The 144,179-nt window shown below is 39.7% G+C and overlaps 2 long non-coding RNA genes and 1 pseudogene across 2 annotated transcripts; all 3 read left to right on the top strand.

Moving 5' to 3' along the window:
* Positions 1–45,253: 45,253 nt before the first annotated feature.
* LOC118497335 lies at positions 45,254–101,202 on the top strand. Its single transcript, XR_004899861.1, has 8 exons — positions 45,254–45,410; positions 48,727–48,845; positions 56,686–56,719; positions 57,697–58,413; positions 75,677–75,818; positions 85,910–86,008; positions 95,324–96,201; positions 101,123–101,202. It is a non-coding gene; the product is annotated as an uncharacterized LOC118497335 (long non-coding RNA).
* LOC114508972 lies at positions 98,290–100,384 on the top strand (annotated as a pseudogene).
* Positions 101,203–106,411: 5,209 nt separating the features above from the next.
* On the top strand, positions 106,412–127,884 carry LOC118497334. Its single transcript, XR_004899860.1, has 2 exons — positions 106,412–106,560; positions 127,748–127,884. It is a non-coding gene; the product is annotated as an uncharacterized LOC118497334 (long non-coding RNA).
* Positions 127,885–144,179: the final 16,295 nt, after the last annotated feature.

Below are 144,179 nucleotides of genomic sequence, written 5' to 3'. Positions count from 1 at the left end.
CAGGGTGCTCAAGAATCTGTGTGGGTCCCTGCTTCAGATTCTTCAGGGTGCATACCCAGAAGTAGGATTGCTGGCTCGTATGGTAATTCTATTTTTAAATCTCCGAGGAATGGCCATAATGTTTTCCACAGTGGCTGAATCGTTTTACATTTTCACCAACAGAGCATAAGGGTTCCAGTTACTCCACATTTGCTATTTTCTTTTTCTTTTCCCCTTTGATAGCCACAAGATAGTGTATTTTTGAGGTTAAACAAAAACAAACACCAAAAAAAAGACAATCATGGAGAAAGACCAAAGAGCCTTGCTTTTGGCTACCCTTGCTTTTTCCAGCCACATCAGGCTAACAAATTTAAATTTGATTAACAATGAGTACGATTTTTAGGAGATATGTAAAAAATAGCTCTGATGGAACCAAAAAACACAGGCTTGTTATTGTTCTACCATCACAGTTTGAAAGGTGTGGCAGGAGAAAGCGAACAGAGACTCTCAGATGAAACACAATATTGACATTTGGCACGCTCAGATATTTCCCACCCAAAGACATGAAATCCCGTTACCCACACTCCGTATGCCTCTCCTCCGGGGCCAGCCCTTGGCGCAGCTGGGAAGTCGGCAGAGGTTGATTTTGGCTCCTCTGGCCTTCCCTCGCTGTACCCCGTTTCCTTTTTGATGTTGCTCTCACCGTTTTCGGTGGTGGTTTGACAACCATCTGCAGTGAAAGAAACAAATTCCTAGGCGCCAAGCTGAGCTACTGAATCAGAATGTCTGCGAGTGGAACCCAGGAATCTGCATCTTCCACTCCTACTCCCACGATCTTCTGCACACGGAGCTTTAAAAACCACTGCGCTAATCACCACTGCAGCCTCCCGCATGTTTATGTTGTTCTTCTGCCTGACAAACCCGCGTTCTGAAGTGTAGATGAGAGATGGGGTTGAATGTGAGCGTTCACCAATGATATGGGAGAAGCTTCTCCTTGATTGAAAGAGTTCTTTCCCTGTCTCTTTGTGGAATATTGGGCATTCGGAGTTGACTGAGGCTGGCAATTTAAAATTTTTTAAATCTTTTAAATATTCAATCTCTTAAATATTAATTTAATTGTTAATAGTTAATTTTTATTTTGCACAGAGATTTTTACAACTAATGATTTTTGTTGCTTGGTCAGTTGAACAGGCTTGGTATTTGAAATTACACTCTTGGGTTAAAATCACTAACGACACCATCACTTACTAACTTGGTGATCTCACCAATTTTCTTAATTGTTCTTAGCTTCCCTTTTCCTCATGTATATAATGGAGACAATAATACAGAAATTGAAGTATTATTTTGAGAAGTAAATGAGATAATCACTCCACTGAAGCCATTTCTTTTAAAGATATCGCTAAAATGCATTTTGCCAAGTTAGTGTACTACTTCTCTTTTACGCAACTTCTCTGTAGCACTCAGCCCAGTTGGCCAATTCCACCCTGTTGTGGGCCTGTGTTCATGATATCGTATTTTCTGTAAGTCAGCCGTTGGTCCTCGCATGGATGTCTGATCCGGGTTTTAAGAACCAAAAGTGCTGAGCCGCCTGTATGACCACCAGTCCTATAGGTGACACTGGCACCAAGAGCCAACGCAGGTGACTATGCTATTCACTTAGATTTTATTAATGCAGAGTCACTCAGCTTTTATTAATGCAGATTTAATTTAAATCTATGCTAACCTAATAACAATATTCATCACTCAGAAACAATCAGTAATAATATCACATGAGAGGACTGGGGGATAAGGAACCTGAAGAAAGTAAATTTAGGTAACTCTTTTAAAAATTTTTGTTATGGCCCTGGCTGGTGTGGCTCACTTAGTTGGAGTGTTGTTCTGTAAACAAACGGTTGCAGGTTCAATCCCCGGGCCAGGTACATCCAGGTGCAACCAATCGAGACTTCTCTCTCACATCAATGTTTCTGTCTCTCCCTTTCTTCTCTCTAAAAAGTAATGAGGGAATATCCTTGGGTGAAGATAAAGATAACTAAATAAATGAATAAATAATGAAAGTAAAGTTTTTGTTATGAACATGTGAACATCTAATTTATTATGCAAGCCAAGACACTTTTGAGAGTGAAAGGAGGAAGGGTATGCTAAGACTAAATAACATTATGTAATTAAAAAATTAGATTATTGAAGCACAATTTATATATTGCAAAATTCATTCTTTTAGATATGTGATGCAATGAGTAAAACTATATATGTTTGAAATAATTATTAACAAATTGGTGGCTCTTTAAAAGTCTTTTCAAAAATGAAATTCTTTCTAAAAAATAGTATTATTTATGTGGGTAACAAAAAAAATTAGTCCTTACTATACTGATTTGCTGAGCAATTAAAACAATGTAAGTAAAATAACTATTCTTGACATAGGTTCACGAATTTGAAGAGTCCTTTGTTGTATCTATCTCCATTAGTTTTCAAAAGAATGTATTTTTCCAATGTGGTCTTATTATCTGAACTTTTCCATAAAATTGTCTGCAGTCTTCCTCAGTGTTGCATTTTATGAACTAAAATTTGAAATTATGACAATTTCCTTACTCTTCTTTGTAAAACACAGTATTTCAAGTGACAAATGTCCTGTCTGTCCCCAGTAGGGATATGTGATTAGTTTAGAGCAAATTCTGTTAACCGAGGTCATCCTTACCTCCATTCTCTCTTTTTTAAAGAGGTGTAATGAACCATTTAAATATTTGAGCTCAACTTTTTCCGTTTCTCTTTTCTCCTTTATTTAAATCATCTCTTACAAAAATATTTTCGAAGACAAAAACTCTCTGGTGTACTCATCTTCATTTATCATTTTTGGATTATTGCACAAATTTTAATGTTATAAAATCATAGGCCTCCTCAGTTTCTTTTTACCTCTGTATAAAACTTGAATTTTTTCCCAATAACTAAAGGAGCTTTATCAAAATATGCTCCTTACAAATCAAGATATTCTAAAACACAATTACAGAATTTCACGATCAGTTTTTGTATCAAGAGTGAACTCTCATCATTTAATATGTTCAGTTTCTTTTTGCTTTTGTAGGGATCAATTTCAGTGCCTTAGTATTTGTGAGCTTTATTTCCAATCATTTCAATTTATAGAAAGCCTCAAAATTTGAAGGTTTTTGGTGCGCAATGTATTGACTGCTCTGATTAAAGTTGTCCAGCTGATTCTAAACAAAATACAATGAAAATTTTGAGGACTGTATTTATAGAAAGCACATTACCATTCTGGGATACTTCAGTTGATTTATAAATTAATATTTTGAAAGGACACTTCTAAACTCCAATTGATGTCAGGCAGCAAAGAGAGAAAGAATTTACTTGTGTTCTGAAATAATTTTTACATTCAATTATTTAGTACTTCAGTTATTTTGTGTAAATATGAAAATGCTTCTATTATGACCAGCACATTAGCACAACCTTTTATATGCAGTTACGAACCATGGGACACAATGGCAATTCCTAGAACAGGTCTGCACCAAAGCGCCTTTTAGTAGGAATGCTGTGTTTGGTGATGATACTGTGCTCCCCCACGTTTGTTTCTGTGTTATCACCATAGGAAAAACATTTTCTCTTCAGTGTTCCATTTTAAGTGGGTTTACAATAGTATTCACAATGAAGTCAAATATTTCAAAATAGTTACAAAATAAGCCTCTCAAAAGTTTATTGTATTCATGAAAAAAATTAAATTACTGAACCATTGTTGCGATTATTTTTTTTTAATTTGGAGTATCTAATATTACTGACATAAAACAAGCATGATTTTCATGTTCGCAAAGTTCTTTTGCTAATGAAATCAACACATTGACAGTCATCGCTTCACTTTTTTCACATGTGAAATAAAACTTGGAATGCAAGTAGGGAGAATTATTTGACCTAAATGAAAAGTTATGCCTTGTAAAATGATATGCACATGTATCCTTGGTAAGCTACACATGTGAAATGACCATCTTTGAGTATACTACTTTTAAACTCACTATTAAGTTTTGCAACAGATGTTGATGTTCTTTCAACTTCTATTGTTGAAGATGTTGAAGTGTGTATCTTCTGGTTTTGTCCCCTATGGTGGGTATTAATGTCAACAGTATTTTGTGCAATTAACATTCTGTGTTAATGTTCACGAATGTTCTTCCTTTCCCTTTTCCCCTTCCTTGTCCAATTCTTCTTCTCTTCGTATTTGTCTTCATCTCTATCTTCTTTAACCACTCCACAAAAGACTGGAGGAATAGGAAGACAGAATATTGCCCTCATTGCTGAGGTTGACTTGAGGTATTCCTTGAAAGGAATAACTTGTGAAACCAGAGGTCATTTCAACTGCTCTAATGCTCCCATGCTTTGCTTTATTAGTGTTCATATTTACAATGTGTGTTTCTTCTAAAGACCTCAAAGGTACCCTGACTGTTGTGGCTCAGTGGGTTGGGTGTCATCCCACAAACCAAAAGATTGCCAGTTTGATTCCTGGTCAGGGCATATGCCTGGGTTGTGGGCCAGGTCTCCAGCTGGGATCTTGCAAGAGGTAACCAATTGATGTTTCTCTCCCTCCTTTCCCCTCTCTCTAAAAATGAAATAAAAATCTTTAAAAAATATCTCAAAGGCTCTGAAACCGTACTGTTATCATAAGGTTGTGACTCAAATATATGCAAATTTAAATTTAAAAGAAGAATGATTCATTTAAAGGAGGTCTTGCTAACTTAGTGCTGACTTGTTTCTTTTTCCTGTGATAAGCATGAGTTTTCTGAATCAGCTAGTGTGTCCCTCTGTAGTAGAATGATGACCCAACACCTGTTTTTGCTGAGTCAGAGGCTGCTATATGCTCATATTTCCTTTGGGTTCAGTGACTACAGGAAGCTCTGTCATGCATACTTTTTATTCACGTGACACATTGGGTAACAAATAGCAGAGAAGGTTAATTCCCAGGGAATGCTAGCAGGACTACTCACTTAGAAGAAATTGTTTCTAATGAAGAATCACCTGCAGCTAGCTAAAGGCTTTTATTTCCTTTCCAAGCTTGTTTCGTGTTTCAATATTGCTTATATGGGGAAAAGCCAGTGATATTTGGAGTATGTGTGGTATTTTTTAAGTCGAGGTGATTTTAATATGATCAGCAGAAATCATGAATGACTAATTTGGATTCTGCTTGTTACAAAAACATCTGTGTGATTTCTTTTTCTGATAAGTATATATGATTGAGAGTTTTCCAGAAGATTCTGCTTTTTACATTTTAATACTCTTGGTGGATGTTTATTTCATGCGTATTGTGTGCAAAGCCCTGTACCAGACACTGCGGAGGGAGGTTAATGGAAAGAGACATCACAATGACTACACCAGAGGTTCAGCCCTCAAAAAAGTGTATTGCCTGGAGGAGGAGGCATCACACCTGTATGCAGACACATTAGAAGGGCAGGAAAGCTCTTAGGAAATCTCCAGTTTCCACACCAGGACTCTGGGGCTGGTGTCATGGCTGCTACTATATCTTGTCTTAGCAGTTTCCCTTCAGATCATTTGATTCCAAACATTCATGCAAACATCACACTTCTTTAATCAGCCCATGCTGGATTGATATTATGCAACTTAACTGGAACTACTATAAAATATAAAGAAGGGGGAAACAATCTCCAAACAACTTAGAGCTATTTTGTTTCCTAAGAATGCTGCTAACTTAGTGTGCTTTCTATTCTGAACAATATCTTCTGAACTCTCATCATCCTGGTTCTCCTGTCCCACTCTTAACCCTATTAAGTAGCCCTTTAAAAATGATCATTAGTCAAGGGAAGAAATGAAAGAATGGTGTTAAAGTAATTTCACCTTGAAGGAGAAGGAAGGAAATAATTTTTCTGGGGGAAATGTTAAGTGTATTTGCATAGAACCTTAGAATCAGGAGAAAGCTTAGAGATTGAGTTGAATATTTCTCCAATTAAAATGGTCCTTTTTCCAACCCCTGATAGATGTTCTAGTAATCCCAAAGTTTCAAGTGCTTCAGATGACTTCTAGGTGACTCCTTTTGGGTGTCCCACTCCCATCAGGGATTAGTCAGGTCTTTTCAGTTGCAAGTGATAGAGAGTTGTTTAGTGTAGCTTAAGCAGAAACAGGAATCTATTGCTTTCTGTAAGCAGGTAGACATAGCCAACCCCAGGAGTTTACAGACTGTCAGTCATTATCTTGTCTCCTGTTTTGTCTGTGTGGGTTCATTCTCAGGTGCCTTCTTTCCATGTTGTGGCAATGATGGCTACCAGCAGCTATAGGCTTATATCATCCTTTCAATTAGGGATTATAGTGAGAAGGCCAAATTTCTTTCTCAAAAAAAGTTGGGGGAAAAACATCTCAGGAAAAGCTCTGATTGGGCCAGCTGGGGTCACATGTCCACTCCTGAACCCAGGGGATGAATTCCTCTGGCCTGAAGCTGCAGGGTATGGTCAGTCCCACTTGAACTGTGTGGACTTAAGATGGTGTGGAACAGTTTTCCAAGAATCATTAGATATCTAAACATGTGTTTTTTATGACATACCTCTAATCCATTATGTCCAAAACAGAATTCTTTATCTCTTCTTAAATCAGCTCCTCCACCTTTATTCTCTTCTCAGAGAATGTTGATGCCATCTTCTACCTAGTTCACCAAACCAGAGCATTTGGAAACATTCTAGACCCTCCCTTTTTTAAAATCCTCACCTGAGGATATGTTTTTGTTGTTGACAATGATTTTAGAGAGGAAGGGAAAGACAGAAACATTGACTAGAGAAAAAACATCAATCAGTTGCCTCCTGTATGTGCCCAACCAGAAATGGGACATGCAACCCAGGAAATGCCCTGGCCCAGAATCGAACCTGCAACTTTTTTGGTGTAGAGGACTGTGGTCCAACCAACTGAGCCACCCAGCCAAGGCTAGACACCTTTCATAACCAATCAACAAATCTTTCCAGTTTGACTTTACTGTTTCTCAGATCTGTCCACTTCTATCTGACCTGATCATAGAATCTTCTTTATTCAGATTCGCCACCATTGGATTTCTGTAAGCCTCCTAATGGGTCTCCCTGCCCTTAGACTAAAGAGGTGCTCTGCAGTCCAAATACGTTCCTCACTGGCAAACGGAGCGACCTTTTCAAAGTAAAATTCTGATTATTTTACAGCCCAGTGTAAATTACTTCAGTAACTTTTCATTTCCCTTAGGATAAAGTGTGAGGCTCTGCATGGTTGAAAAGGTCCTTCATCATCGAGCCATTGTACACACCAGTGCCATAGAATAAAAATTTATATTGGTTGTCAGTTTTGCTTGATGGTAGTTTAAAACTTTATTTTTATAATAATAGATTTAGAGTGAAGCAGGATGCAAAATTGGAATCATTTTAAGATAAAATAATTAGAGTAGATATGTACCACTTACTGAGATCTGTCTCTCTTCTTCTTCTAGGCACATGGACTGCCCTTCCTGGCCCCTATGGCTGGATGCCTAGTTCTGGTTAATGATTTATGAGCAGGACATCTCATTGCTGGTGTGAGGCCTTCCAGAGCTCTCTTTCGTTCTCACAAAATGATTTGCAATATTTTCAGATATTGCCTCCTTGTCAGCTCAGATCTTGAAGTGGGAATGATGCTAAGCAGATTTTGCAGTCACCTTGTGAGAAACCAGAAGTGGCAGTAGAAGAAAGCCTTTTGATTTTAAGCATTGTTGGGGATGTTCGTTGCTGCAGTGCAACCTCCCTGTCTTACCTGAGGGCACTGATCATCCTCTCCAATTCCATGGAGGCAATTCTCACTATTCTGCTCTCAAAAATTCAGGTGCGGTTGGAAAAGCTGCTTTGTGGCATCTAGCTTAGTGCCATAGGTATATTAGATGCTTGAGTACTCTTTCTAAAAGACAATACATCATATACCACAGTCTTTTCCCAAATTTATTTTATAAACACATAAGGAATTTTTAATATGTTTAGATGTGTTTTGTTCCCCATGATAGAAATGTGATGTCTCCAACTTTGTGAGAAACCCAGAAATGGCTACCGGTGGAGGTGTGTATTACACACATATACTGCAATATCTGTGTGTGCTTTTCCTGAGCAGGTCTGAGAGGGGGCTAGGTGAAAGCTTGTAAATTTGAGTCAGTGTCAGAGAGCAGTAAAAACAAGTAAGGAATGAGCAGATTTCAACAAGACAGTCAGTCCTTCATTGCTGTGTAACTACTCTATGCTCCCCCTCCAACCTTAAGAGTATTGCAATAGGCAACTACGGGATGCATAAAGAGCTAAAATCACTTAAGCTGAACTACAGCAAACCTGCAATTAACAATGCTGAGACAAGCATAAGATTTCCCAGGGGTAGCCACATTCTCTTTCCATCTGAGTGAAGATTCTCCTTTCATTTAGTTTTGCATATATTTGGCCCCTGAAAGTTTAATATCCTTTACTAATTTGCTTGCTGATTATGGCTTCATTCACTCATAGAGCACAAATTCAAACCTTTCCACGTCTCTAAGTATGACAAGAATTTCTATCCTGGGATAAAGTATCAACTCTGTTAAGATAGCAGTGTATGTAGTTTCCATACTGTTTAAATAGTCACATTTTTAGACATGCTTTTTGAGACTAGTACAGTTATAAAGATAAGTTTTTATGGAGCAATATTTTGCTTAAACTTAAGATTCAAACATTAAAATTTTATTATTGGCATGCACATTTTTCAGTGCTAAAATTTGTTTCATTTTATGACTAACAATTTGATTCATGAGAAAGTATCCATTTTTATTTATCTGCAATGCTGATTCGATAGACTTAATTCCTATTTTCTCCAAGAACTTTTCTCTGTTTCACTATGTTCCTATACCAATTAATCCGATCAATTTTTATGCACATGCTCCATATCTTGTTTCTCTCTTTCGTTCTACATATATACACACCTAGTCCAAGTAACAGAAATGGAAATCACTTAATCCTAATTATATTAGTAATGAATTATGTATGTACCTACCATTAAGAGACTTTTATACTGGTATATTTTCAGGAAACTTTTATATTTTTTTAAATACTTGAATCCTCTCCTTTTTGTAGTATAGTGAGTCTGTTTTATAAGGTGTCACCTCCTTCATCAAAATGGCATTATAAGTCCCTTAAATGCTAAGATGACTTGTTTTTCAATTCTTCCACTTCATAGGCTCCAATATAGAAATTTCAAAATTTTTAATAAATATAGATTTTTATTAAAAAAACAGAATATTTCACCTTTTTCTCAAGAAATCCATTTAAGTGACACAATTCACTGACTTTAAAATTGGACTGTCTGTTATATCTCAGTAAGGTTGGGAAAACATAAAATTACACTTTTATTATCAAAGTTCCATAAAATGTGTAGTGCGTTGACCTTTGTCATCATTATTATTATTGAGGACACAGGTGCTGCTCCGAGTGTCTAGAATTGAATCAAGGTGCTGCTCCTCTTTCGGAGTGCAGTGTGTGTGGGTAGGTGGGTGCAAGGCGTTTGCCTTGGGCTTGCCCCATAGGCAATAAGGGGCTGCAATATCTGTGGAGAACTTAAAAAAACAACAACTTAAACCCAACTAAATGCCAGTCTGCTTTCCTTAGGGCCGCGCGCCTGCCTTTCTAAACATGGCAGTGATCCGCGTCTCCTCTCCGGCGGTGCACCGCTTCAAACCACTCCTCTCACTGAATCTGGGGATGCCAGCACTTTGGGCCCTAATTTTTCAAGCTAAATTGCTTATCATTTCAAAGAAGTTCTATATTTTAAAGCGCCAATGTTCTATAAAAGTAATTTAGCAGACTCTTGAATGATCTTTAGTTTCAAAGGATGAAGTCGTCTCAAGGAAGGGGGCAGTTTTGTCTTCATTTGATGATGAAAAGGACAGACATTTTCTATGTTCTGAGCTCAAAAAGTGGAGGGCTTTTTTGAGGATGGCCTTTCGATTGGTGACTCAGTCCTCAAGATTTCAAAAGACTTTTCAGTGTCGTTTCTCCTCCCTGCCCTGGTCTTTTCTTCTCTATCTCCCTGACTGTAAGTGTAGGCAACTGTACTTGGCAATGGAAGATAAACGAAGGTAGCTGGCTGGAATTGGGATTCCGTCCATAAAGAACACATTCCTGGGTAATTAAGATATCAATACATCATTTTTATAGTGCTCATAATGTGTCTGCTTAGGACATCGCCACAAATTATTCACAGCATGTGATTTCACTTCATTGAGAACATTAACTGAACAATCATAATAATGCTTTTTTCTTTCACAATTGCTCAATCATTTATTATGCCTTTTAATATTCTAACAACTATGCATGAAAACTTAAAGCAACCAAGAACAAGGTGATTAGAATACATTTACTCTCTATCTGTTTAGAAAAGCAGTGTTTTATGGTAAAACAAACAAAAAAAACCCAAACAACTTGACTCTAGATCCACCATTTAGTAATTGTATGGTAGCTTTTAGCAAGCCCACATTTCCTGGTCTGAAAAGGAAGAATGCGAGTAGCTAATATAACCCTGCATGGGGTTGTAGTAAAGAATAAGAGAAACGATGTACATGAAATGACTTTGAAAACGTAAGCAGAATTGGCAGACTCAAAACTCCACTTGGGCCAGCACGAATGTGTGAATGAGGCTCAGTGTAAAGGTAAGGGTAGAGGGGTGGATAGCCAGGGTGAGGAGCGTGGCCCAGACTAAACCCATTCAAATGCACTTGCTTGTTTTGTAATGCGAACCAAACAAAAGAATCTGGGTATCACTGATTGTGATACTAATACTAATTCAATGTTAATACAGACATCTGAGTCATATTTAAAGGGATGTGTATACTGTGCCCCTTTTTTGAAATAAAAGAAAAAAAAATTAGCCATTGAATATGCTTGTCTAGCAGCTGGAGGGATTTAGATTAAATATTCGGTAAAACTTTTTAAAGATTTCAAAATTATATTATCCATATCATAATTTGAATACAAATGCCATCAAGTCCCCGCACGTTTGTGTTGGCAGAAAACCACAGTTCCTCCTCGGGAGTCCTCTCCTGTTCCTCTCCTCAGCTGGGTGAGGTTCTGAGAGGTACCCTGGGTGGGCCAGTGGGTAGAAGGGAGTGAGCAGGAGCTGCTGTTCTTTCTCCTCATGATGTGTCCACAGCTGCCCCATGCTACTGTGGAACACATGCTCTGCACGGTCAGGGCGACAGCGACCCCCTGGCTGTTCTGCCGCGTGCTGAGCACAGCTGGCTTCCCACCCTTCAAAGGTCATAGCAACGTCCCATTCTTGGTGGGCAGGTTATGCCCACCTTGTTTGTCACTAACAAAGTCAGCTGTTTTTCTTCCCACACATAATTCTGTGTTGGGTGTGGAAGTTTTAACAGACAACTGGCTGGAACAACAACAAAAGCAATGGATGAGAATGAACAGGCCACGTGTAAGGTAAGGATGGACATCCTTGTAGGGGAAGAGAATAGGGATGAAGTCATAACAGAGAAGATAACTAATACTTCACGCACATACCAGTTACTTTGGGGGCAGATTAGAATAATTAGAAGTCAATAATAAAAGATATAATGAAAGAAAAGTTTTCCCAACTAAAAATAAATATAGATATAGAAATGGAAAACTTCTAGAGTTTTCTACACAAAACCATTGAAAAGAGCTCCACACCTAGAAACTCTTGCAGCATTTAAAACAATCACTTATTTCTTAAATAAGTAATATACTCACATAATCAAAATTCAAAATGTACAAAAGTGTTTCTGTACGAAAGTCTCTAACCTTCCTGTCTCTGGCTCCTCGCCTTTTATACAGATGGTGGCATTCTCCGCGTACCTTTTTCTGTGCCTTTATTTTTTTTCACTGAACAGTACAGCTAAAGTACATTCTATATCTTCTAATTAATGAGCTTATTTCTTCTTAAAAAATTTTCCCACACACTGTACAACAGACTTTTATCTTTTTTGAAAAACAACATAGCCAGTTCAAAGTTAGTAATTCCTATTCAAATGCTCAGAACTTTGGAAAAGTCCTTTTGTACTTCTTGATCATGAGCAAACAATCACAGATTACCACATATCAAAGGAATCCTTCTGACATGAAAAAAAGCAACAAACAGAAAAAAGCAACTTGAAGATTACTCATGAGGAATACAACTTAAAAAAATACATAGCATTTATAATCTTAAAAAGATAAGACAGGCAAAGGCATCCATGAAGTAGTAATTGCAGAAAATAGAAATGGAACATATAGAGAAGTGTTATTAGAAATTAATCATATGTTAGTAGAAATAAAAATATCAATATAAATATTGGAAAATAAACTTGAGTTAATAGTAAAGAAATTAGAACAAAAATACAAGGTTTGGAAAACAGAAAAGCAAAGGTAAGAAAAATCATAAGACCAAGCTTGTAAGTCCTATTGGCTGGAATGGTACAAGTTATAGAAACAGAAAACAGAAAAATCAGAGAAGATGAAATCATCAGTGATAGGATGCAAGAAAATTTCCTACATCTCTGAGTTTCCCAATCAAGAGTTTCTATCAATGAATGAAAATATATTTATACCAGCATACAACATTTTAAATATTAGGATGCTGGGAACAAAGAGAAGACCTACAAGCTCCAAGGGAGAAAAAGTATCATAAAAGATCATATAAAGGATCAGAAGTTAAAGTGGCTGCTGATTTCTTAATAACAACATAGGGAAACTTGAAGATAATGAAGCATTTCATTGCCTTCAAAATGGATGGAAAGTCATTTCTATACTAGAAGGATTTTGCCACCAAACTAGCAATCAAGGTTGAGGGTTGAATAACAATTTCAAATATTCTATTTTATACATGTGTTCTTAGTAAGCTACTGGAGGATGAACTCAACCAAAACGAGGGAGTAAATGAAGACAAGGAAGGCGTGGGACTCTGCATAACAAGAGGTGCAGCACAGAAGGGAGACTGAATAATAATGGGAGATTTCCAGGATGACAGCTGTGTGGAAGGCCTGAACAGCAACTGTTCTCACTAGAAAAAGAACAGAGTCTCCAGGAGGATGTTTGTAAGGGGAATGACTTTCTGGAAAACTATGCTGGTAGTCCATTTGAACGTTCTCGACACATTAGACAAACAGTCAAAGTAAAAACAAAACTAAAAAATGAAAAAATAAAACCAAACCAGTTACTAACTTCAGGGTGGAAGAAACTGCATATTAAAATGTTCAACTGTAATATTTGCATGGTTTTAATCATGTAACATATGATAATTAAAAATACTATGGATTTGCCACCCCCCAATTATATTAATTTGGGGATGCAGAGTGCATTGTAGAGGCCTAAATATATTTCCAAAATACAGAACTAACAATAGGAACATGACATACCATATTTTGACATCTATATGTGCTTCCATGTATAGTGCATACCCACATTTTTGGCCCAAAATTCAGGAAAAAAATCTTTTGCTTTAATTTTTAATTAAATTATGTATTTATATTTAGAAACAAAACTGATTATCATATTCCAGGGTATTATTTTGCATACAGATATCATTATTGCTTTCTAGATTTACACTTTTAATGCATAAGCATAAATAAAAGAATTAAAAACATTTATATAGATACAGAATTAGTACTGCCCATGTATAATGCGCATCCTTATCTTCCCCTCAGAAATTTGGGCAAAAAAATGTGCATTGTACATGCCAAAATATGGTATAGTTGAATATGACAAGTTCAAAGAGGGTACCCCTTGTTGGTTAAAGTCCATGGACAAAGTAAAAAACCCCAAAGGAGTTGAATTTCTCTTTCTTACCCTGTGAGTTAAAACCCAAAGCCATCAAAGTCCTCGTTAATTTCATATTCTGCTCAGTTCTGGCCCCAGGGGTTCCTCTTTGCCTGGATGGAAGCCACCGCGGCGACTCTTTTCTCAGGGGCGCTATGGGATTTCCTTAGGACCCCCGGAATTAATCCAGTTCACAGCCAAGTCTCTGACAGGTGCCCCACTTTTAAGAGTCTCAGTAGTGAGTGATCTATGAGATCATCACAGTCCTGGCCTCACGCAAATGTATAAAAATAAACAGTCCACAGACCCAAGACCAGTTATTCTAGGCAAAACACCATTCCTAATATTCCTGTCCTTAGAACTGCCAGAGACCAAAACAGAAACTCAAAGTATCAGGATGAAGAAGAAAATCTTCTTGGTTTTATCTTCACCTTTCTAGGGGAGTCAGTTGATCGTATGAATTTTTGGAATCATAACCGAGAACCTAAAATGAGTTGAGAAAAATTTCCCGGAAAGAGGTTACCGTGGGCCCATGTGTTTACTGGATCTTCGGGAAAGGTCGCTGTACGTGCAGGCTCCTCTGTCAGTGACACTTGAGACGCTCCAATTGTGAAATGTGGCTTTGCCTCTTCAGTCCCCATGTTGGTTTCAGCCTGATGGTCCTCTCAGCCGATTCCTGAACTGTGGCTGCTGCTGCTGTTTCTGAAGTTTCTGTCCCTGGGGCCTGGTGCGGAACGGTACTTCTGCCATAGGATACTCTCTTGCCTTGGCTTTTGAATACTGCAGCCCGCACAGAGCCCTTCTTTCTGCTCTGGCATTTCCTGCAATGGTAGGATAAGGCTCTAGTGTTGTTGTTTTCTCCGTTCTCATTGGCTTTATCCAGGAAGATTTGGGCCCGGGGTGGGGAGGGGGGGTGGTGGTGGTGGTTTGGGGACTGGTCTGCTAAATATCTTCATGAGTTTTTTGTTTGTTTGTTTGTTTGTTTTTTAATATCCAGCCCTTGCACCAAAATATTGAGATTTTTAGGGGCCCTGAGCCAACTGAGAAATAAGACAGCACAGAGCAGGGGAACACCAAAATTGCCTTTTGTACTGAAAAAGCCTACATTGGAGGATGTTGCAGTATTTGTCTCCTATGGCTGCTGTAACACAGCATCACAGAGGGGCTAAAAACAACAGAAATGTAGGGTCTCCCAGTCTAGATGCTGAAGTTTGAAGTCAAGCTGCCGGCAGGGACGCGCTCCCTCCGAAACCTGTATGGCAGAATCCTTCCACCTCTTCTAGCTTCTGGTGCTTGCCGGTAATTTTTGGAGTCCCTTGGTTTATAGAGGTGTCACTCCAGTCTCTTGCTTCATTGTCACATGGCAGTCTTCTCCCTGCGTGTCTCTTCTTGTGTGAACTCAAGTTATACTAGATTCTGACCCACCCTAATGAACTCAGCTTATTGTATCTGCAGAGATCTCATTTCCAAACAAGGTCATATTCCCAGGTACTGAGGGCTAGGACTTCCAAATATCTTTTGGAGGGTTACAATTCAACCCATAGCAATACTTTAGGATAAGAGCCCAATGGATGAACTACTCGACCTCAAACGTGGGCGACTTGTTCAGTCATGGTGCTCTATTTTAGGGCAGGACTCTCCACCCAAGTAAAACTCAGGGCATGAAGAGCAGAGAGAAGAGTAGTTAACCCTCGAGAAGAAAATCCCAGGGCAGAGCTAAGCATGCTCACTCTTTCCCATGAGCCACTCTTCTCCTCCTGGGAGGTGTAAGTAACGAGTGGAGCGAGACCAGGAGAGGCTGCACAGAAGGAAACATCGGGACTGGGGAGCAATCCTTCCCTGCAACACAAATGTGGAGAATAAATTTGGGTAAAAAAATCCATAAAATGTAAAAAAATAGTACTTTCATAACAATATCTTTAATATGAAACTCTAAACTATATTTATAAATCTAGGAAGTCGGGAATGAATTTCTCATCTTGTGTTTGTAAACTCAAACGTGACATGATTCTTGACTTTGGTAACCAGAGAAATATATATTGTAAAATACATGTGTTTTTAATACTAAAATGTAATGACTGTAAGAATGAAAACATTGGATATGTAGCTTCTAAAAAAATTACAGAAGGTAAAAATAAACAAAGAATAGTTCATACATTATGGGATAAAAACAAAACAGTCAAGATTCAACAAGAACACCTAAAGAGCATTTACAAACAAGATTTAAAATGTTTAAACACATTTATTATATCAGTAAATGTGAAGGATTCAGACAGGTGTCCAAGACACTCAGCAATTAAAGTATAAAATACCAGCAGTCAAGTTTATTAATAAATAATATTAACAAAAAGAAAACATAATATTTTGTACAACAAAATCATTAATAAGATTAAATTTAAACTTATATTGCTGATTAGCAATGGAGAAAGTTATATAGAAAGAAACTTTACAAATAAGGGGGTAAATTGACAGAAACAGTAACTTAATCTTTAAGTCTTCCCAGAACCTCCTCCTGTCCCCTACTCCCAAATAAGGGAGTGTACAGGATCTGAACAATGTAATTAATGGGCATGAATTGATAATTATATAGTAAATAAAACAAACTATAATTCTTTTCAGGTGCTCATGAATATTTCCAAAAGTGGGTCATATATTTGTTTACATGTGTATGTAAAAAGATCCTGAAAAGTGAAACACCTTCTCTGACTACGGATAATAAACCAGAAAGAAATAGTAAAATTTAAAACAAAACCAAATCCTTTCCAAATAGTGTATAATAATTTCAGTGAGTGGTCTTTTGAGAAGTATTTCTTAATTTTTAAATATTTGAAAAAGATCGTGTTTGAACCTATTTGGAAGAAGATTGAATGACACCAAATTTCTACTCAGAAGCACATTCATAGCCCTACATTATATGGCAAGAATGGAAGGACAGGTTGTGGGTTCAGTCCCAGTTGGGGCGTGTACAGGAGGCAACAGATCCACAACTCTCTCTCTCTCTCTCTCTCTCAAATCAACTACAACAACAAAAACATCCTCAGTGGGATTTTTTTTTTAAATGGAAGGAAATAAATTAAGTATTCAACTCAAGGTGGGAGAAAAATAATTATGAATCAAAACTAAAAAAATAAATAAAATGGAAAATACTCCAGAGAAGATCATTATTCTGACATTGAAAGTAATAGAAGTCATGAAAATAATTGAAAGCAAGCATGTTTAGTTATTAAAAATAATTACGAGTCTCAAACTGAGATAAGAAGATTGGCAAGCAGTTTTATTCACTACTTCTCTTTATTTTCCCACTATTTTATACAATTCTGTTGTATGAAGTCTGGGGCATATTATCCTTGTCAGAAAATGGGTTCTGGAGCAGTTGAAAACAGAATGACTCTTTGAGAGTTGGCAAATGAGAAAACACATAGTGTGGAAAGGCCAATGCAGAGAATGTTGTCCAAACTTTTGGCATCTCTGGGCCACACTGGAAGAAGAAGAGTTGTCTTGGGCCACACATTAAACATACAAACACTAACAGAAACTGATGAGCAAAAAAAAAGATTTTAAGCAAATTTACAATTTTGTGTTGGACCGCATTCATAGCCATCCTGGGCCACATGAGGCCCATGGGCTGTGGGTTGGACACCCCCAGCAAACCTTAGAGATGTTTTAAAAAAGTATTTGCTAATGATAAACCTTGCAGATTATTAAAAAATAATAATCTACCTTTGTTGGGGGTAGATATAGCAGTTTTGGGGCAGATACGAATATTTCTGGTGGTTTATCTTGTCAGTATTTATAGTAGGATCCCTAATCTGGGAATCTACGGCATTGCTAAAAGATGTGCTTTCCCCCACCAGTTTTATTGAGGTAAATTGACAAACAAAATTATATATATTTAAAGTATACACTGTGATGATTTCATATATATATAGTCATTGTGAAATATTTACCACAATCAATTAACATATCCATCACCTCACATTGGTAGTTATGCTTTTTTCGTGTGTGTGTAGTGAGAACTCTTAAGATCTTAGCGAATTTCATGTATACAATACAATGTTATTAACTAAATCACCAGGCTGTATTTAGATCCTCAGAATTTATTCATTGTGTAGGTGAAAGTGTGTTCCTTATAACTAACAACTCCCATTTTCCCCAGTTCCTGGCAATACTGCCATTCTTTTCTGTTTCTGTGAATTCAACATTCAATTTTTTTAAAAGATTCTACCTGTAAGTGATGCCTTATAGTATTTGTCTTTTTTTGTCTGTTTTATTTCACCTGGCATAAATGCATTCTAGTTTCATTCATGTTGTCACAAATGGCAGGATATCATTCTTTCTTATAGCTGAATAGTATTCCATTATATGTATCTACCACGATTTCTTTACCCACCCATCTGTCGGTGAGCACCGAGTTTGTCCCCGTATCTGGGTTATTGTAAATGATGCTGCAATCAGCATGGAATTGCAGGTGACTCCTGAAGATCCTGATTTCATTTCCTTCTGATATAAACCCAGAATTGGGGTTGTTGGATTTATAATTTTGAGGAACTTCCATACTGTTTTCCATAAATAATGTCTGTTCCAACTTACTTTTCCACCATCAGAGCACAAGAGTTCCCTTTTCTCTACATCCTCATCAACAGTTGTTATCTCTTGTCTTTGAAAATACCATTCTAACAGGGGTGAGGTGGTATCTCATTGTGTTTTTGACTTGCGTTTCCCTGATGATTAATGATGCTGAGCACTCCAAAAAGGTGTGTTTTAAATATTGAAAACAGTCTAAGATAAAAAAAAGACTGAGAGAACTTTAAGGCCAGGGCACTTACCATTTTTATGTTTATATTCTCAGTGATTAGCACTCTAAATTTGTGCTATGATTAATTATTGAACAAAAGCCTCTTCAGTACATATAATTATTTATTTCTCAAACAAAGGAATAAATGAAAAGTATGGAAAACAGCCAAGTTACATTATAGAACTGAGATGAACTTCTTTGACTGGGAAGGGGCATAAATGATCTTTCTGAGGTGGTGAAAATATTCCTTAAACTGGCTGGCGGTTACTGAAGTATACACCATTAAACATTGCTTGAGCTGCACACTAAAGATTTGTACATTTTACTGTGTACAAATTATACCTCAAAACCAAAACCCAAAATGAAACAAATAAGAAAAGCTGAGTATCCAAGAAATAAAAGCTTATTCTTTGATATGTTTGATCAGCTTTTGCTTCTGGTTTCTGTTCTCCTACTAAGCAAAGTGACTTAAATTTGATTCAGCTTTGATGTGGAATAGATGAAGTAACTACTGTGAAATTTGTTAGTATGGCTGCTTATTTCCACTCTAAGATTTTAGCTTGTGTCCCTTTTAGGGCTAAAGGAACCAAGTGCTGTTTCCTGACTGTGTCTTCCAGACATTTTACTTCTATTCTCTCTTATCCTGAAAACATTGTGGTAAGGTTGGTATTATTATCTCTGTCCTACAAGTGGTATCACAGAGATTCAGAGAGGCTCATTGAACTAGTGAATGGTTTATCTGAAATGCAAAAGTAGGTCAGCCTGGTTCCAGAGTTTACACTCTTTTCACTGTACTTGCACTGGGCACCAGAAGGATTATGGGAAACCGCAATGATGTGGAAGGACATGTCGTTTCATTATTTTGTTATTCTCTCTTATGACATGGCTTATGACATGGTTAAAACAAAAAGCAAGAAAGCCCTCTGTTTCAGAACTTTCTCTCTTCTTACCCAGAGGCTGTACCTATGTGCTTTCCTATGCCTGTGATTCCCAGAGGCTCCAATGTGTTAGGATCATGATAGCCAAGTTTCTGGTGTCGTTGGCTCTCTGGGAAATGACAAGGGTGAGGCCCATGGACAATGCAATGTCCGCATGTGAGAGGGCTCCTGAAGAGTACAGAGAGACCGTGGTCCCTTCAGACAGGAATCGGCCAGCACCATCCTGCATCATCTCCTAGGGGCTCCGCCCATGCTCCACCCTGTCAACACACTTCCAGAAGTCGCATGGGTCCTGCGCGTGTCTCAGTTGGCCTTGCCTTGTTTTCTGCCTCATGAAAGGGGGCAATTGGGCTTCGTGGCTAACTGATCATCAAAAATGAATGTTCAGGTGGAGACAATACCAGGCAGCTTGAGGGAACCCACTGTTCTACGGTGCTAATTCACTCTTTATGGATGGCAAGTCAGTTAACACTGGTTTAAATACAAAAACCCAAACAATCAACAAACAAACAAACAAACAAAACCCCATAGACCATGGAAAGCCTGTGATATCTGCAAAGAATAAAGTGTTCGTCTTTGAACGGTATGGCAAGAACACACAGTCTTTTGAGCCCATCAGGCCAGCATACATTTGAATTTGTCCTTTCCCTTTATTGTTTTATGATCTTTGGCAAGTCATTTAACCTCTTTGAAACTGGTACTTTATCTGTTAAGTGGGGATAATAATTTTGACCTTATAAAGTTGTTCTGAGGAAAATGGGCTCTGTACATACAATACTTGACGCAAGGTGTGGCGGTAAACCCTCGGTAAATGCTGGCTTCTTCTCTCCTTCTCTCTGAATCCATTGGCTTTTCCAGGAAAAAGTTGTTTTAAAAGGTCAAAGGTACCATACTTGGCCTTTAAGAATCTTGAATCGTTTATTTTGCCCAAGTTTTTTAAAATAGCTTTGTTTAGGAAACATACTTACGAAAGGATAACCTAGACTCTACAATGGCTGTAGTGGAAAAAAGAGAAAGATGAGGAGAGTCCTGTGTACATTATTTGCTGACAGGGACACTTTTCCTCACACAAAGTTTAGGCACCTCGTTACTTCATAAACTGCATAGTCTTCTCAAGGATGGGGCACTGTTATGTGAATGATGTGATCCATCCATTCCACCATGTTTTACTTATGTTTTCTCCAACAGTGAAATGAATACTCAAGGACAGTGCCCTGCTTATTCTGCTAACAAGAGGAAAGGGAAGTGTGTGTGTGTGTGTGTGTGTTTGTGTGTGTAGGAATCTCCCTATGATTTAGGAGCCAGGGTGATTTTAATTAATCCAACTACAAGTTTATTTAACAAATTTCTTAATAATGTTTAGAAACAAGGCCTAAAACAAAGGGCAGCAAATGGCAAAAACTCTGCAGACCTCTCTGTTGAAGACCAGTTCTGTTGCTCTCCTGCTTCGGTCTGATTGCCTCTGGGGAATGTGCTGTTCCTTGAAACGAATCAGCCCTGCACAAAATAAGAGAGGTTGAAAAGTTTAGAACGTGGAAAATATGTGGAATTTGCTCTTGAATAACGACTTGTATTTTTCTTTTGCAATAAATACGACCAATGACCCAAATAGGAGGATGGCAATTACTTAATGAATCAAGCTTTAGAAATGTAAAAACACTTCATAATACAAATAAAAGCAATAATAGTAGGAAGCCAAGTTAAGTAAACAAGTATAATGCTCCTCATCTCTGTAGATGTACATTTACAGATTCCAAAGCTATGACTGTAAGAGGGATTAGTCTAATGATACCAGTGCTCTTGGTTTTCATTGCCTGTTGAATTGGTTCTTTTGAATTGTGAACAGATAATGCTCCCTGCTGACTTTCCTCACCCATCTGGGAGCCAGTTAGCTGGGATGATGTGTCACTTGTGTGGGACTGTGATTTAGTAGTCCCCTGCCTCTGACAATCATTTACATGCATGCAAGGAACTTTTGCCCTAACAGTCTCAGGTCTTTCAAAGTAAATCATTTCCAAGTCTGTTACAGCCTGTGTAGTCATATCTTTTTTTTTTTTGCTCAGTTATATATTTAAAATCTGCCATTCATGTGAAGCTGTCCTTGAGTACTGAGCAGTCGCTAATTTGTTAAATGGAATGTATATCCAAAGTTTAGAGGAGAAAAGAAATTGCTTTTATAAAAGGGCAGGTGAGACAGAGGAGGCAAAGCTATGTATGCACAAACTGTGGCCAGTGTGCAGCCAAAGCTTCACGTGTTCAGCAATGGGAGCATTTTTGCCTTTTAAAAGAAGAGTTGGCAGTCACTTCTCTTAAGGTATATGGTGTCACCAGATCAGTGACTTTGCAAAAGTTGCAGCCTTTCTTATAAAACTAAAGATCGAATTAAATTATATTTAAGAGCTCTTCCAGCCTCAAAATATTGTGAGAGCAAACACAAAACAACAAAACATTTTCAAGGCCAAGGAAGTCTTTTAGAAAGCAGACAGCTATTTAGATGTTAAAATCAAAAGTTTCAGCAGTGTTATTTCCCTCCCTGGTCGCTGAGCAAATTGTAGGCAGGAGGTTAACCTGTGTCATCTGATCGCTACATGTATACGTGTCGCTCTCCTCTGTGCCAACATTTCTCAGATGTTAGCGTGTGTAAGAATCACCAGAGAAGCTGTTAAAAAAGCAGTTGCAAGGGTCACATCTCCAGAGATTGGTTGAGTCAGTGAGGATGGGGCTCAGGAATCTGTATTTTAAAGACATTCCAGAAGTTTGTGAGGCAGGAAATACTAAAAGTTACTGTGTTCTTAAGGAGACATTTTTCTGGGAGCTATCACAGGGTCACTCCACTAGTGAAGAGGGAGGATCATCTTGTAAGAGCCTGTCTCTGCTTAGGGGAGCTCCAGCTGTAGGTGGCGGGGGAATGTACAGTACTCACCATGTGGGTTGAGGTTGAAACTGCCAAAAGCTACTGGTCTGTTTCAACCAAAAGCAACAAATAAATAAACCTATTGAAAAAGCGTTATTTGAGAAGAAGACAGTTCTAGTATCGAAGCACTTAGTGGAGAGTAAGGGAATTAACTGAGGGAGCATGAGAATAGGCAAGAATTCTTAATCAAATTTCTAAAATGTGCCAGGTACTTTATACACATGGTTTCCTTTAATCCTTACAACAATTTGTGAGCAAAGAGTTAGTTCTACAGTTGACCCTCAAACAATGCATGCATTAGGGGTATGAACCCCCACACAGTTGAAAATATGCATAAAACTTCTGACTCCCCAGAAAATTACTAATAGCTTACTGTTGACTGGAAGCCTCACTTATAACATAAACAATCAGTTAATATAAATTTTACATGCTATATGTATTATATCCTGTATTCTTATACAGTAAGCTAGAGAAAAAGTGTTATTAAGAAAATTATAGGGAAGAGAAAATACATTTATGGCATATAAAGAAAAACAATCCGGATATAAGTGGCCTCATGCAGCCTGAAATTGTGGTGTTCAAGAATCAACAGTATTTTGCAAATAAAGAACCCGAGGCTGGTAGACCCAGTAATTCTCAACCTGACTGCACGTTGGAATCACCTGGGCTGAGAGGAGGAGGGGGAGTTGGAAAAATTATCTGTGCCTAGCCCACACCCCCAGAGACAGAGTGTCATCAGTTGGGTACTGGTACCTTTATAAGTGCCCTGGAAATGCTACTGTGCAGGCAATGGTCAGCCTCATTGATATTAACCGAAGTTCACAGGATTACTGGAGGGAAATGAGGGTGGGGGAGGCAGGAGAGGGTAAAGGGGGAATGAATGGCAATGGAAGGAGATATGACCTGGGGTGGTGAACACACAATACAATACATAGATAATGTATTATAGAACTGTACCCTATCTACTTTTATTAACTATGTAATCCCAGTAAATTCAATGAAAAATAAATGGAAAAATAAAAATTAAAAAAGAGTTAAAATAAGTCCCAGATGAGAGCTTACAATGTACCTCCTTGTACCTATTTTGGGAACAATTCTCCATTCTAGACTGAACCTCCAAGGTAAGTTTGTTGCATAAAGATCTGACTTTGTTAAAAAGGCTCTCAGGTCTTAGAAACAAAATCTTCGAGGGAAATTTTGCATAATAAAACTTATGTCATTTGCTATTTCTGTGATCCTGAGAGGGCAGTGTTATTGTTATGATCCTCCTTATGGTTGAGGAAACTGGGGTGTGGATTTTTCATAACTTTCTTACTCACCAAAACTGGAATTAAATTCAGAATATCAGACTCTCTGAAATGTGCCCCCAAGAAGGAATATGCCTGTCAAAAAGAACTTGTGGTTGACTGAGCCCAAACTTATAATCAGAGTCTCGCAGCCACTGTGTACAGAGGGGCTCTCACACATGCTGCGTTTCAGAGAAAAGCCACAGGCTGGGCTGCCAAGGCTCCAGCATGGCATTCCCGCCATCTGAGCCAGCTCATGTAAAGGGGTCCCTAGAATCATGTTTTGACCAATGGGCTGAAACATGCCTCATCCAGTGGGAGCCATGAAGCTATATCCTTGTGCGCATCTTTGTCTACCAATCAGAGCAACTTGGTAATGATCAATCAGGACATTTAATTCTTACCAGTCAGAACAGTGCTATATGGACCTATCAAACTGTGCAAAATCACATTCCTCATTTGTATAAAAATGGACCAATGAGGGGCCGGGGCAGGCACTTTCTCTATAGAAGCAGGTCTTCCTTTTCTTCTGAGGGAGTGCACTTGGTTTCCGCTGAAGGCTTTGTTTCCCCTGTTCACAAACTGTTCACCTCATTAAAGTCTCTCCTTTCCTTGCACTCCAGATTGGGCCTCCTTTGGCACTGGGTTGGTGGCCGCAAACTCCTGTTCACAGGTGTGCATCAGACTCAAGCACACCACATTTGTTACCTCAGAAGTTATCTTGACTGATCTTCATCTTCTGAGTAACTGCAGTTTTAGTATCTTAGGTAGCTGAGAATTATTTATTTTCAAAACTTTTTGTTTCAGTATATTTTTCAAGTCTATTGCAAGATCATTTAACCTCCTGAAAGTCTTAGCTTTCATGGTTATTAAATAGAAGCAGTGACACCAAACATATTTAGAAATGCCGTGGTAATAAGTAAATATATTTTAAATGCTTTGGAAGATTCTGTTTCATAAAAGGAAGAAAAACAAGTCTTTCCCTCCAAATAGAACTCTAATATTAATGTGATAGTAATATCTTAATAATAACAAAATAAGTAACAATTAACTGACCACTTTTTCTGTTCTTGATTTTAAAATAAGGACTATGCAATAATATTAGCATTTATTTATGTAGCATGCATTATACAATTTTTTCATAAGTGTCTACTGTCCTCTTCATGCTTTAATTCTCCTTGTAATTGCATCAATATAGGGGAAGGGTGAGTAAAGTTTTTAGGCAGGAGACAAATAGGAGGAGGGCATTCCAAAAAGAGGGAACAACATATTCAAGGAAAAAAACTACTATAGTATGACTAGAATGTCAAGTGTGTATGGTTGAGAGGTAGGACATGAAGCTATCAATAGAATAGTGAGCAGGGTAAAAACATAAAGGGCATCATATGCCAAAGAAAGAATTTTAAACTTTTTCTTTTTGTGTGTGTGTGTTTAAAGACCACTCTTTTTTTTTTTTAAGATTTTATTTTTATTTATTTTTAGTGAGGGAAGGGAGGGAGAAAGAGAGAGAGAGAGAAACATCAATGTGGGGTTGTTGGGGTCATGGCCTGAAACCCAGGCATATGCCCTGACTGGGAATCGAACCTGCAACACTTTGGTTCGCAGCCCGCGTTCAATCCACAGAGCTATGCCAACCAGGGCATTAAGCTTTTTCTTCTAGATCTGCTCTGTTCAGCAGTAGTCCCATGTGGTTACTGAGCACTGGAAATGTGATTATTCCAAATTAAAATAAGCTGCACATAAAATACACATTGACTTGTAAAGATTTTGCCTGAAAAAATGCAAAATATCTGATAATTTTTATGTTGATTACTGTTGAAAAAAACATTGTGGATATTTTGGGTTGAATAAAACATCATTAAAATTAATTTCACCTGCTTCTTTTTACTTTTTAAAAGACACGGTTACTTGGAAATTTAAAGTTATATGAAGGGGATCCTCAAAAAACAGAAATATCTTCCCGAGGGCAGGCCCTTTGTAGAACAGGCTTCCCCCGCTAGGGGGAAGTGTTCTAGGAACCTGTGTTCCTAGAACCCGCTAGCAACACTCTAGGAACCCGCTAGAGTGTTCTAGGAACCCATGTGTATCAGTGCCCCGGCTGGAGGTGTTTGGAGAGATAGTGTTTGGCTTCAGTGAATTTTTTTGAAGACTCTTTCAACACATTTGCCCATTTCATGATGGGTGACTCACAAGCACACCTGCCCAGACCACAGCACTACATGTTCAGCAGTGTTTGACCCCCCAAAATGGCATGACCTCTGTGCCCCGCCCTGCCTTATTCACTCAGTCTTGCCCCCAGTGACTGGTTTTTGTTTCCCCGGATGAAAAAAATTCTCATAGGAAACGTTTTGCTGATGTGGAAGAGGTGAAACAGAAAAAAATGGCAGAAGCACTAAAAGACATCAAAATTGATGGGTTCAAAAACTGTTTTGAGCAGTGGAAAAAACATCTTGATAGATGTATTGCATCAAATGGTGACAGAGTTTAAACATGTAAGAATAAATACACACTTTTTAATAAATAAATTATGTTCTTTCTTTTTTTATTTTTTTGGTCCCCCCTCATAGTTGTGGCTTGCCTTGTATTTCTACTGGCTAGGGCTACTCTAGATGAGTGTCAGCAAAGTCCAACCTGTACTTCAGCGCACTGTTCTGTAAGGCCAATAAGCTAAGAAAGGTTTGTACATGTTCAAAAAGTTGCTTTAGAAGAAGAAGGTGGTGGTGGAGGAGGAGAAGGAGAGCCGAAAACTGCATGTGGCTTAACAGCTTCAAATATTTACAGTTGGCTCTTTCCAAAAAGAGTTGCTGGCCTCTGTCCACAGAACAGGAGCATTGGCATCGCCCAAGAGATTGTTAGAAGCACAGAACCTCAAGCTCTGCCCTAGAGTCACTGAATCCGAATTTGCATTTCGACAAGATTCCCAGGTGATTCATCTGCATGTTAAAATGGAAGAGGCACAAGGGCGAATGACAGAGAATCAGTGAAAGATGGTAAAGGAGGCAAGTGATAGGTTTATTCTCCTATATAACATCCTTTCTGTTACAGTCAGATTAAGTCAAAGCACCTAAGTTTTTTGTAATATTTTTGTTGAGAAGATAAATATTTGATTTTAAAAACATTAATCTTGTAGAACCATTCCTGAATTGACACTGTGACATGAATTCAATTCTCTGTTAAAGAAAACAAGTCATGGGTTTTGATCTGATATGATGACTTTCAAAAATTTGACTATGAACCACAGTAGGAAATATAAGAAATATTTTTTACTCTGATATTCAATACACGTGTGAATAGTTAACTGAAATCAAAAGTTCCCAGAACAGTATTTACCTGTGCTTGAAACATGTGCTTGATTTTATCTCTATTCCATTCATTCCCATCCATTCTATTTTATAACTTTCCTTCCTCCCCTTCTTTTCCTTTCTTTCCCGTTCTCTTCCCTTTCCATCTATGCTATTTCTAGCTGCTCTGCCACTCAAATTTATTGACATTATTTTGATAATATCCTAGGATAAGTATGCAAGTTAGTTTCCAAAGTATCCTCATTAAATTTTAAATTCTAAACTACTATATATTAATTTACATTTGAGATTCAACTGAAGCATCATTCTAACATTTTATTTTTAAAAAGTTAAGTTAGTTTATGTTATTATTTTTCAATGTTGAGATTTTTCTTAATTTTTTTAATAGGGATTCAATATAAGAAGTATTTATCTTGGCCCTGGACCAGTAGCTCACCTGTTAAGAGTGTTGTTCCTATACACCACAGGTGGCAAACACAAGGCCCGCGGACTGAATCCAGCCCTCCACCTGTTTTATCTGTCCCAGCACCTTGTTTCTATCCAACAACAGCGCTGAGCTCCTTGCCCTAGTTAAGGAGTAGTTACGTTTATACAGCCACAAAATTACATTTGGCCCTTTGAAGACAACCATGAGGCTGATGTGGCCCCCAGTGAAAATGAGTTTGACACCCCTGCTATACACCAAGGTTGCAGGTTCGATCAGTGGTCAGGGCACATACCAGAATCAACCAATGAATGCATAAATAGGGAAATACCAAATCAATGTTTCTCTTTCTCTCTCTCAAGTTAATAAATTAAAAAATTAAGTATTTACCTTGTATTCTTTGCAAGGGTGGTAATTTCCCTAAGTATGAGATGAGAGTGCCTCACTGACGTGCTGCTGCGGCGACACGGACCTGCAGACTGCACGGCAGCGAAGCCCCCGCTTATTGTTACTGGTTATTGAAGCTCTCTCAGATACAAAGCATGGTGGGAGTTTGGGTCCGTGCAAAAATAACGAACACTAGCTCTGGCTCCTCTGATCTTTCAGAGGAGGGTGTATACAAAAGAGACTAACATTTAAGCTTTAAGAAGTATTGGGAAACAACTCTTTAGCAATACCATCACTTTTGTTATTTATATCATTTAGACAGACTGGGTTTAATCTTATCATCATTTGTCTTAATGGCCCTGAAGTGTGTGAAAGCCTGTAAGCTACCTTTTGGAAGAATGCAGTGTGTAAAACGAAAGCTAAAATAAATAAATAAATAAATTAATTAATTAAAAAAGGTCAGCTGAGAAAGAATCTCAAATGAAGGCCTCTTCTGTGGCTTCCATGAATTCTTTCACATTGATTTTCTCTCCACCACGTTCTTAATTTGGGTTGGAAGAATAATTTAGAATAAAATGCTGAGAGGAGAGATTCTCATGATTGTAAAACTCACTGGCACTGGTTTCTGCCCACTTCTGTGTTACATACAGAGGAACTGCTTGCCACATTGTCATAGTTATGGAAATAATGTGATATCCTCAGATCCTGCCACTTCGGTGCAGAAAAACTCGAAGGGACTATAAATCATCTAAACGATGAATCCCAATCCCTTTTTACAGTTTTCACTCTTATGAAAATGCTGTGGATTTGTAGCATGGGAGAGGGAAGATGATTTTACTTTGTTGGAATAATTCAAACATCTGCTTCTTACTTTGAATAGATTCTGATTTAGGTGCCTGTACAAACTTGATATCTATGAAACTGACTAGCAATGTAATATTTTGAAATTTTATTCTCTCTTTGCTTTAGGGAGCTCCAGAACCTAGGAAGTGACTAATGACATTGCATGAGATAGATTAACTGGATTCTTTCATCATCAATTTTTGTTTGTGACTGCCTAGTAACAACCATAAAAATAGAGGCTAAATGCTCACTGCTTGGAGCAGTTCTACTCTCCTGTTGTACAGCCCTAAGATGTAGTTCTATTCCATAAGTTAAAGGATGCCTATATTCTCCAGAAGCATCACAATGAATCAGCAATTTAATCTTATGAACAAAAGCAAAAAGAAGAAAAACAGAATATTTAGATTCTGACTTAGTATGGTGTGGATGGAGGGATTTCCCAGCCAATCAGATTGAAGCTTTAAACTCAATAGAGCACCTGAATGAAAAGCTATACAATATTGGAAAATGTGTTTTGGCACAATCACTACTGTTTTGTTTGGCAGTTTAAGTCTTAAAAGAGAAATTCTTCATTCTTTCGTCTTGTCTGATATCTCATTCTTTCTCCAAGGAAAAGGATGCTGTTTGTTTTCTCCCATATTGATGACTCCTATAACTTGTGTTGAAGCTTTACAGAATTTCATTCCCATTTTAGATCTATTTTTATTGTTTTCCAAATCTAATGTTTTGTAATATCTAAAAGAAACAGTGTTTGCAAGTAATTGTTCTTTATTTTTTTGGCAGAGTATCTGCTGTCTCTCCCATTTATTACTCTTTCCCCCATTCTTTGCTTCCTCATTCTGAGGAGCCTCATAGGAGCTTTCTTTAGTTAGGATATAACTTAAATCTGATTTCATAAGCTGGTTACTGTGGGACCAGTTGACAGAAGAACCTCCCAAAAGATCACACTTAATACAGGAAGTGAGGTTAATGATTCAGTAGGCGAAACTCTTCTGACTCACCATACCACCTAATGAAATGCTATATTCACAATGGAGATTTAGTAAATGTTTGTTGACTGATTACTATACCGCTGATAAATCCTGAGTATAAGGAAAATGTCATGTAGAAACCATCTACTTCAGCTCTAAAGGTTAGGAAATAGAAACGCCAAGAAATCAAATGACCTATCTGATATAATACGTGAAGGAGTTTGTAGTGGAAACCTTTCTTTCACTAGCCCCATTGTGTGTCCTTGCATGTTTCCCCTTCATCTCTTTCTCATCTTTTAAAAATTTATGTTATGTCATTCTATCCACTTATTTCTGAAAGCCTTCTTTTTGGAACAAGGCCGTTCAAAAGGATAAGCACTAAGACTTTAGATTTAGAAATGTGCCTCTGCCATCTGACCAAATTAAGTATAACACAAAGCGGAGGCCAAGTTTCACATGGTCAATCTGAAACTATGTGGTAATCTGTAACAACCAGTTCAGTCTGTGGAGACAAAGAACTGAATCTATTATTTGTGCAGTGCTTTTTATGATGCGGCAACCTCTGAGAATTAGTCCACTCTTGAAAACATGCTCTCTGATTGATTATCTTGTGTGGTTTAGCAATGACTCTCCAATTTTCAGGAGGCCCAGGATGTCATGAGAATGCACGTGTACATTGTACTACAAAGTCACAGTATTTTATACACAATTTCAGCAAGTTTATAAATCCCTGAATGTATTAACCCTGAATCTACTTGTGGACTTTCCTTGATACCATGACCTATAGAGTAAGAACCTCTGCTTTCGAGAACTAATGTGTGTATCTACTCTTGTTTGTTCATTTGCCTTTTTTTTTTTTTTTGTGGTTGGGAAGGGACCAAGTTGTCTAACCTTTAAGTTGTATCATAAAATCTTAATGGTAAAATTGTTCCCTTTTAAAGTAGAGAGTAAATTTTAAAATATTTGTGACTGCCATTCACAAATTTAATTTTCCTGCTAGAATGCAGAGATTTTGTGTCATATTGGATGTGATTCCTCAAGTTAGACTCCTACTAACAAAGAGTCAGCCTGGTCATTGGAATTCTTTCCAATTCCAGAAATAAGAATAAGAGGAATCTTTAAGGGAGAAAAGTTTGTTGACTCCAATATCAGGAGTCAACAAACTAAGGCCAAAGGGCCAAGTGGGTCCTGCCTCTAGTTTGTAAAGAAACTTCTACTGGTGCAGAGCAGTGACATTCATTATGGCCTATGGCTGCTTTTGTGCTACAGCTGCAGAGGCGAATGGTGTGTCGGAGACTGTGAAGGCTTATCTGGCCCTTTTCAGAAAGTGTTAGTTACCCCAGTCCTATATCATTCTCATAAAAAATTTCTCAACCTTAGTGCTATTGACGTTTTGGGCTGGATACTCATTATGCGTGTGTGTGGGGGGAGTAGGGGAGAAGGTGTCTTGTGCATTGTGGGATCTTCAGCAGCATTCCTGTCCTCCTCTACGCACAGGGCACCAGGAGACCTCTCCCCGTGTCCGCTCAGTGGGAACATCAAAAAGGCCTGCACATATTCCCAAGTGTCCTGGTTGAGAACCCGTACTCTAATGGGATAGGTTCTATCTTGGCTGGAGGAGAGAGGAGTTCATTCCTGTTTCATGATTTAAGTAACTCTTCTCCTAGAAACTTTTCACTAGAGCATTCTTTTTTTTTTTTTTTCCTGTTGTTGTTTAGTGGTTGCTTCAAGGTTTATTTTGTACATCCATAACTTCTCAAAGTCTGCCTTCAAGTGTTATGGTACCACTTCAAGAAGAATATAAGGCCCTTAAGTTGCCCTGGCTGGGTAGCTCAGTTGGTTAGAGCATCATCCCCATACCGGGGTTTCCAGTTCCCAGTCAGGGTACGTTCAGGAAGCAACCACTGAATACATAAATGAGGGGAACAACAAATTGATGTCTTTCTCTCTCTTTACTTTCTTTTTAAGATTTTATTTATTTACTTTTAGAGAAAGGGAAAGAGAGGGAGAAAGAGAGGGAGAGAAACATCAATGTGTGGTTGCTTCTCACACAGCCTCAACTAGGGAGCTGGCCTACAACCCAGGCATGTGTCCTGACTGGGAATGGAACCAGTGACTTTTGGTTCACAGGCTGATGGTCATCCATTGAGCCACACCAGCCAGGGCGAGCATTCTTTTTTTCAAAGAAGAGCTCTCTTCTGCCATTATATCAAATTCTCTCTTTCTTTTTCAGTTTTTAAAAGAGGTAGAATACTATTGATCTTTATCTCTTGACTAAAAATACCTTTAAACACCTTGTTCTTAAGTCACCCTTCTCCCCATTGTTACCATCATTTCAAGCCAAAATAAATAAAGTGAATAATTTTGATTTTTTACTATAGAAAAAGCAGCAGTTGTATAAATGCCACAGATAATGCTAGTTAGATTTTCATCAGCTGTAGCTCAGGGCCAGTGTGTAACACGATCTCCATTAAGAAATTAAGTGAATGAAGCCCTGGCTGGCGTAGCTCAGTGGATTGAGCGTGGCCTGGGAACCAAAGTGTCCCAGGTTCGATTCCCAGCCAGGGTACATTCCTGAGTTGCAGGCCATAACCCCCAGCAACTACACATTGATGTTTCTCTCTCTCTATCTCCCTCCCTTCCCTCTCTAAAAAATAAATAAATAAAATATTAAAACAAGTAACTGAGCATAGTGAACATTTAAAAAAAAAGAAAGAAATTAAGTGAATGAGAAAGATCTATAGCAAGTATCCCAATCAGAGCATCACTCTCTGAGAATGAGACCGGCTTTCCCTTCCTAAACTCTTCACTTAGCTGATTCTATTTCTCTTGTAGTATGATTAACAACATAATTACACTACAAGTATTTGTCACTTATTTAATGACAAAACCTTACACAGATATGTTTCTTTCATCTGTTTTTAAGCAAAAAAAGTAGTTTAACAGAGAAACTACCTTTCCTTAAAATTTTTTCTCTTAAAAGATATTCTAAAAATAAAAATCCTTGTATTTATTTTTAGATAGGTAAACAGGATTATAATTTTAGTCATCTAAATAGTATTGTTGAACCTGACAGTATGTGTACTTTCTGATCTGAGTAGATGTGATCTTTTAATATTTATCTTGAGCAGATAGGAATGAATTAGTTTTGTGAAAAAATCTTATAGAAATCAGACAAAACATATTTATATCCTTCATAGAGTCTAATCTAATCTAAGGTAGATGACATTTACACAGGGAAAATGAAGCATTTGCACCCCTTCCGAATGTACTGACATGATCTATTACTGCAAATACATTTTTTAAAAACCCAACATGGACTATTGAGAAAATATAATTTAGGGGTCAGGACTAAACCCATTATTTAAAGGAGTGAAAAGCAAGTTAAAAAATAAGCTCATTAACTCCTGTACTAGAAGGATCCGCAGTTATCCTTCCTGACTTTCACCTGATGAGGTAAATATGACCTACTGTTCGGAAGGTTTGTTCCATACGTGTGACGACTGTGACATTGCCATGGATCCGGGCAAAATATTGTTTCTCTGGCACTGCCCATGTTGTCATTGCCATTATGCAACTTTAGTTTTCATGTCGTTTGAGTGCGGGAACCAGCAGAGTGTAGTCAAGTTACCGTAAAACAATCCAGCTGATTGTTTGCCTTTGTATTAAAAGTTTTTGTCAGGGGAGATACGCTCCTTTTTTATTTGGACATAAGAAATAGCTTTTCAACTACCAGGAAAACAAACAGTAACACAACATTTTCTCTCACACTAATGCCAAAGCGATCAAAATTCCTTACGACCTGCAGGTTGGAAACATGTAATGTTTTCTTTATTTTGTCTTCTGTGATACAAGGTGGTCCCTTTTCTTCTTTTGTTCAACAACCAAATTTCCAGAGCCGGAAACTATTACCCTTTTATACTTCTGTTGGTAGTTACTGTGACCTTTTTACACAAAGAGTGAAAAAAAAAGTGATTTAAATCCACAAACCAGTGTTTTTATTTTGAAGAAAAACAAACTTTTTTCCCCCCATGAAAGGCAGGGGGGAAAAAGAAACCATAGCAAACAAATATTTTGTGATTCACAATTGCTTGCTCTTCACAGTTGTGGTGGTTATTATCCAATTATATGTGGTTTCTCCTGTATCATCTTGTCTGTGTATTTTAGGGATGTCATTTTGTTTATTTTCGCTTTGATTATTTTAGAATTAGCACAACATATAGTATGTCTGAGGGCACCGGTTCACTTCAGGCCCAATCTTGTACATCTCCACACCCATTTTGCATAAAAGCTTCCACAGATCGGATGAAATCATGTGTTGACGGCTTGCATGAATCTGGTGCTTAAACCGAGTTCTAACATTCCTCTTCCCTTTTTTTTTCTCCCAGCTGCTTCATTTATATTCATTTACTCACACAACCAAAACTCGTTGGGTGCTCAGAATGTGCCAGAGGTGGAGCTCTCGTATGACCCATGTCCTTTCAGTCTTTGGCCAGTTGTGTTGTCAGTGTGTTTAGTCCTGCTTTACAGATCAGGAAGCCAAGGGTCTGGAGATATGGATTAATCCAAGAGTACGTTTCTGGAAAGTATACTTATATCGTCTGATCATTTTCTGCAAAATATATCTGTACCTTTCTATGATGAAAATAAAATAGTTGAACAGAATCACTGTGGGGGGAAATCATATGGAGAAATAATTTCTAATGTCTCAGGATAAGAGTATACATTTCTTAATTCTTAGGTATATTCAAGACAATGCAGCAGTTGCCTGGGAAGTAAAATACTGAATCACTCAAAAAATTATTTTCTGTAACACTGCCGTAGAGCGGACTGATCTTCTGAGGAGGTGTGTTGGCCTCACAGAGCCTGTGGCCGAAGGCTAGCCTACCTCCAGCACTGAGGGTCTCCAGCTTCCTGCCGTGTGGCAGCAGAAGAGATAAGTATGTAGGTGCCATTTTACTGAATATTGAATAAAATGAGTGACCTTTCTTTACCTTTTCAAAGGCCATTTATTTTTTATTATGGTAAAATATACATGAAATAAAATTTACAATTTTAACTATTTTTTAAATATACAATCCAGTGGCATTAAGTGCATTCACAATGTTGTCTAACCCTCACCACTGTCCAGTTCCAGATTATGTAGAGCAGAAACTCTGTACCCATTCAATAAAGACTCTCATTCCCCTCTCTCTCAGAATCTGATGACCTCTATTTCCTTTTCTATGTATGAATTTGACTATTCAAAGTACCTCATATAAATGCTTGTTGTATATAAATACAACCATGTTGTAGCATGTAACAGAATTCTATTACTTTAAAAAATCTTCACTAAGGATATGTTTATTGATTTTAGAGGGAATGGAAGGCAGAGAGAGAAAAGAAACATTGATGTGAGAGAGAAACCTTGATAGGCTGCCCCTTGTACAAGGCCCGAACAGTGATTGAACCTGCGAACTAGGTACATGCCCTGACCAGGATTCAAACCCACAACCTTTTGGTGTATGGGACAACACTCCAACCAACTGAGCCACCAGAGTTGCATTAGTTTTTTTAGGCTGAATAATTTTTTATTGTGTGTAGATACCAGGCTTTGTTTATTTACGCTATAAACACTGGTGCACAATTATCTTCTTTTTTTTAAAGATTTTATATATTTATTTTTGAGAGGGAAGGGAGGTAGAAAGAGAGAGAAAGAAACATCAATGTGTGGTTGCTGGGGGCTGTGGCCTGCAACCCAGGCATGTGCCCTGACTGGGAATGGAACCTATGATGCTTTGGTTCACAGCCCATGCTCAATCCACTGAGCTACGCTAGCCAGGGCACAAATATCTTCTTGAGTCCCTGCTTTCAATTTTTTTTATGTATATACCCAGAAGTGGAGTTGCTGGATCAGATAATTCTCTCTTTAAGTTTCTGAGGAACCACCAAACTGTTTTCTGGAGCTGCTGCTGAACCATTTTATGTTCCTATCACAACGAACAAGGGTTCTAATTCTTCACATGCTTGCCAGCATTTGTTATTTTCTGTTTTTTGTTTGTCTGTTTTGCAGGGACAGTCAGCTTAATGGTGTAACTTTAAGTTTCTAATAAAACGTTTTTCATAAATTATATTTAAAACAGACCTATATATTCCTGTACTCAATTATTTTAAACAATGCAATCTCCTAACTTGGATCTTTTGTTTCTGAATACAATGTTAAGGGCTTATTGTTGGGAGAATTTTCTAGGCAGTACATGATTTGAAGCACTGAACCTATCCAACAGGACTTCTCATCAAATACAACCCTGAGCTCCCTCAAGTTAATTTATATTGTTTATGACAATGTAATCCTTGGGTATTAAGCATACATTATGTACACTGTCAGAACATGTTCTGGGAAACAAAAATAGCAGTAAGCTTTTGCAATGTTAAATTCTAGGGTGAATCAAAGACACACAAACTTGATTTTTTTCAGGTGAATTAAATCTTCCTGTTCTTCTGCTAGGAGTACAAAGCAGATATGGAAGATCATAAAAACAATTAGCAACTGCCTTTATAATTCCTCACAAATGTAATGCGGAGAATGTCATCCATTCTCACCCAGGGGCAGGCATGAAATCAGACAAATGCAGGAGGAATTGCCACTCTGCCTTCCCACACCCCCTCCTTCCTCCCATGAAATTGCTAATGGGGAAAAGAAAACAAGGCTTTGGTAAAATGTCCAAAGAAAACCAGACCGAATAATGATTCCTTTCTCATTACACCTAGGTTTTAGGAAATTGTGTTAAAAAGAAAAATGTTCTGGGGCCGAACTACAGTGATGTTGTTTTTGCTGTACTGTATGTTTTGAGAAAATGGAGTTTTTAGCAAAAATGTTTATGTCCTTGAATCTTATTCATCTAAATTGCAATGGAATGCTTCTTTAAAAGTAGCAAAAGTTGAAGGGAAAATAAGTTCTTCTTTCACTTACCTGGAAGAAGATATTCAAGTTAAGGTTTGGAGTTGGATCAAATTCTGAAGGGGATGGCCGTATGTTAACAGCCGTTGGGCCAATATTGTTTTATATCAGAGAATTTCTAATCTGTTTATGACTCATCCTGGTTTTGAAATTTCTGGAAGTGCTATTTTCTCCACCTCAGCAAGAAATCTGCAGTAGAGAAATAAGCCAGGCGGTGAAAGACAAGTACCATATGATCTCACCTTTAACAGGAACCTAATCACCAAAACAAACAAGCAAAATATAACCAAAGACACTGAAATTGAGAACAGGCTGACAGTGACCAGAGTGGAGAGGGGAGGGAATTTCAGGGGAAAAGGGGAAGGGTTTACAGGAACAAGTATAAAGGACACATGGACAAAAACAAGGGGAGGGGGTGGAAATGGGAGGGAGGTGGGAGGGTAGAGGGGTGGGCTGGGATGGGGGTAAAAGGCAGAAAACGGTACTTGAACAACAATTAAAATTAAAAAAGAAAAAAGAAATCTGCAATAGAGAACACAACTTTAAATTGTAAGATATATTATTTGCTTTATCCAGTAATTAAAATGTAAGTATTAATTTGTCTGGTCATTGTGTATATATATCAAATAAGTCCTTACTAGTATTTTATCACAATCTCAGCTAACACAGAGCTGTGTTGATAGCTAGTGTGGTAATAGTATATATGGGAGTGAGAAAATTCTTTTTTTTTTTTTAAAGATTTTATTTATTTATTTTTAGAGAGGGAAGGGAGGGAGACAGAGAGAGAGAGAGAGAGAGAGAGAGAGAGAGAGAGAAACATCAATGTGCGGTTGCTGGGGGTTCTGGCCTGCAACCCAGGAATGTACCCTGTCTGGGAATCGAACCTGGGACACTTTGGTTCCCAGCCCGCGCTCAATCCACTGAGCTACGCCAGCTAGGAGAAAATTCTTAATTTAGCCCATGAAGTATCATGAGGGAAAACAATATTTTCCAGGCTGTAATGACAGGCAAAGTGCAATATCTGGGGAATGTCTGGGAATGGGGAGTGATTCTTCCAAGACTGGGTAGGAAAAAGAGCACTAATAGAAGCTCTTTGTGGAGTCACAATTGGGAGCCAATAAGTTCAGCAAGAGTTTTTCTGACCCAACCCCACACCCCAAATTTCTCTAGTGCAATGTATGTGCTCCCCCTATTTGCTTCTCCATCAGACATGTATATTCTCTGTGCCAACGTTCAGGCACCTGTCCTCTGAGGGTCTCTAACAGGGCAAAGCTAACCTCTCGGAGTAGTGACGTCTCTTCTTCAGAGCATTCCATGACAGCGCTTCTCAGCCACCACTGCTCAGTGGCTAACGTGATTGATTTTGAGGTGGGTGGATATGGTAAATAATCTAAGAATTGGATCAGTTACCATGCACCTGAGGTATCAGTGACTGGGGCTGGCCATAGGCATTTCAGCACAGACACTGGTTTCCTTGGGTTGGTGCGGAATATTTTTTTTAAATAGCCATCTTTAAAGTGATGGAAAGTGGACAGAAGGAAATAGAGGGAGGCTCATCCGAGAAGCCATTTTTCAAACTGCAGGTTTGGAGTTTACTTTGGTAATACCGTCTATTAGTAGATGGAAGATCTGGTTCTTGGGAATCTTTGAGAACTTTCAGGCATTTTGAGTTTTCTCTTTATATAAGTTTATATGATATTTATATTTATAATCACTGACCACTCCCCACCCTCCTGATTTGTTGCTCTTAATATGGTCAGGACTGGACTGAATTCTCATATTCACTATTTAGGAGGAGTTCTCTGCCATAGCATCCCCACCCTCCTAGCCCCTCCCCCATCCTGAAACTTGGGACTAGTCCTTCTTCAGGAGAGGTATGTGTGGCGGTGAGAAGGGTGGGAAGAAGGTGCTCCAGTATTGAAATGTTCTGTTTAGTGTAGGAAAGAGGGAATTCTTGAATTATTGGTGCCTCCTCAATTTGTTATCATGTCCATTTCTTCATATGTACTTTGCTCTTGATGACACCTTATTTCAGAATTCATTGAATTTCTGCATTGTCAGATGAGATGCATTTTATGTCTCATATTCTTGTGAATTTGGGATACATGAATTTCCCAGCTGACCCTGCAAAAAGGCCAGCAGAAAGATGCTGAGTTGGGAAAAGCAAAGGTCAAATAATAGCCTTTTCCTCAAATTATCATCCTCTAAACTAGGTTATAGTTAGAAGAATTTTATCCCTTCATTCAAAAAATATTTAGAGGAAGAATACCGTGAAAAATACCATGCTGTTTGAGTGCACAATGCTGAAGCTATATCCATGCGACTATTTAAATCAAATACTGTCTCTTTTTTTTTCATTGAATTTACTGGGGCAGCACTGGTTAACAAAATTACACAGGTTTCAGGTGTATAACTCCACAGCATGTCATCTGTACACTGTATTGTGTGTTCACCACCCCAAGTCAGCTCTCCCTCCATCACCACTGTTACCACCCCCACTCCCTGGCAGCCACTGTGCTGTTGTCCACGTCCATGTGTTTTGTGAGTTTCTCTCTCTCCCTCCCTCTCTCTGTTCTTTTTTATATACTTTCATTTTATTTTATTTATTTCTTAAATTGTAATTGTTGTTCAAGTACAGTTTTCTGCCTTTTACTCCCATGCCAGCCCACCCTCCCAGCCCTCCCCACCTCCCTCCCATTTCCATGCCCCCTAGTTTTTGTCCATGTATCCTTTATAGTTGTTCCTGCAAACCCTTCCCCTTTTCCCCTGAGATTCCCTCCCCTCTCCCCTTTGGTCACTGTCAATGATACTAGGCATATTTCATCTAGAATATGAGAAACACAGTTACTCAAGTATGACACCTTTCCGTGGTACTCACCGTGTGATGTCTGCTAGGTTCAGGCTGCTTTACAAGATGATCCTGATGATATTATTAATAATAATGGCAAATATTTATTTGATGCTCACCATATTACATACTATGCCAAAAGATTTACATGGTTATGCCATTTGGTCCTTCCAGTACTTTATGCAGTAGGTACTATTATTATCTTCATTTTACTGTTGAGGAAACCAAGGCATAATAGGGTTAAAGAGGTCGAGGATTTAATCAGAAGCACAGCTGGGCATTAAACCCTGACTCCAGGGCACGTCCTTATACGATACTGTGTCCCCAGGTGCAGCTATGCTGTGGCCTCAGTCTCTGTTTATCTCACCTGCCTGGGTGCTGAGTTCAATTTAATCTGTAACCCAAGCTAAATCCGATCTTGTTTACATCAGACACTGCAGCAAGTGTCCTGCCCAGGTCCCCCAGGACTACATCACTTTTCATCTGAAAGGAAGAGGGTTAAATGTTCATTAAGATAAATGTGTACAACCTTGTAAAATAGGTTAATTAAGTGAAAAGCTCTGTGTCAACCCATTGTCTTTTTTTCAGTTTTCAATATTTAAAGTTTATTAGAGTTGTTAAGAAAGACTTAATCAGCCCTGACTGGTGTGGCTCAGTATATTGAGTGCTGGCCTGAGAACCAAAGGGTTGCTGGTTTGATTCCCAGTCAGGGTACATGCCTGGATTTCGGGCCAGGTAGGGGGTGCGCAAGAGGCAACCACACATTGATGTTTCTCTCCCTCTCCTTCCCTTCCCCTCTCTCTAAAATAAATAAATAAACAAGATCTTAAAAAAGACTTAATTATGTATTTAAAACCATTTTTATTGTTGTTCAATTACAGTTGTCTCCGTTTTAACCTCATTGCTCTCCCCTGCCCTGCCCCCTCCCGCATTTAATCCTCCTCCCAGTTGTCCTTGTCCATGAGTCCTTTACACATGTTCCTTGACTTATAAATGATGCATTTTTAACTTAAAAGTTAACTAAGCAGCTTCATAATATTTTGTTTGGGAGGAAATACAGTTTAAATAGTGATCTGTGTTCCCACCACAGGGTAGATGTAAACATAGCTGTAATTTTCACTATTTCCATTACAATAGAATCATATTAATTATATATTCATTTTGGCTTAGGAGTATAGTTGTCAAACTAGGAAAAGAAAACGAAAAAATTGACAGAAAGAACAAAAATAAACCTCACTCATTATTTCTCTTTCTCCAACTCCATCTCTCTATCTGTGTGTCTATAAGTAGAGTAATGGCCATTGTTGTAATGCTGCTGCCTCATCAACCTGATAACTGTTAAGAGAAGGGCATGTTTTCCTTTGGTTTTCTTCTTGGTAGTTATGACATTGATAGGCCAGAGAAAGGTTGAATTTGCTCTTGAGAACAAAGACACTAACTGGGAAGGTGCACAGTGATCATATCTATCATATGTAAAAATTCCACCCAAATTTGTTTGCAGGGAAATTTGATGAACTGTTCCTCTGCTCTCTGATGATATAAACTATGAAAATAAGTTACATCATCTCACAGGGCACTGGAAGGGGGAAGTAGTATCTCAAACTCCTATGCTTCCTAATCATATTCAGGATCCTTTTGAATGAAAACAATCATAATTTTTTCTCATAATCTATTTAAAGAAACAGTGTGCTTTATTTTTAATAATGTTTCTCTTCCATTTCTTATTTTGCTTCCTTATGCCTCTCTCTTTTTTTCAAGCTCCATCTCTGAGGTTGTTAATTTTACTTAATTTATTCAAAGAATTAATTTTGGATTTGTTAATCCTTTCTATTAACATTTAAATTATTCTAAATTTATTATTCAATTTATTTTATCATTAATTGTTATTATTTACTAAATTTTACTTTTTTGTTTATTTATTGCTATTTTTATAATTTCTTGTGTTGGATATTTTGACCTTTAATTCCTTTAGCTCTTTTTTTTTTCTAATAAGCATTTAAGGTTATGGGTTTTTCTTTTCATTTGTTTTATTTGAAAATAAACCAACTTTATTTGAATCAATCAATACTAATCAAGACTGGTGAGCAAATTTATAACTGGTTCAGATGAGGAAAATGCCCAGCAATATCTTCATTAAATGGCATTTTGCATTCATTAAGGCTGGAAAGCAACTTCTGTTATTTTATCACCACAGTTAAAGGTCTTGAGAAAATCAAGTAATCATTATGTGGAGAGTCTTTACAAAATGAAATGTTTGTTCTGTCACAAAAGCTATACATCCTTTGCTAAATTAGTTAACTTTCCAGCTTATGAAATGGGACAAACAGGTGGTCAGCAAAGTAAGACTAATTCAACACTCCAGCTGGATATTTTATGTTTTACATATATAGATTTTTCTTTAGTATTATTTTAGCTACATTTGATGAGCTTTCATATGTAGTGTTTTTTAAATCATTGAATTCTAAATGTTTTCTAATTTCCCTCAAATTTTGTTCTTGGACTCATGCCTCATTTTAAAATCTGTTCTTAAATTCTTAAATGTATATTTTGTTTTCTTATATTTTACCAATCCTTTGAAATTCAATAAGTTTTATGTTCAAATTACATTGTCAGTTTTTGGAAATATTCCAGATGTGATTGAAGATAATGTGCCACCAAGTCGATAGACATGGAAGTTGTTTTAAGTCCATAAAATCAAATTTAGTTCTGTTCAAACCTATGTCTATGAACTACTTTGCATTTTATTATTGTTATTTTAGTTTGATTGATGAGAGAGAAAGAAAGTGGGGGGGGAGACATTGATTTGTTGTTCCACCTATTTATGCATTCATTGGTTGATTCTTGTCTCTCCCCTCATGGGGATCAGACCTGTAACCTTGGGGCACTGGGACGACACTCTAACCTGCTTAGCTACCTGGCCAGGGCACTACTTTGTATTTTTGATGTGCCAGTTATTGACGGGCATATTAAATCTTCCAAGGAATGCAATTTGTTGATTCTCCTCATATATTTTGAAGATGCAATGAAATGTTTACAAGTTTTTATCTCTAGTAATTCCTTTTGCCATAAAGTTACCTTTCTCGATATTATGAGCTTTCTTTTGCTAATTTTGATATAACTTTGTCCGTTCCTTTATCTTCACATTTTATACTCATATTTTAGATATTTCTCTTGTAAAAAGCATAGAACTAAATTTTTAAAGAATTGAGTCTATTACTCTCTGTTTTAAAATTGGATTTCAGTCAACTTACATTAATTGTGATGACGTGCTCAAGTTCATCTGTACTGTCTTATACCATTTTTTCTATTTTTTTACATTTCTTTCTGTTCACTTTTTGACTTCCTTTGGATTGTTTAAATTTTTTTTTACTTTCTCCTTTTACCATTTATTAATCTATTTCTGTTATTTGGTAATTAAGCATTTCAACAAAATATAGAGCTAATTAATATCTGTATCACCTTCAAACAACACAATGATCTTGGAAAGATTAACATTGATTACCCTTTTTCTAGGGTAAATCTTTCTCCTCTACTCTCATACTTTAGACAGTATTATTGCTATTTTATATAGTCAACACTTGTTCAAATTTACTCACATACTTGACAATATTTTTGTTTACTCTTCCTTCTTCTATCTCACTTCTTCCTTTTGGGGTCATTGTCTTTGTTCCTGAAGAACTTCCTACAGTTTCTATTGCAGTAAGTTTATTGGAGACACATTCCTCCCCCCTCCTCCCCCGCCATGTCTGCAAATGTCTTGAATGCTTAATGGGAATTTCAGGTTCAGTAATTCCCCTGTCTTCTGACTTCCATTATTTCATTGACAAGTTGGCAGTTAATGTCACTATTGCTTTTTGGTAAGAAATATGTTTTTTACATTTTAAAAGATTTTTACTGTTACTCTTTCACTTATTTTAAGATTGGCTTATTGTCCTTGGTATTCTGCTACTTCATTCTGGTGAGTTGAGGTATGGATTTCTTTATATTTAACATGTGTGGGGGTTATTAGATTTCTTGAAATTGACAGTTTGTTCCTTTTATCAATTCTGGAAAATATTCCTCTATTATCTCCTTAAATATTGCCTTATCCCCATATTATCCCATTATATAAATATATATTTATATATAAACAACATATATATGACTATATATATATATATTCCAAGACACTGAATCTACTTAAACATGTTTTTCATAATGTCTAGAAAACAAATTTTATTGTTTTATTTTACTACATACAAATATTTGTTGGTTTATTGTTGCTTATTCATGTATTCAGTGTTATTATTGAATGCCTGCTGAATACAAGTGTGCTAGGCCTTCACTGGGTGCTGCATATACATTGTCCAACAAGGAAAACACAGTCCCTAGCCTCATGAGACTTAAAGCCTAGGTTACTAGTAATGGAATGACATTGAAATAATAAAATATTTGTTGTCAGTGATTCTCAGACATGGAATAAACAGCTGGCATTTATTTAGCATTTGCTAGGTGCCAGTCATATTAATCCCTTATGGACAGTATTATCTTGTTTATCAGTATATGTTAAAATTCCAAATATCTTATTTAGACATACAAATTGCTGATGTTCTAAACTCAGTCTTCTTGTTCAGAGTAATCATCTACCACTCTAATTCACAGCTCCACTCAACTGCCTTGAGCTATTCAACATTTCCAACACCGGCTACATGTCTCCACGATTCTACCTCTTACACCTAGGAAAATCCTACTAATCTCTATGTAACTCAATTTTACTTCTTTGCCAACTATTGTAAAATTTTCCATGTTGCAAGTCTGTCCCTTCGCTGTGTTTCTATATAAGAGTTTATTCAAATTCATGAAATAAGATCTTTTGCCCTCAGTGAAGATGGACCAGATTTACTCTCTTGCATGACACAACTGAAAAGTAGACAACATATAAGGAACAACAATTTTCAAGACACTGACCATTGGTCAACAAAGGACAGTGATTCCTGACAGACAGGAAACAAACAAGATGGGCCTTCTGATTGTCCCGCCTTATTACTAGTGTTTCCTGGGTGTTGAATAGAAGGAAGAATCAAGGCAGAGCACAGAGGACTCTCTGAGTTGAGGACACATAGCTGAGAGTCAGGGGCACTAAGGTAGCTAGAGTTCTTAGCATAGAAGAGTAACCAGAGAGGAAGCAGCTTCACAGTGGGAGAATTCCAGAGACCTGCAAAGGGTCTCCCTTGAGCATGCTACTGAGTACTGGCCGGGAATTGACTGGAGACTGGGGGAAAACCAACTGACAGAATTAGAGGTAGCAGCGTGTGGGGCACACACAGGGCTGAGAATTGTGCCTGTTCCCACTAACTAGGTCGTTTTGTCTCCTGCACAGTGTGAATAAGTGAGCCGAGTGGGGATGGGGTGGAAGTCACCACCCCTGGATTTTCAAGTTCTCGATGGCGGCACTAATCTCTCTGATCTCTCCAGGAATGTGGTATTGCTTTTGCTTTACTCTTTTCCTAGATATAGGCAGTTCTAGTGGCTTCCCCCTTGGCCTATAACACCATAATAGCCTTCACTTCATAGGTCAGGGAACCAGTGTGGGGATTCTGCCAGCTGCTAAGTATATCTATCATTTATACATTCTGGAACTGGGAAAATAACAATAGAATGGGTTCAGGGATCCACTGGGCCCATTGTGAGATGCATCTGAGGTAACACTTCATTGATTTTTCTGACCTCTGTAAGTCCCTTCTGCGATGGTGGGCCGCAGTGAGGTTTGGCTCTTATGGAATTAGTGTTGGTTGAGATCCAGTGTCCAATAGTTCCTGAAAGGCACAGTTACCCTGGTAAAAGGCTGTCAGTCCCTTTGGGGAAAGCTGGAAGAAAAATTAATAGTATAACTTTTTGGCAGTTTACCAGATTACCTAATAAGGCATTCTGGGTCTGTAAATTGTTTCAAGCGTGGGAATTGATTGACTGATGTGGCTCTCTGTTTTTACCATTCAGATTAAACTTTTGTTCACCTGATCTGCAACATTGCTGCTTATACAGAATGAGTAAGAATTTAGTAGGCTTTCTATCAATTTCAGTTCTAGGAACACCACGATCAAGCAGCTAACGCCACAGACGTTCACGAGTCAGACTACTTGACAGTTGTTCTCACTCTGCTGTCCATTTCGGTAGCCACACCGACCTTTCCTCCGGCAGTGAAATGCTGCCAGTTATTCCCGTTGTGTTTAGGTTTTCCAATTCAGTGACTGCAGAAACTTCAGTTTCTGACCTAGAAAAAAGAAGGATTACAGAGCTCTTTAAGGCTGCCAGAGTTCCCTTTACAAATTTATTTTTCACAGTCGAGGTACAAGACGTGTCTTCTAGACCCCTTCAGTATGAAGAGTAGACCTTCAATGACAAATCCACACCAACATCCCAATCTCCCCAGGCCTTTGAATCCCTTCTTCTACATGAAATCAAAGCAAATTTGGTATTTCTAGTTTTCACTATGGGCCATCTTTTGGTCCATGTTTCAGCCAAACAACCAAACTGTTAGAGTTCTTCCTACCTCCCATCAACATTAAATGCAGCATCTCAAATTAGTGAACCCATATCAATAAATTTAGCCTGATCCAAATTTATGTTCCTTCCACCACTATCCTACACCCTCACTATCTATTCCCATACACGTTCCTTGGATTTCTGTGCTCATAAGTTAGAAAACTCAATTAGTTCTTTTGGAGTATAACATACCGCACTCAAGGGACACACTGTACCTCACCTTAGGGGCCAGGTGGGACTAAACGTTTAGTTGTAGGTGTTGGATCAAAGAGGAGTGGTGGGGGTGGGCTCTGAGGAGATTCAGGATTGTCTTTTCTGACACCTGCCTCAAGGGAATCCATTACAGTTTTCTCAGGCAATGCAGCATTAATCCCCTTAGAGAGGGGTGAGGATTCTTCTTTACTGGCAAAGAAGAATCATCAGGATTTAGGACTTCAGTGTCCCCAGCTTCCTCAAAGTCTATCCACACATTCCCTTTCCAGCTTATCAGGGTCTCCATTCTTTTCCAAACCATACCTTTACTTTAACAGAGACACCCATGAGGCTGAGTTCAACTCATTGTAATTCAGCCAGTCACAGGATAAGATCCTGTGTTTGATTTTCACCAAACTTTGCTGCCCCCCCAGGGCTACAGGAGATAAGGTTCCTTTCAGGGAAGCTTTGAAGTCATTCATGCAGTACTAGAGCTGGGAACTGGAATCCCCATGCTCAATCCTTTTCTTTCACCATGTTGTCCAGTGTCATTTGGAGCAATCAGGCAATCTTACTATACTGTAAGGTTTCCAAAAATGTTTGAAAGTATCATATACACAGTCACCCAGCTCCTTGTTTCTCATCAATAGTTGATTAGGAGTATCCAGTGGGAATATTTTGCCTATCTCTATTGCCAGATCAGTCTACAGATTATCAGCACTCTCTTTACTGCTAGAAATAGAGTAATTAGCATTTGTAAAGATGATCAGATTAGAGAATTAATTCCAGAAACATCCAGAAAAAAATTTAGAAAACTCACTCTTGAATTCCTGTTCTAGGATCACTCTTGGTAGCAAAATCCGTTTTAGACTGGGTTCTCCATGGAAACAGAACCAAAAGGGGTGTGTGTGTGTGTGTGTGTGTGTGTGTGGAGAGAGAGAGAGAGAGAGAGAGAGAGAGAGAGAGAGAGATCATAAGTAATTGGTATGAAGTCTCACCATCTGCAGTTGGCAAGCTGGAAACCCGGGAGAGCTGATGTATATGACTTCAACCTGTGTCTGAAGGCCTGAGAAGCAGGACAGCCAAAGATGTAAATTCCAGTCTGAGTCTGAGAAAACCGCAGGAAAAGACTGATGTGCCAATCCCAAGACCATCAGATGGAGAGGAATTCTTTCTTATTCGTAGGAGGGTCAGCTTTTTTTGTCCTGTTCGGGCATTCAACTGACTGGATGAAGGCCACCTACATTAGGGAGAGCTCTCTGCCTTTACTCAGTCTCGTGATTCAGTGTCACTCTCACCCCCCAGACACCCCCATAGACATACTCAGAATCATGTCTGACCCAACTTCTAAACACCTTGTGGCTCAGTCAAGCTGACCCATAAAAACTGAAGTTGCCATGAGACCGAGAGATGGAAGCTGCCTGCTGGAGCCAGCAGAGCCAGCGGGGGGAAAGCTGAATGCTCAGTGCTCTGCAGCATCCCCGCCGGCCCTCGAGTCTCCATGGGGCCTCTCGCAAGAGGAAACTAAGCTTATAACTTGTTTAAGCCATTCTGATTTTGTTCTTTGCTATACCTTCTAACTAATATCACATTAATATTTGCCATTTTGGTTCTAGAATACATGGGCTTTGTCTGGAGGAATCAGAGAGAAGGGAAAATATTAAGTACTTTTGGAAATATTGCAGACTTTTTTCCTACGTGTGTGACAGTGTCAGGGTTAAAGGTGTGGATTAAAAGAGGGGGGTTTGTGGGGGAAAAACCCTGTGTTTTCTTTATGGTCTCTTAGACAGTCTATGAGAGTATTTCCCCAAATACGTAACAGAATGTGATGTAGGGGGAAAATTCTGTCCGTAATTCCCAGCCCCGTCCTTCTTACATGGCGAAAAGGCAGCCCTGGGAGCACCACGCTGTGGTCCGTGAGGAAAGCTTGGCTCTGCTTTAGGGATGAGATATGTGTCCCGAGCAATCTTACCTAGCAGTGCTGAGGTTTCCGTGTGTGTTTGCTTTTTATTAGGCTCGTACTGATCTGAAAGTTTGAGTTTTATTGGCATTTACAGCCATGAGGAGACCACTGATTCATGACAGCAGAATTTTAGATGATTCATTCAATTCATTAATCAAAAGGATTATTTCAGCAACTATTTGCATTAGAGAATCAGTAACTAACTTATCTTCTCTTATGTAAAGGTACCTGAATTGCTTGTTACCAAGCCACTGAAATATTTATATTTATTGAAGTATAGTTTACATAAAATAGAATGCTTATGTCTTGAGTGTTAGAAACATGTTAGAGGACATGAAAGAATCAGGATGGTAAGACTTGTGAGAAGGGACTTAAGAGATCTTTTAGGGACCATCACGTCAGGCTTTATTGAAAGAGTATCAGTGGTGAGAAAAAAAAATAACTCAAAGATTTCTCCTAAATTTCTTGTTTAAAAGACTAGCCACATGATAGTATTATTACTGAGATGGTGAGTTCCCAGGAGGCTCTGTGAGTGTGAGTGTGAGTGTGAGTGTGAATGTGAATGATGTGAATGTGGATGTGAGTATGTATGTGTGGTGGGTAGAAGCGTAGATGGACGTGTTGACTTCCAGTTTTTGACACACAGGTTTTTTCTGTGCTTGCAGGACATTCAAATATTGATGTCCATAAGACACATGTCTAGACTCAAGAGAAAAAGAACTTGTTCATCATGCAAATAAATAGATATTGAAAGATAGCAGTGGGTGAAATTGCCTACAAAGAGGTGTGTAACTCTTGCAGATAATTGTTTCCAAAAGTGGGTTCTATGGTAGACTAGTTCTATTAGATACTTGGAATGAAATTACTTTGTGGTCAAGTAAGTTTAGAAAAACACATCACATAGTACTCTCGTCTTGAAAAGGTACAAGACACACTATTGGATTAAAAATCAGAAAGTCCAGCAGTATCAAAATGTGTTTCAATTTTAGTAATGCTGTGCTTCCTAAACATTCCCAAACAATGGGAGAAGGAAACCAATCTTATCCCTCTTTTCTACCTTGTGGTTTCACCTTGCTGATGACCCACACCCAACCGACGTGGCCCTGGGCAACTGGAGTGCTGCTTCACTCTCCAGTAACAGTAGGATGGAACAAGTCTTTGTGCGTAGAGTTGCAATACGATCAAGTATTTTTGTTTCTGTTTGCTGGATGCTAAACATCATATTTAAACAAATCTATGTGTCATGCTCCACATTCATTTTATTCCCTTAATTTAGCTTAAAATTTGACATTGGTATTACTTTTTAATACTAAGATAACTAAGGTTTTGTTTTATTGTAGTATTATAGCAGATAACACTAAATCATTTCAAGATGTTTAAGAATACAGTTAATATCCTTCTTTCTTTCCTTCTTACCTAATTTATTTATGGCTTTGCAAAGGCTGTCGAGACAGGGTGGTTGCTAAATCTTTTTAATGGTGACGTGAACCCAGGCTGTGAAGATATGCAGTGCCTATTCAATCACACAGGATTATTTTATAGTTTGACAAGGGAATCAGGTTAACCGGAGAACTATTATCCACTCCGGGTAATCCACTCGGGTTCATCGAGTGTCTCTCTGGTGCTGACCTTCAAGGTCACCAGGGTCTCTCAGCTAAGCATTGGGCATATATTCCAAAACGCCTCTACCCAGAAGTCTGCAGGCACCTCAGGACTGACTTATCCACAAGAGAGATTTTTATCTTATTCTCATTGAAAGGAGATATGGGAAAGCTCCAATCATTCCTATCAAAGCTACTTTTCTTCTTGGTTTCCTAATTTGCTTCATGGCATTCATTGATTTATTCATTCAGCAAATGCTTATAGTGCCCAAGGAGTCAGTCGTTATTTTACCTCCTGGAGTACAGTGATGGGAGTGATGGACCAGGACCTCTCCTCCAAAGAACTCATATTTTGGTAGTATTTTTTTCTCAGTTCAGAAACTCAGTCAAGTATCCCATCACCCTGATGCTTTTCTCTCCTTTTTCAAAACCAGTAGGCCACCAGTTCAGTTCGTCTGAAATGCTTTTGTCCTCTGGACTCCACTCCACCCTCCTGTGATAGATTGACTTAAATCAGATGGTTATCTCCACCTGGGTTGTTGCAATACCTCTTATCTGGTTCCTCTGCCTTTATTCTCTCCTCCTTCCCACTTCTGTCCCCACCCTTCTGCTGGAGTAAGCCTTCTAAAACTCAGATCTGATCAAGTATTTCTGCTTTAAGAATCTTTGCTGGCCATCTACAGATGACACCTAATCTTGGAATGGATCAGGAATCTGATTTCATGTACTTCTTAGGCTCATCTCCCACTTCTTTTTATACTCCTTACGGAACTTCTCCCAGACTTGATAGGGGTTTTGTTATTCTCTGCTTCTATGTGATGCTCCCCTTCTCACATCCTTGCTTAGAAACCCCTCCATCGCCTTCATGGCCTCTATTCTCATTAAGTATACTCATTAAATTCAGTCTTCTACAGGGAGAAGAAGTAACTTTCTCCTCTGTTATTATACCTCCGTCATTGCACTAGCGATATAATAAAAACTAAGCGCTGGTGCGTACCTCTGCCCCACTAGAGACTGGGAGTTTCTCGAAGCAGGGTTGGCAAACCTTTCCTGTGGAGGGCTTTGAAGGTCAAATGGTCTCTGTCAACTACTCAGCTTAGCCATCTTAGTGTGAAAGCTTCCATAGATAAATGTAAAGGATATGAGTGTGGCTAGGTTCCTATAAAACTTTATTTATGGACATAAATTTGAATTTCATGTAAGTTTCACATGTCGCCAAATATTTTTCTTTTGATTTTTTTTCCCCAACCATTAAAAAAAAATGTAAAAACTATTCTTAGCTCCTGGACCATACAAACACAGGCTTGGTCTGTGGGCTGTAGATTGCTAACCCTGTTCTAAATGGTGGAGCTATTTCCTGCTTATTTTCATATACCGCTGGAAACTAACAAAATACCTGGCACCAGATGAATGCTTGCTAAAATGAATCATATGGAGGCCAATGCTTTTCATTTTATGTTATCTTGTACCACAAACTGCAGTGGTGTGATAGAGTAAAAAATTGTTAATTAACTGAAGATTAACTAGGAAACCATTTTTAAATTTCAACCTTTGTTTAAAAATAATCTTTCTGAAGTATGCTATTCCAATTTTCTGCCCTAGTAAATACAGTTTAGTGAATACATTTAATGATTATCGTGCAGTGCCCCCGGGTCATGATTGAAGATAAGAATTCTCATGGTGCAGCCAACTACGTGTAGGCAGAGAAGATATAGCTAACTGAACCTGGAATGCATATGGAGCGGGATTGACTCTAGAAATTGCCCTTTGATGTAGAGGTTAAATCTCTGATGTAGGCTTGTTTTCTGGTAAGCTCTTTTCTCTGTAAAGTGGAACATAGAAACCAAAACCAAACCAAACCAAATGAATTGCTGAGAAACTTTCTAACTGGTTGGATTCTAGTTCTACTCTTTCCTATATAGGAAACTGTGAACATTGGTACCATTGATTTCTTCTTTTGTTTTATCCCCTCACACAAGGGAGTTTACAAGGGCACTGTTGATTATGGGGAAAACATTCAGAACAAGCAAATTTGTAACATTGACCTAAGGAAAAAAATTATAGGTATATAATGCATTAATACCTGGTTTTGATGAAGCAGTTGAAGCTTTCTTTAAAGCAGAGTGCCAAAATGGAAACTTCGACTGGTACAGTACTGGAAAAGCCTAAGAGTCTCTCCAGGTGGCAAAAGTGTAGAGCCACATGGTTTTTCCACCCAAAAGTTCACCTGAGCACTTTCCTTCTTTACACATGATAGATTCTTGACTATTTTTTCAGCATATTGTAATGGAAAAAATAAACAAACAAACACTCATTTGGATCAGAAGAACTTGAGTGTCTATTTTTGTTCTATAAATTCTTAAGTATATGCTAATATTAGTACTTACTCTATAAAATTACGATGAGATTTAATACTGTATCACTGGATAGTGCCCCATATATGGAGTGCTCAGTATGCATGTGCTCCCTCTCCATGCCCACTTAACCATCAAATGCAGAACAACATAATACTAAGTTATATTTCTCATCACATTATTGTCTATTAAGACAAAAGGACCTTAAGACCTGGTCTTGTTCAGGAATTGCATTCTAAAAAAGAGGCATCATCTTTATTTTTATAAATATAATCATAGAGGTAAAAAAGGATTAAGTAAATTGTCCAAGGTAAATGGTGTCCTTCTAGTTTAGATACCAGTAGTTAAGTGCCACTCTCGAGAGAGTTGTCATTGGGAGAGATTAATTTGGCCCACGTCCCCTGAAAAGATAAATGGAGTGAGGGGGAGTTCCAGACAAGGAGCTTGAGCCCTGTTGCCGCTCTTCTCCACCCAGGATGCAGGGTGTGAACACTGACGCCAAGATGGTCACCAGGCCGGATGTTTCGGAGGCATTAGGAGAACCCTTCAGCAAAATCTACTTTTATCCTAAGTGTCACTGTGCTCAGAATGCCCTAAGGAATTTTCTCTTTTGGGTTAAGCAGTGCTCTTAGTTATTTTTTCCTCCTTTTCTCTATTCATTCAGGAATCATTTATGGATCATTAATGATGTGCTAATGCTGTACTAGGTAGTAGATTTGAAAAGAAAAACAAAACCATCTCAGCTGTTAAGATGTTCATAGTCTGCTGAGTGGGACAGAAGAAAATAATAATGACCGTAATAGCCAGCAATTTTCATGTGCACAACACTGTGCAAAATAATTCATAGGTGTTGTCTCAACCTAATTCTCCACGAACACATAAATCTGAAGCTATTTTAACCGCATTTTCCAAATGACAATGGAATCCAAAAGGGATAGTACTAGATAAGGCCATTGGAGTAATGATGGAGAGGTGAGGCTAAAAGTTTAATCAAGAGGGTTTCCTGATATTTTACTAGTTGCTCTTTCTTAATGTCTGTTGCAAGTTTCTCCTTTCCTCACCGAGTTTCTGACGATGTAATGTCCTAGGGCTCTGTCCTTTTTCTTCACTGTTTTTATTTTACTTTCTCCCTTGGTGAACTAATTTTAATCTTATAGCTATGAAAACTATCCCTAGACTGACAATTTCTAAATTTATTTCACTAGCCTCACTTACCTCTTTCTCAGACTCCAGCTATATGTCCAATCGCCTACTCAAAACTTCCACTCGACTATCTAGTAGACATATCAAACTCACCGTGTTCAAAGCCAAATGCTGTCGTTCCCATACACTTGCTTCATCTATCCCTGTTGAAAACTCCATCCTTACAGGACAGTCATACAGGACAAAAGTCTTGGAGTCCTCTTGACTTCTGTCATTCCCTTATTCACCTCATTTCATTCTATCAAGAAATCTCATTGGAGATTAACATCACCAGTTAATAAGACACATCGGTATCTTATATATTCTGATAAGATGTGTGGTGATCAACACATGTATCATTTCTGTGATATTCTTGACAAAGTACAATCCAGTCATGAGAAAACATGAGGCCTAAATGTTGGGATATAGTATAAAATCATTACTCTTCAAATGAAGAGTATGACTGTATTTCCTTGTCACAGTGTGTGCCACAGGTGGGAGGAAACTAAGCAGACACACAACTAAATGCAGTTGGGATCCTGGAATAGATCTCGGAACAACAACAACAAAGAGAACACTGGGGAAAAACTGGAGAAAAGTTGAATAAAATTTGTAATTTGGTTAATGACATTGTATTAATGTTAATTTCCTGGTTTAAACAGGACACGGCATCCCTGGCTGAGCCCGGGCTCAGCTGGTTGGAGCGTCATCCCGCACACCAAAAGCTTGTGAATTTGATCCCTGGTCAGGGTGCACAAGCGAGGCAGTCAATCAAGGTTTCCCTCCTCACATCAATGTCTCTCTCTTTCTCAAATTTCAATAAAAATACACTTAGATGAGAGTTTAAACATGTAAATATTACATTTAAAGTTTATATAAGTTGTTAAGTGTTTGGTGAAGCAGGACATATGGAAGCTATTATTTTTTGAAAAATTTCTGAAGTATAAATTTTTTTAAAGGAAAAACAAGACAAAAAGGAACAAGGAAAATTGTTGGACCTTCTTCTAAAATATATGTAGAATTCAGTCACTTTGTATAACCTTTATTGAAGCCACTTTGATTTAAGATATTTATCTATCACTTAGATAATTGTAATAATCTCCTAATTGGTCTTTTTGCTTCTGTTCTTGCTCTCTCAAAGTCAGTTTTCAAGGCACTAGTCAGGAGAATTCTTTCTTAAAGACTTTATTTACTTATTTTTAGAGAGGGGAAGAGAGGGTGAAAGAGAGGGAGAGAAACATCAACGTTGTGGTTGCCTCTCGAGGCACCCCCTACTGGGGACCGTCCTGCAGCCCAGGTGTGTGCCCTGACAGGGAATCAAAACGGTGACTCTTTGGTTCGCACGCTGGTACTCAACCTGCTGAGCCACACCAGCCAGGTCAGGATAATTCTTTTATAAGTAAAAAATATAACATTATAATTCTTCCTATTCGAACAGGGTAAAGACCACTTTCTTACTTGGTGCCGAAGCTCTCCCACCACCCGGCCAGCTCCCCTCAGGGGCCCTCCGGCACCACCTCGCCCACTCTTCACCGGCTGAGCCACCTGGCCTCCTTGCCCTTCTTGGAATGTAACAGAAAATACTCCCATGAAGGAACCTGTGCACTGGCTGCTTCCCTCAAACAGGAGCATTCTTCCCCAGATATAACATTATGGTTAATGCCTCCATTACTTGAATATCATGTCTTAAGAAGGCTTACTTGACTTCTTTGTTAAAAATTTGACCCCCCACCTCCCACTGCTTATGTGTATGTGCATTCCCAAACCTCTTAGTTCTGTTCTCCTAACAATTTGTCTTTCCATTGCACGTCCCATCTTCTAAGAGGCTGTTTGCTATTTATTTATCACCATATCACCACTGCCACCACCATTCTGTTAACAGCCTGGTCTCCCAAAGCACGAACGTAAACTCCAGGAGGGCAGGCACCTTCCCAATTTTGCTTGCTGATAAATCCCAAGAGCCAATAAAAATTCCTGGCACAGAGTAGGCACTCCATCAATATTTGTTGATGAAATTGAATTACAGGTAGAATAGAAATTGAAAATAACTGCTGTTGGTGAAGAAACAAATAAGGTGTAGGTGCAACTTTCCAGCTGTTGCTGTGGGTGATGGGAAGGTAGACTGCTCCACTAGTCCAATACAGAGAAAGTTTATAAGGGAAGCAATTTGTTGGATATTCTGAGAAACATCCAATAAACTGTTTAATCTGTAGCTTGCAGCAGTAGGTAAAGATCTGGGATGGGGAGAGAAATTCAGAAGTTTCCTCTTCTAAGTGTAGGCATAAGAAAAATCGGAAAAGGAAGGTCCCTTGCAGTTTAGAACACACTTGTGTATAGTAACCACAGCCTAACAGGAGGATGCCTGGGTGGCCTGGAAGGCTAGGGGTGTTGGGGATGCAGACGAATTCACGAATGAATGTGACTGGGTGCTGGAGGCACACACTTTACCTGCTCCACAATTTGGCGTATAGTCTAACCCTTTTATGACTCCGTGGAGGAGGAGATTAGAGAATGCAGACAGAAGCTCCTTGTCATTCAAAGTAAACAGAACCAAAGGCTGATGGGCAGGGCTTCTAATGCCCTGCCGACAATGGACTGAATCAGTCTGAATGTATATGTGATTTCTCTGTTATAACAGAGCCAGAGTTGGGGCAGGGTGGGGGACAGTACTGGGGTATAGAGGGAAGATCATGGCCCTAGCTCTTAATTTGTCTAAACTCTACCACGTCAAAGGAACACTCAGGATTTTTTCCTTCAGTCTTTTAGATGATCCCTTGTCCTTTCTTGGAGCATAATTTTGTCATTAAAGCTTCACTTGGCAACAGTACCACTCGTCAAGGAAGATAGAACTCTGTGTTTGCATGCTTCAAGGCAGACTTCGAGTCTACTTTGGCAAGGCTCACAAGGAAAGAGAGAAAGAAAATAAGAGCCATAAATCATCTGTAGGCCAGAATACAGGATTAAAGATACTCGCTCCACTTCAGAAAGGACTTCTGCTAGCATGTATTTACCCGATGACCCTGGACTCTCCTTTCGGCTTTAGGGCACTTGGTTCCGAGCGAGGAAGTGAGGCATCCTACGTCAGAGGCCTGATGTGGGGGGAGAGGAGGCTTTTCACGAAAACTGGCCCAGGGATTCCTCCTCAGCGGCCCTTCCCAGGCTCCAGCTCTCAGGCCGGTGTTCACGTGGAGAACGTCGCATTGGTGTTTATGGGTTTGTGTTCGTGCTTCCGAAGTCCATCTTCAGAAATAATAAATGCTTGTAACGCAGCTCCTGTTGGCCTGTGGTAAACACGGGAGAATAGTGTGATTCGTATCTGTAAACTAACCCTGCTTCCCTTCACGTGACTAAGTTGAGCATTCATGAAGTCTTGGAGAAAATCAGATTTTTAAGGGTAATTTTTAAATTGAGTCATTAAAAAAAAAACTGAGGCTTTTTAGATTCCTGCTCTGTATCTGAACTTTAATGAACTTTTCTTCCTTTTCAGATAGTCTAAGAACACTTCATCATGAGTCACCCAGGTATTACTGCCTGTTGATTTTGTAATAAAGTACTATTGATCACATCTATGTCACTCTTTACATTCTGAAGAAAAAAAAGGCCAATTTACATGTGCCAGATTACCCTGGAAGACCCAAAAGAAAAATATTTGTTATAATTTGTTTTAAATTTAACGATACTCTGTGTTGAGAAGTTACTGTGAGGAAACTTCAGGTAGTACAATGAGCCTCACTTCTCCCACAGGGAAGGTTGTCCCTGTCCTAATTCTGGTTGTCAGTATCACTTGGAAGTGAGGTCATTTGAAAAAAGAATCGCACCTTGGAGCTTCCCATGGACCGTCATGTTATAGCTTGAATTTAGTTGTAGGCAGCCCTGAAAGGACTGCTTGTCCGTTATTGTTTTCAGTTAGAATGTGTCTACCCTGAGAGAAAAAAGGAGGAAAACGAGCATTTACTTAGCTCATGTTTCCCAATATTGTGTGTGCCCAGTGTAACGATGCATGTACCTGAGAACTCAGTATACTGTGAATAAATATTTGTTGGATGAGTAAATAAGTAATTAAGCAATGCCAAGTATTCTCTTGATTTAGGCGTGAGGGGAGACTTTCAATGCATTCGCTTATGGTTCCCTGGAATTGAGGTAAATATTAATAGAGGAAGTACTTATGGACCTTCCATTGATGGCTTCTCTGGTCCTAGTATAGGACAGAAGGGTGCCCCCACATTTTTCCAGGGTGCTGTGGAGGACTAATCATCATCTGGCTGGGAACAGAAGGTTAAGGGTTGTGATTGTGTAATCTTTGGGGACCATCATGGTCCACTGGCCATGCCCAGACATGCTCAACGACTTCATGGGGGGAGCGTCTTCATTCTCCTCTCCCCGCTCCAAACTTTCACTGATCAGCGGGAAGGTTGATATCGAGTTGTGCTTCAGAGCCAGTTGGCTTAGCTGTGAAATAAAAGTAGTGATGGCTATTTCATGTCCTTTTTTTTTACAGCTGAGGTGATCAGACAACCCATGTCAGAACCATTAAGTAAGCCAAACAGTCTTCACGTCACGGGAGTGGAACTCTTGGATTTAGTTGTTTCTTCTACTTGTATAAACCACAAAGACAGAAGCTAATCCCTATTGCACAGCCACGGTGCAGTTCTTCCACGACAGGCCCCGAGAAGTTGGCCTTGGTTTCAGATATGTCTAATTAAGCCATGGCGATTTGGAGTGGGGAGAATCAGAGGGCGGCTGATGGCGTTTACAGCGGCTCCGTTGAGTAAGCAGTAAGACTCATGTTTCCAAGGTGCACCCGGTTATTCAGGTCAGTAGATTTGCATGACAAATTTTTTGCACCTGGAAATATAAATCGCAGCTTAATAATTACATGTGCGGTAAAGGAATTTATTAAGGCCTCGGGGAAGATTGGACTTACAGGCCATGCCTCCTAACACCCATGAGGAGCAAGCACAGGAGCTAGTTAAACGGGAACCCGTCTGAGCTCAGAGCAGGTGGGCACTCAGAGTCCAGGCCGTACTCTTTATCTTTTTATGGCGGCAGCAGGAGCCAGAGGTGGGAAACGCCTCTGAGCTACAGCAGCGGCGGCAGCAGAGAGGCAGGCCTTTCCTCCTTTACGTGAAATACTCGAGCTTTGTGGGGACGGTTAAGCCCGAGAATCTAAAGACAGTTTGAATAGCTGCACTCTGAAAATCTGGCAAGATGAAAGGTGAGCGATTAAGGTGGTTTCGGTCTAAACCAGAGTGAGTGCTCAGCACTCTTCTTGGCACAGTTCGTTTGGCAGAATCGCTGCACCCTTCCCAGGAGAAGCTTCGGGCTGAAAGATTAAGGGCATTACAGGTCAAAGGTTAACTCCATTAATGTATTATTTGGGAAAGTGTACAAAGGCCCTTATTAACCTTGCTTTTGAAGATTGAGCTGTCAGTCTCTCACTTTCATGATCACATTTTCATCTAAAATGTTTTTTTAAGCAGTGCAGTATCAAAACAGAATCGATGTACCTCAGGTAGAAACATGTTGCGCGGCACGGTACCCGTGACACTGTGTACACGGGCAGCCCCGTCGGTTAGATCCTATCGTGTGAGCTATTCCTTTGGTCCTATCAATTTCGTGACTATTTCAGGAGAGGAGGTAATTTATTGTCTTAGAAATGAGGTGGAGGGAATGTTCTCTATTATTAAAAAAATCCTCTTTAGAAATTAAGCTTTCAGTTCCCTAATCTTTTAGGGGAATACTTACTACCTGAAAAAAAAAAGAAAGAACTGCTAGGTGTCTTTTAGTCTTCGGGGTTTTAGCAACAAACCATTATGTTTGCAGACTTATTCTTTTGTGAGAAGGCGAGCTGCCTTAATGACAGCTTATGCAATAACAATCCATGATATAGTAGTTACCTGGATGTAGCAACAACTGTGCTCTAAGCCAAGAAGGAGAAGAAAAAAAAGTTAGTATCTTGTGCGTGAGAAGCTTGTAGATACCCTGAGGTGACTTTGTATAATTCTAAAATAGCAGGTAGCTTCTTGCATAGCTAATCAAGGCATCAGCGCCCGGAGCAAGTGGAGGTGGCTGACAGTGTACTTTGGTTTCAGATGCATTCAGCTCTTTTTGAGTGATAACTTAATTCATATTCTAGTTTTTGTACTAAAAGTGTATGCATTCTGATTTGGCAAATATCCTTCCCCATAATCTGACAGCTCTGTGCTTTGATAAAGCTGCTGATCTTAATGTCTCACTTGGATTTGTTCATTATATGCAGTGAGAAAGTTAGTACCACTGAAAAAAGGAATAGTTCTTTTTCTTTTGTTTTTAAGCATTTGAGTTCTACCCCCACCTTCCACGTCCATTCATTGCTTAGCAAAGGCTGCAGGTGGCTGGCCTGAAAAACTTGAAATACACACCGGAGCTGAGTGTGTGTACAGAGCTTACAGAGAGAGGAGTCACCCTGACTTTGTAAAGCGGGCGGGTAGCTTCTGGAGATAGCAGTCCCTGGGTCAGAGTGAGGGCTCAGCGTGACATGCTTAGAATCGCTGGAGTTGCCAGTGTCTTCAGAGGTTTTTTTTGTTTGTTTGTTTTTTTTAGAGAGGGAAAGGAGGGAGATAGAGAGAGAGAAACATCAATGTGCAGTTGCTGGGGGTTATGGCCTGCAACCCAGGCATGTACCCTGGCTGGGAATTGAACCTGGGACACTTTGGTTCGCAGCCCGAGCTCAATCCACTGAGCTACGCCAGCCAGGGCTTGTCTTCAGGTTTTTTGAAGAAAGTCTAACATCAGTGAACGGCTCTGGTTCGTCCTCATATGTACCCAAGATCTGGGCTACCGTTTTGGTCCTGTGACTCCCTCTGGTTTAGTAAGCAGAGGAAACAGTTTCCTGAAGGAACCGCTGGCCACTTACTTGTCCCGAAGCAGATGTGCCTTACGAAACAGAGGGCTGTGGATCACATTTATGGCTTCGGTGCTCAGGAAGCTACAAGTGGAAACTGCACATACAAAGAGCCCATAATTTTACTCTAATAGATATTTAGAAGCTTACATGAAATAACAAGGAATACATTTAGCCAGGCGCCATGCAGGAGGATTTGGTGAGTATTTTACATTCCACCGTTTGAAGGGAGAAACATAATTTTTATACTTTCCCAAGATATATGAATATTTTGGTATGCAAAGTGATAATACATAGCATACTTGAAAGTCAAACCAAGCTCTGTTTGGCCAAAAGGATTTTACTGTTATCAGTGTAATGCAGGCCAGTCAATCATGCTGAATTTCTCTTCCAAATCAGTTGAGTAGAACTTGCACAGGCAGCCACTTGCTGTTGTGCCTTGTTTGTTCATGCTGCGTGATGTTCTTGTGCACAGGATCAACAGAAACGAATGCCAAGACTTGCCACTCTGTGTCTCTTTCCCCTTAATTTCTGGCCCCCAGCTCTCTCAGGGATAGTCTGTGGTCCCTGTAGCTTTCCTTCTGAGCCATTTGAAACTCCATAGGCCTAAGCAGGACCCTTCTTTTCCCCCTATTTCCAGTGTCATGGTCCTTCAAGTCACCGTTCTGAGTCTCTCTTGATTCCTCAATGTCAAGTCTATTCAGTGGCCTTCCTCCACACCATTTTGCCCTCATGCAGCCCCTCCGAGTCTCCAGGCTGGACAACCCTCATGCCAATAGGATTATAGTGCAATGGTACCCTGTTAAAGCACCCTGTTAAGACTGGCATTTAGGACCTATTGGGTCCTATCCTACCTTTTCACCAGTGTATGACTTCAGTCATTACCCATCTGTAATGTGGAAATCATCATGAGACTTTCCTTTTAAAAGGAATGTGTCAATAAAGTCCTTAGTACGGTGCTTGGGTGTTAGTGCTCAGTAAAAGTTAGCATGAGTGTCCACGGGTCTTCCAGTGTCTCTGCCTCACAGTCCCACCATCAGCAGCGCTGTCTTCCTTCCACCTGGAGTGGATCAAGTTGCTGCGCTCCTCAGAAATCTCTGGTCATTGCTCTTCCTGACGGTTCAGGTTGGCATGCACTCAAAGCCATTTCTGCCATACCTACCTCATCCCCAAATCTCCTGCTCTGCGCCCTTCACCACAGCCCTACTCATTTCCTTTTTGCATCTTTGTGCCTTCACTCGTGCTCCACCTGGAGTGTCACTTTCTGTCACTTGTTAAAATTCTACTCATCCCTCAAGGCCTCATTCCAGTACCACCTCCCCCAGGAAGCTTTTTAAAACACATTCACCGGAAGATATATTTACTGATTTTAGAGACACAGAGAGAAGGGCAGAGTGAGAGAGAAACATTGATGTGAGAGAGGAACATTGATTGGCTGCCTCTCATATGTGTTCTGACTGGAACGGAACCCACACCTTTTGGTGTACGGGCTGACACTCCAACCAACTGAGTCACCCGGCCGGGCCACCAGGAAGGCTTTTTACCTAAACATGTGTTGACGCCTTCCCTAGCCATCTAGTTAGACTCGATTACTCTTTTGGCCACAGTCTCATAGCCCTTGTTTGTATCTCTGGTAGAGTTGGCCAACGGAGTTTTGTAATAGAGTTATTTGCACATATCTGTCTCCTGTAGGTTCTAAACAACTTCAGGGCAGGAGTTGTGGCTTTTGAAAATCTCAGTATCTACAAAGTACTTTGCTCATTATATGTGATCAATCAGTGTTTTCAAATTGAATTAAAATTATCTGTTTACAAAGAAAGCTTCAAGATGCCTGAAACTGGGCAGGAGCCCTTGCTCCGAGCACACTGGTTGCCAAGTGCGCCGTAGGCAACTGTGGCTGTGGGGACATAACAGTGCAGTAAAGTGAAAGGCACGGCGCTTTTCAATTTCTTTGTCAGTCAGCAGCAAGGGGAGTCCTTGTTTGTCTCAGACCCTTGATGAGGCAGCAGAAGGGAGCTGAGCTGCTGGGCAGGAGTCATTGTTACTTGGGTCATCATGGAGAGGAGAGAGAGAGCTCCTTCTGCTTGATGTATAGTCCCAGCATGTGGTTCTCAGTCACTCAGTGGTGAGATCTGGGCAGGGAGAGCTGAGATTCATCATTGGATTATGAGAGATTGACATTTCATAGAAAGCCTGATTCTAGCATAGAGGACACTCTTTGTCATTAGTTTAAATAAAGTTCACTAGCTGTGCATATGGGAAAGGTGCCCAGAGTGTCTGTGTCTAGGGTACTACTCATCCACAGAAACCTCTTCCCTCCTTCCCTGATAACAGAGTTGCTTCTGGGATGAGGCAGCCTAGTTCAGGGCGGCTGTTCTCAGCTTCCTCTGCTGCTAGACTTTAGGCAAAGAAATGGGCTCAAACTTTCTGTGTGAAACTTCTTACTCATTTCCTGAGGCAATGTCTCTAGCACTGGATCTCCACTTTTTTCCTCTGCTCCTACTGGCTGGGACGGATGCCATAAACTAGCCTTGAAATCCATCTGTTGCCAAGATGGCAGAGATTTATTAGACCAGCCCACTGAATGCCCGTGGGAAGGACCACTTTCTGCTGAAACTGAGACAGTGTCAGCCATTGCAATGCATTATATCTGCCCCTACAGAGGGTCTTGTCTTTTTCATTCTGCATGAAACCCAACAAATACTCATTAAACACTGAGTAAGTCTTGGGCCCTCTCTATGTAGAGGGTGTAAAAACATGAATGAATGAGTTTCAGTCCCTGTCTTTAGGGAGTTTGTAGTCAGGTTGGACAGATGAAACACCGACAATACAGGTATGCCATACCTTTTAGACCACAGATGGTATCCACTAAAGGTAATGGGAAGAAAGAGATTCCTGTAGGCCACAGGTGTCAAACACAAGGCCTTCGGGCTGAATCTGGCCCTCCACCTCATTTTATCCAGCTCATCACCTTGTTTCTACCTGGCAGCAGTGCTGAGCTCTTGCTTAACTGTTAAGGACTAGTTACATTTATACAACCCTAAAGTTACATTTGGCCATTCGAAGACAACCTTGAGACTGATGTGGCCCCTGGTGAAAATGAGTTCGACACATGTGCTTTAGGCTATAGTGAGCTAGAAATTCTCATGAAGGAGTTAGGACTTGAGAGAATTTTTAAGGGTAGATTAGATTTGGAAGGATGAAGAGGCTCAAGGCAGATATACTGGATGGGCTAATGTCTTCAAATTGGGGCAGGTGACAGTGAACCCACTAGTCAGGACAGATGGAACAACTTGTCTGCATCAGGGAGTAGTAGAGGTTACCTTTGAGAAAGTTGCTGGGTGTGTGTGATTGGGGAACATTTGAATACCAGACTACCTTGCAAATTGGTTTCTCCCTGCAGCCAATGGGGAGCTGTATAAGGCAACATCATTACACACTGTTGTGAGTCTTCTAGTTTGCATGGAGTAACCCAAACAACCTGTTGTTTGTTCTAAAAGCTGTTGTCCTGGTACCTGGTAGGAAGCGGTGAGAAATCTGGGTCTATCTCCAAAGTCTAGTTTTTCTACAAAGAGCTGGTTTGTGTACCAGTGGCTTGAGGCCACTCCACAGCACAAACTGGAGAGGAAGAAATACACGGGAGATTGTGTCACGGCTTCAACCCTTTCCTTCTAACCCCACCTGGAAAACAAACTTCCTCTCATCTTCCTGCTCTCCCATTTCCTACACCAGTGACTTTTCACTTCACCTGTCTTTGTGAAACTGCTTCTTGAAAAAAATGCCAAGTAAACTTTGCTTGTTTAATCTCATTTTTCTTACCTTACTAACTGGTGGTTTATTGAGTTCCCTGTCCAAGAAGTCATGTTCAGACTCGGTTTCTCTGCAGTTACCTTGTTTGTTTATATTTATCAGCCACCTAGCAACGCAGCCTTCAAGGGAACTCTCCTTGACAATTGGTATCTTACATGCATGTCTACAGCATTGTGCAGGTTTTTCCAGCTATACATAACCTTCACTTCCTTTTGAACCAGTGGCAATGATGTCAGAACTTGAGAAAGTCTGGCTCATGGAGATTTTGCTTCCAGGTGTTTCATTTTGTTTTATCTCCTAAGAGTTAGACTTCTGTGGTCTTGAAAGGTGCAAAAGTTTAGATGAAGGAGAGTTTGATTGCAGCTGGCAAAATCTGAGTCATAGCTTTCAACTTGGGCGGGCTAACATTGACTTCAACGCGTTCTCTCAACATGTGAGGCTGGAAGGTCAAGACCCCGGAACAGAATTCTGTGACCCTTTGTCCCAGAGTGACCTTTCTTAAATTATTGAATCAGATGTGGGAGAAAATGGTGTAAAAATAAGAAGGCTTCTCAGATGTTTGGATTGTACATATTTTGCCAATATGATAGAAAATGTTGTATAATTCATTTTAACACCCCAGAAAATCAAGGACGGGAACTCCTTTTGGGCTATAGAAAAAAATTTTCAACCTATAAATTTTTCCAGTCTCAGTAACTTCTTAAGTTATGAAATGTTCTGTGGCTCTAATCAACAGAGTTGTGGTCAACAGTCTGGTAACTCAGCGTCACTTCTATCATATTCTGGCAAGTTGTATTTAAAGTGGCTTCCTGATATTGTGTTTCTTGACTACTATCTCTGTGTTTCCCCTCCTTACAAGAATAAGACTATCAATCAGGGAACTGAGCCCACATTAGTACTGGGCTCACCAGGATCCTTGCTGAAATATTGATTGGAAATGAACCATTTATTTCTCTCTATCCATATATGGCTTTGCCTGTGTTTTACTACCCTTTCCTGACAGTCATTTCTTCCTTTAGTTTCTATCTTTTTCCCCCCACAATAGCGGGGGGAAACTTTTTCTTAGTTTTGACATACCATTGTTTTTAAAGTTTATGGTTGGGGATGAAGGAATAATGAAGAGTGACTGTTAACAGGTATGGGGTTTCTTTTGGGGGTGATAAAATAGTTCTGAAATTGATTATGGCGATGGCTACATGACTATGCATACATAAAAAATCATTAAATTGTGTACTTTAAATAAATACGTGAATTTCTTGAGCACCTTGGTGAACCAGATTCTGCTTAGGTCCTGGGATCAGCAGCAAATAAATTGAACAAGTTTGCTGTCCCCCAAAGATTGACATTCTCGTGGTGGAAATACATACTAAGTAATTTAAAAATTATTTCATATAGCGCTGGCTGGTGTGGCTCAGTGGATTGAGCACTGGTCTGTGAATCAAAGGGTGGCTGGTTCGATTCCCTGTCAGAGCACATGTCTGGGTTGTGGGTCACATTCCCCAGTGTGGGGTGTTTGAGAGGCAGACACACATTGATGTTTCTCTCCCTTTCTTTCTCCCTCCCTACCCCTCTATCTGAAAATAAATAAATAAAATCTTTAAAAGTATTTCATATAATAATAAATGCTTAAAATAATATTTAAAGTGGAAAATATTGTAGGAATTTAATTTTCATTTAAGATGGAAACTTCAGAAGGGATCTCTCTGAGAAGATAATGTTTCAGGTGAATCTGAATGATGGGGAAGAAGCCCAAACAGGTGAAGATTCGGGGCAGGAGCACCCCAGGCAAAGGGAACATGTAGGGTGAAGTTCCAGTGTGGCTAGAGCAGAGCGGGGTCCCATCAAGTACTTTTGTAGGGCAAGACAAAACCCTTGACTTTTGTTGTAATTGCAGTGGGCAGTCATTGAAAGATCTTAAATAGGGGCATGCTATAGTTTGACTTCCATTTTTTAAAAAACTCAGAGACCAGTCAGGAGGCTGTTGTATTACTCTTGGTGGGAGGTGCTGTTTGTTTATATTACGGTGAGATTAGTGGAGATGTAGGAAGTCGTTGGTTTTGTAGGTATAACTCTGTATACATGTCTTTTATATCTCCTTGCATAGTGTGGCATGCACAATGGCCATTTAGATTAAAAGAATATTTAGAGAGGGTCATTTGGGGAGAGGTATCTAAGCAACAACAAAAGCCCAATGATACATTGACCTTCGGTACCATGAAATATTGACTTTTGAATTCAGCAGCAGTTGCTGAGTTCATGAAAGATGCTACCACGGATTGTAGTCCAAACTTGTAATATCAGTAGGGATAATTCAAGGGTAATTCCTTTGTATTTCGCAGTTCATCACAATGCAATGCTGGAAGAGCGGATTTCGTTTGAGGTTAAAGATATTGTGTAACGGCGAAGCAGGCGTGGTTTTACTCTTAAGGTAATCTCTATTCTATATCTTAAAATCTTCCTGCCACTGCCTCCACTTGTCTTAGTAATATCTGTTGTGTTACAAACACCTTTAAAAAATCAACACTTAGAATTCAGAGGGTTAGTATCATTGCAAGAATGTTCACTAGAGAACAAAAATGGAAACCATGAGACGTGGCACCTCCTCTCTGCACGATCCATTTCATTACTCCAGCTATAAACAGGCCACAGGAGCTGCTGAGAATCAGCTTTTATATTTCAATTTATGGTTTGCTAGAAATTAACTGCATCACAATAGGTCTATGCTTCTTTTCTGGGAAGCGGTTGGCATGGAAGGGAAAGAACACGTCCTTTGAATATCAGTTTATTTGCTGGTTCTGCCCACTCGCTCACTGCAAGAGCTGGGGCAAGAGACTTCACGACTAGGCGGGGTGCGCTAAACTGCAAAGGTGGCAGTAATCCACTCTATTTAAAAATAACTACTTTTGAGTATTATTTGTATGGGAGATCACTCATATAAAATAACTCAAAGGATAGTATCTTTACTTCCTTTCCCTTTTCTTTTCTGAGGAAGTGGTTGTCAGCTCCAATTTTATTGCTTGTTAATATTGCAATTGTCGTGAGAACATAGAGGGATGATGGTTCTGTGATAAAGGCTCAGCGTGTGCCGAGTTGGGCGCAGAGTCCTGGCTTCCCTTTAGGACACGCAGGAATAGCCAAAGTAACCAAAGATTAAATGAGCGGCTGGGTTTCCGTAATTATGCCAGAATCTCAGCCAATGGTAAGGAGGTACGGCTTGGGAGAAGGAAAAATAAAAACTGTCTCTGTTGTAGGTACATTTGGATGAAAGCTGCTGAGAATGGAAAAGGACTGACCCTCCATTGAGGTGCGAGTGTTTGACTCAGTTACGCTTTGTTTTCTCTCCAAACCGGCACTTTATTTCTAGCCCTCAAGTAAAGAACAACCATTTGATTTTGTAATGTAAAAACTATTATTGCCCTTAGGAAAAAGATTACTGAACTTTCTGTACCTCATGTTTATGCCTTTAATAAGCACAGCGTTTCCAAGAGAATTGAATGCCTTTTTGTACTCTGATTTTTTTTTCTACTACTGCCATCTGAGTTTTGTACTTTTATGTCTGGGAAACTTGTTTTTATAAATTCACAGAAACCTGACAAAGAGTAGAAATTTGTTCTCTGTCCTGTAGATGGGCAAATCCCTAATGAGTCTGTTGATTTCGTGTTAATGTCTTTGCTGGGAGCCAGGTGCAAGAGATTTACAGACAGAAATTAGTTTCATGGGAAACATCAGATCCAGATAACTGCAGCTTCAGCAAGCAGCGCCGCCATTGGAGGTTCACTCACCTACATATGAAAACTCTTACACGCTCTAACGTTTGATTGAGCTCCACAGTTCACATATAGTATTGCACGTTGGTGGTATTATAAAGGGCAATGGCATAAAAAGGCCTGGTGCTTCCCTAAATATTAAAAGCCAAACATGAGGAGGAAATGGAGAGATGAGGCTGGACAGAAAAGCAAAAGTCAGGTGGCAAAGCACTTTGTGTGCCAGCCTCAAGGGTTTAAACTTTATTCTAAGAAAACGTCAGGAAGATAAGGGGAAGCCATGGGAGGCTTGTAAGCCATAAAAAGAGAATTTTAGTTATATATTTTAGAAACATAACTAAATATTAATATATATAATATATATAACTAAAATATAACTAAAATATAGTTATATAGAAATATATAACTAAATATTATATATATTATATTATATATAATATTGTATATAATATTATTAATATATTAATAATATTTATTATTAATAATATAATATTAATAATATAATAAATAATATAATGATATAATAAATAATATTAATAATATTTATTATTAATAATATATTATATTATTAATTAATATATTATATATTATATAATATTATATATTATGTATAACTAAATATTATATATATAAAATATATAACTAAATAATATTTAGTTATATATTTTACAAATATAACTAAATATAATATAACTTTCTCTTGGGGCTCTGTGGAAGCTTGATTTGAAGGAGGAAACTTAGAGGCAGGGAGACCAGGTGGATAGTTGTGGAGAAATTTACATGAGAAAGAGGTAGTCTTTTTTAAAAAAGATTTTATTTATTTATTTTTAGAGAGATGGGGAAGGGAGGGAGAGAGAAAGAGAGGGAGTGAAACATCAATGTGTGGTTGCCTCTAGCACACCCCATACTGGGGATATGGCCTGCAACCCAGGCATGTGTCCTGACTGGGAATCAAACCAGCAATGCTTTGGTTCACAGGCCTGTGTGCAATCCACTGAGCTACACCCACCAGGGTAGAAAGAGGTAGTCTTAAAGTCAGGTCATAGTAGTAGGGATAGGGCTTGGGACAGGTTTGGGTGAATGAATGAATGAATGAGGAAAGAGTGATAATGAAACAACAGCCATTGGGACATGTGAGTGATTCACTTTTTCGGTTAAATAGTTTCTTAAACAATCAACAAATTAGATTATGCTAAAAAAAATAAACATTTTGTAGTTGGTGTCACCAGATGGCAGAGTAGGAGATACCAGCCACTCTCCACTCCACCAAAACACCCAACATTTACGCAGCTTATCCATAAACCAAATAGTACTGGGAGGGCTCAGTAGCTCAGCTAAAAACTTGTAGCAGCACAGTGGAGCATAGAGTGGAAAGTAATGTACAGAAGATGTCACTGAGGGACCAGCTTCAACAGAAGAGAACCCAATACTATTTATTGGTACAGACCCCAGAGGTCTGCTCCTCAGAGGACACTGGCAGCTTTTGCCCCTGAAATAACCAATAACTACCTCTGTCACAGACCCTCCAGAGAGCAAACGCTGCTGTGTGACCTCCATAGGGCTGTTTTGCCATCCTGGGACTAGAGCTGTCCCTTAAAACCCTGTGCATGTGCTGGACCCCTGAGCCACAGCTGTTCCACAGGCATTGCTATTTCAGACCCTGGCTCTGTGACTGCTTTTCATCCGCAAGCAGTCAAAACCATGGCTCCACGGCCGCTCTGCATTTGCCCCTGTCTCAGGCACCAGAGTTACTGCTGCTATAGGCCAGCGGCTCGGAACCTGGAGTTGCTGTTGCTCCACGAGCACTTGTGCTCTCAGAGGGGTCCCCTGGGCAATGACGTTTGCTGTGGGAGGTACCCTGCAGCCTTCATAACCAAAGACCCCTAAAGTTCTGGCCACTGCTGCAGACAGTCTTGGCTATTGAGGACCCCTGCAGTCATTGCCAACACTAATGTCAGGTAACAGGTCTGCATGGAGACCATGCCACAGGGCCTTCCCCAGATCAGGAACTACCATAATCCAGCCAGCTGGCACCCTCACACCTACTTGCAGGTGGAGGTCTTGACTCACCAAAACCAGTCCATAACCTTGAGAAGAAGTAACTGCTCCAACAAATGTGCAGACATCATTGTAAGGATACAAGAAACAAAAAAAAAATTAAGAAAACAAGATATCACCAAAGGAGCACAAAAACTTTTCAGTAATTGACCTCAAAGAAGTAGAAGCAATAATGGAAAGGCAAGGAATTGAAAATGTTGGAGGGAAGCTCAGTGAGCTACAGAAGAACACAAGTATTTGACACTAAAAGCAAAGACAACAAAAGTAAAAATAAACAAGTGGGACTACATCAAAGTAAAAGGCTTCTGCACAAAAGAAACAGTCAACAGAATGAGGAGGAAACATAGGGAATGGGAGAAAACATTTCTAAATTATATATCAGATAAGGGGTTAATATGCAAAATAGATAAGGAACTCATACAACTCAACAGCAAAAAACTAAATAATCTTGATTTAAAAATGGGCAAAGGACCTGAATAGGCACTTTCCCAAAGAAAACATACAAAATGGCCAACAGGTATATGAAAAGACACTCAAAATCAATAATCATCAAGTAAATGTAAATCAAAACCATAATGAGATATGACCTCACATCTGTTAGAATGGTTGTTATCAAAAAGACAAGAGATGCTACCTCCGGTCAAGATGGAGGCATAGGTTGATACACTTTGCCTCCTCGCACAACCAAAAGAAGGACAACAACAAATTTGAAAAACAAAAAACAACTGGAACTGCCAGACAACTGAACTGTTTCCATCTGACATCCAAGGAGTTAAAGAAGAAACATTTATCCAGACTGGTAGGAGGGGTGGAGACAGGCAGCTGGGCAGAGAGGACTCCCGGCAAGGCAGTAGCTGGAGGACTAGGGTGGGCTATGGCTGGCAGAGTGGGTGGTCCCACATTTACTTATAGATAAACAGGGAATAACAACAGGGAGCGACACAGACCCTGCAACCCAGGTTTCCAGTACAGGGAAATAAAGCCTTAAACCTCTGACTGAAAAAAATCCTGTGGGATTGCAGTGGTGGGAGAAACTCCCAGCCTCACATGAGAGTTCATTGGAGAGACCCACAGGGTCCTAGAGTGGACACAAACCCACCCACCTGGGAATCAGCACCAGAAGGGCTCAATTTGCTTGTGGGTAGTGGGGAAGCAACTGAAAGCCTGCGCATAGCTGAACAGGTGGCATTGTTAGATCTCAGACCCCTCCCCAACATACAGCACCACAATACAGTCACAAGGGTTGCCCTGCCCTGCTGAACACCTAAGGCTCTGCCCCTTACTACATAACAGGCGCATCAAGACAAAAAAATGTGGCCCAAATGAAAGAACAGATCAAAGCTCCAGATCACAACTAAGTGATGAAAATAAAAACACTGGTAATCAAGATGCTCATAGAATTGGTTGAGGATGGTTGCAAAATAGAGGAAAAAGTGAAGGCTATGAAAAGTGAAATAAAGGAAAATGTATAGAGAGCCAACAGTGACAGGAAGGAAACTGGGACTTAAATCAAAAGTTTGGACCAGAAGAAAGAAATAAACATTCAACCAGAACCCAATGAAGGAACAAAAATTAAAAAAAAATGAGGAAAGTCTTAGGAACCTTGGGGACAACCTTAAACATTCGAACATCTGAATCATAGGGATGTCAGAAGGAGAAGAGGAAAAGCAAGAAATTGAAAACTTATTTGCAAAAATAATGTAGGAGAATTTCCCCAATCTGGCAAAGGAAATAGACTTCTAGGAAGTCCAGGAATCTCAGAGAGTCCCAAAGAAGTTGGACCCAAGTAGGAACACACCAAGGCACATCATAATTACCTTATCCAAGATTAAATATAAGGAGAGAATCTTCAAAGCAGCAAGAGAAAAGGAGTGAGTTATCTGCAAAGGAGTGCCCATAGGCTATCAGCTGATTTCTCAAAAGAAAATTTTCAGGCCAGAAGGGGCTGGAAAGAAAGTCATTCAGTCAAGAAAGGCAAGGACTTATAAGTTAGATGACTCTGTCCAGCAAATCTATCATTTAGAATGGAAGGGCAGATCAAGTGCTTCCCATGTCAAGTCAAGTTAAAGGAGTTCATCATCACCAAGCCCTTATTATATGAGATGTTAAAGGGACTTATCTAAGAAAAAGAAGAAGATAAAAAATATGAACAGTAAAATGACAGTAAAGTCACAACTATTATCAACCAAACCTAAGAACGAAACAAAACAAAAAATGAACTAAGCAAACAACTAGAACAGGGACAAGATCACAGAAATGGAGATCACATGGAGGGTTATCAATGGGGAAAGGGAGGGAAGAATGGGGGAAAAGGTACAGGGAATAAGTAGCATAAATGGTAGGTAGAAGATAGACAAGGGGAGGTTAAGGATAGTATAGGAAATAGAGAAGCCAGAGAACTTATAAGTATGAATCATGAACATTAACTAAGAGGGCAATGCAGGTGAGAGTGGGTGTTCAGGATGGAGGGGAATAAAGTGTGGGAAATGGGACAACTGTAATAGCATAATCAATAAAATATAGTTAACAAAAAAGACAAGAGATAAGTGTCGGTAAGGATGTAGAGAAAGAGAACTCTAGTGCTGTATAGGTGGGAATGTAGGAATTGGTACAGCCACTATGGAAAACAGTACAGAGATTCCTCAAAACACTTAAAATGGAACTACTGTGTGATTTGGTGATCTTACTTCTGAACATATATATTAAAGAAATGAAATCACTGTCTCAAAGAGATGTCTGCATCCGCATGTTCATTACAGCTTTATTCACAATAGCCAAGGTATGGAAATAACTGAAGTGTCCATTAATGGATAAATGAGTAAAAAAATATGTGGTATGCAATGGAATCCTTTTTAGCCATTAAAAAAATAAGGAAATCCTGCTATTTGGAAATCCATGACATCATGGATGAACCTGAAGGGTATTATGCTAAATGCAATAAGTCAAACAGAGAAAGACAAATACTGAATAGCAACTATATTTGGAATAAAAAAAAGTCAAAGTCATAGAAACAGAGAATTGAGTGGTGGATACCAATGGCTGAGGGGCAGGGGAAGGGGGAGATGCTGATAGAGTGCAATTTTTCAGTTATAAGATTAATAAGTTCTGGGGATAAGAGGTTAATAATACTAATAGTATTATTATTAAGTTATTAATATTAATAGTTAACAATACTGTATTATATACTTGAAATTTTCTGAGAAAGTTATTTAACATTCTCACCACATACACAACAAAGTAACTGTGCAAGGTGACAGAAGCATTAACTTGATAGTGCTAATAATTTCATAGTGTATATGTATACCACCATCAGGTACACTTTAAATAAATACAATTATATTTGTCAATTACACCAATGAAGCTGGAAAGGAAAAACATTTTTATGGAATGTTGATCGGGGCGTTCAGTTTGGTTGTGGAGTTTCCAGCAACCTTGGAAACACTGCTTTATCATCATTCAGAATTATTTCAAGGAGATTCTTCCACCAAAATACCAGTTTTTAAAAGACCAGTGAGAGGAAAATTGAGAGGTAAAATGTTTTATATTTACTTCTGTTCTTCGATTCTCTGTATGTCTAACTGTGATTTCTCTTAGCCCCAGTAAATTTCTAATGCTTGTAATAGAATCCAATTCATTGGCTACTTTCACTTTAAGAAATAAAAGAGAGTATTTAAATGGAAAGATACAATATTAGTAGTACTTTCTAAAATTATTAAATTTATAAGATATTAAAATAGATCTGATATGCTTGGTGTGAAATTGTATATTTTGCACCTGTGTCCTCTTTAGAAAGAATTTACAGCTCTTAATTTCACTCTCTTTTTTAATTAATTGATTTTAGAGAGAAAGGAAGGGGGGAGAGAGGGAGAGAGACCATCAGTTTATTGTTCCACTTATTTATGCATTCACTGATTGATTCTTGCATATGCCCTGATATGGTATTGAACCCACAACCTTAGTGTATCAGAATATTGCTCTAACCAAATAAGCTACCCAGCTAGGACCCTAATTTACATCCTCTTGAGCAACTAAATCACAAATGCAGGAGCCATATCACCTATGAAAAACACACATTAGTAAGGGATGTGGGGAGATGTTGGTGAAAGAGAACAAAGATTCGATTACACGGAATGAATAAGTTCCAGAGAGCTATTGCACAGCACGGTGGATATAGTTAGTAATACTGTATTATACACTTGAAATTTTCCAAAATTTATCCTAAGTGTTCTTACCAAACACATACAAACATAATTATGTCAAGTGACAGTATATTAACTTATAGTGGTAATCATTTCATAATTATTCATATATGAAAACATGACATTATACATTAGACAATTTTTATGTGTCTAATATATTGCAGAAAAGCTGGAAAAAACAAATAAATGCAAACATCATCAAAAGCAAGATTATTTACCATAATGCCTACCGAGATGCATAAATACCTGTGGATAAACCACAAAAGTAACAATAAAACTTGAAAGGAAAAATAGATTGCTATACATACAGTAGACATTAAAAAATCATACCTTTACCCATGCAATAAGTATGTGCTGTGAACAAATGATTGAGTTGGAGTGGTAGAAATTGAGAGGTGAGTCCAAAAAGCATTTAAGAAAAGCTCCTTTGCTTACAAGGTAGTTGATGAGACCATATAAATCAGTGTACATTATTTGATTAACAAGGGTGGAAAGCAATAAAGACAATATTACAAAACACACCAACAAGCAACATATGATTGGGAACCAAATTAATGATGGCGACAGTAAATGTCCAAGAGAAAAAGAAAATTATTTGATCTCAAGTAATCCAGGTTGGATCCCTGTAGTTTGTATACATGAAGAGGAAGAGGAAGAAGAAAATATAAAGATAGGCACATGTGAGTTATGTGTTTGTGGCAGGGAAAAATGGAGAACTGCAATCTGAAAAGTGGGTTGGTGTCCAAGGGTAAAGACAATATATACCAAGTATTAAGAGCCTCTTTTAGCCCTGGCTGGCATAGCTCAGTGGATTGAGCACGGGCTGGGAACCAAAGTGTCCCAGGTTCGATTCCCAGCCAGGGTACATTCCTGGGTTGCAGGCCATAACCCCCAGCAACCGCACATTGATGTCACTCTCTCTCTCACTCTCTCTCCCTCTCTCACTCTCTCTCCCTCTCTCCCTTCCCCCTCTAAAAATAAATAAAATCTTTAAAAAAAAAAAAAAAAAAAGAGCCTCTTTTGAGCTTTAGATTTGAATCCTGAAACAGTTACCTGCTCACTATTTTCCTTTGGGCAAGAAAGTATCTTTCTAATTTTCAAATTCTTCACATATAAAATGTGACTAATAGTAATTATTTTTTAGATATGCGTGTGTATTAATGGACTCAATGCGTGATAAATAAAGTGCTGTTTAGTAAATGGCAAACTAAGGAAAGGGAACCATGTGTGCCCATAGGTAACTGGGGATGGTATTTGATTTGGACAGTGACATAATAAAAACTGCTGTAAGAAAAACATGATAGGATAATAATATAAAAAATAGGCTGTGGAGAGGGATGGAGTTATAGGCAAGGATGGTACTTAGGAAGCTATTGGATTAAATCTAGCCCAAGCAATTAAATATGCAAATTATAATGGTGATAATGGGAATAACAACAACAGGGGGTTTGATTTAAGAGATTTTGTGTAGAAGAAAAATAAGGCTTCATGAATGATTGAAGAATGGTAAGAGGAAATCTACAGGTTATTCTGAAATGTTGAGATCGTTTTGACTTAAGAAATGGTGATCTTGTTATCACTGGTATTTAACTAGATGTTGGTAAAGGAAAGGGGAGCAAAGGGACTTAGATATTGAGCTTAAAAAACAGGAAGCATGAGACTATTTGCTTTACCAGGAAGCTACAGCTTTTCACACTTCAGGGCACCACAGCAGTGTGCTTTACCAAGGAGATTAATACTCCCCCTGTCTTTCCTTTGGTACAGGTTATTGGGGAGTGCAAGAGGAGATTCTGGACCAAGGAGGCCTGTCAGTCTAACTAGAAATGTAATCCCATCCAAAGCCCATGAAAGCTTGGGAAGTTGATTGGTTCTTTTGAAAAAGCACCTGCCCAACCCCAAACCCAAGGTAATATAATCCCAGGGCAACAAAAAATCCCTCTCTCTCTCTCTCTCTTCCTCCCACCTGGTGATGGACTTGCCCTGTTTGTTTGTGCACTCCAGCAGCTACTGGGGCTTGCAACGGATGGTGTGGGATCCAGAAGGACTAAGCTCTTTCCCTCTCTTCCTTGTGATCTGCACTCGCCCATGCACTCATGCCTCCTCTCTCTATGGTCATGCAGCCTTAGCAGCCACATGACCCATGGCTGTGTGTGTTCCACAAGCAAGCTCCAGAAGGGAGCCCGAGGACTACAGCACAGCAGTGGACTGCAGCTGGAAACACACACTAAGCAAGCTGGATGCTGAACTGGACTATAACATGGAGCAGAAACTCTGGATGCTGACTTTTGTTTTGGTTTTGCCGAGCACAAGATTGGACCTTTTCCATTGTGAGATGGGCAGAGATGGGACATTGGGTAGTCAGGAGGGGAACCCCCTTAATTTTACCTCATCAGTGAAGTTCACCATGGAGTCACATCCTCCCGTGTTGGTTTCAGAAAATTCTTTTCCTGGTGATACTGCAAGAACTTGTTTTCCACTGATAACAATCTATTAATAGAGAAGTACAAAGGGGCAGCCAGTTTTCAGAGTGTAGAGAGGGGTTTGGTTTTAAATACACTGTTTAGAAGTTAAGCTGTAAAAAGAAATTGCTGAGGTACAGTTAGAGAGACTCAGAGAACAGAAGTTACACCTGGGAGAGTATTAGACTTCAGGGAGGGAGGAAGGATAGAGGAGCCTGGAGAGAAAGCAGGTAAAGACCTGGCAGGCTAAGAAGAGAAAATAAAGGATGTAGGAAGATACAGAGAAAGAGGTTTCCAACCACAGGTAAAAGATCTAACTATAGGCGGAGGCTACAAGGCATTTAAGGAATATGACAAGGCCATGGGATTTATCTGTAAGGAGGACATTGTTAATATTTGAATAGGTTATTTCAAAACGAGGATGGTTTGAAGAGAGACCAGGGTGAGAAGAGTTGGCAGCAGGAGGAGCAGAAGGCAGCAAGTGAGAGGCTTGACAAAAGAAAGGGATTGGAGGCAACAGGAAGGCAGATGGATTTGCGAGACAACTTTTGGAAGGCAGAAGAGACGAACAATTCAATGGGGAAACCTAAGTGCGCTGGAGAGGTGGGTATTAACAAAGTAATTTCTCAGTTCAAGAATATGATAGAATGGAAAGCAAGCAAGGGACTTACCCACCAGATAAAAAAAGAAGGAAAATATGGGTGTTATATAAACAGGTATTTTAAACTGAGACTTGCACTGGTCTTGGAAAAATAAAATTGAAAATGAAATTTAAAACTGTCTCCAAATTGGGAACCAAGAAAACAGAATCCAATATGAAAAAGAAGGGACATTCTTCCAGGAGAGAACCGTGGTATCTTTGCCATCTTTAGAATAGTAAAAGAACAGCAAATGTCATATCCAATATTGTTGGGTGAGCAGAGACATGTCAACTAAAAAACTGTAATAACCTGTTATAATTCACGAAGACATTGACATCTCATCATCAAATCTGTAAATAAATTAATGACGGCAATGGCAAATTCAAGGTAAAGGTTCCAGGAAACAGTGCTGCTTTTGGTGATGAACTGTCAGAGCAGGAAAACAGGCATTTCCTGATCAAGGGGAGCTATGAGAAATGAAAAGGCAACAAACACAGTAGCACATAACAGCTGAGAGTGCTTTGACATCAGTCAACGACCAGTGGGACTGGCCAGCAAGCACGTTGAAAAAGACCGTGGAAGTGATCCAGGGAAAAACAAACTGTTATTTTTCAAGCCACCCAATTAGAAAATGACATGACAGCATATAAACAGGCAATATGTCAGAATTTTATCATCAAACATCGGAGTTGACAACCCGACCAACTGAACAAAATGTTACAGAGTAGGGCAGGCCATTGTGAAGGGAAGCTGCTCTCAAGCCAAAACAAATACTATTCCATGTGACATTTCAGAATGGCGAAGCTTCAAAAGAATAGCAAGTGAAATGACCCTCACTAATAATGGATGAGAAGAGAGAAATACCCTGGGATAAATGAACAAGGACAAAGAAAAGAGAAGGTAGAATTTAGATCAATAGTGGTTTAAGAGCATAGGCTGCATGTCAAGAAACCCATCATCTAGTCAGTCTTTGTGCCTGAAGGCTCGAATCTGTAACTGGCAGTAGGATGTATTTCCTCTGCCTTACATAGCAGTGGGGCGTACACAATATTTTCCCTATTGACAAAGGGATGGAATTGACAGGATGATGATTAAGGTCGCTGCTAGTTTGGAAGGTCTGTGGTATTTGATGTTCCAGCATGTGTTTTCATGCAGGAATTCAGATGCTACCAAATATCAGAAAGAACGTTGCTTGAGGAATCTGAAGAGTCAGAAACCTTGGATCCTTATTTTAGCTGTGTGACTGTGTGTCTTATGACAGCTCATTTAATGTCTCTGTATCTCAAGTTTTTTCCCCTGTGAAATAACAGAGGGTCTCAGTGCTCACTAAGGTCTTTAGTACGTTTTTTAAAAAATCTATGTTTCTACAAAGTTGGAGCACCACACTATGATCACCTACATCATCAGGTGGTTTTGCCATGTATTAATATCAGCTACAGAAACAACAATGTCCTGGGTAACAGCGCCCTTCCAGACAATAAACCCTTCCTATGGAAAAGGGTCTGACGACTCGCACCTAAGTATATAGAAAATATTAAAGCCTTAGGACCAAATATGGTGCGTGAGTATAGAAAGGGGAGAGGTCCGACGATTGAGCCCCAATTTCTTAATGGACGAGATGGTGAGGACCTACCACAGGAGACTGAGGGCAGCCTGTGAGGTTGTAGAAAACTAAGAGAACACGGAGTCCCAGAGGCCAAGGAAAGAATGTGGAGGGGGTGATGATCACCGTCAGTGCTGTTGATGGAAGGAAGGTGAGGACTGAGAATCGTCCTTTGGATTTGGCAGTATGGGCTCATGGGCAATCTCAGTAAGAGGAGTTTCGTGGGGTGGGGAGGGTGAAGGCTGACTGGAGGAACTTCAAGAGAAAATGGAAGAGCAGCAAACGGAGCTAGCAAACACAGAAAACCTTTCAATGAGTTTTGTGGTAAGAACCACTGAAGAGTGATGTGAGTCAGGGAATTTTTGTTTTCTTATTCAGTGGGGATGAGAACGATGCAGTAGAGCTTTAAAAGTTGATTCAGAAGCCAATCGACAACAAAGAAGCAAATGACTAAGTGACTTCGAGTTGCAATAGGTGCCGTGAGGAAACTGAACAGGATGTGGGATCCAGAGGAGACCTGAGATCTATTTAAGATAAAGTGGGTAAAGTAGGCCTTTCTGTGATGTTGGAGTTGAGCCCCAAAGATTTTTTGAATTGGGGTGTGGGGGGGGGAAGGAGGGAGAGAAGGAGAGAGAGAGAGCGAGAGAGAGAGAGAGAGAGAGAGGGGGAGGGAGAGAGAGGTGGAGAGAGAGGGAGGGAGAGAGAAAGAGAGAGAGAGAGAGAGAGAGATTAGCAGAAGAAATAGAAAATTCAGATGACCAGTCGAGCTCGGCACATGTGGGATGTAAGGAAGGAGACCAGTATGGCTAAAGAATAGTGAGCAATAGAAATGACTGATGCTGAAGAGTGGGCAGGTCCCAGATCTTGTCATCATTTGTATCATCAGGTCATGATACATTTAGATATTATTGTCAGTGCAAAGGGAAGTCCCTGGAGGATTTTAAACAGGAGAGAGTTTTAATATGATCATTAATAACATTGGTAATAATTTTACCACCTTCATGTCGAAAGTGCTTTATGGTTTCTAAGGGCCGAATCTGGTAAATGGATGCTCACAGAGTTCAAATCCTTTGCTTGAGGTGTTAGCACAGAGCCAGGCACCGAGCTCAGTGGGCAGTGTGGAGTACCTACTGACTCAGTCCCATTTCTCCCACTTGCAAAGCCAGGGATCTTTTCCCCACTGCTCTACAGTCCGCTGTTCTCACCCCTCACTCCCCACGCTCAAATCTCCCCTATGGTACTGTTCCTCTGCAGAAACTCTCAACTGCTGTTCCATTACTCTTTTCTTTGATTCGTAAACACATCAGGATTAGCCAAATATTTCTTTTTTCATGCCTCCTCGACACCCACAAAGGTCAAATGACCTTTTTCTGCGCTCAACTTCTCTATTTCTCCTCATCCTGAGTTCCAGTAGTTATTTGTTGTCTGTTGCCCTTCAGTTTACGTTACTTTAATGACTTTTCTGAGTCCAAGGGCCTTGTCTTATACGAGTCCTTTCAATTAATCTTAGTACGCACAGAACATGTAATAACATACTCCTCATATAAATGAAGCGATGTCTTTCAAAGGTCAAAAGTTGTTTTCATTTGGAATTATACAATGTCTCCACTTTGTATTCCAAACAAAGGTCAACAGAACAATCACAGTGGACACGACTTCAAAATTCTAGGTGCAAGTGGGTCTTGCCAACACTGTGTTTTAATAGCAATGTTCTATCAGACAGTGGGAACTTTTACTTTCACCAAAAAGAAAAGCTTTTCAAATTTAACACATTGTTTGAGAAACCAGAAACTTGTCTTCTATCTACAATTAAAGAGACTTATTTTTAATGACAAATGTACTTTTATTGGTAAATGAGATACTTCTATATTTCAAGCAGAATGGATTGAGAATTATGTCAGATAAATAGGGTTGGGTTACTAGAGACCTATATATTTGATGAAAATCAATAAGATTTGTGATTGAAACACATCAATTATATTTTAAAAGCCGGTAGGATAATTCTTCACTTGAATCTATTAAATTTTCAGGTTAATTTGCCAGGCATTTTGATCCTTAGGTTTTGGCATGCTTCAATAAGCCAAAGGACTCTCTTAAATCTTTGAAACTGAGAAAGGACTTTCAAATTAAAGACCGTGTTTTAATCAATGTATAGTTAAGGAACGCTTGCTTATTAGGTTTTTAGATTTATGTTCAAAATTAGTTGTATCTGATTTGGTTTGAAATACAAAAAGCACTTACTTATCAAATAAAACATGAAGATAAATAACACCTTCAGGTCTTCACATAGGCAGGGGGCTGGTCTCAGGGAAACTGGGACCTAAGTGGTCAGGGGCCACACAGGACTCACCTGCAAGGCTGAAATCAGAGCGCCAGGGACTGAAGATGCTCCATTGGCTTAAGTCGCCCCATCCTATGAAAATGCCTCCTAAATGGAGAGCTGGGGAGTCCAGGTCGTCACCATGTCTACCCTGAAAATAGGCTCAATAAATCAAACCTCCCTAATATTTTATTTATTTCCAATCAGCTCTAGCCAGATGTAAACAACATTGTTATTTGGGCTTTATTATTTGGAGAAATGTTTAAGTTGTTGAAGATTTAGTGTAAGATATGACCACCTACACAAAATCATTCAATGTACATGCAGAGACTATGGAAAATTTATTTCAGTGTGGACCATAAGTGCAGCACAAGATTCGTCTGTAGTGTGGTTTTTAATCACCTGATGTAGGAATCAAATTGTTGCCTTTGGGTTTAAAGGCCTGACATCAAGGGGCAAAAGGAAAAATTGCTTTGCTTGTTAAAATGGAAGAATAATATACAACTACAACCTTTACACAGATTATAAAAATAAGGAACTACACTTACAGTAAGTCAAATTGTTAAATAGTATTTTTACACCACTAAATCCTAGTAATATAAAAAATAATATGTCAGGAAATCTCCAAAAGATTCAACAGCAAGTTGAGACTTGGAAACCAAAAGAATTGCAGAGTACCCACCTGTATCAGCTTAGCTATAATTATGTAGATACAATTATGCATAACTTTTTTTTCATTCAGTAACCATTTATTCAATTCAATTCAATTCAGTGGGTAATAACGAGGAACTTGCCACAAAGCACTGTTAGACACTACTACAGAAGCACAAATAAGTCAGATACGGTCTCTGTTCTGAAGGAGTTTATAACCCGGTGGGGGAGAAGGACAAGTATACGACGAATCTAATGTAGGTATGGCTGTGACAAATGCTATGTGACATGATAGTATGACAGAAGGTATCATGAATTTTGTCTAGAGGATTCAGGAAGGCTTCACAGAGGTGAACAGTGAGTTGAACTTCTGTAGGCAGGGAGGGAATAAACAGCTTTCCGAGCAGAGAAGCAATCTGATGGAGAGTGATTAAGTCTGGCTGGAACACACCACCTTGGTAGAGAATGGTTGGAGATGAACCTCTGTGGGGGATGGGTGGGAGACAGTAGAGGCAGGAGCTGAGGAGACCAGTCTGAAGGCTGGTGAAGCTGTGATGGAGACCAGAACTAGAGTATTAACTGTGGAAATAGAGATGAGCCAGGGGTTTTGTGAGCCTTATGATTCTGTCTTGATCATATTCTTTTTTGGTGCCTGGAATCATCTCCTGAGGAATTTCTGTTTATTCTTCAAAAGTCACCTCCAGCAACCACGTCCAGGTGAAGCCTTCCTCCACCATCTCAGATGGCACATGTACCTCCATAGCATTCCATTGAACTGTGCTTGGGGTTCTGATAGGCCGAGGCCCATATAAGCAGCAGATTGGGAAGAGAGCTTCATTTTGGATCCATGGTTTGTAAGGGCAGTTTCAGGTAGAGATGGACAGCAGGCAGTCGGAATTTCCATCTGTGGTTCAGGAAGAACATAAGATTTAGGGTAAAGATTTGGGGATAATTTGCATTAAAATGGCCAAAGAATTAGATAGAATTTAGGGCAAAGTGATGACTCAGTTTAGTGCATGTTGAGTTTCAGAAACCTGGAAGATATTCATATTTCATTGTTTAAATTCAGTGGTAACTGAGGACTTATTTTTCTTACAATCTAGATGTGTCTAACCAAAAATGAAGTATGTTGTTTGATGGTAGGCTCAAGGTTTTTAGTGGGGAAATCTAAACCTGATAAAAGAAAGTATTGTTAGCGTAAAACAAAGCAAATCTTTTCTAAAAAATTCTAGGTGCCATTATTTTAATAGGATAATTGAGTACCTGACTGGGGCATAAATTGCTTAAGGAGTTGTAGGTTATAATTATTAGCAGGAGGATGCTGCTTATGTGAAAAATCAACAATTAGGTTAAAAATGTACGTCAATTCGTGACTGAATAAATCCTGTTAAAAGGCTCAACTCAAGTGTGTGTTGAAAGCAGCCATTGGCCCTCCACTCAATGACAGATCACCAAGTCAGCTCCGGAGAAGGACAGGTCTGTGAAATGGTGCTCTGGAAGATGTCATCGGTGAGCCTATGGGGAAAAATAATGTGATGCCTCACAACTTGAAGTTACAATTTAAAGGCAAAAGTACAGAAAATAAAGAAATAAAGAAGACATAGAGAATAATTTTGCTGCCAGCTATATCGCAGAAGTTGTTCAGAAAGAACTTTTCTAAAGGAAAAAGAAGTTATGGCTTGCCTCTGTCACTGGCTGCTCCAGGAGTTGTAGTTCTGGAGTTAGCGTGTCTTTTGCCACGGTGGGTTCCATGGAAGAGGAGAGGGGAGGGAGGTTTGGGGGTAAAGGGTTGCATAAAGCAGATCCTGCAAGGGAAGAAAAGAGGGTGAGAGAGAGTGAGAAAATGTGACTTGGGAATAAAAAACTCTTGCCGAAGTTTAAGAAGGGGGAGTAGGGTCAGAAAGAGAGGGAAGAGGAGCAGTCAGGGAGGAAGGCACTGAATGGAGGAGCACAGAAGCCGAAGGGGCTCTGGGAACGGAAGCTGAGCGTATGTTGACGCTAGGGAAGCAAAGGGAGGGAGAGCAGGCAACGACATGGAAGACAGGTATTACTGTCAGACGGTGCCAATCCACAGTGACGGAATCTATGAATCTCTTGGGATGCTGGTGAAGAGAGTGGAAAAACACACAGAGAAAAACAGAGAATTGGATTTCACACTGTTAGAGAAACCCGAAGTAGTTAAAAAGTTATGGGACAGGATGGTGATCGGAGGGGTTCAAAGGAAGACAGAAAACTGGGATGAGCAAGAGAAGAAAGGGAATAATTGAAAACGGGAAGATGGGGTTTTGCCAGTGGGTGGGGTGCATGTGGTTTTCTTTTATTTGAGCTTGAAGGAGGTGAGAGACCTCCGAAGGTCACATGCAGCCTCAGAGGAACCAAGAAGAGCCTTAAAACAGAAGACCAGGAACAACTGCCTTACGTAGGAGCACAATATTTCAAATACAGAACAAATTTAGTAAAAAATAGGCCAGGAAAGCATGCTCACCAATGGCTCTCACAGTTTCTCCACTATGTACACGTGACTGAGAATGTTCACATGTTCTGCGCTGTCACGGGAGTGTGCAATTTCTGGCAAATAAACCGTAATTTCACCTCATTTTCACCCACTCAAGAAAACCTATCAAAGTGCAAACGAGGAAAGGTGAAACTGAATCCACGTCCATTTAGACGAATCACTGGCACGCACGAGCCAGAAAGCAGGAGAAAGGGGCAAGTCCAAGGCCACGGGCTAAGGGGGCGGTGCGCTGTGCGGGAGGGAAATGCACGGGGAGAAGGGGGTGCCTTTGAGTTTCAGCCATTTTAGGCTGAGAGAAAGGGAAGGACCCCGAGGAAAAATGAGTCTTTAGAAATTAAAAAAAAATGTGGCAAAGAGAAAAATCTTGGGGGTGGGCTGAGGGAAGGCTGAGAAGACGGAGGAGCTGGGAGCAAAAGTGGAGGGGAGACAGAGAATCTGGGGCGGGTCCTCAGAGCAGGCAGGGCCAGAGCACAGGCCCCAGGAGCCAGGGGCCGGGCAGGACGCTGAGGCCGTTTCACAGGGCAGTCCATAAAAGCAGTCTTTTTGTTCTGTTGGTGACAGCGGACTGGTGTGTGTTGGGGGTGCGGTGACGGGGAAGGATGTCAGACATACCAGTTTTGCCACCTCTGTCGCCTTTGCTTCAACTCATGAAGCTTCGTGGGCAACGTGCACATTTAAGTCTTTAAGTACCCCTCAATCAGAGCGGATTTTCCACAAGGACTCACAAAAATGCAGATTACACTGTAAAAATGCTTTTCAGTCAATAAAAGTCCTGTTTCACTGAGCAAATTTCTTTATGGTGTTTAACTTTGGTTCAGGCCCTGATTCCAAGAGGTGAAGTTTGGTGGAGTGAGAAGAAAAAACAGCGCAGAAAGAAGAAAACCCCAAGATAGCCATTTAAAACCCCACAATCAGACCTTGTTTATGTGATGTGGACTCAGCTCTCTCTCAAAAAAAAATGCATGCGATTAACAAAATACTTTGAGAACCTAATAATAGGTCCCTGGAACCTGAGATCCAACCTCTCATCTTTCTAACTCTTGGGAACGCAGTTAATAAGAACGTATGTTTTTAATACACTGATTCTTAGCAACAAAGTAGTTCTTTAATTAGTACAAAACGTGAATAATGCATTGCCTATTATTGTGCATGGCACATAACATTCAGTAACTTGTACCGGCAGATTCGTTTACATATGTCACCACTGTACCTGTAATTTAGTTTAATGCCAGGTCACCGTGCCAAGTGCCTGTGTGTGTGTTTGAAGCTCTCCCCAGCAGTTGTCTCATGGGGCTTCGCAGCAATAACTAAGGCAGTGTCTGTGTTGGGAACTCATCACCGGTCAAAGGGACATTCCCTTGCAGGTATCCACAGCATTCTCCACTCCCAGGAGGGCATTGGGAGATCACCTTTTAGGGGACTATTTAATAACATCTTAAAAAATGGGAAACGCTGGCTGAAGGTGGAGTCCATTAGTTGTCCATAAGTTTGCCACGAGAGGTGCTGTCTTTGAAGCGAGTGAAAGCAAAATAAAAGCGCAGGCGTTGAAATAAATCTCTGAGAGCCAGTCAGGTTGTTAATTCATGGGAAAAGACCAGATGCAGACGATCTGACAAATCTGTTTTGGTTTTAGTTTTTCTCATTTCTCACGTCCTGACACACAGCTTTCTGATCCAGGGAATCCTTTCTTGGCAGAGAAAACAAGTTTTTCCCACATGACCAACATGCCCAAAAGGGGGATGTCCGAGAAGGAATGCGTGCCAGGCCTCTCCACATCAATCTCCATCAGAGCTGTCTTGTCCCTGCAGGTGTTGTGGCCAGAAGCTCTGGATGAAACGGCTCTAAAAATAGGAGACTTCGGTTCGTAGCCACGTCAGACTCCGCTCCTCTCTGCTGATGGACTGTCAGTAGGAAGTGTGTAGTTTATGCCCTCACTCCACACTGGATTTAAGTGGGCAGATAGCAGCAGGATTTTAAAAGTTTTTTTGCCATGCCTTAAATCCTTAGGATTTAGAGTATGTCGTTTGCCTGAATGTCTAACCAGTACAATATGAAAATGGAGAATTCCTTCCTTTGGTATTCACAAGCATAACATACATAATCCTTTATCTCTGGCAAAGCTATTAGCTTTTTGGCCTTTGGCTGGTGGATGTATATAGTATCTATAGTTATTGCATGCAAGTGTTCTCAACTGACTTGCAAACGCTTTGATCAAACCAGCTAAACTTGATTTTCCAGATTATTCAGAAGACAAGGCACACATCTATGAGCTTTACAAGTCCTGGCAAGCCATCAAGACCCCATGCTCCCCCACTCCCTTCATCAGAATCAAAGGTAAACAGGGAGCCAGCTCTCATTTAAATACACAGCATCAGAATCTCGCCTGGACTTTCACAGTTGTAGCAGCAGAAGAAAAACAACAGTCGAAGTAAGAAAAAGGTTTCCTTGGCAAGGATGCCAAACTAAATAATGACACCCAAAGCAAAAACATGCTTCACTGCAACTAAACTTTAGTCAATTCAGCCTACTTAAGACAAAGCTTTTTTTGTGATTTCAAAAGTGAACATTGTACTTTGCTCTGGCAGCCATTTATGTGTTTTTGAATGATCCGATTATGCATAAATCCCCGGCCTCAAGGCCTTTCAGCACCTCAATCCCATGAGTGATTTGAAAACATGACTAAAAATTTCTATATACAGTGCCTGCCCTTTTCTTCCTCTTAACCTTTTAAAACATACACTTTGAGTGACAATGTTTTGACATACATCGTCATTGTGTATTTTTTCCCCGCTCGCTCTCTCTTTTATTGCTTTGAAAATATTTACAGGAGATCAAGGTCTCTACTTCCTGTCCCCTAGGAGCTCACGTTCTTCGGCACCCACCATCTATTTCTTGTTTTGTGGGTGCCACCGTCCCACTGAGTTCGCTGAGGCAGAGTTATCTGAAGATGCTCTAAGGGTCCTCCTTTGTAATCTGTGCAGTTTGTGATAGGGAGGCAACAAACAAAAACCAGAGGTCTTCTTGTTCTGTTTGGTTGTTAAGTAATTGAAGCAGCGATGTGTCAAGGTCTTTATCTGAACAGTGACATAGACGCTTGGTTGGTGAGCAGAGACTGGACTGATGAGTATAAAGGGTACGTGTCCAAGAACGCATGGTGGCTTGGAGAGGGTTAGAGAAGCAAGGACCACTTCCTGGGCCCCACTTTTCTCTGGAGGACTTCAGAGCTGGCAATGCTAGCCCAGCCCCAGGAGAAAGTGCCCTTTGAGAGGCGACAGTTCTTGGTACATCCTGAACTAGGTCCCAGAGTGACTCTCCGTTGGCTTTTGTTTTCTTCTAAAATTGGAGATATATCCTTATTGTTTTTGGTTATTTTTTTTTTAAATGTGCCATTGCAGTCTGTGTCTCAGGAGTTTCCACTGCTGTTAACAGGACGCTCTTCTTACTTTCCTCTGTAGCATCATCTGGCAGCTCTCTGTTAGCTCTTGTTGGGCATTGCAGGGCAAGGTGATGGAGGGTTGCCTCCACAGGGACCATGCAGGTGTGAGTGACAAGCTTGATGCAGACAGAAATGCCACTTCCTAGCAGGACAGACACTCCTAGGAGACTACAGAAACTGCAAGACAGATTTTCCACAGCTCACCTGAATGCTCCTCGGTAGTCATAAAATTGATCTCTTAAAGCCAGCTCTGCGCTAGGGTAAGTCCATTAACCATCATGGGGCTTCTCTGAGAAGTTATTGTTGCTAAGACCAAACTTTAAGAAGAATATATTTAGAGATTAAAAATTATTGTGGATCTCAGCAGCTGTTGACCCCTATCATTCTCTTTTGTATGCAAGTGTGTACATGTGTAAACTACTCTCCTGTTTTGCTTTCATTATCCTTGGCTCTTTCCTTTCATTCTAGATGTCCTAGCTAGATAACATCTATTTGTAGAATTTCAGTTGCGTACTACATAGCAAGGATTCTCAAATCCAAATCTCAAGGTAACACCAATCATTAGGGTCTCAGGATCACATCCACTCTTGGATGTCCCCCACCTGCTTCAAACTCAACCTGCCCTAAACTGCCATCAGCTACACACCCCTGTCGGCCCTGTGACCTCAGTGGATAGCATCGCCTTTACCACATTTGTTCAAGCCATAAACCTAGGGGAACTTCTGTTCTTTTACCTCCCTTTACTCAACACATCTCCCTGATTCTACTTCAACACATCTACTGGTTCTACCTCTCCGAAAAAGTCTCTAACCTCCACCATTTCGCTCCTTCTTCTCTGGCACTTGCAGCATGTAGCTGTGCACCTTTCCTGCCTGGATCTGTAGCTAAGCTCCGTGCCCTCAGCCATGGAGCCTGATGTTTCCAAACTATAACTCAAACCTGCCAGCCTTCAAGCTATCAATGGCTCCCTGTTGTTCTTAGGATGACAACTCAACCTTTTAACGTTACCTACAAAGTCCGTATATCCTTGGTCCCTGTATACACCAATGACCTCATCTCTTTACCCTTCACCTTTTGAATAACATCCTTCAGATATGCTCTCTTATCTCTTGATCTTCCCTCATGCTGTTTGCTGCTTTTTCCCTGGTTATATTTACTCCTCTTCATATGTGAATGATGTCACTCAACCTTCAAGTCTCTTTTAGATGAGGCTTTGTTTAGGAATCCTTCTCCAATGTTTCAACTCTGGGTTATAGTGCCTCCTATTGCCCCCTGCACTATGTATATCATGGCATTTATCTCTGAGTATGTGACAATCTCTTCAGGATTTTTATTTTTCACTCTCTCTCCAAGAACTTGCTAAAAGCACAATGTGTAGTAGGTAGTTAATAAATATTTGGGGGAGAGAAAAGAGCAAATGAATGCATCAAAACAAGGTCCATCCATCCTAGAAGGGCCTGCCTCACTGCACAAATAATAATGTCTCTTGCAGTCCTGAATCCAGTGCTGCTGAAACCATATTTAATCGAACAGAGAGAGGAGGCTCAGGAAATGTAGGGCTTCAAGGATTCTGAGAGCCCATCCTTATTTTGTAGATGAAACAACAAAGTCCCAGAAAGGAAAGGCCGCTTCCCACAGCATGAGTCCTGTAATGCTGGCTCTGCATTCTTTTTTCTCAGGCTTTTGAATTCTTGCCCCTCTGAAAAGTATAAAATAGTAGCCCACTTTTGAGTTTGCTTGTTTTAATGTGGATTCCCCTGATTACTGAGTTGAACATATTTCTAATATTTATTGGCCAACTTTGGTTTCTCTTTATTCAGTTGCCTAACCTTTGTTCATTTTTGATTGGATCATTTTTCTTTCCCATTTTTAGGAATTCTTATATATTCTGCATACTAATTCTTAGTCACTTATATGACTTCCAAATCTCCAGTAAATTTGAAGATGCATATAATCTGTGACCCAATAATTCTATGCTTAAGCATATAACCTCGAGAGAAACTCTCTCACACATGGTTAAAGAGGTTAAATCCTCATATTTAAGAGGATTGTTCTTGTGGTGCTATTTGTGAAAACACAAAACTGGCAATAATTTAAATGTACAGTCAGTAACTAAATGAATCATTAAATTGTGCTCTATTCACACATGGAAATAAAAGCTCAAGTGAATGAGCTGGCTGTACATGTTATCAACATAGATGATGTCAGAAGATATGTTAACCAATATAAGCAAATAGCAAATCAAAACACAGAGCATTCCACATGCATAAGTTTAATAGTTTATAAAACAGTTTCAAATAATATTTATAAATATATACATGTAATGTAAAAGCAGAAGACACAACCCAGAATGGTGTTTTCTACTAGGGAAGAAAGTTGGATAGAGGTAGGGTATTCAACTCAACACTTTTTTAAAAAAAGAGATTGGTGGAGAATATAGAAAAACTAAAGGGTTAATTCTGAGTTGTGAGTAATTGCTATCTGTATTGTTTGTGCAAGCTATAAATATTTTCTTGCTAAAGAAAAGGCATGGCAACGAGTATGTCAAAACTTTCTTTTAGGCATAAGGAATAGAATATACACATTTCTGAGGCCCAGAAAAACAGAAGCATCTGAGGAACTTAGAGAAGAAGTGAAGGGTTCTAATGTTGGGACAAGGTGCTAAGGAGAGGGTGGAGGTGTGGAGAAGGGCAGATCATGAAATACTTTGGGGCTGATCCAGAGGTGGGAAGAGCCATACGTCTAGGAACATTATAATTTCTGGAAGGAGAAACAATCTGTGAGAATAATAATGTTTGATTGAACTTTTATTACCCATTCACATGAATAGATTATAGGAGCTGAAAAGAAACTCAAAGGTCATCTAGTTCAACTTCTTCATTTTAATCACAGAAAAATGAGACCCAGGGAAGTTAAAGTACAAAAAAAGGGAAGGCATTTTGTACAAAGATATTGGGACACAATTAATCTATTCATTCAATATATTTTGATTGGCTGACTTCTTTTTAAAAAATATATTTTATTGATTATGTTATTACAGTTATCCTGATTTTTCCTCCTTTGCTCCCAATCTCCAATGCTCCCCACACTCAGGCAATCCCATACCTTTGTTCACGTCCGTGGGTCATGTGCATAAATTCTTTGGCTACTGCATTTTCTATACTGTAACTGTACTTTACATTCCCTTGGTTATTCTGTAACTACCATATTTTTCGGACCATAAGATGCACCTACGTTTTAGAGGAGGAAAATAGGAAAAAAACTGAAGCAAAAAATGTGGTAAACTAGTTAATAACATAAATAACAATATTTCACCAATGTAAAGGTAAACAGAACTCAACAGCAGCATTAACAGCCATTATTCCTCCCAAATTTTGGGGGGGTGTGTCTTATACTCTGAAAAATACAGTACCTATTTGTACTTCTTAATTCCTTCATCTCTTTACCCATTCTCCTACAACCCATCCTATCTGACAACCATCAAAACACTATTTGCATCCATGATTCTGCCTTTGTTCCTGTTTGCTTGGTTTGTTCTTTAGATTCAATTGTTGATAGATATGTATTTTTTGCCATTTTATTGTTCATAGTTTTGACCTTCTTTTTCTTAAATAAGTCCATTTAACCCTTTATATAATAATGGTTTGGTGATGATGAACTCCTTTAGTTTCGTCTTGTTTGGGAAGCTCCTTCTTTATCTGCCCTTCAATTCTAAATGACAGCTTTGCTGGGTAGAGCAATCTTGTCTACAGGTCCCTGCTTTTTGTGACTTTGAATATTTCTTGCCAATCCCTTCTAGCCTGCAAAGTTTTTTTTAAGAAATCAGCTAACAGTCTTATAGGGACTCCCCTGTACATAACTGACTTCATTACTTTTTCTGCTTTTAAGACTTTTTCTTTACCTTTAAACTTCGGCATTTTAATTATGAAGTGTCTTGGAGTAGGCCTCTTTGCATCAATCTAGTTTGGGAGACTCTGTGCTTCCTTGTCTTGTATGTCTATTTTCTTTACATTAGGGGTTTTCTTTATTTTTTCAAATAGGTTTCCAATTTCTTAGGAGGTGCCTTCTGGCACCTCTATGATGTACATGTTGGAACTCTTGAAATTGTCCCTCATTTTTATGGATTCTTTTTTCTTCTTGTTGTTCTGATTGGTTGTTTTTTTACTTCTTTATATTCCAAATCATTAATTTGGTTCTTGACTTCCTCCATTCTAATGTTTCCCTGTAAACTGTTCTTTATTTCAATTAGTGTATGCTTCATTTCTGACTGGATCTTTTTATGTTGCTGAGGTCCTAAGTTCCTTGAGCATTCTTATAACCAGTGTTTTGAACTCAGCATCTGAGAGATTGCATTTCTCCAGTTTATCTCTTTTTCTGGAATTTTGATCTGCTCTTCATTTAGGCCATGTTTCTTTTGTCTCCTTGTTTTGTAGCCTCCCTGCGTTTGTTTCTTTGTATTAGGTAGAGCTGCTTTGACTCTGTCTTGGTAGTGTGGCCTTGGTAGTGTAGGTATCCTGTTGGGTCTGGTGGCATAACCTCCCATATCATCCCCACTGGCTAATTGAGGTGCATCCTTTGTGTGGGCTGAGTACACCTCCTCTGGTAGTTGAGACTTGATGGCTGTTGGCAGATCACTGACCCAGGCCAGTCAACTGCAAGTACTGGCTGTGACCTCTGACCACCAATATCTACTCTCTGTGGAAGATAAGCTGTGTAGGCACAGGACGGTGGTGCTCCGATGTGGTCTGTAGCTGTCCACTGCATGCGCAGTCTCTGGGATTTCCAAAGTGGTGCAGGCCAAGGTCAGCCCAACCTATGTTCTGCCTGGGGCCATCCTACATGAGCTATTGAGCAGTCTGAGATGTCTGCTACTTGTGCTAGGCTTGGAGATTCCCAGGCAAAGACAAGCTGTGAATCTCGGCTGGCTGCTGCTAGTGCCGGGTCGGGGGCTCACTGAGGCCAGCTGTTGCTTGTTAGAGAAGATTTATTTTAGGAGGTTGTCAAACATGAGCCAAGACCAGCCATTCATAAGGAAAAGCAACTTTGGTGGGCCCGTAAGTTGGGTGGGGTGGCATCTCTGGGGATCTCTGAGGCAGGTCAAACAGTATTAGCAAGGCTGATGGAGTCTCAAATATGGCGCTAGCTTGCTAGTTCTGTGGGAGGAGGGTTTAGAGAAGGGACAATGGCCTCTGCTTGCCTTGATGCCAGACACTTTGGTTTCTCCCACTATGCCATGGGTGCCTTTCAGTGGGATACCTAATTAAGTATCCCAAAGCCAAGAAATAACATTGAGGGGTTTCTGTGTAACCTAAGGGGTCATCATTATTGAAGTGGGCCACTGGTTTTTCTCAGGGACTTTCTTCTCATATGAGTCAGTCATGAGACCTGGAAAGTACCAGTGTTGTCCTTTGCCTCAGTGACATCTGTCTGAGGCTCATTGTTGGGTCTAACCCCAGGTAGAAGGCAGCAGGAACCGCTCTGTCCAAATTAGCTTGTCCATCAGCTCTCCTATCATAATTGACCTCCTGTTCTCCCGTTTAGAAATACTGGTCTCTGAACACCAGAGGGGCTTTATGTCTCCTTTGATATGAACATACAGGGCTAGTCAGAGAAGAGATGCTTCTGAAGGTAACTCCAGGAGTTTTTCCACATTGTTTCAATACTATGATCAACACTATGATGAATCAGACTAGCTAATTGCATTTTCAAAGGGATAGGGAGCTTTGTCCTAAAGAGATGGGTTGTAAGGCTAGCAGATTTCAGCATGTTGATGATAGGTTAGGCCAAATAAAAGAACATCACAGTATTAAAGTTTTCTGGACTAACTCTTACTCAGACATCTTCAGGTCTGGTCTCTCTATTTCACATGTTCCCAGAACCCTGTGTTTTCCTTTGTAGCACTTATTAATAATGTAATTAAATACTCATTTGAATGATATGTTTAATGTTAGCATTTCTGGATAAACTAAACCCCGTGAGTGCAGTCACCACATGTCTCTTATTGTTTGAACCCCCCTGGAGCCCTAGATTGGTGTCTGGTGTAGAGTAGGCACCAGCCACGTACTTATTGAATGATTAAGTGAGTGAATGAGTGTAAGAAAGAAATGAGTGAATGAAGAATGAGTGAATCTGTGGATGGTATTGGCAAAGCAGCAGGAACACTAATGAGGAGGGTAAGCCCCTAGAGGTCACCCTGGTGGAGCCCTATCTTAAGGTAATCAGCTTGAGGTGAGGCAGGAGCAGCACATATTTTAAGTGCAGGAAGAAAAAAATCTCTGGGTTGTGGGGGTACCAAGGACCTGTTCCCGAGAAGAAGAAAATTACTTATCCCTCAAGGAATTCCAAAGTCAAATTTGACTTATTTCTTAATTTTTCCTGGGCTGGCCACATCAGAACCCTTGGATTACTGCAGTTCCACCCCCAACCTTAAAGGACAACGATGTCTGAAGGAGGACCATGAGAGGGTTTCCTTCAATACAGGTTTAGTCGTCACAGAGTTTGCAAGTTTTGGCCTTGGTAATCCTTCAAGTCTTAACATAGTGGTCCCTTGTAACTGGCATTGTCTGTTATGACTGCATTGAATACCTATTCGTGAGATGACTCAGGACATAAAGACACTGCATAAATATGAAAAATTACTGCTGTACCATAACCATTTGATTCCAGATGTCTTACCTGAAAGAACAATGTATTCACATCTACTTTTCTGTGACATTTAAATCTTGGGTCATGAGATTTCCAGGACTGGAAGTTTGACAGTCTCAGAACATGTAATTCAGTTGTCTATGTGGTCTAGCTATTTCCTTGTTTACCTGGTATCTACATGGGTCAAAAATATAGAAATTATATTATGATGGAAAATATTTAGCTTTGGTTCTGGATTGGGGAATAGAAGTGTAAATTTAATGATGATCACCACCAAATCATTTTAAAAATTGGTACTTCAATTTATTTTCTGGTTCAGCAGAAACTAAGAACTTCATGCTAACATTGCTTCTTCTGAACACGCACACACACAGGTTAAAGGAAGAGTTGTAACTTCCTTGGCCTCCTTTTGTATAAATTGAATGTGTATATATAACAATATAAAAGCTTTCTCTTCTTTTATAGAGTGGGCAATGATTTAATTTTTTTTAAATTTAAATAGACTTTATTTTTAAAAGCAACTTAGGTTTCCAGAGAAAACTGAGCAGAAAGTTCAGAGAGCTTCCATTACCTTCTCTCTGCTCCACCCTTGCCTTTCCTCTGTTATTAACACCTTGCATTGTCGTGGTACATTTTCACAACCATGAACTGGTATTGATATATCATTATTACTAAAGTCTGTAGTTTACATTAGGTTTTACTTTTTGGGTCATCCAGATCTATGGTTTTGACAAATACATAATGCCATGTATCTGTCATTATAGCAACATACAGAGTAATTTCATACCCTACAAATTTCCTGTGCTTTACCTATTGACCCCTCCTTCTCTCTCCAAACCCTCTAATGATTTAATTTTGTGAAAAATAGAATCATATTCTTCTAATAGAAACATAAACTAATGCCAGAAACATGACAAAAACTGAAGGGACATCTATAATATTTTATTCTTATTTTGTTATTATTTTTATCTTATTAGTTCAAACTCTGATTTTGAACAATATATAGATAAATATGAATTTAATTAGTTTCTCAGAAACCTTATCAATTTATCCTTTTTCTCTATTTTTGCCTCTAATGTTGGACATGTCTGGAATAAGAATAGAAATTTTCTTCCTTTGTTTCTTCTCCCTTTCACTGAAGGTGAAAGGCATTAAATTATCAATTGTGGATCATTTGTGAGTACAATTACCTCTCATTCCCAAGTGGTGAAAATAACCACAGACCTCGATCAGTAACACTGTCTTCAGCATCATTGTCAACATTATCACTTACATTTATTAAACAGCTACAGTAAATGTACATGGCACTGTGTGGCTTGACCTGTCAGAAGGAACTATCTTCTCTAGACCTCTAGACCTGCCCAGAGCTTTCCCTGCCTTGCAGAGGGAGTGCTGGGGTTAAGGAAACCCTTCACCTGGAATGCCAAGCAATCAACATTACAGCTTTGGAATGGATGTCTTTTCTCGAGGCATTGCTGTAGTGTGTTGTAGAATTAAAGCGCATATAAAAGAGAATGGAAGTGATATCTCTCCATTCCTGCCTAAAGGAACAGGAATTTTCCAGATCTGTCACAACTGAACTCCCTAAAGATTAGCTTGCCCAATTCATATGAATATTACATTACTTTCTTTAGCATTCGTAGAATCCAACATGTTCTCTAGAGCATGGCACTTAATTGTTTTTATTATTAGTTCAAAACTAAAACATGTTGAATACAGTGCCATGGCTGCTTCCTCTAATTAGTAAAAAGACTGTGTTGAATTTAAAAACAACGAACTCTTTTCATGTCCAAGTTACTTTTAGTCGCTCCTATAAATTATTACCTTCTTCCACATCAGAGGTGTCTTATGACTAAAGGAGGAGACAGCCCCTGTGATGCTCTTTAACAATGACTCTTATGTTTCTTTTGGTAAACTCATAACCTTAATTACACTCTGCAACAGATGGAGTGCCTTCCATTGAGGACCTCAATGCACCTTACACATGTCATGAGTCATCAAAGCCCTTCTGTAATGGGGGTAAGTCTCCGTGGTCACAGTTTTATAGTTAAAGAAGCACAGACTAATTAACAAACAAAATAGAAACAGACTCATAGAGAACAGACTGACAGCTGTCAGAGGGGAGTGGTTTGAGCAGCTGGGTGAAAAAGGTGAAGAGATTAAGCAACAAACAAACAAACAAACAACCCCCCACAACAATCTTTATAGACTCTGACAACGGTATGGTGATTACCAGAAAGAAAGGGGGGTGGGGTGAGTTAGAAGAGGGGATGAGGGGATGAATGGTGAAGGAAGGAGACTTGGGGTGGTGAACACACAACATAACATACAGATGATGTATTATAGAATTGTATACCTGAGACTGATATAATTTTTATTAACCAATGTCACCCCAATAAATTCAATACAAAAGAAAAAAAAGGAAGCACAGAGGAGGTGTTTTTGTTTTTTAAAGTGGGATATATTTTAGTGAAAAGATTTAGTCATCATTTAAAAAGGCACAGAGGCTCAATGAATATTTATTGAATGAAACTCAATGAATATAAATGAATGAAACAGCTCATCAACAAGATTTGGTTATCTTGGCAATCAACACTTGGAACATATTAATTATTTGGAAGAGTGGTGAATACATAAAAAGTTATCTACTGCTAATTAATCAATATTTACAATGATTACTGAAGAAACGGGCAAGTTAACCATCATAATGATAAAGCTGATCTAGAAAATAGAAATGGCCAAATATTTTTGTGACATTGTTGCAATAACATGGAAATTTAGAGCCAGAAGATTCCAGAGATAATTTAGTCAAGCACATTCATATTTCAAACAAGAAAGTTGAGATGCCGAAAGGTTAATAAGTGACTGGCATGGATCAGTCAGCTTCTAAAACCTTACTTTAATTCTGTTACACTTTAGTTCCTCCTGCTTCAGAGGGGTTGAATTCGGCTCCTTCTCTCAGCCAGTGAGTGGCACCACAAACCAGAATCTGGGCTCCTGACCTTCATTGATCCACCTTTCCACTGAATTCCATTTTTAAAAACTTACATGAGTGTCCTTCTGTACCCTAGCTATCATAAAATAATGGGATGTGAAGTTTCTAAGGAGGTCACTTTTGTTGATCATCCCTTCTTAATCAGCAAGGCATCTGACATTCAGGGAGTTTCAGGGAATTGCTCAAGGTTCTGTGGGGAGTCACTGACAAGCACAGGCCTAGAATCCCCATGTCCCCTCCTTTCACTCCATCAGAATCTGGAACTTAAATCTGTTCATCAGGATCCCAGGACCCCAAACTACCAATATAATGTTGTCGTGTGATTTTCTAAAATCCTCTCTTACTAAAGACAAATGAGAAAAACAAGCTAATATGAAGGATTTTAAAATGAAAACAAAAATAATTACATGTCCAGGGCACATAATTAGGTCAGTAGTAATTGAGATTTCACCCACTTCTTCTAAAACTGCGAATCCAGATAATGAGGACTATTATTTATCATAAGGACACAGAGGTGATGAACATCCCAAAGGGCTTACCGAATTTTCAGTGATTGATCTATTCCCATTAAGGTTTCAAAGGTGTGTATTTTTATTTATGATGAAAATTGGCAACCACAGGTAAAATGCATGGTAACCCTGATTGAATAAGAACATCTAAAACTAAAACAACACATTGATTCTCAACTACCATTGATAATTAAGAATTTCTAGTATTTTTATGTCCTTTAAGTTTGTATTATCCCATTCTATATCCACAAACTTTTTATTAAATGGGGGTCACTCAATAAAACAGAAGAATGCTTGAGTGAGTTTTCATGGTGGCTTTTTCTCTTATTTTACATAGCCTTCCTTCCTGTAGAAGTTGAACAAGTACACACTTTCGAGTATCTCCTTTCCTTTTTTTAAAAGGAAAAAATTCTTTAAAGAGCATCCATGTCAAATAAATCTTGCAATGTGATATACAACACTTTCCATTTGTGTGGCGTTTTTAAATGAAGCTGGTAAAAAACATGGGCAATTGTTCAGAGATCACTGAAGCTGGTGAAATAGGCCACCTTCATTACTGAGATGGGAAACGTGAACACGTGGATGGGTTGGGTTGTAAGGGGCGTGGTCAAAGACTTCGCTGGGGAGCTGCCCTGTGGTCCGAGATGGCAGAGGTGGAGGAGACATGGAAGCGACTTCAGAACGAGAAGAGAGTGCAGGGAATCGTCGTGGGGAACACAAAGGGCATTTCCATTAAGAGCCCCGTGGACAATCCGACCACCGCACGGGCACCAACCTCATGTGCAACTTCATCTTGAAGGCCTGGAACACTGCGCGTAAATTTGACCCCGGAATGACTTCACCTTCCTTCGAATTTGTGGAAGGAAGGAAGGAAGGGAGGAAGGGAGGAAGGGAGGGAGGAGAAAGAAAAGGAAAAGAAAAAGAAAAAGAAATTATAGCTACACCAGATAACGACTATTTCCTGACTGTGAATCAGAATCCAACTAAATAAGCCTCTCTCGGCTCCAGGTTTCATTCCTTAATTTAATGCCCCCCAAGAACAATAGCCGTGATCATGTCACCTGTCTGGGATGTGGAAATCACCTGAGAGCCCACGTAGACCAATCCAGTGGCCACAGCAGGCTGCAGCTCCACTCCACCCCACCAAAGTCACTCCTCTGTGGGTCAGCCACCCCTGAGTTCCCAGGAGGGCCTCTTCCTCAAGTCCAGGTTTTGGAGCATGAGCTTGTGAGACGCCCACACCCTGCTTTCTTCTGACCTTCAATTTACATTGTTGCCCTTGAAAAAGGCTGTTTTTCTTTAACTAAAATAAATTGACACTTGCAAAAAAAAAAAAGCCTTTCTTTTAATCATATAGTTTCCAAGTTCTCAAGTGCTCCTGCTATGTCCTCAACTTGAATGTCAGATGGAGCAGACCTAGGGAGCTTGTATTGGGTTCTGATTCTGAAAATGTCCCCCTCCAGACTTACTTGCTGTTACTGATATTTATTCTGTTGCCTTGACACGCATAAGCTCGCCATATGAAAATGACTCCCTGCTATCATTTGTGTAAGAAATTTACCGCAGAGCTCCTCATTACTGTCTCTCTGTGCATACTAGGGTCTTTGAAAGATTGGAAGTGGAATTTGTACTGTGAGTTGAATATTAATAAGATAAGAAGATGAAACAAGTTTCCCCTTTCCTTTGGAGCCCCAGACTGGCCCTGTGAGCAGGAACACCAGCTCACGTGGGTAGGCCTGGCTGTCCCAGCTCTGCACCCAGTTCCCCATTAATACCTCCTAACAGCTACAGGGAATCACTCCAAGACAGTTTGAATTTTTTAAGTAAAACACTAGAGAAGTAGCATCCTCTGCTTTAGTTAAATGCTTTGTCTTACTAATAGAACTGTGAGATTTTAAGATGCTGCTCTTATTTTTTTCCTTCCTTTGGAAGTCTCATAAAGGGTTAGCAACGACCTGTAGTATCAGAAGCAAAACATTTTCAAACTCCTTAAAGAAATACATCAATATTTATTTTATTTCTGTATTTAAATGTACAAACGCTTATTTCTCTAGAGTTTTCCTCTGGCAGGCTCTTTCCTTCCATTCCTTGTCTAAGCTCTTAACTTCAATCTACAGAAAAATATTCTAGGTTTCTATGACAATGAAGATTAGAAAGAAAACACTGAGATGGGAAAGTTGAGACTCTGCACATTTTTCTTTGTTCTTCCTTAGAGATGATGGATAGTTAAACCCTGAGGCAAAGTTTCCATCGGTACTTATCACACTTTGTGCTCTCACATCTTCTACCATCTGAAAATACCGACGTGTCTAACGTCAGTAGAAATGGAATCTTTACAATGTCTTTTCAAATGAAATAGATGGTCTGCATTTCTAGCCTCATTTGTTAGAGAAAGAAACAGGGATGTTGATGTATATTACCTGCACCCCAAAACATAGTCACCGAAAGTCTAACCTCCAGCTCTTGCCCTAAGAATTTGAATTCAGGTCAGTCCAACAAACAGGTGTAGCATATTCAATGAGGTGCTATACGTACCAGGCTCGTTAAAAATTGTGGTACAGGTGGGAAAGAGAATAGCATTAAATCAAGATTAGTTTCTAGGCCACCAGTTTAGTTTTTAAAATTATGGTTACTCAAAATTACATATTCTTTAGTGTATTATGTTCTATATTTGGGAAAAAAACATCTAGAGAGCCACGTGAAGTCCCCCAAATCCTCACATAGGGAAGTGGACCGAATATTTGGTAACTAAGTTATTTCAAAGTGAAATAAAATGGAAATTTACTTCTATGTAATAGAAATTTAAAAGTTTATTTGCCCAAGCTCCTGAAAATTGCTATAACTTCTAAGAGTCATTCTATCAATGGTAGTAATGAATTTTTATCATTTGCAAAGCATACTTCCAGGTTCTGAGAGGATCCAGAAATAAGAATCCAAGGGGCTTACTGTGAACAGTGCTCACTACTAGGTGCTAACACGGAGTGTGTATTTACACAGAGTCATGGCCTCTGTTTTATCAGTAAGTCTATGTTGTTTTTCTGCATTATTCCATCACTAGCTTTGGTTTATTTAGCCTCCTACTTTCATTGACCATAGAACTTTAACACCGACTATTTTTCACTGTATTTTTCAGCATCCTTGTGATTGAAGCAATGCGGTTATTTTCTCCATTTTATAGGCAACACAGTGAAGTTACAAAGAAGTCACGTTAATCATTTAAGGTCAAAGTCTCCTGTAAAGAGACTTTGCAGCACCATTCATTTTCCCCCAACTAAATTTCCCTGCCTGAATAAGGACTCTATTAGGTTCCTAGAAAAATGTTGAAAGGCACCTGATAATTTTTTTCAGAAAAACTTTCTCTAATTAAAATGTTTTATTATACAAAGAAAAGAGAGAAAGAACAATACATCTCATCTCACTTGATTTCTCTTTCCAGATAATCTTCTTTGCTCATATAGAGATTTTAAATGGAATCTAATGAACAAACTGAACTCACAAGGAAAATGGGGACAGACATATAGGAGGAGAGCAGGATGACAGCTAAGGGAGGGGAAGGTAGGGAGTGGAGACACTGAGAAAAAAGGAAAAAGGACTCATGGACAAGGACAACAGTGTGGTGATTGCTGGGGGCAGGGGAGTTTAAGGGGACTCAATAGTAATAGAAAAAATGCAGTCAAGATTAAATTTTTAAAAAAGAAAAAAATTTAAAATGAAATTACATCACATAAACTGCTTTGTGTTCCATAAGCGTTGAATGATTGTAGTACTAAATGTGCAAATAAACTCTGAAAGAATTTTACCTCTTGCTTGTGGCATATATTCTCTGACTTCTATCATTTGTTTATTATATTTCTTATTTTCTGAATAAGGTTTTAATTGTTTGGGGATAAATTTTATCTCTAATCCATCTTTATGTTTTGTCTCCTTAGCTCTTAGCACTGCACACTGAACAGAGTATTTGCTCGATTAACATTTGTTGGATGAATAAATCCAACTTCCCACTTCCAGTGGGAAAAATAAAACGTGAACATATGGGCGATTGATAGTACATTCTTTCATAATGAGCTTCCTGTTGTCCATCACTTGGTCTTTTCTAGTAGCATAGCAGGTAGCTGAAAGCTAGCTTAAACTCTAGGCTGCATATTTCTAGCGTCTCCCTCAGTAACTTCCTGGGTGCACACTGGTATTCCATATATGTTTGTGGCATGAGGAGAGAAAGAAAAGGAGCAAGGGGAGAGAAAGCAGCTTTTATTGATGCTTCATAGTTGTTGCATGCTTTCCACGGGCCAAGAACCACTCTAAATGCTTTACTTGGATCATTTCGTTATCTCCCATCAAAAATTCTATGAGATAGATCCAATCAGTGTCCTCATTTAAAAAACGAAAGCACAGAGGGAGTAAATCATTTGTCTAGGCTCACATAGCTAAGTGGTAGAAAAAGAATTGAAACCTACTTTTCTTTATCACTGAGTTATCCTGCCTCTTGACACAGCCACACAGTGTTTCAGTTTAGAAGAGGAGGAAAGAAGGAAGGAAGGAAGGAAAGAATGGTTACCAGCAAAGCATCATGACAACCCACATGTATTAGTGCAGAAAGCACTGCAGAAAGATGCAAAAGTCCTATATCCAAGGTATATTGTTTCCTGATTCATTTAACTTCTCTGAACTTGCTATTGTAACCTGTTAAGCGGGTGTAGAACTGCATTACTCAGGGCTATTGCAAATTTATGTAAACACAGTTTGAACTAAATGAAGTATAAATTGCTGCAATCATGTAAGCTGAATATTTTCATAACTTCTATATAATGGCACAGTATACTTTGCCTGTTATTCTCAACAAATCTTCACATAACAAATATAATTTATTCAACTAGCTAAAGGCACCAAAATGAACATTATTAGATTTTGCTAGATTCTTTACAAATGTAGTTTGATAAAATACAGAAATTTTCAGTATTATCATAGACTTTTTATAAAGTCTTTATGATGGAGCATGGATGGAATCTCAGTTAAAATTTGGCACGTGGCTTTACCCAAGCACCTTACAACACAATGGAGGGGAGGTGGTTTGAGGGGGGTAAATAGATAATCAGAGGAAAGAGCTCCCCCTACTGATCACCAATGACAATTCCTGCCACATCTTTGGAAGTCAACTCATACACAATGTTAGGAACACAATTACCACTACCACCAACCACTGCACACACACCCAAACACTTGAAACCCTATAGTTTATTGAGTATTTATTATTTGCCAGGCAATTAAAGTTAGTTCCACCAATTCTAATGACAACCCTACCAGTGGTATTTAATAGCAAACACTGAATCTCCGCCACCAGGGCTCAGAGCCCGAATCTGCCATTTTCTAGGTGTGTGACCTTGGGCAATTTACTTAATCTCTCGGAGCCTCCATTCCCATCTGTAAAACAGGGTTTATGATAACACTTCTCTCACTGGTTGTTAGGGGGATTAAATAAATCAATGTTTGCAAAGAGTTTATAAAAATGTTTGGCATATAATATAAAAAAGGGAAAGAATTAATGAGGAAGCTGAACTCTCTCAAAGGCAGAAGTTAAACACAGACTACGTGGCCCCCGGTGCCTGTGCTCTTCAGCACTAAGCTTTATGGCTTCTTCACGTATTACTGTGTCATGTTAATACAACCTCAGACAAGTCAGGAGACATGTGTTTGGGTTCTTCTTTTCTGATAATGATGTGCTATTTGAATTAAATCAAGTTTAACCTTTGCTATTCTTACCTTAAATTCCTACTCATTCCCCAATGCTTTGGCTCCATCCAAGTGTTGCTATAAGCATTTTCATTGAAAACAGCTATAATTATTTCCCCCAGATTATAATGATCAGAGAGCATTTCTCTTTTTTATTTTCCTTGTAATTTTGAGGGGTATTTCTAAGCATTTCCTTATGATTGCTTACAGATTTCTCACTTCAAGGTTCTGTCTTGACCTGATTGTTACAATCGCTATTCAACTCCAGAGCAGTAGTTATGATAAGTTAATCACTGTGTTGAAGCTGCTGATGGGAATATTTACCAGAGGTCATAACAAAAAGACTTGATGTTTGGCATAGAATTGAATTAGTGCCCACTGCTGAGGCAATGGCATCAGGCTCATTGGAGGAACCTGGAATTTAGGTGGTAGGGTAGAACCCAGTGCTTTGGGTTTACTGATGATTCTTAATTGAGAAAGGTAAATATGCTAAAGGTAAGGAAAAATATTAGAGGAAAGTCTAAGCTTCAGACATCCCAAAATGAAGAGTTGTAAGAGAGACATAGGAAAGGCAGCAGGGCCAGCTGCTTTTCCTCCCCAAGTCAGCATGTCAGAAGGTGTAGTCACAACTTAATGGTAGGTTAGGTGGGATAAAATATTTATTTGAGAAAATTATTAGAGATTTATTACACCATTTTAAGTAAGGATCTCTCTGTATTTTACATGGGATTTACCAAATTTGATAAGCATCCAGGGAGAAACAAAGATAATTAAAATGTTGAAAAATAAAAGAGATGAAGAAAAATGAAAGGACTGTGGGGAATTTAATCTGGGGGAAAAAAGCAATTATGGATAACCTAAGTATTTTCAAGTCTATGGAATTTATCTATTGAAGAACAGGTATTTGTTCTCTATTTCGATATAAATCAAAAATAGAAATGGGCTCAAGTTGCGGCAAGAAAGCTTCTGTTTACACGCAAGAAAGAACTTCTTGATTAAACTCTAGAACTTAGTAGGGAAGGAAATGGTAGGCCTTTGCTTTAGGAAATCTTTCAGAATTGAAGAGGTAAAGCCTGGTAATCTGATGTGGTGTTGGATTGAAGCAGAAGGCTTAACTGGAATTTCTTTAGGTCTCATCTAGTACTTAAATGCTGTGATTGCATAAGTAAGAATGTGTCCACCAAGCAGGAAGAGAAACAGACAGGACAATCAGTCATGGCCCGTTTAGCGATACAGTTGCTATTCTTGAAGGAGGTTTTCGAAATCTCTGTTGTGAAGCAGAGCTTCAGGGTCAGGGCCAAAGCCACAAGAACACCTTGGAAGGTCCTGGCCAGGCCTGCACGATTTCAGCCTTACAGATACGAGCAACTTGAGTAGCAAAGGACATACTCACCACTTTCCATTTGTGTGGAAATCTGTGAATATTTTTTGTGTGTGTGTGTCTCTAAAAATAATTCATGTTATAATAAATACAATATTTTAGATAAATTTGTCTGAGGTGGACACAATTTACTTACCTTTTCATAGTTTTCTGATGTAGATCTTAAATTGGAATTAAGAGCTATTGTCAATATTTGGGAGTGATGATGAGGTGTCCCCCCAAATTTTGAAAATATGGTTGTCCTTATTTTTTTTCTAAGTTAATTTTTCTAAAGTAAAAGTTGGACAATTCTTACATACTGGGTATAATTAGATATCTGAATATGGTGAACAGAGATTTTGGAAACAAGTGTCACTTTAATCAAGACAAGAGAAAAGGACTATTACCAAGGAGATCTAGAATGTGGCTGTAACTTTATAACTCAGCATGTGGACACTCAAACCTTTGATTCCCACCCTGTTTTTTTTATTTTTTATTTTTTATTTTTATTTTAATCATTGTTCAAGTACAGTTTTCTCCCCCCTACTCCCATTCCAGCCCACCCACCCAACCCTCCCCCCTTCCCCCCATGACCCCCCATCCCTAGTTTTTGTCCATGTGTCCTCCATATTTGTTCCTGTAAACCCTTCCCATTCCCCCCTGAAATCCCACCCTGTCTTGAAGAAAACATCTGTGGGTATAACAAGACTCATCAACTGTGAAAGCTTAGAAAAGGTGGAGCCATCGAAGTCAAAATTATCAGGGGAGACTTGGCAAGATTCTCCTCTATCGGCCAAGTGTCTCGTCTACCTGAGATTCACTCAGTCCTCGTGTTCTGATGCCATTTGCGCTCACAAACAAACTTCAGATAATTTGACTTTCCACATCTCTTGATTATGGGAGAAAGTGTACTGACCTGCCAAGTCAATCATTCCCACCTTCCTGGCCGTTAATTTTTTCATTGTAAATGATCTGTAGATCAGTCCTGAGGAGCCAAATTAATATAAATCTACTCAGAAGAAATGGCTCACCCCTTGGCATGCTGATATTGGTGGTTTGAATCTATAGGTTTCGTTGGCCTGGTGTATTCACTCACTAAGGTAAACGTAAGCATGGAGGGATTGGAGCAATCAATGTCTTTCTCTCCCTCACTACTTGCTTTTCTCAAGCTGAAACAAAATTATGATTTAAAAATATTTTCATTCAAGTGACGATTCTTCTCCAGCTCACCCAGAGGAGAGCTCCTTCCAAGGTGGAAGTGAAGAGACTGGGTCAGAACCCCGGGGGAGGAAGCACGGGGAGGCTGTCCGGCTGTCTGGGAAGTAGGATAATTCTCAGGTCAGAACTGTGGTGACAGATGACTCACAAGTTCAGAGCCACATTTATCAGACACTTTGTACCTCAATCACTTTGAAATCCAACAGGCTGGTGTTTACTGGGACGTGTTCTAGCAGTTTCCTGTGCGCTTTTCAGTGCTCCGAGAGAACAGCTTTGTCTGCATGGCTGGGAGCTTATGATGCGTACAGTCTAAAACTGTATGGCCATATATGTGTTGGTTTCAGAGGGTAATGGACTTTCTGACTCTTGCACCAAAACTCTAGTGGATCTCAGTACCACACTACCTCTGATGGTGACCTTATCAGATTTCATATACTAAACAGGCTTTGGCTGGGGCGGTTTGGGGTGGCAGCAGTCCAAGGAAAACCAGGTGCTGCAGGAAGTGGGGTGGGTGATTCAGTCAGGTGCATTCTTCCTTATGATTCAGGCTGACCCACTAGCTAATCACGGTGAGTAGGCACACCGCTCTCAGGGGCCCTTATGAATAAATGTATAGTAAAGGTCTTAATCACTTTTGCTGACTGGCGAGTTTTCACAGAAATTGCTATACAATGTCTTCAGAATTGATTCTGTTAAGATAATAAAAACTATTGGCGATGCCATTTTAGGTATGCTCCACGCTCTTCTTCCTGTTGTACTCGGTATTAAAATGTGGGACGTATCATTCGGCACTTGAGGCATGTTGCTTTGGAGCTAGTTCTGTACTTGGCAGTGAGTGTATTTATTCTTTTTTATTGGAGTTTGCTAAGCCTTTAGACTTTAAAATCATTTATGTGAGCAAGGTAACTTGTTTATTTCATTTCTTTGTGCTTTCTTTTTAGGATTTAAAATGGGCTACCAAATGGAGGTAGATAAATTAGTACCTAAGAAAGCTAAGGCAAGAAGGAAATGTGAATAAGAAAGTTAGGCAGGACAGGAGTGAGGGAGTATGTACATATGTGTACATACAGGGTGGGGCAGAAGTGGGTTTACAGTTGTGAGTGCAGGAAACACAGTTCATTCTGGCATTACTGCTGATTAATTACTGTATTACTTTCCATACAAACATGTATATGTACACATATATACACATATATAGAAGTATCTGTAGTACATTTCACAGTTAACCTGTAAAATACAATGAAATACAATTATAACAAAACTTTTCTTGCCTACATTAGAGTAAAAAGTCAGCGTAATAATTAAGGTCTTCCTTTTTTTAAAAGATTTTATTTATTTTTAGAGTTAGAGGAAGGGCTGGAGAAAGTGAGGGGGAGAAACGTCCATTGCCTGCTTCTCATACACGCCCCGACTGCAGACTGAACCCGAACCCCAGGCATGTGTCCTGGCCAGGGATAGAACTGGCAACCTTTTGCTTTGTGGGATGAAACCCAACTAACTGAGGCACAGCCAGTCAGGGAAAGCTCTTGCTTTTTACCATAAGATAGATCTGGGTTTGCATCTTAACTCTGTCATTTACTAGCTGGGTCACTTTGGGCCCATTACTTGACGTCTATATGGTGAAGTGGAGATAAGGATTGTATCTACCTCAAAGAGTTATTGAGTAATAAAGAAGATAGCCCATGTGAGCTGTTTAACATGTCTGGGACACAGCAAGGCTTATCAAATGGCAACTACTTTTATTATGGCAATTATCATGATGTTAATTCCCATAAATTCAAGATTGACTAGAGGAATTCCCAGTTGTCTCTTTTTTTTTTTCTTAACAGCTTTATTGAGCTCTAGTTCTTCTTAAGAACACATGTCCTTTTTCAGATTGAAGGAGGCATGAGCCCAGCAAGCCATGAAGCCTATGGCATCATTCATGTTCATTTTCTTCCCAAGCCTCAGAGCGGAATCTCTCAATGACATCCCCGATCTGCCTTTAGGGGTATAACTAGGTTCCTGCTGAGCTTCAGGCCTGTGGTGCCCACATCCCTTTCAGCTTTCAACTTTTCAAGAACTACTTTTGTGTCTCCTAAAGGTTCTGATAGTCAGCACAGGGGTCAGTTAATTTTATAGGCGATGCAAGCTTTTAGGGACTACAGTTTTCTGGTTCATCTTCACTCAGAGGTGATTGAGAGGGCTACTTGTCCTGGCTGCACCTCCTTGTCCATGGTTGGGAGAAAATGGAATCTTCCCAGGGCTTTGGCAGAGACCAGTGGAACCTTCAAGGGCCTCACCTAATTCCTCAGTTCTTCCTTGTCAAGGAACTGTCCCTGATTCACTGCCACGGGCAAAACCACCTACTTACTTTGAGGGAAACTTTGATCCTGAGATGTGAGAGTCGTTTTAATGAAGCTGAAGCTGCCTTGGACAGGATCACAGATCACTATGCATTCGGGGATAAAATATCTGCCAAGGAAGGTATAACCAATAAGGTCAGGGCCAGTTGTGGGAAAGGAGGGAGCGGACCTTACCATCCTAAAAATAATTATTACATTAGGGGAAAAATGTTATGTCTAATTCTATATAGTATTTATTTCTTGAGGGCATCTACTGTAAGGAAAATAAATTATCCTTCAAAAGCATCTTTTCAGGCACCCCATATTTTCCTTCCAACATTTCTTCTTAAAGCACAGTGATTAAAGTTTACATCACGATCTGCCTGGAAAAAGTCCAGCCATTGTTACTATAATGAGAACGATTTGAGTGACATTGATGTAACCTGGCAGCCAAGGAGAGTGGGCTGGGATGCACATGTGTGAACAAGGATGATTTCACTGTACTAGTCAGTGGGGGTGGTAGAGCCATTGAGTGAGCGTGTGTACTGTGTGGACATTGCATTCAAAATGACTGAGTGAGTAGAGCAATGAATCTGCATCAGATTTTGTGTTAAGCTTGAATAGTCCTCCATGGAAACTAATTATTCAGATGATTCAGAAGGCTGCAACTATGGGAACTGGTGATTGGCAGCTTCACTACAACTACATGCCTGCTCATGCATCATGCCTCCTAACATCAAATCACCCAGGTGACTCAGCTCTCCTACAGCCCTGCAACTTCTGGCTTTTCCCAAAACTAAAATCGCTTTTGAAAAGAAAGAGATTTCAGATCATCAATGAGATTCAGGAAAATACGACAGGGCAGCTGATGGTGATTGGGAGAACTGCATGAGGTCCCAACATACCTACTTTGAAGGGGACTGAGGCATCATTGTCCTATGTACAAATGTTTCTTGTATCTTCTTCAATAAATGTCTCTATTTTTCATATTCATGGAATGATACTTTTTGGACAGACCTTGTAATTCAGGTAAATTCAAAACTAGGAGGTCTTTTCATCTGAAAATCGGGCAGCCATCCTTAGGGTGATGAGCTTAGTGTTCACATGCTAAAAATGAGCTTGTCAAGCTGTCCTTTGTACTCCCCATAGCTTTTCCTGTGAACCTTTGCCCTTCATAGAGTAGCTGAATTGCTAAAATAACATTTCTACACTTGATTTACTTGTCCTAGTAAATTCTCAGTTGAGTCAATTCAGATCTCACATCTCCAACTTTCCTATGGTCTCTGAACTTGTTCTCTTCTCAAATGACTAAACGTGATCACTGTTGGTGGACTACGGAGTCAGGAGGTCAAGTCCTGGCTTATGCACCGACTAGTCGTGCAACTAGAAGCAGGGCATTTCATCTTTAATCCTAAACTTTCTTGGCCATAAGCTAAATATTAATAATAAGGTTGGGAAGATTAATACATGTCAATTGCTTAGTATATGGCTTAGCACAATTTGTGTTACCTACTATTATTATTATGGCTATTATTTCATAGTTGAGTATGAAATGCCAAAGTGGTCAATTTAAAGGGTATGAGTCTATAACATACGGAAGAATAATTCAAAAGACACATACACTTGTGAAGAAATGTTCCAATTTATTACAATTCAAATAAGTGCAAATTAAAATTTTATAGATAATTTTTACTACAAAACTGGAAAATATTTAAAATCACAATCTTCTATTTGGGCAGAAGTACGGTTAACTAAGCAGGTACTCTTTGATCTAAGAGTGTGAATCGATATAAACTTCTGGGAATGCAGCTTAATGTGTGTCGACTGTTTTAGAAGTTTTCACACTCTTGACTCTGTAGTTGGATGTGTCCCTTAAGGAGATAGTCAGTGAAGCTGTCAAAGATTTTTATGAAAACATTATACATAATAGTGATAAATGTGAAACTAATGTGTGAAATTCCTGAGTGGTAAAATGTGCCAGTAGAATATTAAGTTTAAAAATATTATTCTGAAAGAACACTTCAAAGTTAGAAAAAAAACACCTATAATATTTCAAAACTGAACAGAGCATGTGATCTCACTTTGTTATTAACATATAAATGATCTACATGTATGATGCTTTTAAACACCTCCTCATGGATGGCCAATAGGTATCTCAAACTGGTACATCTAAAAATTCTAATTCCCAGCCACTGATTTCTAAATCTGTTCCTCTTTTCTCTTCCGTATCTCAATAAGGGGAAGTTTATCCATCTAGTTGTTCAGGTCACGCATCTAAAACCTTTCTGGAACTTGTCTCTTTCTCTCATATCCACAGCCAGTCCAGCAGTAAATCCATTCACCTCTCCTTTCAAATCAGAATCTGATCACTTTCCACCATCTCCAGGAGCTTCCTCCCTGGTTCAAGCCTCCATCACATCCTGGCTTGATCACTGACAAGGTCTCTTAACTGGTCTTCCCATCGGCCCTCCTCCCTCTCTGCTGTTCTCTCAGAGTGAGCCTTTAAAATAGATTCAGTCCTGTCACTCCTGTGCAAAAAGCCTGCACGATGAAAGCCAGATCCATGTGTTGGCCTGCAAAATCCTTTTTGTTTGGAGTCTCTGCTCCCTCTCTCTCTGAATTCATTCTCTGCCTCTCTTCTCCACAAACTGTTGGTTGCAGCCACACTAGCCTCTTGTGTTTTGGGTACCCACCAAACACCCTCTTTTTCCGCTGAGCTTTTCTGTCTACTTTTATCTTCACCAGGGAGGGCTGGTGCCTTCACTACCTTTAGGAATTTGCCCACTTGTCATCTCCCCACGTGACCGCTCATGTTCGAAGATACCCTAGCTTTATCCCAATGTTGCCTCTCCCTGCCCTCTTAGACAGCGTTTTAAAATGGCACTTACCACCAAGTGACTAATTTATACTTTTTGGGGCCCACTCTCTCTCCCCCAAAGAATGTAAGTTTTCTGAAAGGTGGTGACTTTTCTTCTTGCTCCCTGTTGGATCTTCTTTACTTAGAGCAGTTCCTGGTTTATTTGTGGAATAAATAAACAAATGGACAAATGAATGATATATCTGTAGATGAATTTGGTGCTTTTTATTTTCTGGTTTATACTCTTATAGCTTAATTTTTAAAAATGACATTTGTTTTTTACTTTTATTATCAGAAAAAAACACTACACATGCTATTCTTTTTATGTTTCTCTTGCGAATTGCTAGCATTCAAGGGCTACTGAATGTGTGACTCTTCCAAACTGTTCTGTATTTTGTCTTGGGTACCTTACTATGAAGTCCAAATCAGCTTGACAAAGGATGAAGCCCTTTATCTTTTCTTAACTCTCATTTCCTCTGTTTCATGGAATTATTGAAAATGTCATATTTTCTCCACTTTCTAAATCTGAATCAGTTTTAGATTGGTGTATTAACTCCTTGCCCATCCTTTACACTTATAACTGCTACTACTAGTGGTACTTCAATTATTTTACTGTTTGAACCTTCAAATTTCTATCTTCTCTCTGCTTTTCTTTTACTTTGAAGCCAATGTAGCTGTGCTCATTGGATGCACAGTAGTATCTGTAGGACAGCCCAGGTTCGGGGAAAGTGGCTTAGTCATTTTACATATACTGTATCTTTTCATCCTAAAAATAACCCTTTTCAGCAGCTGTTATGGCTCCATATGACAATGAGAGAAGTGAGGCTCTAGGAGCCTGAGGAACTCACGGGAGAGCACACGGCTAGGAAGTGCTGGCAGGGGGCACACCTGACTCCAAGCCCACACTCTTCACTTCTTAAAACTCTCCATGGTCGCCTCCCTGCTCTGCACTTTGTTTATTTATTTCTACATTTACACACACCCTCCTTTCAGAAAGGATTTGAGGAAGAAGATACTATTGTTCTTATTATTAAGCTCTGGTTTCTGCCTTCTTCACACTGCCCAAGCCCAAGAGGTTGGGGAGGTGGCCAGATGTGGATTGTGGGAGGAAGCTCATCCTGTCACAACCCATCCTCTTAGTGGCAACTACCAGGGGCGACGAGCTTGTAACAGAATGTGGGATGGGTCTACCAGGGCAGTGTTGGGGGCGCTTGCTACAGGGGGTTTCCAAGCTTAGCTTGGCGAGACTAGTTTCTTAACCACCCTGTTAATAGGTCTTGCTCTAGAGCTTTCACAAGTCCTTTGGTGATTATCTATTTAGAAAGTCACTTTTTTATTTTTATTTTTTTTAATGTTAAATCCTTATTTAATCTTCTTTGTGGAGAAAAACCAATTAATATCAGGAAGGAAAGGGGATGGTAACTCTAACATCTGTGGAGCAGCACCTTAATTGAATTATCTTGTTTAATCTTCACAAATCCCTGCGAAAGAGCTCTCATTATCCTTTTAGTTTTTTTTTAACAGATGAAGAAATTTGGGTGGAACAAAATCGAGTAGTTTACATAGCACCATCCTCATGTAATTCTATTGGATTTGAACCTCTGTTTTCTGTCTGTCTGTGTACTCATTCGACGTCTACCTAGGCAAATATTGGGATATGTTGGACCTGGGTTCCAATACTCAGGGTCTTTTTCTCAGAAAGAAGAACACACAGGACGGTTTTAGAATTTGAGACTGCAGAGAAAAATTGCAACACCTCAACGAAGCTGGGAAATGCAGCCTGGCGTTCTGGGCTTCACGGGAGGGCTGAGCACCAGCATGCCACTGAAGCTACTCTCTGTGCCTCCCTTTGCAGTCTGAAATATGTCTCTACATGTTCACTTGTATCATCAAGATGTTGATGTTCCTCACCAAAATTAACATTACCGAGCCCCTTTGATGTATAAGCATCTGTGTAAGAATGTTTAAATATTGACTTGTCTGGGTACAACATGTGGTTGACAAAGTGGCTTTCTCAGCTCCTTTTCTGATCTTGCCCGATATAATGCTATTGCTAAACTTATCTAGAGTGAGATCTTCTAAAGGTTGCTTGCACTTGGGAAGAATCAAGTTCATCTCTGATGGTATTTAAGGGACTGTAGATGTAAACTAGTTCCACCAGTGTCGGGAAACTGTGAGTCATCTCAACTCTTCATGCTACCTGACTCTGAACGAAGAGAGACAATGTTCACGTAGGAACCGTGCAATTTGTCACGTTAAGAACAGACCGATCTTGTTCTAACGCTCTTGCAGAACTCCAGGTACCTTTACCTGAGGAGAAATTTTCAGAAATTAATAAAATAAGGTTCAGCCTTAAGGAATGTGACTAATACATCTGAGATGAGTGACTCAAAACTCAAAAAGGAAGCAGTATTTGTAGCTTTAGCATTTAAATAATTTTCAATTGTTTTAAGAAAATCACCTCATTTTTTTCATATTTAAAACATATGAAAATTTCTTTATTCTGTTGATTTAAAGGAAAGCCAACCATCAGAGAGAAAAAGATACAAAAAAAAAAATGAGTCCCTAAAGGATATGTTAGTGTCATAAAAAAGGGCAAATACTTAATGCAATTATTTGCATATTGACCTTAATCTCACGATAATTTCCCAAGACAATTTCCTGATGTCCACATTTCCCCGAGTACTTTGTGCCACTCCCAGGCATGTGCTTATGCAGGCTTGTGGGGACAAGTGTACATACAAATGCACGCATAGGTAATAGCCAGCCCTTCAGGGATATTAGATGTGCTGAATGTTGGAAATGGGCAGTGTTCTGTGTTTGACAAATTGCAAAGTGCAAATTGGCAAAGTGAGTTTTATCACTCACAACCACAGTTTTTGGAGATATAAGAGATAACTATCTAATTAAATGACTTATTATATAGAGGAGAGAACTGCAGGTTTTATTACAGCATGTATCTATCCTTTCATAATTATACACTCAAGAGATTGTTTACCCTACCACAGTGCTCTCAGAACTTACCACTCAGCAAATAGTTCCTACTAAAACCTGCCAAATGGCTGAATGAATGAATGAATGAATGATAGAATGAGTGACTAGAGAGGTTGTGCAATCACATGCCAGGAAAAGAAACCCAGGTGTTTCTTATTTTTCTTGCTGTTCTGTGATCCCTGTGAATTCTCAGTTTAGCTGAGTTAACCAACTTCTTATTCTCTTTTAATACTCATACCCTATTCCTGGAAATGCTACCTGTTCTTAACTGAACTAGACTCTTTCCGTCCCTTATTTTCACCTCTTTCCCAAAGCTTTACTGAGTAACTGGATAAAGAGAGATTTCTTCCTCAACTCCATTTTGTCTGAACATGCAGCAGAAATGAGTCACTCTTCACTTCCAAGATGTAATAAAGCTCACCATGGCTTCTATCTGCTGTATGTATTCCCTGCCCTGATCTCTGATTTACTTAATTGTGTTAAGGCACAGTTGTTGGGGTAGCCTCAGAACTTTGATATACCTATACTAGTCTCAGTGTTTGTTTAAGATCTCAAACTACTTTAAGTTCTCAATTTAGTAAATATAGGATTCATTCCAATTAAGCTTCCTGACCAAGTTGAAAACACTATGTCTTTTTTATGGAATGTTAGGCGTTGTTCTAGAGAATGTTTGTCTGTCTATCCACTTATCCACTTAACCTCAAATATTTCTGATGATCTTATGGGGTATAAGATGTTATCCCCATTTTTTTTTTTCAGATGAGCAAGCTGGGACTCCAAGCAGTGAAGTGACATTGAGAAAGTACTGGATCCAGGATTCAGACTGACATTGGCTGGATTCTTCAGATCGAGTGCTTTTCATGGCATTATGCACTTGCTTCTTTTCACCCCAGAGTTGTGGAAGCCATTTAAAGGCACTGGGACCAGTAAGCGCTGGTCATTATGTGCTTCCTGGGGCAGACAACTTCTGCTCCGTTACCCCCTTGCAGGCCTGCAGATCCTCGCAAGACAGAGAACGTGAGGGAACAGGGTGTAGAAAAACTGTTCTCTTACCACCTCTCTCAGACCAATTTATACTGTCCCTGAATCGGGAGTAAGGAGATATGACCTCTTCATATTCTCGGCATCGAGGCTCATAAATCTGCCTTCTGTATCGATGGGGTCGCTTTTTTAAAAAAATGAGTTCAGAATGCCAAGCTGTGGTGGGAATGTCAGGGCTGTTGGTGAGTTATATCTTAGAAAGTCGTTTATATCTTCTTCAACATTGCTGCTATAGCAAGTGTGTATTCTCACACTTCACCTTTTCACAGCAGCCATTCACCCAGTCTCCATCAGAATACTGTTTTTATTTGGAATCAGTAGACATGCAGTGAGGGTCTATTTCATGGGATTTACTCTAAAAGGTGCCAGAAGGATAAACTATGCATATTGACACTCTGGTTTTTCGGGGTTTTTTTCCCACTGGAGGGATAAGAAATGTAACTCTTGTAACCTAAACTGAGATCAACACTGTAAATTCATTTATTCATTTATTGTATCAATAAATATTTCTTAAGCTTTACTATGTGGAAGACAGGGAATGAATATCAGCATAAAGGGCCAGCTGGTAATTAACTTCAAGATGTGCAGAAAAGGAGGTTTGGAAGGGACAGAAATCACAGTCAGAGAGGAGAACAGGGAAGGTTTTGTGGAGGACGTGGCATTTGCACTGGACCTTGAGGACTTTGTGAAGGGAAATCACCTTAAGTCGAAAAGTCCATACAATTATAGGGCCGTGGGGCCAAGTTACAGCAGGAATAAAACAAGTAGGCCAGTTTGAATGGAAGACATTTAAGAACTGGGGAATAAGGCTGAAGGAGGTTAAACTCCCTCTAGAAGACAAGAACCAAGTCTGACCAGATGGCTTCATGAGGGCTCAGTATATTCTTGGGGTGACAGCCAGGCCTCCCAAATCACAAGAGAAGATCAATGTGCCAGAGCACATATTTGTGGAGGACTTGGAGGTGATAGCAGTGGTGCTGATGGCAGAAGCGATGATTACTGTAGTGATCTGGTGTCAGGGGTGATGGGAGAGGAAGAGGGTACTCAGTAGAAGAGACAGATCATTGGAAAGGAAGTAGAAATCCCACATTCTTCCTACACCATATTATTGGTAAATGTCCATCCTACTTCTGCTTAAGGAATGCAGCATCGAAGATGGTACTAGGCAGAGGGAAGATCCTGGAATTGATAATGCAGTATGTTTAATTGTCAGCTAACCTAATTAAAAGAAGGCAACAAATTTAATGAGGCCATTGGGCTTCTTTCAAACAAAAGAAGACCTAATTAAAGACAAGTAAAACTGGTTACAAGGAAACAACCTTAGATTTATAATTAATGTGTTATACTTAATGTCATAGGATAGAATTAATGGATAGTATTAATTTAAGTGGAACTGTGAGATTTAAAAAGCATTTGTAACTTACATGAATAAGCAATGTCATTAGTATCTAATATCCCCAGAGATAAGTGTCATTATCATTTGTTAATTTCACTTACGATGATGAAATATATATTTCATTGCTTGCCTTATGAAATTCAATGTATATGAGGATCTTACATTACATACTCTTGAATTTATTATGAGCCACATAAATTCTGTAGTATAACATCATTGAAATAAATAGAGTCAACATAACAATCTATATTTTTGCTTCCAGGATTATTATTCCTTTTTCAAAATTCCCATTAATATTATTTTCCACTGGTTTTTGATGTTCCCACAAATCATTACTCCCCTGGAGAGATCTTTATTTAAAATAATAGCTGTTGTTGTCTAGCAACTTTTCTTTAGTGATAGGTCTCCTCTTTCTTTCTCTACAAATCAACTAAATCTCACTTCCAGATGTACATTCTTCAAAAAATGCAAAAATCTTGCCCTGGCTGGGTGGCTCAGTTGGTCAGAGCATTTCCCATAACACCAAAAGGGTGTGGATTCCATCATCTCCCGGGGGAGCACACACCTAGGTTGTGGGTTTGACCCCAGGTCAGGAGGCAACCAATCAGTGTTTCTCTCTCCCTTCCTCTCTCTTTAAAATCAATAAACATATCCTCGGTTGAGGATTGAAAAAAAAGCCAAAGTCCCTACCTAAGACTTATGTATATTTATTTCTTCCTTCTAATAGTTGTATACCTATATTTTGTAATCTCTTTTTCCTCAACCTACTTCTTTCATTTATTTACTGATTTTTAAAATTTATTTTTCAATTACAGTTGACATACAATATATTAGCTTCAGCTGTACAAAATAATGATTTGAGTTTTATATAACTTATGAAGGGATTACCCTGTGCCCATCTGGTCCCATATGTAGTTATTACAGTATTAGTGACTGTATTCCCCATGCTGAACTTTACACCCCCACAACTATATTTGTAACTGGAAATTTGTACTTCTCTCAGTTCCTTTCATCTTTTTTACCCATCCCCCCAACCTCCCTTTCATCTAGCAACAATCAATTTGTTCTCTTTATCTATGAGTTTGTTCCTATTTTGTTCATTTATTTCCTTGTTAGACTCAGCATATAAATGAAACCATATGGTATTTATCTTTCTTTGTCTGACTTACCTCACTTAGCATAATACCCCTAGGTCCATCCATGTTGTCACAAATGGAAAGATTTCATTCTTTTTTATTGCTGAGTAATACTTCAATGTACACATTGTTCATTAGTTTGACAAACATTTCTCAAATGCCTACTTAACACACTGGAATAGCTAAGAGAGGGATGGCTTTGGAATCCATTCATCTGATGTGTCAAGGTTAGCGTCCTGACTATGGTATGTAACAGCCATGTGACCCTGGGCAAGTTGTTGAACCAGCTTGAGCCTTCCTCTTCATTTGCAGAAGGGGATGGAAATGCCTCCCTAGCGTTGTTCTCATGAGAATTCAAAACAGTGTCTATCAAGCGCCCAGCAGACACTCAAGGAAGAATAGCCATTGGGTATTTTCCTTACTTTGTTGGCAAATGCACGGGGCTACTTTAGTTTTGTACTACTGTGCCCTGGGAGAGAAAGAACACAGAGAAAAGTGTCTTTTAGCTCTTCATTTTTTGTGCTTCTTCATGCTTTCTATATGTTTGACCTCTGGAATCGCACGTCATGCCCAGCTAGACTCTGACTCTCCTCAGTTTCTCCCAGTGCTCCTCCTACTCTTTAGAATGTCCTGTACTAGCAGCCCTCGCTGACTCCCTAGAGGACCACCCCTGCTTCCTTGGAGAGTTCATTTTGGTGCTGGTAGTGTTTCCTTGTCCTTTCTTCCAGATTTATAGACTATCGTAATGATAGGGAAGTCAAAACTTCATTTTATGGAATAGTTTTGTTTCTGATTTACAGGAAGGAAATGATTTCAAAAGAAGGAGCACAAAGGTTCTTCTAGCATAAGGTTCTAAGAAGCATGAATGGTATTTCTGGGGTAATAGAGAAAATTTGTGTTTGCTTTGTTGCTGGCTGCAAAATAGACAAAATATTATGAAATTGCAACAATAACACAAAATGCACTTGCTTGTTTTCTTGGGGGTTACATTTTGAGTGCGTGGCTGTTGATTCCCCTTTGGTTGTTTTAAAATTATGTTAAATAGATATTGCAGCCAGATTTGAAAAGGGAAGAAAAGGAGAGAAACACTCCCAGAACTGAGGTAGATGATAGATAGATAGATGAAAGGAAGAAAGAGAGAAAGAGAGAGAGAAAGAGAGAGAGAGAGAAGAGAAAAGAGAGAAAGAAAGAAGAAAGAAAGAAAGAAAGAAAGAAAGAAAGAAAGAGAAAGAAAGAAAGAAAGAAAAAGAAAGAGAAGAAAGAAAGAAAAGAGAAAAGGGAAGGGAAGGGAAGGAAGGGAAGGGAAGGGAAGGGAAGGGAAGGAAGAGGAGAGGAGAGGAGAGGAGAGGAGAGGAGAGGAGAGGAGAGGAGAGGAGAGGAGAGAAGAGAAGAGAAGAGAAGAGAAGAGAAGAGAAGAGAAGAGAAGAGAAGAGAAGAGAAGAGAAGAGAAGAGAAGAGAAGAGAAGGGAAATAAGATTCAGGTTGTCAAGGAGTTATGTGTCAGAGTGTCTGTAAGTTTCACTGAGAAGTCAGTTTGCAAAGCACAGGAACTGCACTAAGTTTGGCATCCAATGCCTAGTGTGGGGCATTAACTCAATAAACATCTGTTGACTGACTGATGGCAGCTTCTTCTTCTAGTTTTCTATATAAGAGAGACCCATTTCTCCTTCTTCCTTTATCCTAACCTCATAAGGCAAGGCTTTTATATTCTTGGAACTATTGAAGGGAAAGCTTCTGTCTTTCCTCTCACCCATCCACCTTCAAAGTCACAGAAGCAATGTGCTGAGGTAGAGAAAGGAGACTTCACATGTGTATCAGGTGCTCCGGGCCTCCCCCCTTCTCAGTCTAGTCTTTCTGGAGGGCGCACGCATCCTTGTCCTGCTTCCAACCCTCTCGTGTAAGATGAACCTACCTCGGGGGCCAGTACCTACTACCTAAAGGCAGGTCAGAGGTCCATGTGGGCTTGGGGCCGTGATGAGTGCACGTTCACAGGTTCTCCCCACAGGGGATTCTCATTCCAGAATTTGGGGAAATTTGAAAGATGCCTCTTCAACTGAAAAGCCAGATCTCATTGTCAGTCCATCCTTACAACTAACATACAAACTATTTGGATTCCTAGCTGACTTTTGAATATATGGGTCAATGGTGTCCGTCTCAGAGGAGTGAGGGGATGAGGTGCATTTACTGATTCTCTTGGTGAAATGCAAACCTTCAGACTTCCATATCTCATGGTGGATTCACTCATGGGAAAGTTTGAGAAACAGGCCCAAGGGCTAATTTCTATGAACAACAACTCTTGAAAAGATCAAGGCTCTGAACTTAGCAGAGGCGGGGGGTGTGGGTCCTTATTAAAACACACTGTTCATTGCTTTTTTATTGTAAATGTAAATTTTCTATTTTATTAGGTTGTTTATTGAACACAATTATATTCCTGCATGTAATGTAAAGTGTGGTGCAGTTGTATGCGGCTTGTTGAGATGCATGACAGCCCGGTGCCCCCTCCCCCACCCTTCCTCTCTCCAAGGAAACCCCCTTCCAACTCATACAACCAGTCCTTTTCACATTTTCCTCCAAATGGCTAAAGAATACATTTATTTAGCTAGTTCTACCTTTTGAAGTTGCAGACAATACTTATTTACTTAGGCGTTTAAAACTGACTTCCCACTTTAGAAAATAAGGACCTAGGTCACGTTCATACCCTGACTGTCATCACTCCAACAACCTTCCCTTGTCCCATTCTCTTAATTTACCATCATGTACTTCATAATGATGTTTCAGTCAAAGACGCACCGCATATGGGATGACGCTCATGCAAGATTACGATGGAGCTGAAAACCTCCTACCACCTAGTGAGGTTGCAGCCCTCACACTGTCGCAGTGTAACACATTGCTCATGTGTTTGTGGTGATGCTGCCGTAAACATACTGCACTGCCATTCATATAAACGTACAGCACGTACAATTATGTACGGCATGCAATACTCGCTAATGATAATAAACGACTGTGTTACTGGTTTATGTATTTGCTATACTATACATTTTATTTTGATTTTAGAGGGCACTGTTTCTACTTATGAAACAAAAGTTTGCTGTGAACCAGCAGGTTGTGTTTAGGCCGCCAATAGCCTCACACATCTTGTGTTTACCATGCCTCTTAATTTCATCATTTTCCCTTGCGCCTGATTTGATCTCGTGTTCTGTGCAGTAACGTGCCGCACAGGCTTGTAATGTAGGCGCACTAGGCTGTAGCGCATAGCACAGGTGTGCGGCTCATTATGCCATCTAGGTGTGAGTAAGTGCACTCTGCGATGTGCGCCTAAGAAAGCAATTCTCAGGAAATTCCCATTGTTCAGTGACACATGGCTGCAGTTACAGTGTAACGTTGGTTAGTGCAGTCTTCACTGTTGTGTAATTATGATTGTGAAAACATCATTGGCACTACATTCTATAGTATAATGTAATTCCTGTTCCCTTCCTGCAGTAGTTTCTTTTTAATGGAATTAATAATTGGCATTAATTCAAGCCCAAACTTGTGCTTTCAACGAGTCAGTATTCTATCAGCCTCACTTTCAAAGATGTCTCGCCTGGAGATAACTGACCACACTAGTGTGGACTGGCCTCCTTCATTGCTGGAGTGTCCGCTGTCATCTTGGGACCTCTCTTCAGTACAATCCTGAGGATCCCCATCTGCCTCTGTTGGGTTGGATCCATTCCTTCCTGCACCCTAGGCCTTCCTTGTCTGTGCGTGGAAGACATGCTCTGGTAACTTCTTGCCGAAACACTTAGTCTAGTGGAGTCAGACTATAATTTCCCTGGAGAGGAGTCTGCAGTTATGTGGCTCTGTTCAAAGTCATAGAAGTGAGTTACATTTTAAATTTTAAATTTTAAATTTGAGTTAGATTTGAAGTTTTCCAAGTAATTTTATATTACTACTGGGTTTTACTCCCCCCAAAAGAATCAACCATAAGAACTTCATTTGAATTTAGAGAGGTTAGCCCATCATTATGATTAAAAACTCATGTTTCATAGCACTGTAAATACACACAATCTTATGTGTGTGCATGTGTGTATATATTACAAGTATACAGTATAACACACACACACACACTTATCTTTGAAAATCTCAAATGACTGACAACGCAGTGTATTTTATTTTCTTACTATTGCTGCTCTAACAAATTACCGCAAAGTTAGTGGCTTCAAACAACACAAATTTATTATCTTGCAGTTCCAGGGGTCAGATTTTTTTGAAGATTTTATTTATTTATGTCCAGGCAGAGAAGAAGGAAGGGAGAAAGAGAGGGAGAGAAACATCTGTGTGTGGTTGCCTCTCGCACAACCCCTACTGGGGACCTGGCTTGCAACCCAGGCATGTGCCCTGACTGAGAACTGAACCAGTGACCATTTGGTTTGCAGGCCATCGCTCAATCCACTGAGCCACACCAGCCAAAGTGGGGTCAGATTTTTAAAATAGCTTTCACTGGGTTGAAATCAGGGTATGGGCATAGCTTCGCCTCTCTGAAAGCCCTAAGGTAAGAGCCTCCCCCCACCCCCCCGCCCTTTTCCAGCTTCTAGAAGCTACTTGCATTCTTTGGCCCTTGGGGTCCTGCCTTCCATCTTCAAAGCCATCATTAACCAATTGCACCTTTCTCCTGATGCCATCTCCCTGGTTCTGACTGAGTTTTGCATCTCTTCTCATCATTTAGGAGACCCTTGTGATTCCTTTGGGCCCGCCCAGATACTCTATGATAATCTCTTCCTCTCAAGGCCAGCTGATTAGAAACCTCGACTCCATCTACAAATTTGACGCCCCCTTACCATGGAATAGAGCACAGCCACACACTTGGGGATTAGGCCACAGACGTTTTTGGATGCCTATTATTCGACCACAACATGCCAGAACTCTTCCTTCCCCTGGAAGATGTTCATTTTTGGAAGAGATGACAGTCTTTAACTCTGAAGGTACACTGAAGGTATCAATTTAATAGTTTATGACAGAAAGTGAACAATAGTTCATCCAATGCAAACTTTACGGACAATTTAAATTGGCAATCAGGCAGCTGGGGCCCTGCATTTGTCTTCAGTTTACCAACTTTGGGCTTGGGTAAAAACAGAGACATTTCTCTCATTATAATGATTTCATACATTTTTAAAATCCTTACCTGAGGACATGGTTATTGATTTTAGAGAGAGAGGAGATGGAGGAGGGAGAGTGAGAGAGGTGGGGAGAGAAGGGGGCAGGAATGAGAGAGAGCAACATTGATTGGTTGCCTCTGGTACGAGCCCTGACTGGGGATCGAACCCACAGCCTTTTGATGTGTGGGACAATGCTCCAACCGAGCCATCCAGCCAGGGCTCTGTCATCATAATTCAAATAGAGAGAACCTTACTTTAAATTACTCAGTCCTATAAAATCCCAATATAGTCGATTATATAGAAATACAAACTTTTACATTCTTCACTCTGTTTTGAGTGGCTTTGCTTAAATGTCATACAATTGATTTAAATAGTCAGTGTTATACCATTACCAGCAGTACACACCACACGATTAAAATGACAGTGCGCCCAGAGATGTACAAACACAGATGCACAACCACACATCTCCCTGTTGTTAATGGTCTAGAAGTCAGAGTCAAATGGAGAGATTTGTTGTAAAGATATTAACACACTAATCATCATATATTAGTGTGCCTCAAAAGATACACTGAAAGTTAAAATAGGCATTTTCCAGGAAAATGAATATGTGTTCTGAAAGAGCTGTATCTTTCACTGGTCCTTCTAATACTCTCAGGGTTTCATTTCCTTTGTTTTGTTCAAGTCAGTAATGCAAATGTTAAGCTCCCTCTATTAGTGCCCCTTAAAAGTAAGTTGATACTTCGGAGCTTTTAAATGGACCTAAATGGTTTTTAGGCATTTTTATTTCTGTTTTCTACTAACCAGGGAGACCCTAAGGGTGGGGAGTCCTGCCTTCCTTGTAAGTCCTCACAGCTCCTGCACAGTCCATTACGGGCTTAGTAGCATTTTTGTTACTCACTTGGGAATACAGCCCTTGGTCAGTACAAACTTGTCTGTAGAAATGAACAGAAAATAAACATTATTTACACAGGCAAATTGTACAATTTCTAAACTATTTACTTAAAGTATGTTTTTGAAGCTTATTTTTGGGGTTGAGACTTAAGAGTATAGAAAACTGAGGGTTCTATAAGATATCTTTGTACAGGACCATTTTACTTTAAATTAGTGACATTTCTTTCACTCCAGTGATTGAAGAATCAATTAAATGAAGAGTTCATCTCAACCATTTATCCCTTCCCACTCCCCAAGTTTCTAATTGCTTTGGGTGCCTGATTTAGAGGCAGCCAATAAAATGTGATGGCTTTCTAAGCTATAAATTAATGGGCAACTCAGAAAATGCATGTGGGTCATCTTCCATCTCCAAACTTGGTGGAGCAAATTGCAATGGATGACTCATTTCTCACCGATCCAGCATGTTAAATCAATGAGTGTGTTTGCTTGAATCCTGTCTCCTAATGAGCTGAAACAGATAGAACATTTCTCATGCATCCAGATGGAATTATTTTGGAAAGTAAACGAATGCACATGCCCACACAAAATTCCTCTGCTATCTCTGGCCAGATTCTGTTAGCTGCTTACCAAGATGATTTACCAGCAATAGGAGACCAAGATGCTCCATAGTATTATTGGCTGAATAAGAATCCTTTCAAAAGACAAATTCTTCTATTTTGCTTTTCTCTATTGAATAATACCATGTGCAATATTTTTTAGATATTGTGAGTTTGTGCGTGTACCCGTGAATGTGGGGGAGGTTTCAATTTTATTCCAGTAGGTAGAATTTGCTTAATAAGGTTATTTGACTTGAAATGGATTCCTTACATCAATAATTGCTAACATTTAAATTATTTCAGTAATCGACTCTCTTGTAAGTCACTAAGAAAAAGTAAAAACAACCCAAAAGAAACAAGTAATTTGCTTTGGTTATGCAAATTGGAATAACTTCTGGAGAACAATTTTTCAATGTGTTTCAAAAGTCCTAAAATGTATACTTTCTGTGTTGCAAGCAATTACACTTCAAACTTTGTGTACTCAGGAATTAATGACAACCATGTATGAGATCTTACAAGAAATTTCATTGAAATGCTATTTATTGAAAACAAACAAATGCAAAAATTTGGAATAACTTAAAAGTCTAAAAATAGGGAATTTGTTCATGTTAGCTAAGATACTCTAAAAATTAGAAGCCAGGATAAAATAAATGATCAATGCAATAGATTTACTAGAGTAAGTGCAAGTGAGGGAACACTGAGAGGGAGCACCAGCAGACGACAATGCAGGCCTCACCCTTGAGAAAGAGAGAGGGAAGGAAAGACCTTTGGGTGGAAGAGTCTTGGACAAGCAGCACAGCTGAGCAGTTGCGGTAAGGTTGACAGGGAGCCATTCAGCCAAAGCTGCCTGTTAAAGAACCTGTGTCTCTCAGGGATGCTCATGGGAAATGTGACCTTCATCCAGATTCAGTGGTGGATGCAGAAGGCAGCAGCTGAAACCATCAGTCAATTGCACTCCAGGCAGTGGGAGATTTGAGAGAAATATTTTCACAACCATATGTGTTACATGTCTCAGCAGGACCACACATGGATTTAATCATGAAAGTGAAGTAGTGAATAATTGTTGACAAGAAAAAAATGCTTATAACTTATTTTTATTCATAATTATGTTTAAATATATAAAATATTGTTCTACCTAAAATTTTAATTAACTTTATATTCTTTACCTAATGCATAAAGTAATCACAGATCATTTTTGTAGCTTTTACAATTTGGGAAAAGAAGACAACCGAGATAAGAAAACGCATGGACAGAATTGTTGCTAGACAGGCAATTCAATTACTTCACATTTAATATCGCCTTCGCTCTTGCAACCTGCAATACTAAGTGATAACCACAATAAGGAGACAGACACATAAAATTCCAATGAGCATGGGTCAGCCATACGTGCAAATTAGATTGAGGAAACAATTCTGGTTAAAGTACAAGGCTGTAACTAAGGCTAGTGCTTTAAACTATTTTAAAGTGAAATTTATTTTGTTTTCTAGGAACAAAGCAATATATGTGTGATGGATACAGTGCTGAGTGGAGAAACAGACCTTGTGAGTTACTTAGACCTTATATTACCCCGGCGGGAAGACAAGGAGAATAGCAGGCTGCATTGAGTTGTACCAGGAATGAGTCACGCCAGTTTACATTATGATGAGTCTGGGGCCTTATCGCTCCAACCGAGGCCGTGTGAGCATAGAACACCAGCCCCACAATGGTGAGGAGGGTAGGTGGAGAGTAGGAAAACCTTTCTGCTGACATTGGACTTTATACATGCCTGTTCTGTTCCATGTTCCCACACATCCACCTGTGAAGTAGATCATTCAATGATGATTAATAATTGCTGTGATGGTGACCTTTGTACACATGCCAATTTGCAATTAGCTACTTCAGACTGAAAAATGGAATTTTAGAGCTGGAAGCAACCTTAGATTGTGCCATTCCTATGATGCTCCATGAATAAGTTTATAGTAGTAACTAGTATATTACATGATGTGACCAATCCTGTTGTAAAACTCCATTTAACTTTGTTTAATACGGTATTTCTGAAACATAAATAAAAGTAAAACCCTTCACACAATACCTATTAACCCAGTGTGTTCAGGAAATGCATTGTGGGAAACCAGAATCTTATCTAATCTTTTCATTTCCAAATGAACACTCGGAGGCTGAAAGGGGTTGAATTAATTACCAGTCCCCGGGCCCACAGACGGGCTCTGAAGACAGGGTCCTGAGACAGAGGCTGGCTGGCTCAGTAGTGACCCCGACTCTGTCTACAGCTGTCTCTTTCCACTCGTACAGTTGATGTGGCCATTTTATCATCTTCTTTAGATAAAGGTAGTTAAACTAAGTAGACCTTTGGAAAAAATACAAAAACCCAAAATAGCTACTTCAGAACGTATCCAAATTCTGTGAAGTATACCAAAGGACAAGTGGAAAATAAGATTTGTTATCTTTTTCCTTCCTCCTCAGCTACTGTTTTCAAGATGTGTTTTAGATTATTGGGCTAAAGAGCAAGCTTCCTTGAGGAGCTGCTTCTGAGTAGCAATTTATTAATTGCTTCTGAAATGAGTCTGAGTTATGCTTCTTTTATTGGATTCCATCGTGGAATGCTTCAGAGTGTGCTGCTTTTTCTTTGATGCTTTTAGAGTTATTATGGAGGCGTCCTCTCTGCCAAGGGGAAAGCAGATTAAAAAGCAACCATCTAACTGTGAGCTCCGGGGTGACTGCAGATTCTTCATCCCCTATGGGAGACTGAGCAGCTGTACCCTCGGGTTGCCCCTTCTCCTGCCTTGGAGGCTGAACTAATTTCCCAGAAGATGAGAAGGAGATTGATGTAAGGGTGTGCAGGCCGGGGGTCAAACCATAGGCTAACTGGCTCTTCCAGTTGTTGATGTTTTGTTCAAGTTTCCAGTGGTGTGGATGCCTCATGTTGAGTAAGAGATCCAAGAATGTAGCCAGGTCTCTGGACAGAGACCAGCTCCGCAAATTCTGAAGCTCCTGGGCTCGCACCAAGAAACACAGGTGGTCTTACCGAGCCACTTCAAGCTCAGCCCAGCCTGAGAAGAGCAGCAAATACCGGGGTGTGTTTATTATTCTCCAACAAATATTTTCCCATTTATTTCATTTTTAAAACAACCAAAGGGAAAGCTTATTCAGCTGTAAAAATGAATTTATGTCTTGATTCGGTTGACTTTTCTTTTGTATTTTGCTCAATAAAAAGGCAAAGAGAAAGTGCTGGGAAATAGCAGTTATGTACACAAGGGCATCAATTAGGGAGTCTTTAAAAGAAAGTGTAATTTGACATTTTTGTTTTGTGGGGGGTAGGGTAGGGGTCTCCTGGCTTCATTATTTCTGGACGGTTCCACAAAGACCCTCGGAAATGTTTGTTTCCACAGAGATCTCGACAAACACTAGAGACTCATCAGCCAGAGTGAATTCTCTCAGTGAAATCGCTCTCCTCTGCCAAGAATCAAAGGTCACCCCAGTGGAGGGCCGTCTTCGCGCTCAGCCGCTACGGAGTGTCTGGAACAGAGTGAGAACAAAAATTACCCTCGTTCGGTGCCCCCTGACTCTTTCGGGAAGAATCCCAGCAGCACTGCCACTGGGAATTCAGAAAGCACATTTGGAGACTGGGCAAGGGCCAGGCTAAACAGAAGAGAATAGAACGGCGATTTAGAGACAATAAGATAAAGGAAATAAATGACTCAACAAGAGTTTTAAGCCAATATTTACACCCATATTGCCATATTTACAGCTTAAACACTATGCCCTGGGTATGCAGGAAGTGAGTTTTTATGTGTCTCTTAATGAATGTTAAGTCAATAATATCCCAAACAATGGGCCCCAGTGAACTTTATTCTGAAGGCCATGCAGGGAGCTGTTGAAATGGAATTGGAGTCAGAGTGAGTCAGACTCCGTACTGCACATTTTTAGAAGAGAGATTATCAAATTACCATTTCTAATATGATATGCAGCCTTTTAGAAGTGTTTATTATGAGAGAAAACCATGACACAGAATTAGAAGACTCCTTCTAATGCTTGATTAAAAACATCTATGCAACAGGTTTTATCGTCAACACAGTGACAACGGTCAAAGAGCAGGTTCCACCGCCGCCACCAGCATGCAGACAAAACGAATTAGAGGGTTACCGGGCAAACCGATACTCAACACTGTGGAGTGCTCCGCAGCTGGGTGTCTGAGCAGATAGAAAGGATTTTCTCAATTGCTTGGTGCTATGTAGTCAGTCCCTGATTTTTTTTTTTAGAGAATATGTGATCCATATTGGCTGTTTGGCAGGTACAGATAAATGATCAATAAGGCAGAAACACACTGATAAACATTAAACACAAGCCCAGCAAAACTACCACTGAATCATTTGATCTTAGTAAGATGCTCAGCACTTTTCAAACTTTTATTTACCTTTTGGGTGCTGCACCGTTTCATGTCCTTTGGTTGCGTTGCCAAGTTTACTAGAAAATGACAGTCCTGTCAATCTTTCTTAAAGTGCCAATGACCACATAAAACAAACTGCATTCAGTGACATCCTCCACTCCTGCAGATCATGCCAGAGAAGCACCATCACAGAGCAGACCTCACACTTAGAGCGTTCAGTCTTGGAAATTCTGACTTTCTAAAAAATAAAAATCCTTCTGATCCAAAAGAGGTAGAATTCTCATTGATGGCCTGCACACAAATTAGTAGAAAACTATTGCACTTACCCATGACCAAATAGAACATCACTTCCATCCTTGCCTGTAAAGACTCAAATTTCGTTATCGCACAATTTAGAGGGACACCTCATTACCACACAATTTAAAGAGAAAGTTGTGCTTCCTTAAAAAGAGTTGTAGAGGTAAAGCCATTGGTGATAAACCTATGTATAAATCTCCGTACCCCTCAAACCTCGGGTTTCTCGTTGGCAAAACTGATATGGTATCTGTCTTCTAGAACTGTGATAACAATATTTGTATATATCCAGTTATGCAGTACATTGCCTGGCAACTTCCATTAGCTAAACCTGGGCAACTTGTTCTTACTATCTGAGATTTCTATTGTTAGAAACCTGTGATGGGTTTAGACCCATGTGCATGGATGAGAGAATATTTTGGTCTCATGGACTCCCTGAGTAGTCTCGGCCCCCCACTCCCTGGTTTCTTCAGCTCAGCCTCTGAACGCCACTAGACGTGGTGAAGCGCTCGAACCTGCGAGCCAGGGGCGAGCCCTTACAGAAGTAGTAAGCATACATAAGAAAGGGAAACTTGAGTTGAGCTCTCCTCTGTCGGGTATTTTTACCAAAATCTCCAGGCAAAATGTGTCATGGTGGGCAGATGCCAAATAAGAGATGGTTGCTAAGGAAAGATAAATTAAAATATATGTTGATGATCCTTAGAAAAACACATGAGTTGGCAGATAAGAATAGGTATTCCCCCCACCCCCGCCCCCCGCCCCGGGACCTTAAGCTAAAGCTCTTTACTTTTTTCCTCCTTTTAGCTTTCTCATGTTTTGAAAATCAATGCTTCTTTCAAATCAATCCCTGTTAATATTATTAATTTACTGCTGTCCTTGTGACTCCAGACACTGTAGGCACAAGAAGTGAAAGAGAGGCAGGCGCTGGCCCGGTGGTGAGTGAGCTGGCCAGGGTGGTCTGTAAGAGGACTCAGGTGGGCGGGGCTGAGAGTGGAAGCTGGAGCCCAGCGGTGGCTCCTGAGGGGTAAGGGGGACCAGAGGAGCCCAGGCCAGAACGAGGGGCCAGAAACTCACAGCAGAATAAAGGACAGGGAGGTGTCCCCTGAGTGTGTCATAAAGCAAGAATGTCATGAAGGTCAGCTTGGGAGGGCTCATCCTGGGAAAGCAAAAGCTTCTGTTATTGGGATGAAGGACACATGTATCCCAGATTTGGTCATCAACTAGGGCGTCGTGTTTCAGGCCCCCAGGTCTCCTGTGCATACCTGCAAATCATCCGTTCAAGCCTGTTTATTCTACAAGTCGACACGATTCTGTAGTGGAGATCCTGTGAAAATTTCAAGCCTCAAAAGATTTTAGGAAAATATGCTCATGGCACATCCATATTGCAATTATGAGAATTTGGAAGAAAACAGGCTTTTTTTCTCACTCTGCACTATTTTAATAGGTCATAGAATTTTTAAAAACATCAAGGAAAAAAATTTGGCCTGCTATATAACTCACAGCTTCACAAATTAAATTCAACCTTGTATTGAATAGTTTCTTAATTTTTTAAGTACAGTCAGTATTCAATATGGTAAATCCAAATGATGTAAAGAAAATTATCATATTATCATTCTAAGAAAAGAATAAATGGACAGTGTATGAAAAATAAAGTATATGATGATGCATTTAAATGTTCTACTTTCATTTAAAACTATAACCTTAGCACTCCTTGCTCATAATGTTCTCTTCTAGTGACTTGTAATAAGATGTTTTTTCAACACAAAGTATTGAAGTATTATTAAAACACTGCCTTTTGTGTGGACTTTTTTATTTTACATATAGATATATTTGTTCCACCACTCTTGTTCTTTTTTAAGCACTAGTACTTTTCAAAATGTTTTAATATTAGTTCTACAAGATACCTGTACTTGTTTCTCAAGAACAGTTCTATTGTCAAAGGAGTTCCGCAAACATTTTCTTTACTATAACACGTCCACGAGCCTTTGTTATCAGAGCATTCGTCAAGAGATTTCAAGAAGGCACTGCTTCCAAACTTACTTTGTTGGAAAAACTTAGTTTCATGGTGGATCTGTTAACACTGTTCAGAGCTGGAGATGTTAGAACTGAGCAAATGGCTGGAGAAATGCTGCTTTGCACCAATGGACAAAATGGCTGGATTTGTACTTAATACCTTTGCAGAGCTACTGAGTTTCAGCATTTTGAATGAGACTTCTTTAGGACTGAGGAAAACCAAAATATCACATATATATATATATATATATATATATAGCAGACCTGTTACCTTAGTATTTGGTTGCTTTTCAAAATAATTATCAACAAAAGAGCTTAAGTTGGAATAACCAAAGTAGGAGAATGTCAGAGTAGACATTATATTCCTCCTGCTTTTCCAACCCAGGGTGAAAAGAAACCTTTAAGAGGGAGACTTGGACTCTGAAAAAGGAAATGATCTCGCTGTGGTGTGTATGTGCAATCCCTTTTATTTGTGTATAAGTAGGCACTGGTTGTTTGTCCACAGCCACCTTCTTCTCACTTGCTTTTGATCAGGCTAATGCACATGCAGTACTGGCAGGCAACATCCTCATTTTTTGTTTTTTTTTGCATGGAGCGAGGAACAGGGAGGAGTTGTGCAGGTAATAGGATGGGGATGATGACTGGTCCTCTACCTTTTTCAGAACTGGAGCTGTGTTATTTTGTTTGAAGTATTTTAAATGCCCTGAATTCGTATGTAAGAGGTCTGTCTGGAAAGAGTCCAGCCATTGTTAATATAAGGAGATTGGTTTGTGCAACATCGATGTAACCTAGTAGCCAAGGAGAGTGGACTGGAATGCACATGTGTGAACAGTGATGACTTCACTGTACTAGTCAGTGGAGGCGGTAGATGCTGTTGAGTGAGCATGTGTACCGTGTGGCTGTCACATTCAAAATGACTGAGCAAACAGAACAAAAAATTGGAATCAAATTTTGTGTTAACTTTGAACATCCCTCCATGGGAACTATTCAGATGATTCAGAACACTGCAGCTATGGGCAACTGGTGATTGGCAGCTTTATTACAACAACGTGCCCGCTCATGCATCACATCTCGTGCAGAGTGTTTTGGTGAAACATCAAATCACCTAGGTGACTCAGCTCCCCTACAGCCCAGATTTGATGCCCCGTGACTTCTGCCTTTTCCCAAAACTAAAATCTCCTTTGAAAGGGAAGAGATTTCAGACCATCAATAAGATTCAGAAAAATACCTGGGGCAGCTGATGGTGATTGGGAGAACTGTGTGAGGTCCCAAGACGCCTCCTTTGAAGGGGACTGAGGTGTCATTGTCCTATGTGTAATATTTCTTGTATCTTGTACCTTCCTCAATGAATGTCTTTATTTTTCATATTACATGGCTGGATAATTTCTGAACAGACCTCGTATATACATATATATGTATAGTTAAGTGTAAACCCAGAAACACTTTGAAACACACAGGTCTTCATTTTCAATGATTACCATCCTCTCCTATTGACACGGATGCTCCAGGATGAACTACATTTCGCCTGTGCCTCTGTGCAAACATCAAACCAGCGATGTATTCTTAAGCTCATTTGAATTAAACTATTCCAATTTAAACGAGCTGAACTAGAAAAGTACATATATTAAATACAAAAAAGCACTACTAAGAGCTGATACTTTAGTTAATCATCATACCTCTGTCTAGATTTCCCACCTGTCGCACAGCCACATTGCTCTCTGCATCCCTGGCAGCTACTGCAAGGGCCTCCATGCCTTCACACACTTCACAAGCTGTACGAACCCATGTGGTCAACATCCAGCATGAGAGAATACCGATTCCAAAAAGGGTAGGGGGACAGGGAAGAAGGCAAACTAAAGTCTAACCCTAATTAACCGTTCAGAAAGCTGCCAGCACAAATGAGCTGATAGCCCTTGGTGTTCTATATTTATATTCCCACATCCTGAGTGTACAATGTCAGCTTTGTTGTGCTGTGTCTGGCCGGTGTTTTGCACCGCTTTACAACAGGCAGTAAATGCAGCTAGTACGTCATGTACCTGGGGGAGAAGTGTTGCTGGAGTCTCCTTTGGGGCAGGATTCTAGCTGGCAGGGCCGGGATCATTTTTCCCTCCCCGTGTCTCCAGCCCTCTGTTTAATGACAGTCTTGTGCTTTATTTGTTTCCTCTGATCTGACATATTTATGTTAGGGCAGTTCTAGAATACATAAAAGTCAGTTGCAGGGCGGTAATTATTGACCAGGGTTTTACATAGCACCTCATGTGGTAAGAAGATAAATGTATAATCACCCGGTAATATGAAAAACTCTGACTGAAGGACCAAAGGGCTTTGTCATTTTACTCCACCCTCTGTGAGTCAGTGAAATGGATTGAATTATAAACCAGAAACCAGCACTTGAATTTGATGAAACTCATCGTAAAGAGGAAAGTGTCACTACATGTTGGCAGTTTATAAAATGTGATGAGCTGCCTAATCCATTGGAACCGACATGTCCTTAATAATACCAACATTCTTTGGAAATTAAATAGCTATTAATTAAAAAAGCCTGTCAGGATATGCTTATGCAGTGATGCACATGCGATCATAGGCCTTTCCATTGTGTCAAAAACATAGAAAAACATGACCCGTTTGGGCATTTGTAGAATAGTGCCAAGCACTGGGTATCTGCAGGCAGGAAACCAACCGGGGCCAAACTCTGGAGATTTTCCACACCGGAGAGACCCGGGTCCTTGGATGGCGACATGTGTCACCAGGCCCCTGTGCCGCAGATGCTCACATCAGTCGCCGAGCGAATATTCCCTGGGCACCTGTGCCGTCCCAGGCACAGCGTGAAGGGCAGCACAGAGAGGACAGGAATCTTACTCCCCCATTTCTGGTTTTCTGCTGCTTGTTTAACTCTCGTCAGCAACAAGGTACTCCGGGTCCCTTCTTTGCTCTCCTGCCTCTTAAAAGATGAACTTTCTGGCCTTTGCATCTTTAAGGCTGGCCCTGCAAAGGACACTTCTCCCGCAGAGAAGCGAGTGGGTTATGTTGATGGTTTAGCCGAGAAGGAGTGTATTTCTAGAACAATGCTAAAGTAACTTTTTTTTTTTTCTCCTTGTAACCACCATGGGCCTCAAGAGAAATTCCCTAGAATTATGTTAGAGCATATTAACAACTCTTCTGCAAGGTTATTTAGTGACCTGATGATTAGAACCGAGATTGCAACATGAAGTCACCCAAGACAGGCTTAAAATAATTTCATAATTTAGAGAAATTTTCTAACACGTCTTACAGATAAACCACTGCAAGAGTCATCTTAAAGTAAGGCTTTATCTTTTGATATATCTGCATATAATCTTGGTAATGACGTGTCTGAAGCAGACAGGATATGGCAAACTGGGGAGCCAGGGATGTAATCAGGGGGCTTATTTTCAGCAGACCTCACTTCATGGAATGTTACCAAGGTACTGCTGAAAATTGCAAATATTAAGCAACATTTCAGTTGTTGTTTTGTCTATAATGTTTGAAAATGAGAACAGCAAATGAGCAGTGACAGCCAGAGCTATTGTATATCTGGGTTGTGCCTTGCAAAAGGGCACCCAGTGGAGAAGGGAGTTGGGTGCGGGTAGATCTAGCTTGCACCGTGCTCCCTGGGCCATGCCCCCTGAGGTGAGGCTGCATCTGCCCAGAGAGATGCCTTTTTCATATTGCACAAAGGTGCTCTGTGGTGTGGGTCTAGCACTAGCACACTGGTCTTCCCAAGACAGATTCTTCAAAGTTCTGTGAAAACAATGGAAAAGGAGACAGGTCTCATGTGGCTAGGGTTTGGGAAGGGCTGACTTACCGCTAGTGGGGACACTCATTCCAGCTGGGGTTGATGTTCTTTCCCCCAACAAGCTGGGCACGCTCCAGTGATTCCAGGTTACTAGATAAATCTGGGGATTGAAGTGTGTTGTTGTTCCGCCCACACCCCTTTCCTGGAGAATTGTCAAGAACCAAGATTTCCCCAGAGCTAGAATAATTACTGAGCAGAGTCCAGCCCTGCTGAGAAATTACAGAGTAAATTTCCCCTGAAGGCCATGTCTCCTGCATCCTGTCACCCGAATCGGGGTCGTAGTTTGAAAGTCTCGTCCAAAGGATGGTGAGAATAGAGAGCCCAGACCTAGAGCTGCCCTCGGCACGGTGTGAACATATTAGCTCGTAAGAAATCCTAGTTTCCAGTGTTATCGCAAACCGCTTCCATGAAATTAGGTTGGATCTCATTGATTTTGTGGAATGTTCCATATCTTAATGCAATCCTCTTTTGTGTGTGTGTAATATGAGAGTGTAACAGCTCAAGAATTACCACATTGCTTCGCTCTACATTTCCTAGCTCCAGTACACACACACACACACACACACCAACCGCTATCAGTACCAGTAAAATTAAATGAGAGAAGCTATCAGGAAATAGATTAAGAGGCATACAATAGAGGATTTTTTTTTTGGAGAGAATGAGGCCAGGCAAAATGGATTTTAAAATTCTGTTTCTATGACTGCACCACATTTATAAGCTGAAGGCATCAATAGTTGACACTGCTCATAGAATATCAAAGCAAAATTCTGAAAAGGAAGTATCTATTCTCTTATTACCTAAATGTAAATTATATGTGCTCTTGGAGTATGCCCTTTATTTAATTTTAATGCATTTTAAATTTTAATATGGTTTTGCTCTACATGAATCACCCTCTTTGTTTCCAATACCATTAGCAACCCAAAATTGAGGAAGGGTTTCTATTTTCTGGCAATTCAAAGTATTTTATGAAGCACAGCACATAATACTACATTTTCCATAGAGGAGGGACTCAGTATTTGTTGAAGCAATTTCAATGTGATATGTTAGCTACCGTTCTCCGTGAGTACGCAATGACTTCCTACAGTTACAGCTTAAAAGGATTTTTCTATTGTCATTTGCATTCAGAAATTCTTGGTTCTCAATAAAACCAAGACCTCATTTTATTTGACTATGTTGGCATCTCTCAAAGACGTATGCAATCAAAATGATTCAAAGTCAATTGTTCTGAGCCAAATTATTGTATTATCCTATAAAGATACTCTATAGGGTCTGAATTCTTTTCCATTTAAATAAATCCAGTGATTGTAGAACTTGTATTTGATGCATGGGTTATTTAAGTTGGTGGGCTAAATAGAGGACAAACATTATTATTTTTTTAATAGCCAGACTCCCCCCCCCAAAAATTGGATCCTGTTTTGATGTTCTTTGGACTTTGTCAAGGTGAAAGACAAATTCACAAGTAACTATTTGTAGTAAAAGTTAGAATGTAAAAGAGACCCCCTCAAATCGGGGTTCAGAAGGCAAGGCTGGGACAGGAAGAAAGACGTCGTGGAGGGTGAAGAAAGTGGCACGAACAAAGGCAGAGTGGGAGGGTGGTTTGTAGCCATGGGAAGAACACAGAGCAGTCTCATTTGATTAGAGTGGAAGGCACATAAAAGGGAGAAGTTGGGAGATTAGGCTGCAGGATAGGTTGGGACCAGGTTGAAAGAGGCTTGGAATACCTGGTATAGACAGTGGCATCCTGTTAAATGTTGAATAAACAGGTACAGAGTTTGGAAAACAGGGTATCAAGGTGAGTAAGTAGCATAGGAGCCAAAGGAGGATAAAGAATACCACGACGGAAGAATGACTGCAGAGTTCAGTAAGGAAAGAAGTTCGGGGGTTTTCAGAGAACAGCGTTAAGAAATTCGTAGTGATAGAAGTCAGACTATGAGGGATTAAAAATTGAATCAGTACTCTATGGATTTATATTTACTAGCAACCATCATTGAGTCATATTCAAGTGATTCCATTATCTAAAGGAAAAACCCTATAGGGAACAAAACATATGAGTTAGTCCAAAAAGCAACGCTAAAAATTCCACAACCAAGATTTTGGCCCATTCTCCATGACTCAGCTGGTTTGAGATGCTTCAGTGACTTTTGCATTATTCTCCATTTCTTGCATTTGTCCGTTCAAAGAAACCCTCTTCAAGGCTCATCCATGAGCAATTAGGCATGATATATGGGGTAATTTTTTTTGGTCTAATCCCACACTGAATTTTCAAAATGATTAAATCTGGAAAGTCCATTTGACTCCTGTAAGGCCCTTTGGCACTGCCCACATTTAACTGTCTGCCTCCTCCTGCCACCCTCCCAAGCCTTTTGTTGCTGTCTGTCTCCCTGAAAGCGAAGAGCACAGGAACCTCCAAGTGCCCCGGGCCACACAGGAGTCGTATACATCAGGTCCTTCTCAAGCCCTGTACCTAGAGTGAACATAAGGTTTATTTTTAAAACTAAGACACTTAGGAGAGTGAAAGGATATGTATTAATAATTACAGTGGCACCATATGCTTAGAACCCCCTTTACCCAAGAGAAGGCTTGCCAGATTAAATGCAGGATACCTAGTTAAATTTGAATTATCTGTCGGAAATGGAAAACATTTTTATTATAAGTGTGTACTATGCAATATTTGGGACTTATACTAGGACTGGGTATCTGTAGTTCATTTGCTAAACCTGGCAATCCTGCCCAAGACCCCTTTACCCATTTACACAAGCAACACACCCTCTATGCACAGAGCAGCAAAGTTTTTCTGACCTAAAACAGGCTGCATACTTTGTAGGGCCCAGTTCAAAATGCAAATGTGGGTCTCCTTGCTTCAAAATTGTTACACGTTTTAAGACGGTGACAACAGAGCATCCCATGAAACTCGGGGCCCCCAGTGACGGCATGGATTACACAGCCGTGACGCTGGCCCGTCTTCGCCGTGTGGTGTGTAGTTGCTGCAGTAAAATCTGGACACATTTCCTTCTACATGTCTAAAATAAACAGACAGAGAGCTTTAAACTTCAGATTCTAATGAAACATTCTGAGTGGTGACTGCATTTGGAGCGAGTCTTGACTGTAAGTGCATGAGAGTGGGGACCACGTCTCATTCGCTCACGCGGCGCTTTGCATAACGCCTGACACATGGAAGTCACTTCTTCAATATGTTGAAAGAATGTCTTATGGGAACCTGTATGGCACACATTTACCTTGAAGTGGCATTGAAATTCAATAAGGGGCACATTTCAAGAGCAATCATAATTTCTATTTGGGTAATAAGAGATTACCCAATGGCAAAAAACACCGTAACATTATGTATAATATGCAATATGCACATGTGCATATTATGTAACATGTTTGTATGCATATTACGTCATGTTCTATGTGTTACTGGCTTGTCCAGTTGGTGAATATATGATCTTATTTGCAGCAATTGCCCACATCTTCATGCCCTGAGCTTGCTCACCCACTGATAATGGATATGTCCTGAATTTTCCACAGGTTCCCCTCCATAAATATCTGGGAGCAGCCTTAGAACTGCTACGTGTAAGTCAAGTGTCCCCCAGGCCACCTTGCTGGCACAGACAAGTCTCTTGCCCTTGGGGTTCTACGATAGGAACAAATTCTGGAAGCGCCAGTGCTGGAGGCCGTGGTGTCGCTCATGTCCTTCCCATGGTTAATTTGTTGCTTTTGGACATGGTGTCACTGTCAACCTCTCCCCTGGACCAATGGCTCTCAAGATGTCTGTGACCAGGTGTTTCACGGTGGGCTCCCACAGCGGCGTGGTTTGGGCCCAGGGGCACAGCGCTTCTATTTATGTCACAGAGAACACTCCGGGACTGCCGGGAGGAGGGCTGTAGGGCAGTGACGGACAATCCTGGGCTCTCCGGCATGAGGTATGGGAGTCAAGTCATGTTCTCTGTCTACTTCCAGGGACCCAGTTTCTCCCACCGTTGGAGGAGAAAGGTCATTGTGTTACACACATCAGTCTAACCCTGAACCCAGTTATGGTCTGAGTTGAAGCCTTTTCCCAGGGAATCTTGGGTCCCAGGCAAATTCAAGACATGTTGAGATTCTGCTTCTGTAGTCCCAAATAATCTGTGGTTGCTATGGGCCTGTCTTCCCAGTGCACACGAGGGGCGTCCAGGTGCTGGTGGTGGTCTGTTCCGGTGTTGCAGGAACAGGGAAAGGAGTCCTTAGCTGGCATTGTAGGAAGATGGGGGACTATTTCAATTCCAAAAACTATTTTTTTATCATGTGAATTTGCCCTTAATTTGTATCACATAATTTTCCTTATTTTTTTTACCAAGTAACTTTTCATTTTCAAGCCTTTGCACCAACCCTACCCCCCCCCCAAAAAAAAAAAAACAAAAAGCAAACAATAAACAACTTCAGGTGAAAACCATCTAAATCAGAGAGTTACTCAGGAATCAACTCAAATGAAAACATCTGGCATTTTCTTTCTGAAATATTTATAAGCTTTTTAAACACTATAGACTTATTTTTGGTCTTGGATTGTTTCTTCTTGATACAACTTACTTAAAAATGTATTTTGAACATTTCTTGGCTAATCAACGCCAGCTGAAGATGGCACCAACATAACCTTTTTCTGGTTGAAGCACATGATAATGTTGTTTTATAATGTATATACTTAGCTTTCCTATAAAGCTATTTCCTATTTCCTATGGGTCTATATATTAATGCTTATATAAGAGCATATACAGAGGGAGAGGGAGTTTTCTCTTTTTCTAAATATAGACTAAATGGAACGATTGTAGCACCAAGTTATGAAATGCTGACTCACACTGTCAATATTAAGCAGTGATTTTCATGGTGTACCAATGTGTGTGTTCTCTGGTGAGACTATTGATCTAAGAAGTGACGTGGATCATAGTCACTTACTTCTAAATTAGATATGTCTCAGTAGACGATGTGTAAGAACAACAGAACAGATTACTTTTTAAGACTGGATCATGACTTTTGAATGAATCATGAGTTTAAAACCAAACACTTGTTTTTGTGACATGTTTCTGTTCTTTAGTAAAAGAAAAAAGGTGTTGGCGCTCTGAAGAGCTGAGGCAGCAGTCTGTGGGGAAATAACACCGGTTGGAGTTGGGGGTCCCGAGCAGTCAGCCCCAGCAACTGGTCCCTGTGAACTTCATGGATCTCCCTGAGGCTCAGCAGACTCATGTGCATGCCCAAAGCCTGTAAGGACTAAAGGAGCTAATGCAGGGCTCGTGGCTCTATGGAACGGGACTTCTCCTAAAATTTGTTTGGAGATGTTATTTCTTTTCTTTATTTTTATTGTTGACACTATTGCAAATGTCCCCATTGCCCCTGCATCCTTTGCTCCCCTCCTCCCAGCTCCTACTCTCCCTCTGGCCATCCCTACACCGCTGTCTGTGTCTATGGGTCTTGCAAACATGCTCTTCGGCTAATCCCTTTACCTTCTTTCATCTAGTCCCCCTCCCTGACAGCTCTCTGTCTGTCCCATGTGTCCATGCCTCTGTTTCTACCTTGTTCATCCGTTTATTTTGTTCACTAGATTCCACATATGAGTGAGATCATATGATATTTGTCTTTCCCTGGCTGGCTTATTTCACTTAGTATAATGTTCTCCAGGTCCAAGATGTTTATTTCTTATAAGTGTTACCTTGCCCTTACTCAGTGGTTGTCAGTTACGCCATCCTCTTGTAATTCCTTCCTAGACCAGCCCATAAACTTCGTGGAGGCAGCTCAAGAGTACAAATGGAGGCTCCATATACTATATGTCTAATATTTACAAGCGATAAGTAGAACTGACAGGTTGCTAAATTAAATATGGCAGTCTACCCTTATCCACGGGAGATATGTCCCAAGACCCCAGTGGATGTCTGAAACCATGGATTGTAGCAAATCCTATATATGCTATATTTTTCCTATACTTGCGTACCTATGAAAAAGCTTAACTTATAAATTAGACACAGTAAGATTAATAACAATAACAAATAATAAAATAGGGCATTTTTTAATGTTATACTGTCTTAAAATTTATGTGAATGACACAAATAAATAAAATGAGGGTTGCTCGAACACAAGCACTGTGATACCAGGGCAGGTGATGTGATCACCTCTCCCTCTGCTCACTGACTAACAGGCAGGGGGCATACCCAGTGTGAATATGCCAGACAAAGGGATGATTTACATTCTGGGTGGGACGGAGTGGGATGACACAAGATTTCATCACACTACTCAGAACGGTGTGCAGTTGAAAACTTGTGAATTGTTTACTTCTGGAATTTTCCATGTAACATTTTTGCACTGTTGAATGTAGGCAACTGAAACTATGGAAGGCAAAACCAAGGAGAAAGGGGGCTACTCTACATGATGTCTTCCAACTTGATAAACCTACATTCACAGTGGCTCTGAAGGTTAGTTTGAATTTAGAATCATCACTTTTTTTGGGTGATGTGGTGGGCGAGGAAAGCTGGCCCCAGTCTTTGATCTTCAGTCTGTCAGTTTTTTCCTCCCACCCCCAACTCCCACCCATACCATGAGGACTGTCATTCATAACCATATAGATAACTCAGCTGACCCTTCCAAGTTTCTCCCACGTTCTCCATAAACAGTCACTTCTTAACCACAAATTGGGATTACCAGTGTGTACACAGAGAGTAAATACAGTCCACCTTCAGGAGCACAGACCAAATGAGGCCCTGGGTGCAGATTTAAGGTGCTAGGTATCAAAAGCATGGTCTAGCTGTGGGAGGAAGGGTGAGACAATCTCCATTGGATACATATTCCTAGTTTCGTGGGCATTTCTTTCTGTGGGAAAGGGAATAGTTAGGCAGTGTTCTCGAGAGACCAGTTCCCAGGACTGAAGTCATATGCTGCACATGTAAAGGTGGTACTTTCCAGTCCTCAAAACAATTGGACATTGTTTTCCAAAAATGGGCTCTGAGATGTTATCAGCCTTTAGCATGGTGATGTATACTGTGAATCCCCAAGATTTTGGCCCACAGAACTGTGTGTACAGTTAGCACCTCCATAAGAATAAAGTTTGGCAAAATCTATTATAATCTTTCATGTCATGTGGTATTTATAATATTTATTTTTCTTCCCGCAACTGCTTCTTAAATGTAGGGAATTCTGTCTTCACTTGCTTTCATTTTCTTGTCTCCTAGTCTTGTTAGATGATTTCATCCACATCCAAGGCTTTAATCATTGACCATGTTCCAATGGTTCCAAAATCCCCACCTCACCCCTCTCCTGAGCTCCATGTTTACTACCGAACAGCTCTAGCTGGATACACACATTCCACATTGATAACCCAACTCATCATCTCCCCCTGGTCCTTCCTATCCTAACCTGCTTCTCTAGTGAGTTCCATCTCAGAAAATGCTTCACCATCTATCACTGTTTCACCAGTGCCCTGGTCAGAATCTCAAAGTCATTTTACCTCTTCACTTCCTTCCTAATGTATCTTCAAATTTTGTTAATTCTGTTTCTTGGTATTTCTTTAATCCCTCAGATCTATCACCTTTCAAGTCTCTTGTTGGGAACCACCCTGTCTGGTATCAGAAGCTGTAACCCCTGCCTAGGCTAAGTAAGGCTAAGGGAATGCCCTTGGAACCGTAAGCCAGCAAGGAGACAAGCTTATCTCCCTGGCAGGAGCGCTGCTTCTGCTGCTTCATTCATAACTGAACCCCAAAGCTTGGTCGGTTAGCCAAAGATGGGTAAGATTCCCCAAGGAGGGGAACGACCTAAGACAGGGATGATCACGTGGGAGGCCCCCAAAAGAAGGACTTTGGGGGCTACAGCAAAAGGGGGTGATGGACCCTTGCTCCTCGGCTTTGACATAGCCTGAGTCCTCATCATCTGGGAGAAAATCTCCTTATCTCTTGGTTGCCTTAGTTCCCTTGCTCCACCTAAGCCTGAAACAATGACAGGGTGGTGCAGCTCTGTGCTGAAAGGGGCAGATTCCCCTGGTGATGAGGCCTAAGAAAGAACATGTAAAATCCTGTGAAACCTGCTTTGTTTAGAATGCTCTCAGTTAAATGAGAAGGGTCCAAGGAGGAAGTTAGTTTGTTCCTCAAAGTTTTACAGCTCTTTGACCCTGACTCAAAATAGGCCCTCAGACTTCCTTGTTATCTATTGTTTGATCCTTACTTCCTCGCAATGAGTAATGAGCTTTTACCTGAATTCTTATGCAAATGAAGCCAATAAAAAGCCTCTCCGGAGGGGGAACAGCGGGCTCTCCCCACCAGGGAGGGTGGCCATGGCGTCCTCCAGGAGAGAGAGTGGTCAAGGCACTCCCCACTTGAAGAGTGGCCCTGCTGTTCCTATTCCCCCACAGGACCTGGTTGTCTCTGTGCATGTTTTTTCTCAAGTTTCGACAAGCCATCCACAGCATTCCATGATCACTGCTGGCCGGTGACCCACGCATCAGTCTCTTATTATTTCTTGCCTAGATTGTTGCAACTTCTCATTTCCCCTTCTTTTACATTGCAGTGAGAGTATTTCTTTATAATTGCTAGGCATTCCTATAGACTTAGGAAGATTTTTATGAATTAAAATGGAAAAATCTCCAGTGTATATTATGTTTTAAAAAGTCAGGTATAGAACTAGGTGTAGATGTTAAGTTTTATGCAAGAAATAAGGAAAATAAGGATGTATTTATTTGTATTTGCAAGCAACTAATAAAAGTGGTTATCTGATATAAGCATTTAGAATGGATGTTTTGGGGCAGGGATGGAAATGAGATAATTCATTATATACCTTTTTGATTGTTTTATTTTCTTTGAAAATGTCAATGTAGTAAATTTAAAAAAAATATTAAAAAGTTAAAACTATATTATGAATTATGCAATTATTACATATTATAATATAATAAATAAAAATGAAAAATTAAGAGATGAGAACCTAAAAAATTACATTTCTTTTTTTAAAATTGCATTTCTAATTATCCCACTGATTTGCCTAAAGTATCCTTGGGTTCCTTGTTACCTTTTGTATCCAGTGAAGACCATTTAGAATGGCCTAGAGATCCTTGTAGGATAAGATCTTTGTCCACTTGAGCAGCTGCATCTTTCTCAGCACCCCAAATGTTCCACACGACGGCCATGTCGAGTAATATGGTCATCGACCCCACATATCATGGTCTCTCTTGCCCACCTTTCCCCACTGTTTGGAATTCCATCCCACCTGACTTTTTCTGCCTGTTGATCTCAACTGCCTTCAGGACTTGGCTCAGACACCATTTCCTTTTCCCTAAGTTCAATCAAGTGAACCCCTTCTCCTGCTTTTT

This window comes from Phyllostomus discolor, chromosome 11 (genome assembly GCF_004126475.2).
Source record: "Phyllostomus discolor isolate MPI-MPIP mPhyDis1 chromosome 11, mPhyDis1.pri.v3, whole genome shotgun sequence".
NCBI lineage: Eukaryota > Metazoa > Chordata > Mammalia > Chiroptera > Phyllostomidae > Phyllostomus > Phyllostomus discolor.
This window is presented reverse-complemented; position numbering and strand designations above follow the sequence as displayed.